General features: G+C 40.8%; 1 protein-coding gene across 1 annotated transcript; it reads right to left on the bottom strand.

Annotated features, from left to right (window-relative positions):
* Positions 1-51001: 51001 nt before the first annotated feature.
* Positions 51002-110920, bottom strand: LOC126278842 (odorant receptor Or2-like). The gene is made up of 6 exons (XM_049979118.1): positions 110585-110920; positions 94784-95232; positions 76317-76416; positions 70161-70265; positions 64144-64305; positions 51002-51144 (listed from the first exon to the last, which is right to left on the bottom strand). The coding sequence occupies exons 1-6, from the start codon at positions 110918-110920 to the stop codon at positions 51082-51084; spliced, it is 1215 nt and encodes a 404-aa protein (XP_049835075.1). The 3' UTR covers positions 51002-51081.
* Positions 110921-144179: the final 33259 nt, after the last annotated feature.

The raw sequence follows: 144179 nt of genomic DNA, 5'->3' as shown, positions 1-144179 counted from the left end.
GCCATTCGTTAAATAATTTGCTTGATACATGCTGTCGGATGTTAACCGGACTTTAATTTTATTTCATCTTCGACATAGACTCAATGACTCACAGTATTTTAAAAAACATTGTATCACAGGGAATGAAATTTATATCATTCTGCATGATCATCTATTCAATTCAGTTTATATTCAGTCATGTGAGTAGGGCGGTTAATAATTCGTAAGATGCCACACTATACTGGCCCTACAATAGCTAGTGTACTTTTCCACTTAATATAGATTCAAAGACTTTACGTTACTATTGTTTTGGGTGTGGCAATTAGATCCACTGAAAACCTTTATATGACACGCCGAAACACTATAGGCCCACTACGTTTAGGAGGCAGTGTAAGATTGGACACAGTCTGGCGCTCTCTAGAAGCTAGCTTTTCCTGTGATAAGGAATATTTCGAAACTAGAATCTCCAAACTACACTAAATGTTTGCGTTAATCAGAGCCACTAGTAATCTACTCTTTAGGTCACTGAAGGTACTTTCCTGTACATACATCTTTTAGGAGAGCTTCGTCAACAGGAGCTCTTACTTGGAGATTTTGTTTACATAGTGACAAAGTTTTCTTTGACGTAATCATCATATTAGCTGCATATGCTGTAGACCCTTGCTTTCCTATCCACAAGCTATGACTTGAATTCTGACTGTGCTTCTTCCAAACTATTGAGACAAGTCAGACAGATCTACACTGAAGGGCAAAAGAAACTGGTACAGGCATGCTATCCAAATACGGACATACAAGGTGTCCAGAAAACGACTCCCTGATTTCAAAATTAAATATCTCGAAAAGAAAGATCGATAGAGGAATGCAGTAAACGATATGTTTATTGTGAAAGCTGTAAGATGTTTATACAGCAGTTTGAAATAATAGTTACAAAAGCTGCTAACAGATGGCGCTGTAATCGCCATACGTCATGCCCAGTATAAATAGTGATCCGAAGCCCAATGCGATCAGTTCCACTATTGAAACGTGAAAGGAGGTTAGTGTACCGAAGGAAGAGATTAAAAACATGTACTTCATTGAGAGTACCACAGGTTAGAGGAGAGTACATTGGTATTGCTAGAGGTAATGGAGAATATTGATTGTTTGCAGATGTCGCGCTACAACTTGTTAGGAGGGGTCAGCGCTGTCAGGGCACGGAGCAGCATCAGCGAGCCACTCTTTCATAACTGCTGGCAATATGTCCAGCAGTCCTGAGCTACTACTATCAAAAACTTTCACATGGTATTAGACGACTGTCCGCTATTCGCGTAATGATAACAATTTAGAAAACCGAATTAATGATTTCATCGTGATTACGTTGGCGATCTTAAATGGGAGATAGTGAAGCAATTTTTGCTTAAAATCGAAATATGTGATTTTGATTGACTAATATAAAGCCTCCACAACATCCAAATCGTGCAGCCGTGTGACAAGTTACAGAGCTCTTGTTAATATTGTGGAAGGAACTCAGAAAACTAACGCATGAGGGTTTCGTAACAGCATGGTGAAAGAAGTAAATTCTCCCAACATATCCGGAATGCCTTTGACATATTTATTAATTAAATTAAACTGTTTCAAAATCACACTGTTTCAAAATCAAACAAAGCGTTAAGGAATATTACAAAGCCACCAGCGATCCGCATACAGTGTAACTGTGTGAGCTACCACGGAGGAGTGGCCTCACCGGTTCATAAACGCCCTAATTTCGGTTGTCAATAAATCTGACACAGTCTCCATACTTGGTGATCTGTAATTACTGACGTGTATCCTGAGGTTTACACACAATGCACTGACTTCATTTTCTCGGCAGACCTCTGCATTTAGAACGTCTTCTGATCTACCAAATATGGTCTGAACAATGGTCTCTGGAACCAAGGTTCGTATGTCCGATAATTCAGTCATGAGGTGATCCATAAATTATTATTGCTTTATAATACCGATTTTTTCGCTGGATTAGTAACAGGCCATGTTTAGTTCATCTACTGCAAAGCTGCATTTATAAAACGTTTTGTCTTCTACTACAAGTATCTATGTAATTAATTGGATATCTGCCGTTAGTACCATCAACTGCCTTCGAAATCTTATGCACATGCGCCTTCCGACAATTCCTGTATTCTGTATCTCGGCCTTTACGATGCATCTTTTGCCAACATTGCTTGAGACGAATCAGCTAGGAAATTATGTTTCACATTCATATGACGCAAGCACACGTTAATAGATACCGTGATGGGCCAAACCATCATGAGCGACTGCGTAACACTGGTCCAGATGTGTCTCACTGGGTTCTCATCAGGCGACTTTAGTGCAGAAGATGTAAACGTGAGCTCTTCACCGTGCTCGTAAAACCACTGAATAACGATTCTGATCTTGTGACGTCGACAGTTCTCCTACTGGAAGGTGTCGTTACTCTCAGGCAAGACATCAAGCATAAACCGACGCAGATGATCTCCAACAATGCTCATGCAAGCCGTAGCTTTTATAGTGCCTTCTGGAGCTACCATGAATCCCATAGGAGCCCAGCGGAATGTCCACCTTACAATAATATTGCCGCCACCAGGCTGAGTCCGTTGCGTGGTGTCTGGTTCGACGTGCCCTCTGCCTGCATGATGGCATATCCGAACATGACCTTGACTCGCTGTAGCAAGATACACGATTATACCACGGAGCGACACGTTTCAGTTGATCCGTGAACCAATATCGATAATTACGTAGCTGCTGCGACCGATATGTACTATGACATTGAGCCAACATGGGAACGTGAAGAGTTCAGCTATTGTGGTGTGCTCTAAAACACTTGCACTGACACCAGCATTGTACACTGTCGTGAAAATGCCACAGGTCACCGCCTATCGTCATTTGCAGAGCAGGCAAGCCTCCGACCTCCACATTCTGTGATGACGAACATCCAGTACCTAACCACCTCTGTTTTGTTCCACCGTCCTTCACTTTCTCCAGAGGCTCACGACAGTAGCACTCAACAGACGACCTGTTTCACCGTTTCTGAGATGCTTGTTTCTAGATGGCGGGCTATGATTGTCAAAGTTACTTGTACCAGTGGATTTACCAACAGCCGTCACCCCCGTTAGAAGAGTTGTTGGCGCGGTGGCATGCCACGCCAAGGGGCCAGGGTTCGATTCCCGGCTGGGGCAGGAGGTTTTCTCCGCTGAGGGACTGGGTATTGTGTTGTCCTCATCAACATTTCTTTCCCATCTCCGGCGCGCAAGTCGCCCAATGTGGCGTCAAATGCAATAAGTACAAGCCCTCGGCTTCCGAACTTTCCGAATGGTGGCCCAAAATGCCGTACGCTCATTTTTTTCCCCAACCACAGGAAAAATACACATATCGGAGCACAAAAGCGTCATATTTGCTCTCGTTTTAAGAGACACTTACTGAAAACCGGGGTTACAGCTGTCTCATTTTACCTTCCTCAGCATCTTTAGAAACGTTCTAAAATGTTTGCCATGCGAGCTTAATAGCTCTCTGTTTAACGTGCAACTCACTTCTTACCCCAAGGAAGCACCAGTAACTGTGACTCGCTCACACCCACTAGTTCGTCCGTGTAGGTCTCTCACACGCATCCATTTCCACTTATCCATTTCTACTCTCTCATTCATCCCAACTCATTATCATTATCTCTTTGTGTCTAATATTCACTGCGTCCTGTCTTATCCTTCTGAACTGCTAATGATGATGATGCCACGTGGCTACGGCCTCCCGTCGGGTAGACCGTTCGCCTGGTGCAAGTCGTTCGAGTTGACGCCACTTCGGCGACTTGCGTGTCGATGGGTATGAAATGATGATGATAAGGACATCACAACATACTGTCCCTTCTCACTGCCTCTCTTACTCTATCTTACTGCTACTATTTCGTTCATTCATTCCCGCTGCTCCTGTCTTTTCCCACTGTTACTATCCCTTTCTTTCTCGTTGTCACTGTAACAGACCCTACCTCTCATAATACTGCCTCTCACCCACGTCCACTCTCTCCATCTGTTTATTCCTATCCCACTGGCTTTGTGCCCTTCACTCTTTTCTTAGCATTGCTCTGTCGCTGTCAACTACGTTCAACTGCCACTGTATCCGTCTGTTTCTCACACACTGCCACCGCCTCCTTCGCTCTTTCTATACCGCAACCACGGTCTTCCTTCCAATGATTATTACATTTCCGTCTCTTACCCACTACTGCTCACTACTTCTCTCTCAGTCTAAAAATGTGCGTGTATATTCGCATTCTAAATTCTTGCGAAGCATTTTAAAGTTACAGAGTAACTTCTTTTCAGTGCCGACAGCTGTGACCGAGCGGTTCTTGGCGCTTTCGTCCGGATCCGCGCTGCTGCTTAGTTGCAGGTTCGAATCCTGCCTCGGGAATGGATGTGTGTGATGTCCTTAGATTAGTTAGGTTTAAATGGTACTAAGTCTAGGGGACTGTGACCTCAGATGTTAAGTCAGATAGAGCCATTTGAAACTTTTCAGTCAGGTCTTTTAAAACAGGAGTGTTTTGGCCTTTATTATGCGCGGACAGGAGATTTTTTCCGCTAAATCCCTTGTTTACCCTGCATTCACATGAAAAGAAACTTATAGGTCAGTAAAATTTTAATACTATACTTGTATGGAATTAAAGTAACGCGAAACTGCCTCAGATCGGTTTTTACTTGGGCAAAAATCTTGCATATTCTTCAAAAATATACTTGATGTTCCCAGACCTCATCTGACGATAACAGAGACACCTCTCTGTGGTATGTCACGGTATAGGCTACGTCTTCGCGTCACATCGGATATTCTGTGCTTATTTTACGCGAACAAATAGGATAACTGTGAACACATATTCAAGGCTCTTAGATCGCTAACTAAGGAACATATTACCAAAATTTCAGCCAAGAGCTGTGCATAGCAATATTGGAATCCACTGCTCTCTTTTGGTAAACAAAAATATATCTTTCACGTTTTCTCAGGTACCACCCATGAACTAAACGGTGCCTCTATAAGCCCCTTAAGGTGCACCATAGCCCACATGTAACACAAAAAGTCCCTAACGATTTGCTTGTTTTGCCTAAGATGCAACAAGTGTGTGATAATGAAACTTTGTCCATGTACTGTTGGTTTGTTGCAGTAAGATGATTCTTCTGTTGGGTCCATGCCCAAGGGCTATCCTAAACTCTTGCGCTGCCTTTCTGTAACCAATGGAACACGCGGTATTAGCTCAGGAAGAATCCCATTTTTATGAGCGACTTTTCGGAACACGTTATATAGTGATTACTGTCCATTGTGTACTGATTTGCGGAACGTATCGTCGTTCGAGTGATAGACCAACCACCCCTGCTCAGTTTACGTACCTTTGTTAGCTCGTCACGTGCTCTCAACGCCGTCAGTCATCATTCGCTCTCGCTTTGGGAAGTGATGAGTGGTATATGTAACGTTTTGCAATTTTAGATTTGAACTGAAAAGTGCATGCTTTGAAAAATAGGTCATGGATGTACCGTTCTGCTATTCGTAAACTGATTCCTTTCATCGTGAAAAATATAACATTTGTCCTTTTGATTCTAATAAAGGAAGGGGAAAGTTCCTTTGTTAATGGAGGAGTAGGTGTCGAACAAGAATAGCCTGTTGTAGAAATGGAAGTAATAACTGTCATCTGCAGAGGGTAAAGAAACGTGTGTTAGCGACGGACGCTGGTTGGCGGTTACAGAGTGAGAACGTGGCGCTCTCGGCGCACGACGCCGTGACGTCACTGCTGGAGTACCCCGCGTCCATCAAGCGCTCTCTGCTGCTGCTGATGCACAGGGCTCAGCGGCCGCTGTGCATCACTGCTGCCGGCTTCTTCCCTCTCTCCAGGGAGTCCTTCGTGTCGATAAGGAATTTACTGACTGAAATGTTTCGCAACAAAAGTCGCTACACATTGCAGGCTTTCAGTGCCTTAGTCCCATCATCAGGGGGTATCTGAAATCTAAAGTAAAATAATAGTTGTAACCTACCCATCAAAACAATTAGAAAATTTTAAGACTTAACATTTAGAATCTAACGAATCCAGATGATATGATTACAAACATAGCCTTCCTAGCAGTAGTAAGACATCATGCCAATGCCAAACAACTAGCAGTGAAACATATACCACAGATGGGCCGTCGTAACAGCACCTCAAATTGATTCTATAAAGAACCCCAACTTTCAAGCAAAGCCGAGGAAAATGCCTCTTGAGCCAAAATTGTCCCTGGGAACGCATTCAGTTTACAAGCATAAAGCCACACGCTAGATCAAACTTAAACTAAATAACGACCATACGCTACAAAAAGCAAATCAGTTATAAACCTGATATGGTGAACCACGAGGAAACGGTGGTAACATTCAAAACCATCACTTAGCGAACACTGACACAGCGCGCCGGCGTGACACTTCTGGCTACGGCAAGAGGGCTGAGAAATAACTCTGCGGGCTCTTTTAAGGAGCAGCTTACAACTATCGCTTTATTTTAGATGTCGGATACATCTGATGATGGGGCTAAGAAGCCGAAACCGTGGTTGCGTACAGCGACTTGTGTAAGACCTCGGTCACTGAAAGCACAGTGGCTGATTTATCTACCATTAGACTGTTAGTGATACGTTCGCTCGGCCATTTTCTCTCCTACAACGTGAATGCTCTTTGTTAAGAGCACACAGAACACGCAGTCAGCACCGTTACACTTAAGATAAATACACCAATAGTTACGGTTGCAATCTGGTTATTCGACCAAGTACAAATACACTACTGGCCATTAAAATAGCTACACCACGAAGATGACGTCCTACAGACGCCGAATTTAACCGACAGGAAGAAGATACTGTGATATGCAAATGATTAGCTTTTCAGAGCATTCACACAAGGCTTGCGCCGGTGGCGACACCTAGTACGTGCTGACATGTGGAAAGTTTCCAACAGATTTCTCATACACAAACAGCAGTTGACCGGCGTTGCCTAATGAAACGTTGTTTTGATGTTTCGTGTAAGGAGGAGAAACGTGTACCGTCACTTTTCCGACTTTGATAAAGGTCGGATTGTAGGCTTTTGCGATTGCGGTTTATCTTATCGCGACATTGCTGCTCGCGTTGGTCGAGATCCAATGACTGTTACCGGAATATGGAATCGGTGGGTTCAGGACGGTAATACGAAACGCCGCGCTGGATCCCAACGGCTTCGTATCACTAGCAGTCGAGATGACAGGCATCTTATCAGCATTGCTGTAACGGGTCGTGCAGTCACGTCTCGATCCCTGAGTCAACACATGGCGACATTTGCAAGACAACAATCATCTGCATTAACAGTTCGACGACGTTCCCAGCAGCATGGACTATCAGCTCGGAGACCATGGCTGCGGTTACCCTTGACGCTGCATCACAGACAGCAGCGCCTGCGATGGTGTACTCAACGACGAACCTGGGTGCACGAATGGCAAAACGTCATTTTGTCGGATGAATCCAGGTTCTGTGTACAGCATCATGATGGTCGCATCCGTGTTTGGCGACATCGCGGTGGACGCACATTGGAAGCATGTATTTGTCATCGCTATATTGGCGTATCACCCGGCGTGACGGTATGGGGCGGCGCTGGTTACACGTCTCGGTCACCTCTTGTTCGCATTGACGGCACTTTGAACAGTGGACGTTACATTTCAGATGTGTTACGACCCGTGGTTCTACCCCCCATTGGATCCCAGCGAAACCCTACATTTCAGCAGGATAATGCACGACCGCATGTTGCAGGTCCTGTACGGGCCTTTCTGGATACAGAAAATGTTCGACTGCTGCCCTGGGCAGCACATTCTCCAGATTTCACACCAATTGAAAACGTCTGGTCAATGGTGGCCGAGCAACTGGCTCGTCACAATACGCCAGTCACTACTCCTGCTGAACTGTGGTATCGTGTTGAAGATGCATGGACAGCTGTACCTGTACACGCCATCCAAGCTCTGTTTGAGTCAATGCCCAGGGGTATCAAGGCCGTTATTACGGCCTTAGGTGGTTGTTCTGAGTACTGATTTCTCAGGATCTCTGCACCCAAATTGCGTGAAAATATAATCCAATGCCAGTTCTAGTATAATATATCTGTCCAATGAATACTCGTCTATCATCTGCATTTCTTCTTGGTGTAGCAATTTTAATGGCCATGAGTGTATATTAGGACTTCCCTTGTTTCCAACCACATGTTTGTGAGCACAGTGTCGCTATAACGTGTAGTTCTTTCGGTCTTTCCGTCTCATTGACGGACGAAGCGAGAGAACACTTCCATTTGTGCGAGCTGCTACTAGTGAAATTAAACCATTCCATTCCTCGCCCACCCTTCCCCCCACCCCCACACACACATATCTGAAAGCGGCCCGGTGCAGGCTGAAGAATGTTTGCTGAGTACAACCTGACATCAATGTCTTATTATCTTTGTATTTTTCATTGAGATATTAGGTGCCGTCTACAATTGCCTCACAATTTGTTTTAAAAATTTCTGCTACTCGCTTAAAGGATTTTCTACCTCTGTGCACGCGGATTGTGATCTGTTAGTGCACGTTAAAGATCTCAGCTACGTACTGTCAATTTCCGTCATAGCCACCATCTTACGCTATTCAGTTTTGCCAACGATAAACAAGAATCCGCGTGACTCAACTGAAAATATCTGAGAGAGATGAGGCTAGTCCCTGCACACAGTTGCTTTGCTGTAGTCCTCGGGCCATCACGGACGAGTTGGTAGAGATGTTGCTCAATACGACGGATGCAGGTGGGCAGGGTTGATCAGGGCGTGGCTTGCCTTGCACATCACTTCCACCACTATTGAAACGCAGTAGGTTATCCACCTATTCACATTACTCACCTCTACCGTACCGTCTCTCTACGCCTTCAGCATGTGTACCAGGTGGCGCAATTTTTTCAGCAATGAGGAATTCACTGATTCACCTCTTTTAGCTTACAATGTATACTTCATGAGATATAATATGGTGTTGTATGTGCATAGATGTATGTAATCTTTAAAAGACACAGACACATCGATCATGGAATAAAATTAATGAAACCAAAATTGCAGCCTGAAGATACTTTATTATTATTATTATTATTATTATTATTATTATTATTACTCCAGCCTGAAGATACTTTATTATTATTATTATTATTATTATTATTATTACTTAGCTGATGGCAAACTGTAAAATGATTAGCATGTAGTTGCAAAGGGTTTTGAATGATATATATAAACTTTGTAATTGTAGTTGTAATAACACCTTGACCACAAAAAAGAATTGTTAAGTATTTGATTATAGAACAAACAACGAACTAAAGCTATCTGCAATTTTTGTGATACTGTTATAGAGTTCATTTATGGGAAAAATCACAATTAAATCAAATGTAAGAAATATACGACTGCTTGTATAAAACAAACGTTAATAACTGTATATTTCTTTTGCAGTTCTTAAATGCATCTTATTCGTTCTTCGCAATTCTTCGAAACTTTAAGGAGGACTAGAAATTCAGCACTTTTCTCTTCTCCAGTCCCTCTGATTCCATGCCGTCATGAAACATATGTAATGCATTACACCGTTCGCTAGAGAACAAGTTCCATGATTTACAGAATTTTATACTTTGCAAGACATATTTATCCAGAGTACTTATGTATTCCAGGATGTTCCATCTTTTGGATTTGCAGCTCTTGTATTTTTTCAGCGTTTTCAGTTAAAAGTATTGGATGTAGGTTCTGCCTTTTATGGTAAATACGGTTTTTTCTTGTTGACCTGCCATATTTCGGCACCTATGTGCCATCGTCAGTGAGTTTTGTTTAGTGAACGTCTATAAAAGGTGAACATATTTCAAGGGTGTAATTGATCTAACAAAATGACGCAAAAAGACAGTTTTGGGTCGTTTCTGTTCTTACCTTAATTTTGCATTATATGATTTTACAAGACCTTTTGCATAGTGTCCTGCAATGATAGCTTATGTGGTTCTAAATATGAATTTTATCAGTGAGTTAGCACATGCCTTCATTTTTAAATAATGTTTTAAAAATCAAGGGATTAGTTAACTCGCTGATAAAATTCACATTTATGTTTGATTTGGAGATAACAAGTTACAAGTGCAGGACACCATCCAAAATGTCATGCAAAACCATATAACGTAAGATTAAGGTAAGAACAGAAACTACAAAAACATCTTTAGGTCTCATTTTGTCAGATCAGTTTTAACCTAAAAGATCTTCAGATTTTACAGATCCATTGATGAAGGTAAAGGGGTGTCGAAAAATGTCTGGGCAATAAGAAAAAACTGCGTTTTGCATTAAAGGTGGGGCCAATACCCCATAACATTTCAGGACTAGTATAGTATAACTTGCGGAAACTGCCAGAATACAAAGTAATGTGTTGCAGAACTATTTTGCAGAAACAGATTGCAGACGAAACTGTTTAAACATCGAACTTTAAAGATATTCTGCAAACATAAAAATGAGGCATAAATGTTTCTCAGAGTCACAATTCTTTCATCGGACTATATCATGTGTATAATATTGACCAATGTATTTTAATAAATAACTCATTAATCAAGAACATAAAATCAATAGCAAGTTGTTGTAATTGTTCTAAATGTGCAGTGGACTCTGTGATAAAATATTTTTTACAATAAAAATGGCAATGCCAAGAACAAATGCACGTATTACAACTCCTGGCACGCTGTTATATTAACAAAAGCCATGAAAGTTTCCGACCATGATCCAGCAAAAAAGTACAGTTAATAATACACAGTGTTATAAAAATTTTGAAAGAACTTTTAAGTTGTTAAATAAAATCAGGTTCACAAGTGAACGTGTAATATATCAATTCACTGTCAATTTACTAAGTTCATCTTGCTGCAGGGATATGAATGTATACTTACTCTGTGATTTGACAAAGTGTTTAACAAATAAAATTTCTCTGGTACAGCATATCTAATACCTGATTTTGTCTTATCCTCTGTATCATTCCACAGATGTTGATTAATTGTGTGAATCTGTCAAGTTACTGCCTAAATCGAACAGATTGTCGATAACGTCATTAATGAACTGTAGTCAGAGAGTCACAGAACTGTGCAATAACGGCATGTCTGATTTGCGTTATAGAATGTGTATATGTATTAATATTTGCGCTTCTCTACAGAAATATGAACAATCATAACTATCATCACTCTATCCTTTACACCTGTATGTTAATACATATGAGAAACACTCACGTAATCAACGTTTCATTTCTGGATTAACTTGAAATGTATGACAACTCTACATCGGTCCAAATGAATAACAGGATCTTCCATCTTCAGGACATCAGAAAATAAGTTTGAATACTCAGGTAGCATATCTATAAATTATCCGTGACAAGAGTAGAAAAAAAGAGTTTTTGAGAAAAGTATTTTGCATTGCATGTAACTCATGATGTTTGGTTATATGCAGAGAGAACAACGTTACGAGAGATCTTAATTTTCAGGAGATAACACTTAATATGGTTGTGCGCTATATAGGAAGTTATTAGCTGTTCTGGTCATTCTGTTTACTATACATACCACGCAGAGATATATACAGTAACAGTAACTGCTCAGTGGAGAGTTTCACGAGCTAAACATCTGTCGGGAATTAATTACTAACGACACCTTCTTGCAGGAATACTGCGCGTCGACTGTAATTTTAACATCTTTTATTCAAAGTGCAATGTACGTGAATGTACGAATCACCTAAGTTCACCACTGGCCGATTGAATTGAGATGAAAGTACAATCAAATACATACCGGTCTTGGGTTATAAAGGAAAACGCAACGGTGCAGAGCGGTTCTGTTTTCTAAACCAACAGAACTGTCCTTGTCATCATGCTGGATGAATTCAAAAATAATTAGTAATTAAGCCCCAGTGGTTTCTGCCTCAAACCATTACTTTATTATTATTGTTTGTAGTGCCAGTGCCATTCGCGTGAAATCACCGTTGCTACTGCAAGACACAGACTCCAAGTGGTACTATGAAGTACTTCTACGAATGTAGTCCAATGGACCAGTCGCTTTCAACATTCAAAGCAACAGCCAGAGTGAAGTGTTTACTACTAGACTGTAGGAGACTTGTGTCTGAAAATGTTTGTTACATAATTTATTTTGCATGGGGGCTTAATTAAATACAATGCAAATAATTTTAATTTTTAGTCACTGTTTGTCCGGTTACGCAGTCTCGTAACCGGTTGGCCCTGAATAATATTAGTACGCAATCTAACTGCACAGAATAACAACAACGAAATGAAAAGAAATTTCCGTTAACACAATTAATTAATTAAGTCCCCAGCAACTATAAAAGCTACGAACAGGAAAGCATAAGTATAACTGTTCTGTGTGTGGATGTGTGATTCAACGTACACATCTGGCACGGTTCTACCTCAGTAAGACAAGAAATAATAAACACGATTTACTCTGAAGTAATTAAAAAAACCTATAAATATTATAACTGCATATAGAAGTCAGAATTACTGTCTAACACAAGAACACGAGCCAGATGCTTTGTTGACTGAACCTGTGACCAAGAGGCATAAGACATTTGAAATAAGAAATTTTCTTTACCTTCATACATATTGACGAAAAATACACTTTGATCATTACAACATCCTCAATCGAATAACATATGGTGTCTTGCCCAACATAACAACTAGTACTCTAGCGACGTCTCAACAAGCACAGATCACGCCTACCTCAGAACTACTACTGCCCTCAGCAACTTCTCAGCTGCAACTGCCAGTGGAGGCGGCTGAATAATACTCTTTGGCTCAATCTCTGGCGCTGTGACTCAGTGTAGCCACTCCTCCACGGGCTAGAATTTGATGGTATTTTTGCCAGCATTGGTGGTGAAAATACCACCAAATTCGCCAAAAAAAATAGACAAAAATAAAAGATAATATTAAATAAGTAAATACTACATAACTAAATAAATTTTGGCTTTGCACTGAACCCTTCAATAACCTAATATATAAAATACAGTAAGGAATACAAATGCTTGCATGCCTATGATTTTACATAATAGTTTACACAAGTATCATGTGGTTAAACAATTCAATCAATAGTGTCAGCAATGACGAATAGTTTCAGGTAAGAGTCTCATAACATTTCATATACAGTAAACACACAAAAAATATGTTTATATAAATATTCACATAAAATCCTTTCAATAGTTCAATAAACAAGTAACACTCCTCAGAGTAGTTGACAGTTCCAACAGTATCATCCAGCAATGGTCAACAGGTACAAATAGCAGCCTCATAACATTTCATCAGCAGTATTTAAACAGCTCCAACAGTGGCACCCAGAAATGGCGACCAGGCGCAGACAACATCAAGTGACATTATCTCAGTAGAAGCAGTTCCATCAGTGGCACCCAGCAATATTGAACAGGTGCAGACACCAACAAGTGACATCATCAGTAGAAGCAGTTCAATCAGTGGCACTCAGTAATGTTGAACAGGTGCAGACAGCAACAAGTGACATCATTTCAGTAGAAGCAGTCCATCAGTGGCACCCAGCAATGGCGAGCAGGTACCGACACTAACAAATGACATTGTTTGAGTAGAAGCAGTTCCATCAGTGGCGACCAGCAATGTTGAGCAGGTGCAGACAGCAACAAGTGACATATTTTCATTAGAAGCAGTTCCATAAGTGGCACCCAGCAATATTGAACAGGTGCAGACAACAAAAAGTGACACTATTTCAGTAGAAGCAGTCCATCAGTGGAGCCCAGTAATGTTGAACAGGTGCAGACACCAACAGGTGGCATCATTCAGGTAGAATCAGTCCAGCAGTGGCACCCAGCAAAGGTGAGCAGGCACCGAAACCAACAAATGACATCGTTTGAGTAGAAGCAGTTCCATCAGTGGGACCCAGCAATGTTGAACAGGTGCAGACACCAACAAGTGAAATCATTTCAGTAGAAGCAGTCCATCAGTGGCACCCAGTAATGTTGAGCAGATGCAGACACCAACAAGTGACTTCATTTCAGTAGAAGCAATTCCATCAGTGGCACCCAGCAATGTTGAACAGGTGCAGACAGCAACAAGTGGCATTTCAGTAGAAAAAGTTTCAACAATGGCACCCAGTAATGTTGAACTAGTCCAGGTAACAGTCCATAATATTCACTATCATTAATCAGACAGTTCATCAGACTTCATTAGCAGAAATTAAACATTTCCAAGTGGCACCCACCAATGTTAATACGTGTAAGCACGAACAACAGTTTGAATGCACACACAATTGCTTTTACAAAATCATTATCAATGCTCTTACACTAAACATGCAAATTATAATAAACACACAAATGGTATCAGATAATTGTCATATTAACTATTAAAAATACACAAGAATCAGTAAACCTATAATTTTTATGGGTGTCAGTGCAGGCCACAACAAACACGTAAAATAATATTTAGGAGATATGTCAGTACCAATTACTTGGGATTAGGAAACGAAAACACACAAAACTCTCACTCATATCTCATCCACATATTAGGTACTACTGTGTAATTGAATAGTGTTAACTGTGTAAATGCAGTTCTGTGAAAATTTTATGCTCAATATGTGTATCAAGTAGTAGTGGTACAGTGTATAACAGTCAGTAACCGTTATTCAACGTCATATTCATCATGTCAAGACCAATGTTTGCCAAGCCAACTTTTTCTGAACAACTGTCAGTGTGCCATGATATGCAAATACTTCCTTTCTCCAAAAAAAAGTATATACTGCTTATTGATTTAACAAAGTGTGTGTGTGTAGACAATCTTCTAGTGTTCTAGTCTGCCATCTTCACCCTCCTTGTTCCATATAAACTAACAAAAAGAATATGCGCCTCACGAACTTTATCTCTTATCCACCAAAACTCCAATAACCATCAGCATCACATAATCTTAATACCTCAATAACACCTCTTACGTCGATACATATAAACCTTATTATCAATATCATTTATCTTACCTCTTGTCCACCAAAACTCCAATAATCATCAACTTCACACAATCTCAATACCTCAATAATACCTCTTCAATACGTCTACACATATAAACCTTATCACCAATATCATTTCACTTCCCTAACAGCTCTTTCCTCTGGTCAGTCTCCTCGAACAAGTACAGATAAAATCATAGTGCAAACTTCAGTTCTTCTTCCCATACAATCCGAAGACACAATGTCCACACAAAACCTCTGTGTAATCCATCTGACCTAAATCTTCAACTCATTATAAATTATAAAATACATTTTGGTTACCTTGTCCATCATTAAATAAAAGAAATGCATACATGACCTCTAACAGCCTTAAGTTTGAATAACTCTCAGTAAGTAAGTACGAGTACGGAGTGCGAATGAATCGAAATATTCACAGTGTGTACATCACTTCAAGAATCATGGCAAAACAGAAGCAAACATGTGGAGTATTTCTTGTGTCAAGTGTCACTTGCTATTTCAATTGCTCACGAAGAATGCAGTGTACTAACTGCCAATGGTCTAAACCTAGTGTTGGTATGTCATGTCGTTAGCTTCCTTCCTATTAGCATAAATTTATACAGCTTCCATAAAACCTCCAGCTCATGCGACTTCAATGAAGTTTCTTGTACCAATGTCGTTCGTAGAATTATAGCAGTTCATTTTCTTTCTTAAAATATAAAGCCCTCAGCGTAAGCAAAACATGCAATCGTGAGTAAATATACTAGTAGAGAACAGAATGTCAACAAGTGGATGTAGTACAATCCCTACAACGAGGCTCTGACAAGCAAACAATCTATAATTAATACCATAGTGTGACCTAAACTCCATGTTCGTACACAGTACATCAGCATTTCTCTATACCAAATTAAAGAATAGTTATGACAACAAAACAGAAATGTGTAAATATGCAATCCATACGCAAAGCAGCAAATATATATCTTACATAATAAACAGGTCATTTGCATAATATCAGCATAAGCAAATAAATGTTAATATGTAATCTTAATAAGTAAACATGTAGGCGCCAGCAGATAAATCACAAAGTATAACTTACATACATAACCATATCAGCACAATTAATCAGGTGACCGTTATAATTTACATAAATAAGCACAGCAGGCACATAATAAAAAAATATGACAACAGTGAAAAAGCAGAGCAGCCAAGCGATGCATAATATACATAAGTAACAACCCTGTTCATTAATCAATCATTGTCAGAATCAGTTAACACAGAGTATAAATCACATAATCGCGAGCAGCAAATTACCTCTAAAGTACGTACCTAAGTGGAAATATGTTACCTGAAAAATAAACTCAATTAATAGTTACCTTTTTAATTTATTACTTTCTTCTTCGAAATGACATTCTTCCTGAAATTTTCTCGATCGCAAGTCCTCTTAACGTCGGACACACACAAAATTTACCTGAAGTTCTTAAATATTTTATACAACCGTATCCTGAAAAATACTGAACGTTAATAACATAATTCATCAAGTCACTATAGCTTTATACTGAATTTATTAGGAGAAATTAGACTGTGTATTTGTTTACGGCTGCCAGTGCATTCACTCTGAGCGCTCTATCAGCTGTAGGTACGCGTGACGTAGGAAGTAATTGCTTGCGGTGAACGACTGCCTTGTGCGGCGCGCAGACTTGACTGTTGCTTTGAATATGTGCCGCCGCCAGAACACGGCGCGGTATCCTTGTATTCTCTGGGTGTTCACGTATAAGTGTTAGTTTCTCAAAAGTATGTCATTCCACAAAAATTTTAACGTTCGATATATGATGTATTCCCTTAGAGCGCCGTGATTTAAGAGTTTCTACTTCGACAGTGTTATCATGAATAATTTTGCGAACCCTATATGGACCGTTATAAAGCAGAAAAAATTGGCGACACAAGCGTTTTCCTTTGTGAGACAAACGATGAGACTTAATTAACACCTTTTCACCAACTGACAAGGTTTTTAAACGACTATGACGTTTAGCTGATTTCTCTCTTCTAGCAGCCGCAGATGCAATATTTTGTAGAGTCTGGTTGACAACTTCAGAATGCCGCAGTTTCCGTAAAGGCGGAAAAGGAACGAGTTCAGAAATGCGATTTGTCGGTGCTTTATTTTTTAATATCAATATAGGCGGTATAGAAGTTGAATCATTAGGGAGTTGATTCAGAACGTTTTGAAAAATATGAAGATACTGATCCCCCGTTCTGTCATTCTGATGACAATAAAGTCGACACAATTTATTGATTTCCTTCATCCATCTCTCTGAAGCGTTAGATTGAGGGTGAAAAAGTGAAATGAAAATTGCTTTAATCTTACGATGCCGTAGGGTACGAAGCCAGATTTTAGAGCGAAACTGTGATCCATTATCTGACATAACCTTATCAATATGACCCACTTCTTTGAGAAAATGTTTGATGAAAGCATTAGGTACTGAACGAGCTTTTGCTTTGCGTAAAGGTGTAAAACACACATATTTTGATGTCAATTCCACTGCTACGCAAAACCATTAGTAGAACGAACCACTGGACCGAACAAAACGACTGCAGCCATGTCCTTTAATTTCGTTGGAATGATAGGAAACAACGGTGCTCTGTGAGAAATACTTGGCGGCTTAGCCTTTTGACATAATTTGCATTTGGCAAGAACAGATCGAATACGTTTTTCCATATTACTGAAGTAGCAATTTTCTCGTAATTTATGAAAGCATTTTCTGGGACCAAAGTGTGCATAACTGAAATGTGTATACCAAATCAATTTATTAACCCACTCATCAGGAATGCAAACTAACCAAACAGAGTTGTCGACTGATGTTCGTTTAAAAAGAATATCATTGCGAACTAAATAATACTGTCTAATCGCTACACTTTCCTTTCTCCTCTTCTTCTCCTTAATGTCCTTCCAGATTGGATCCTTATTGTGCTCCTTAGCGATGTCCTGGAGCGAAGACGAAATAAAATTTTCAAATGCAACACCTTGAATATATATCAAACAATAATTGTTTTCTTTGCAGTCCTCCTCAGCACTTTGTTTCAAACCCATAGGTGCACGTGATAAAGCATCAGCAATAATATTTGAAGAAGCCTGTATGCAAACAATACTAAAATCAAATTCCTGTAGATACAGCGACCATCGTGACAATCTTCCATGTGTTAACTTCTCAGCTGCAACTGCCAGTGGAGGCGGCTGAATAATACTCTTTGGCGCAATCTCTGGCGCTGTGACTCAGTGCAGCCACCTATCAATTTGTCTTGAGGCTTTTACATATTGATCTTACTGAGTACATTATCGACACTGTAACTAAGTTTGTCTAAAGTTATTGTAACGTAAATTTGAGTTTGTAGTACAGCTTCTACGAGTAGTTCCGACAGGAAAGCACTGGGTCTGCATACACTTCTATAAATACTTTTGTAAATGGATGTTAGTTAAATACGTTATAGATCCGTTTTAGCTTGTTGTTTATGGTTGTAATTTGTTTTAGACATTATGTGTTCATAAAAATTTCGAGACGTCAACCACTGTTTAAACGTCCTTTACAAGAAGAAGTTCCGAGTGATTTGTATTCAAACACACGTAATGCAAAAAGCGATCCTGAGGATGCTTCTGTGAATGTTCTCCATCATTAGGGTGCACCAGGAACTTCAACTCCTTCTCCAGGCCCTGAACCATTTATTGTCGATGACGACAGGGAAGACAAGCATGCCGTGATAAGCTTACATATAGAATAGTTTACATCATACAAATTAGCAGCTATGCATGTCTCCTCTCAAGAGGTCTGACAAAATGGTGATATAAACTACAAATCTGCCATGAAAGTGTTTCTGTGCTCGTTTCCACAGGAAATAGTGCGAGGTTGATCACTGTATGTCTCAGTTGTTCAAAAAAACAAATCTGCCATGAAAGTGTTTCTGTGCTCGTTTCCACAGGAAATAGTGCGAGGTTGATCACTGTATGTCTCAGTTGTTCAAAAATGAAACCGTTTGCATAAATCAATCGATTGTTTGCAATTTGACAATTCCGTTTTGTATTTGTTGTTTACGATGACAATATAGGCGAATTTTTTGAAAAATTTTAAAATTATATTTTTTACGAATTGTTGACACTCGGAGGGTTAACAAAGAACTGATCAAATTATGAGAGAATTGATAAATAAATGGGATTTAAATTTCAGATAGGCAGACGTGGTTATAATGTGAACATAAAGGTGTATTATAAAATGTAATTATAATTGGGACATTTTTAAATTATTTTGGATTATTTTGTGTTATTCCCATAGAAACAATGAATAAGTAAAATTAGTTGATTGTTTCACCTATGATATCAGAAGTGGTCATGTAGAATACTTTTATTGTTTAGATTATAGGACTCACAACAGCTGCTTCTTTTAAGGAAGCTCGTAGAATAGTACAATTAATAACTGATACGGCCATTATCCGCACTCACTGATGCGTTCTCACCTTATCAGTAGTAAACTGATTCTTGTTCAGTAGAACTGCGTTTGCCAGTCTCCGAACTATCATTTGAAAAACGTCACATGATTTCGATGCAACGTAGCTGCAATGTAGAAACTAGAAAGAAATAGTGATGAGATAATATACGTGAAATATAGCTCTCATTGACTGAGTCACTCTCTGAGGTGTGGGGTGGGGTTGATCAGTTATTCTGTTATTCTGTGCAACGGATTAATCAGAGATGTACCCTTTACCATGTAGCTCCTGCAAGATGCAATTTCCACCCCCACACTTCTACAGAAGTCAGACAGACGCTCCTAATGTTCTAAAGAGAAATGCCTGAAAACTTTCAGCAGTAAATATCATCTGGAGTCGTCTGCTGTAAGGAAATGACACAAAAATTCACAAAATTTCTTACGTAACTAGCGGGATACTTCGGTACTGGAGTAGTGCTAGTTAGTGTAGGAAAAACATGAAACTAACGAAAGTTATTATTTATTTTGCAAAAATTCTGAGAAATCACAATGGCACTTTTAGTTATGAATTGAACAAGTTATATCCTGGTTCTTTTCGGAATGTGAAGTTACCTCTCAAGAATAGGATTCGCTAATGAAATTTCTATACAAAGTGTAAGGTGGTTGCTGACTTTGCAAAATGGCTGAGAGGTGCGCCTAATCAACTTGAATAATTATCTTTTAGAATGTTGCTAGGTACAGTAGAGGCTGTCGCGTGTGAAATGCAGTGAAGTGTACTGTTGCGGAGTAAACATGGGGCTCGCAATAGCTGTAGCACACAATACTGTAAGCTGCGATGACTGCTGTCTGCGCCACTCGCTGCTGACAAATAAGATAACTCTCGTTCTATCTGGATTGACCGCCAATAAAACTCTCCCTATGCCTTGATGAAGTCAGGGATTCCTATTCGCCCCTAGTCTAACTATTGCCGTTGTACACCAGTCAAATAACTAGTCCCCCGTGATGCCACTCAAAATTCGCTCGCAGGCGTTTAACTATAACTCTGTCCATTCACACCGCACAATAAGTGTGTCGGCCAACACAGTGAACAACGCTTAATCCTAAGGATTCAATATAGAGAAGCACTTCGATTGGCTCTCGACAGAGGTGCTCTCCCAGTGAAGTACTCAGGAGAGACTTGTTCCTCGCTACAAGAGCGACAACGGAACGGCGCCTCCCCATCCCAGACGTGAAGGGTATATCTTTTGGTCTCTTCCATTATTCCTTCAGCTCAGGGCGTCAGAAATACTGTCTACCAATCAGCATTGCTCTTCTAAAACTAGTGAATGACGTTTCGTTTAAGGCGACCAATCCAGAAACCTGTAGCATTGGCATTTGGCGTTTGCTGTCTCCCTGTGAAAATCTCTAAAACTGTGTGCCATGTGTAAAGAATGGGTAGGCTGGCCGCTCCCACACAACTTAGCGGAATTTGCTTTTAAGCCGAACACGGCTCATTCCCCCTTTTCACTCGGGCCCTTGCTGTCCGCTACACGGGCGGTCACCGGCGACATAGGCTGGTTCGTCCTCTGAAGGGACTGGCGTCCCGTTGTGCAGTTTCTTTCCCGAACTAAAAGCTTCTGTGACCGTCGTGTCTGGAATGTATGTGTGTACGCCAGCCTCGACTATTTCTACCACGATGTGCTTACTTGTTAATTGCATATCATTTACATGAATTCATAGAAAATTGACTTTATCTTATCGAGTTTGTGTTCGAATGAAGCGTCTTGATGTGCAGAATATGATTGTTAGGGCGGAATATGTAAGAAACGAAGGTCAGGAGACCACGATGTCTTACATACCTCTCTCCTCCTGACGAAATTTTTGTCTGGGGTTTGTCAATGCTGAGGAAAACATTGACAAAGTCAGGCAAAAATTGTTCTTTTAGATTTTCCAATAAACTTTTCTCAGGCATTCTTAACAATTTTTTCTAATGATTTCTTTATAGCTATTGCTTCTATTTGTTTAAATTTTACAGTTTATGTTTTGTTGTTATGCAAATATAGGCTTTACAAAGGTTGTTATTCTTTGTCGTTGGCAGTTCGTGTCTCTGTTTTTCTTTTTCTTTTCCAAAAATTTGTTTTTTAATATTAATTTTTCTCAACTTGTAAGTGTACAATGTATCATGTTTTAGTGTGGTTATATCTTTTTTTTAGTTAAGCTTCTGTAAATGTTCGCAAAAGCTCTGTTGTGTTACTTTGTTTTATTTATTTAGGCATTATCTTTATGTGTCATTGTTTCTTTTTCTTTTGTAAGAATGAAGAAGCGTTTCCTCTTAATTCTTTCCTCGGTATTGATATTATTATCCCAAAAAGGTGTTTTTGAATGTTACTTAAAGAAGAAAAATCCTGCACAAATCCTTTTCTAATTTTACATACAAAAGAAATTAATAGACTTTCCATGAGTTTGTGAGATTATATAACTGTAGTAACTAAGTTACTTTACAAAAGGTTTCAGGTATCTGTAAATTGTGGGTTTTACATACGTAATAAAAATAATTACTTTTACAAGAAAGGAAAAAGATACTTTTACAAATATATAATTTTCTTAACTCTGCATTTGTGTATCATGATTTTTTCTTTTTTTTTCTTTTGCTGCGTCATATTTGTGCTTGATGATCCCCACTGAAATGCTGGAAGGTGTCGACTCATTTGTATGGGTGTCACAAATCATGAGAGAAGCACTCTAGCATGTGATGCCGGGTCTTACTTCTTGACATTGTCATCATGGAGTTGTACTTTTAACTGATGATGATGACTGTGGTTTACTGCATAAACAGTGATTTCTTGGTACTCCTTTACTGTCACACCTGGGACGGTGTGGCAGTTCGATGATTGTAGTTGATTGCCGACGATCGTTACCCAATATTGTGCTGTGACGTCTTGGTGCTTCAACCTGGTTCGGTATGGGAATTTGATGATGTGGTAGGGAGAATACTGCTCATTTTTCTAAATCTATTTCTAGATAATGTTGATTAGTACTACTTAATATTCCGTTTGCCATTCGCTTGTATTTGTTTGACGATTCAAGGTTTATTTTTGGAGAGGTGGTTGCAGTAGTTGCTATGCCTCAAAGTTCATGGAAAGACGTTTGTAGCAATTTGCTTCGTAGGATAGGAAAGAAAGGTATCCTGCTGTCTTCTGCCCTTCTTTATCTTGCATCTTCTGTTCTTCTCTTCTTTCTTGCATTGTTCTGTTCTTCTTGGACGAGGACAATGTGAATTTTAGTGTAGGAGTGGTATAGGATTTGTAGGATCTGACTGCCTTTCCAACTGTCACTTGACGAGTTTGTAGATCTTAGTAATTTTTTTGTACCTTCATTGTCGTCTCGTAATATTGTGATTCTTTCCCCACTCTTCTGTTGTGTAGCAGTGTCGTGACGTATGAAATGTCCATGCTGCAAATTGTCCTCCTGACGTCTAACCTGGTTGCAACCTGCATTTCCAGTGTGGCGTTGGTCTTCATATTGTTGTTGCCCTAAGAGCTTTCTCAACATGTCTGTACTCTCTCCGTCGCTGGTGTTAAGGGAGTTGGAGATTGGTGTTGGTGGCGATGTCCCTCTGATGCATAGAAATATTTACAATTTTTGTTTTACATATATTTGTTATTTACAAAAAAAACTCTGATTTTATATAGTTCAAAAATTTTCTGATAGTGGTAAAAATTATTAGATAGATGTATTTCTTTATTCTAATTATGTCCTACCACTTCTTCATTCTTTTAATTGATGTATACCATTTATTGTTTGTGTTCATGTTGTAGTGTACTTGTTACTACAAGAGATTGTTAGTCTGTATTGTGTGTCTTTTCTTTTAATTAATGTTTTATTTTGTAGATCTATTAATTTAACTTTTATTTAGTGGTTAGTATAAGATAGGGTGAACGTTAGTTTGCCTAACCTCTTCCGCATTTTTCAATTCAAACTTTACGTTTTGCAGTGTTCGGCGGCCTAACTTCTACATCTGGTTTCTTTTTGCTGTGTTGTTCTTGTCTTTGTGGACCATAATTTTCTGGCTAATTATTCTCGCTCTGGTCTCGCCAGTTGCTGTTTCTAACATCGGGACCTCTTTCAAAGTACCCTTGACCATTGGCGTTTTGATTCCTAAATTCATATCCGCCACTGTATGAGCGTCCATTACCGTTCCTATTTCGGCACCAATTATTCTGGTTATCGTTTCTATGCCGATTGTCTCCATTGTGGCACTGCTCTTGTCTGTTAAATTGCCTGAAATTATTAGTGTTAAGATTACGATTATTATTATTATTGGAATATTCGTTTCTAATCTTCTCCTTTTGCTGTTCCCTTTCCTTTCTTTTTCCTTTCACCTCGTCTTCTTTAAACATAAATTCAAGTTCCCTTAAACCGTCTTTGAATTCTTTGGTATTTTCGTTTTTTCCTACTGTTGCCTGTTGATACTTTACCGGTAATTTCATTCTACACAGACGTATCAGCTCTCCGTTACTGTATGGTTTGTCTAGGCATTGATTCATTTTGTCCGTTGTATCAAAGAATTTTTCTCTCCTGAGTTTTCATATGGTGTCATCTGAAGTAACCCGTACTTAATTTTGTTTTGCGCCTCCTTGGACCAATATCTTTCTCGGAATGCTGTTCTGAACTCTAGGTAAGACGTACAGGCAGCTGCGATCTTTTGCATTACCTCTGCTACTGTCCCTGACATATGTGCACAAATGAAATGAAGTTTGTGAGCTACGCTCCAGCGGTTTGGTAAGCCTACTTGAAACTGGTCGATGAATGTGCGTGCATGCAAGCTACCGCCTTCTTCCTTGCAATCTTAAAATTTTCTAACTGTAAGTAAGTGGTCTGTATCATATCTACTCATAAATCCGGTTTGTGGCTGATTCATGGACTCAAATAATCTGACATTGCTTGTGTCGTTGTGTTTATTCTCTGGTAATCTACTGCCTGTCTGCCTATTCCTGAATCATATCCGATTCATATCGTATCATTGGTGACCAAAAGTCTTGTTGGTGTGTTACTACTCTTGTCGTTCGTGGTATACTACCTACCTGTGCTGCTATTATGTTGTGTCATTGGATTTACTGGTTCAATTGCCTGTCTTTCGATTGGTATCGGCTGAATGTATGTGTTCCGTTTTTCTGGGTACTGTGCCTGGTCCTGTGGCATATAATTTATTACTTTAATCGGGGTTTTCTGTTTCGATTTCTGCGAGAGTGTCACGTCTAGCCTTGGTTCTACTTGAACTTTCTTAGACGGCGCATGTTCGTGTACTGAATTAATGTTTGACGCGTCACTTGTTTCGCTACAGGTGTAACCGGTCTCGATCTTTTCTTCGATAGTTTGAATCAACTCTGATCGAAGCTTTTGAAACTGATTTTAGTTTTTAAGTTCTATTTTATTGATCCGCTGATCATACTTTTTCAGCGTAACCTTTGCGACCTTGCTCTGAATTGCTTGTTCTTCCGAAATTTGTGTTGCTGTTCTAGTGGCCTTTTTCGTAAAACGTTCCACCTTTTTGTCAACGTTTACGATGTCCAATTGGACCTTGTCCACGTCAGTGCGTAATTGCTGCTGACCTTGTGTTAGTACCTGAATTCTGCCACTAGATTCTTTCGTGTCTTTGTTTATCTGAGTGATCTAACTCTCAATTCTGGCGATCTTTCCTTCCATCTGAATTTTGACCTGTTGAATCTGTGTCTTTATTTCTTGTTTCAAGTTCTGATTAACCTGTTGGATCTGTGTCTTATTAGCCTGATTATCCTGTTTCAGTTCCTGATTCTGTTTCGTCATACTAGCATTCACTTTTTGTAACATCTCCATGATCGCGTCCTGTCCTGTAACACTACCTTCTGCTGAACTATGTATTTTCAGTCTATTGTTTTCCACTCGGCCAGTTACGTTGTTTACTGGGCTGTGCTGTGGCGTTTCTAAGTTTGATAACTGCAATAACCCGTGCTGTCTGTGTTGAGGACTAGTTGCGTTTGTCATTGAACTATTACGTGGCGCATACAACTCCGCATTCTGCCCTCTCTGTTGTGTAAGTCTTGTGTTTGCAGGTACAGTTGCGTCTGTTGCGGAACCTTTTCGTGGCGCTCGTAACTCCGCAAAATTCTGTGTCTGCTGTTGGGGCATATTTAGGATATGTACGTATTCTAAATGTACCCCCTCTTCCTCGCTGTCTACTTCTCTTTGAACGTTAGCTAACTGCCGGTTGATTGACTGTATTGACGCGTATTCTGTCCCTGAATATGCGCCAAACAAACGCATTTCCTGTGCTCGTTTCGCTTCTAATCTTTGCCATTTCCTACGTGCGCTGTCTATTTCTGGCTCAGAATGTGCCCTATCTGGAATTTCATATTCTGGAAATTTGATGTTCTTATCCCTTCGATTCCCATCTGTCTGATCTGTCTCAATTTCATCCCAGTCTAAATGAGGCTGCTGATTCTGCAGCTCCCCGACTGTCCTATTCTCTGGTTCACCGTCTGTCCTGTTCTCAGGTTCACCTTCTGCCTTATTCTCAATAAGCTCGTTTACTTGCTGTCTATCTGGTTGATTCGCCCCATCTTGTCTACTTGCTGTCTCTCACGTAACCTTTTGGCTTGTGCTCTCGTTAACATGGGAATTCTTAACAACACACCATAACTACAAAACTGTACGACCAGTTACCAGTTGGTTGAACCACCACCAACAACAACGTCGTGACTTCTCGGCTAATGTTCTGTCTGCTCTGCTACAGTCTCCAATCTGTACCTGTGCGCTTGCAAACGGAGAAAAATGTTATTTCTTAATTCTAATTTATGTGATGCTGCGTCACACTGCGTCTATGTGTCACTCTGCGTCTGTGCCTATCACCTGAAAATTCTGTGCCCTATCAGCTACACAAAAATAGTAAAAAAATGCAAAATTTTCCAACACAATAACACACGACCTTTTCCCTACATTTCTGATTTCTTCACTACCTGTATCTATTCTGATCCCAATCTTTGCAAATAGCTATTTAATACACGAAAGAAAGTTCTACAAAGTGCTACTGCTGCGAGCTGCCGTACCTAACTATCCTGACAGTTTCTTATCCTGGTAGCTTACCTATTTTACCTATCCTGGCAGGATCGCCATTTTTTGAGGTGTGGGGTGGGGTTGATCTGTTATTCTGTGCAACGGATTAATCTGAGATGTACCCTTTACCCTGTGGCTCCTGCAAGATGCAATTTCCACCCCCACACTACTACAGAAGTCAGACAGACGCCCCTAACGTTCTAAAGAGAACACGGGCGGTCACCGGCTGACGTAGGTTGGGTCGTCCTCTGAAGGGTCCGGCGTCCCATTGTGAAGTTTCTGTCCTGAACTAAAAGCTTCTGTGACCATCGTGTCTGGAATGCATGTGTGTACGCCACCCTCACGTATTTCAACCATGGTGCGCTTACTTGTTAATTGCATATTGTTTACATGAATTCATACAACACTAGCTTTATCTTACCGAGTTTGGGTCGAATGAAGCGTCTTGATGTGCGGAATGTGATTGTGAGGGCGGAATATGTAAGCAATGAAGGTCAGGAGACCACGACGTCTTACAACTTAATACAGTCTGATATCAAGATCAAGAAGAACACACACATTTCATATTTATATCAACGTGAAGCTTATCAATCATGTGGAAAACAACAATGTGTCAGACTGTTTATAGAATGTGAAATACTCAGATACAACGGTCTCCAACATGTAATGAAAAGAGAACGTGTAGAACAGTAGAACCATAACAAGTTATTTACATGACAGAGGGGTGCATGTAGACCCAACAGCGCCATCTTTTGTGTAACCGGATAACTCAGTGTTACGCAACGCTGTCGGTGTGTAGTCGCCATATGAAGTAGAAACACGTATCCAAGAGCCACCTCGCCTCGCCAACATCCCAGGGAGGAATATCGGAAGATCAGTGCCTTAAAATGGGGCCGCTCGTACAGAGCACACTGCTTCAACCGTGACACGTATGAGGAACCAGTGGAGATACGAGGGCCGTACTTAGTGCTCACGTGATGACTGGGTGTTGTGTGATGTCCTTCGGTTAGTTAGGCTTAAGTAGATCTAAGTCCTAGCGGATTGATGACCATACATGTTAAGTCCCATAGTGCTCAGAGCCAGCCTTAGTGCAGACGGGATACTAAATGTAACAATGTGACCACAGTGTGAGATGGCGACCATATAGTCCACTGGACCATGACAAAGAGAACACGTTCGTCCGTAGTATTGGCATGAAGTTAATGCACTGCAGCAGGTGTGGATCTGTCTGCGTCGACGTTCTACATCATCTGCTGGGGGCTGGTCTGGTTGCAACCATGCCATTGTGTTGGCTTCCATCAGCCAGAACTCACCAATGTCGCAGACTGGAATGGACTCACGATCGCCGACACTGGCGGGTTGTGTGGCAAAGGTAGTTTTCAGATGAGTGTCGCTTCAAGTTGTTCTACAGTAACAGCTGCATACTCATTCGTCGCTGCTGTGATGAATGCAGTCGGGCAGACTGTATTGCTGAGCGACATAGAGGACAAAGATAACTGTGATGGTTTGGGGTGCCATTTTCTGTAACACATGAGCACGCCTCAAATATCTTGAGAGCAATGTGAACAGCTGCCACTACATAATGGAGGTTTTACAGCCCGAGGCACTGCCACTAAAGCTGGCCATTCCACATGCCACATTTCTTCAGTATAACGCTCGGCCACATGTGACGATGAATTGGCAAGTCTTCTAGGGAAACGACAGGTACCACTGATTTCCGGCCTGCATGTACAACTGACATCTCACCCCTCAAACATGTCTGGGATATGATCAATCCACAGCTCATTCGTTCAGGTCCTCCTGCATTCACAGCGAATGTACTTTGGACACAGCTGTAAACCACGTGGCAGAGCATTCCCCAGCAACATACTCAGGTGCTCGTTGATTCGATGTCACGACATTTAGTGGCTCTGATTGGTGCACATGTTGGCGCTACACCACGCTGAATTTCCACAGTGACAGTGAGTGCAGGTTTTTAATGCTAATCATTTGTACAGCATAATTTCCGTAATCGGTAGAATAAATTTCATTCTGATCACATCTCGCAGCCTTGGTATTTCAGTTTTTCCAAAAAATATTCTATTTTGAAAATTTTGTGCTTTAGCTGTGTTTCCCCTAACATGTGTTAATACACAGGAGAAATGTCATGTTATCACTATGAATACGAAACTTAACCATAATTTCCGGTTAACATGTAGTTTAGAAATTAGAAGCGTTGTTTCTTAGAAAGGTGAAGTGAGCCCGATAGTTTCTGCAAAGAAAAGAATTAAGGAAAGAATGACACAATTTCTTGTAAAGTTCTTAGGTGTGTGAGGAGGAAGTCCTTAAACATAGTTCCATAGTTCAAGTTAATATGTATAATTTTTTACTAAATAGACACATAATGTCTACAAACCCGCCAGGGTAGCTGAGAGCGCTAATGCGCTGTTCCTGGACTCGGGTAGGCGCGCCAGCCCCGGTTCGAGTCCGCCTGGCAGATTAACGATGAGGACCGGTATGCCGGCCAGCCTGGATGTGGTTTTTAGGCGGTTTTCCACATCCCGCTAGGTTAATACCGGGCTGGTCCCCAAGTTCCACCTCAGTTACACGTCTGACAGACATTTGAAAACGTTCGCACTATTTCATGACTTACAGTAGACGCAGATGGCTGGGGTACACTACTTTCTTCCTGGGGGCTTCGGTGTGGTAGCAGAAAGGGTATCCGGCCACCCTCTGCCATTAACACTGCCAAATCCGTACTAAGAAAGCTGACCCCACGTTGGTGCGGTACAAAGGCCCCGAGAAAGAAAGAAATAACACATAATGTCTACAGAGACGGGATGAATGTGCATATCGGCATATCATGGGCTCAGGATGCTATCTATGAGACAAATCGACATATTTGCTTTTATCGTAGAAGTACTAAAAGTGGAAATTGTGAGGTGTCGGGTGCTTAAGTGATAAAATTATGTGGTTGTTCTATGTAATCAATTTTATCAGGACTCCGCACCAGTGTATAATGGCTTACAGGTATGCTTTCAATACTATTTCATCTAACATAAAGGCTAATAAGCATAGTGGACTGCACTGTACTAATCAAAAGAATTACACAATGTCATGGAGAGGATATGAATTCATGGAATGATATTCTGGTAACAGTAACAGCCGGGATGAACTAGAATACAAAAGAAACAAAAGACAAACTTGCATTGCGTTACATAATATTTTATTAGTTGAGGGTAAAGGTGGTTTCTTAAGTAGCAGTAGGGAGAAAATTAATCAGGCATTGCTGGTATTCTTTAAATGTCTGCATATAATTAAGTTTAGGTAATATAGTTAATAATGAAAATGAAATCATTTCAGACCTAATACCAGACAATAGTGCAGAAAGTCATTGTACGTATGAAGGAAGGAAAGGCGTCTGGAAATGATGGTACTTCAATGGAAAAAGGTAACGCAGAAGGGAAAGCAATAGAAAAGGTGCTGGAGATATTGTTTATAGAATGTCAGTGTAAGAAGAACTCAAAAATAGGTAAAATGTGGAAATTAAAAGTCACAAGGAAGGAGACATAAAAATTATACAGAGGGCCAAGTGAAGACACTTCTTCGTGAAGTCGGAGTAGTAAATCGGGACCTGTGAAGCATCAACGACGCCCGGAAAAATATTATTACAATTCAGTCTTTTATTCACAGTGGTAAGAAGTAGTCGTTCTTCCATAACAGCCTCGGCGGTTCATTTCAGCAGTGTGCTGCATTTCACATGACGTTCGTCAGGTCAGGTCGGCGGCTGCATGCCCAGGAGAAGACGTCAGCGACTATGTCAACCGCGGCGGACTTCCGCCGAGCACGGGCGCACGGGCGGAATGGCTTTCTCACGCTGCGAATTCTACGATGGCCCTTGATGACTCATCTGCAATGTACCTGGTGTTGTAGTAGTGTGATTGGTTGACCTCCTTCCTACCTCTGGTGGGTGTCAGCACCCAAAGGCGCCTGAGAGTTGAACAAGAATGTGAACCCAAAGAGGCCCTATTTCTGGCTTCCGCGTCGTAACCAGTACTGGCAGTGCTCTGCTATGTGGTGTCGTTGGAAGGCAGTCAGTTACTCCACCAGTAGACGGTAGGCAGCGAGCAGTACGGAATTCATCAGGTTTGAGTACATCTAGTCCACACATTGTGCTGGAGCATCTAGGACATAGATTCACTGAAATTTCGTAATCATGGAATCTAGTGCTATTACTGTGAATTACATCGATCACAATGATCAATTCACGACAAGAATTGGAGAGCTGGAGTATTTAAAGGGAGCTAGCATGAGGCAATGAAGCGAGGCTCGGTTCTTAATGACAGCTTATGTCCTCCTTATTCTGTTATATTCATTCAAAAGGCTTTAACTACTCTTACATTTCCTCGCTATGTGCTCTTGGGAAAATGCTGAAGCTCCTCGCAACAGATATTTCGAGCAAATGAATATGCTTGTTTTGCTTCCTCTGGTTTTCTGTCACACTCTCCTTTCTGCCGAATGCGTATCCTAACTCGGCAGAGGGTGTCGTAATGAGTCGTCGACCTGAGCCACGTACGACATACTGACTCGCTTCCTGCTTCCACTTCTGTCGTAACTTAGGTTTCCTGTGGCAATCTGAACGAATTTTAACATAATTTTCTCATTTAGACCACTTTACTCTTCTGTGCTATAGCAATTATAAGCATAACAGCCGCCTATCCCTAAGATAAATGATACTTTCCCAAAGTGTTACCAATGTTGTTTGGAAGTGGTAATTGCTCTACGGACCATTTGTAAACGTCATCAAGGTTCTATTATGGACTAATGGGTGCGAATTAACCATTTTGTCCATTTTCTGCAACTCACAGATTTTGAGATCAGTAACAGTAGATGCAATAAGCCATTGACACATCAGTTCAAGATACGTTTAATATAAAATGATGAACATTTCCGTACAAGAAACTTGATTCATTAGATCCGGGGACAAGTTTCCATTGATCCATGACTCATTATCTCTGGTCCTCATCAACTATAAACATAACTAAATGTCTTTCAGTCAACGTGGAGCACTTACACTCTTGTAAAAGCTTATTATCCTCTCTGGTAATGCTGAGGGAAGAAATGTTACTACGTTTTCAGGAAAATCACTTGAGAGACCAAAATAATTTTCATGCATCGAACAAGACAGTATCTTATCATGCGGCGTTATTGGCGCTGGGTAGTATATCTACAGCGTCTTGCGACGCAACAAGCTTTTTTTCTGAACGGAAATTGACCAGGTCAATCCACTGTGAGGAGAGAAACACCCCCAGCAGCATAGTTAGTAAAGAGCCGCGTCATTACATTTCATCTTACATATGTGTCTTTACAAAAAATATTTTTACAAGTGCCTCATCATTGTCATCTATCTGTCTGCCCCTCTGTGTGTTCTCTCTATCCACGTCTTCCGCGTCATTCAGTTTCATCTCTTGAGGAAACACAATATTTGCACATTTGCATAATCACTATAGTATATTTCAGAGGGAATTGTTCCCTGACCTCTGTCCTTCGTTTTGAAAATCGACGAACATTATGAAGCTACGTTATGTAGATACATGTCATTGCAGGGACTTTTTTAACTTATTCGTCTTGAGCAGCAGATAAACAGTTATTATAACAATGAAATGTTGAACTTAAAGGGCTCATGTTGCAGGTTGAAGTGTTTTGCGGATAAAATTGTAGCTATATTATTGTACGTGATTTAGTCACAGAAAGTGTCAGATGTACGCATACCTTCTCCTGTCCTAAAATTGACAGTCCCGGATTTGGCAGCAATTATTTCACTTGTAGTGTTTCAAAGTATGTGAACACAACTGAAGTTGATTTAGAAGCTCCGTCTGTTTCTCCCGTTCGCATTGTATAAGGCACTCAGTCCATACATAATGTTACCGTGAATAATTACAGTACTCAGAGTAAACGTAAAGATAGAAAGTTTTTGTCACATTTTACACAAAGTGTACATTACAGTAAAGTGAGGAAGTCATGTCCACAATGTTTTTCTAGTCACGATAAGAACGCATGTCATCATGTGCTTTCTCATGTGATAAACAAGTACATACAAGGAATTTATGTTTACAATACCACCAGGTAAGACACCAGTCTAAAGTAACACTGCAGAGTACCTATCAGCACGTTAAGGTTGTCGTGGCTGAGGCAGTACACGGACACAAATGAACTCTGGCTTCTAAAGTTTGCAGAAACCTTCTGCGGCAGTCCAAAGACAGAACAACTTTTTTGTCCAATTAAGAGTAGCTCACAAAGCAGTCAAATTTCAATTAAATACATGTGTGTCTGTTTCCCTAATCAATAAAGACACTTATGATACTATCTGTAGCCCATGCCTATAAAAACCTATTTCTCTGTTGTCTGCTTATAAGCACAAAAATACTAGTACCAGGCGTGTGAAACTTGCCAGAAACTTAACGTAATGTTACGAAGGTTGTTCCATTCCATGAGCTATGTTCTCGAACAGTGTGAACTTTTTGGGTTTAGACTTGTATGATACATCCTGTACATACAAGGCAATGTGTTACAAATCAGTGTCAGCACCCCATTCTAAGGTTTCTCTGTTGTCTGGTAAGTACTGTGAACTTCCGAACAGAAGAAGAGCTAGAGATCTTGAGGCCCACATTGCTGTTAAAGGAAATGTGCAACCATAACTTTATCTTGCTAGACTTATCACCCCTCCCTCCCTCAGCTATACGTGAGCAGGATATGAACAAATATGAAGACAGTGTGGTGATACAACCCATTTCTGCAAACCAATGGACGTCCCATCTCGTAATCCTTAAAAAGCTATCATGAGGTTTACGTCTGTGTGCTGATTTGAAATGCACGATATACTCACACACTATTCCTCTCCCACAACTGGAAGAACTAACAGACAGGATTGGACAGGCCAGATTCTTCTCAAAGGCGTTTTTATGTGAGGCATATTAACAGATACCTCTGATCGAAGAGTCCAAGCAATATTTTGTGTTCAATATTCACATGGCACTGCTACAGTTTAAAAGTGCTTCAGCTCCTGCTATTTTAAAACATTTACTGCAATAATTAACAGCTAATGTCCCTTCATTTACAAACTATTTGGATGATATAATTATCAGGAGTGGTAATTCTGCTGAACATTTGACATGTTTAGAATTGTTATTCCAAATTATCACCAAGGATTCTTTAAAGTGCGACACGAAAAAGTGCTACTTTTTCCTCGCACAGCTTGAATATTTAGGACATGTCCTAAATGCACATATATTCATCTTGCTCATTCACACTTTTCTTGTATGAAATATTTACCGGCGCTCTGTTAACGTGCTTCAGGGCACAATGATGAAATTAACCTATTACATAAAGTCTATTACTAACGGTGTGCAAATCACTGGCCCATTGAATGAGCTGTTCCGAAACGTTGTTCTCTTTGTGTGCTCCCAAAAAAGTCAGGACGCATTTCAGCAGTTGAAAGATGATTTGTTAAGGACTGGTTGTCTAATCCGTTATGATCCAGCAAAGACGTGTTAGCTGTGGAAGCATCTAATTAAGTTCATAGCAACGAAGTGACATCGTTCATCGTCTTTTGCATCTTGCCATACTTTTATTTATTTATTGATTTATATAGCGTAGCACTCTGACTGACAGGTAATTCTTCAGATATTCTTTAGCCCCTCAATGGGTTTTATGGTTGGGTGTGCATGTCATATTTTAATAATCTCTTTTGGCTTCCAACCTTTTTGTCATTGTGTTATATATTATCATTAATATGTAGGTTGCTTTTTGACCAGCTGCCAGTATTTTGCTTGCACCCTGCCCTTTTATTACTTTCCATGGTTTGTCTTTCCTGGAGATGACTACATTGCCACAGCATCCATGATTCTATCTGAACATGGTTCCTACGTGCTCCTTCTTGTCTCATCTGTCATATTTGTAAACTGTTTCTACGATTTGAAAAATATTGGTTCACATCACGACTTGCTTAAATTATTCAGTCTCTCTTGTTCTTTCGTTCGTAAACTCATATTTTGTTGAGGATCTGTTCCCATTGTGTTAATACATCAATTTTTATCACAAATATTTTATTCTGCGCTACTGCACCACAAATTTGTGGTGCTCGAAGGGAGAACTAACAGGAAGTTCCGAAGCAACGTGGATGAGATGATAGGAAGTTTACTACGCACTGGAGGTGTGACAATTTGACAACGGGGAAGGAATTACAAAGAATCATCTAGCTTCTTGAAAAACGAAGCAGAAGGGTTATGGAACATATGAGCACTGTGAAGGACTGCCAGGGAGTTGTGTAGCGCCTTGAAAGACGTCTCTCAATGTACACTACTGGCCATTAAAATTGCTACACCACGAAGATGTCGTGCTAGAGACACGTTTTTTAACCGACAGGAGGAAGATGCTGTGATATGCAAATGATTATCTTTCCAGAGCATTCACACAAGGTTGGCGCCGGTGGCGACACCTAGGAAAGTTTCCAACCGATTTCTCATACACAAACAGCAGTTGACCGCCGTTCCTGGTGAAACGTTGTTGTGATGCCTCGTGTAAGGAGAAGAAATGCGTACAATCACGTTTCCGGCTTTGATAAAGGTCGGATTGTAGCCTATCGTGATTGCGGTTTATTGTATCGCGACATTGCTTCTCGCGTTGGTCGAGATCCAAAGGCTGTTAGCAGAATATCGAATCGGTGGTTTCAGGAGGGTAATACGGAACGCCGTGCTGGATCCCAATGGCCTCGTATCAGTAGCAGTCGAGATGACAGGCATCTTATCCGCTTGGCTGTAACGGATCATGCAGCCACGTCACGATACCTGAATCAACAGATGTAGACGTTTGCAAGACAACAACCATCTGCACGAACAGTTCGACGACGTTTGCAGCAGCATGGACTATCAGCTCGGACACCATGGCTGCGATTACCCTTGACGGTGCATCACAGACAGGAGCGCCTGCGATGGTGTACCCAACGACGAACGTGGGTGCAGGAATGGCAAAACGTCATTTTTTCGGATGTTTACAACATCATGATGGTCGCATCCGTGTTTGGCGACTTCGCGGTGAACGCACATTGCGAGCGTGTATTCGTCATCGCCATACTGGCGTCTCACCGGACGTGTTGGTATGGGGTGCCATTGTTACACGTCTCGGTAACCTCTTGTTCGCATTGACGGCACTTTGAATAGTGGACGTTACATTTCAGATGTGTTACGACCCGTGGCTCTACCCTTCATTAGATTCCTGCGAAACTCTACATTTCAGCAGGATAATGCACGACCATATGTTGCACGTCCTGAACGGTCATTTATGGATACAGAAAATGTTCGACTGGTACCGTGGCCAGCACATTCTCCTGATCTCTCACCAATTGAAAATGTCTTGCCAATGATGGTCGAGCAACTGGCTCGTCACAATACGCCAGTCACTACTCTTGATGAAATGTGGTATCGTGTTGAAGCTGGATGGGCAGTTGTACCTGTATACGCCATCCAAGCTCTGTTTGACTCAATGCCCATGCGAATCATGGCCGTTATTACGGCCAGAGGTGGTTGTTCTGGGTACTGATTTCTCATTATCTATGCACGCAAATTGGTGAAAATGTAATCACATGTTACTTCTAGTATAATATATTTGTCCAATGAACACCCGTTTATCAGCTACATTTTATCATCTATATTTCTTCTTGGTGTAGCAATTTTAATGGCCAGTAGTGTACAATGTGCGCAGGAGAACGAAAATATTTGTATGAATCAGAACCGCTATGTACTTTCGAAGCATCAAAGGCACTGGTATAGGCATTCGTATTCAAAAACAAGGATATGTATACTAGCAGAATACGGCACTGCGGTCGAAAACGATTATGTAAGACAATACGTGTCTGGCGCAGTTATTAGATCGGTTGCTGTTGATACAATGGCAGGTTATCAAGATTTAAGGCGGTCTGAAGATGGTATTACAGTCGGCGCACGAGCGATGAGACACGGCATCTCCGAGGGAGCGATGAAGTGAAGATTTTCTCATACGACCTTATCACGAGTGAACTGTGAATATCAGGAATCCGGTAGAACAGCAAATCTCCGACATCGCTTGTGGCCAGAAAAAGACGGTGCAAGAACGGGATCAACGAGGACTAAGAGAATCGTTCAGCGTGACAGGTTATGCTACACTTCCGTAAATTACTGCAGATTTGAATGATGGGCCATCAACAAATGTCACCATGCGAACAACTTAACGAAACATCATAGATATCAGCTTTCGGATCCGAGAGCCTACTCGTGTACCGTTGACGACTGCACGACACGAAGCTTTACGCCTCGCCTGGGCCCGTCAACAGCGACATTGGACAGTTGATGGGTAGGACAAGTCTCGTTTCAAATCGTATCGAGTGGATGGAAATGTACGGGTATGCAGACAAACTCATCAATCCGTGGACCCTGCATGTCAGGAGGGAACCGTTCAAGCAGGTGGAGGCTCTGTAAGGAGGTGTGGGGCATGTGTACGTGGAGTGATACGGGACTCCTGATACGTTTAGATGCGATGTAACTGGTGACGCGCACGTAAGCATCTTGTCTCATCAGCTGCATCCATTCGTGTCCATTGTGCATTCCGACGGACTTGGCGAATTCCAGCAGGACACTGTGGCACCCCACACGTCCGGAATTGCTATAGAGTGGCTCCAGGACCAATCTTCTGAGTTTAAACACTTCCACTGGCCACCAGACTCCACACACATGTTCGTTATTGAGTATATCGGGAATGCCAACCGCTTGTACTGTTACCGATTTATTACAGCCCAGCAGGGTTCGTGTTGTCAATTCCCTCCAGCACTACTTCAGACATTAGTCGAATCGATGTCAGGTCGTGTTGTGGCACTTCTCCGTTCTTGCGGGGGCGCTACACGGTATTAGGCAGGTATACCAGTTTCTTTAGCTCTCCAGTGTAGGTAGGCTTTTATCCATACATACACTCCTGGAAATGGAAAAAAGAACACATTGACACCGGTGTGTCAGACCCACCATACTTGCTCCGGACACTGCGAGAGGGCAGTGCAAGCAATGATCACACGCACGGCACAGCGGACGCACCAGGAACCGCGGTGTTGGCCGTCGAATGGCGCTAGCTGCGCAGCATTTGTGCACCGCCGCCGTCAGTGTCAGCCAGTTTGCCGTTGCATACGGAGCTCCATCGCAGTCTTTAACACTGGTAGCATGCCGCGACAGCGTGGACGTGAACCGTATGTGCAGTTGACGGACTTTGAGTGAGGGCGTATAGTGGGCATGCGGGAGGCCGGGTGGACGTACCGCCGAATTGCTCAACACGTGGAGCGTGAGGTCTCCACAATACATCGATGTTGTCGCCAGTGGTCGGCGGAAGGTGGACGTGCCCGTCGACCTGGGACCGGACCGTAGCGACGCACGGATGCACGCCAAGACCGTAGGATCCTACGCAGTGTCGAAGGGGACCGCACCGCCACTTCCCAGCAAATTAGGGACACTGTTGCTCCTGGGGTATCGGCATGGACCATTCGCAACCGTCTCCATGAAGCTGGGCTACGGTCCCGCACATCGTTAGGCCGTCTTCCGCTCACGCCCCAACATCGTGCAGCCCGCCTCCAGTGGTGTCGCGACAGGCGTGAATGGAGGGACGAATGGAGACGTGTCGTCTTCAGCGATGAGAGTCGCTTCTGCCTTGGTGCCAATGATGGTCGTATGCGTGTTTGGCGCCGTGCAGGTGACCGCCATAATCAGGACGGCATACGACCGAGGCACACAGGGCCAACACCCGGCATCATGGTGTGGGGAGCGATCTCCTACACTGGCCGTACACCTCTGGTGATCGTCGAGGGGACACTGAATAGTGCACGGTACATCCAAACCGTCATCGAACCCATCGTTCTACCATTCCTAGACCGGCAAGGGAACTTGTTGTTCCAACAGGACAATGCACGTCCGCATGTATCCCGTGCCACCCAACGTGCTCTAGAAGGTGTAAGTCAACTACCCTGGCCAGCAAGATCTCCGGATCTGTCCCCCATTGAGCATGTTTGGGACTGGTTGAAACGTCGTCTCACGCGGTCTGCACGTCCAGCACGAACGCTGGTCCAACTGAGGCGCCAGGTGGAAATGGCATGGCAAGCCGTTCCACAGGACTACATCCAGCATCTCTACGATCGTCTCCATGGGAGAATAGCAGCCTGCATTGCTGCGAAAGGTGGATATACACTGTACTAGTGCCGACATTTTGCATGCTCTGTTGCCTGTGTCTATGTGCCTGTGGTTCTGTCAGTGTGATCATGTGATGTATCTGACCCCAGGAATGTGTCAATAAAGTTTCCCCTTCCTGGGACAATGAATTCACGGTGTTCTTATTTCAATTTCCAGGAGTGTATGTTAGGATAGTGTGATCTAAATCTTATACACTTTAGAATGTGAGTGAGCTCGAAAAAAGCTCGTTGGCGAATGTCACCCTGAATCGTGGAGCCCACAAAGTGCTGTTCCAACCTTGTGATGAAGACTGGCCATCACTTCTTCTCCAGGTTGTATTCGTGAAATGACCGTGGTGGCGTGATCCTCGCTTGGGGTACAGCAGCGTTAGAGAAGACAACTTTTTCAGAAGAATGTCCTGTTTTTACTGAAATTGCTGTGTGAAATATAGTAGCTCCGTTGCTGTATTGTCACAGGGTAGCGTGTTGTACTTAAGATCACTTTCCAAGCTTTCGCCTCTAGCCAGCCTGGTAATAGAAATTTAACATGGTTTCTTATTCTACTTTAAATGATGCCACTAACTTTTATTCTATAGATTTTTTTCTATACTATAAAAATTTTATGGTTTTTCTGAATTTGTAAAGTGTTTCAAGGTATCTAGGACAAAATATCCTAGTGCTGCTATCGAGAACATCTTCATAATTCTATATTTAACAAGCTATTGTTGCATTACTACTCTGATACGTACCAATAATCTGTAAACAAATACAATTGAAGTAGAAGTTTTATCTAAAACATATTTCATATGAAACATGGTTTGAAATGGCAGCTGTTAAAATTAACACTAATTTCCATTTTCAAGATAATCAAAACAATAAAGAAATTCAGTTCATCTGCAAATATCACATGATTTATTATAGAAGGTCTCCTACCGTTGTAAGATTTCTATTTGATAAGAGATTGCCGTTTTGCTTGTAATATTTGCTACGGAAATATAGCTTTCCTGAGTACATATGTAGAGGAGAGTCTTTGGATTCCAACGTTGTCGAGTAAATGGCACATGCTGGCGAGCACTCCTTTGTCGAACGTCTTGGGCCGACCTGGTACGGTGGTTTCATTTCGGAACGCGGGTGCTGCAGTGTTGGAGGTAAGACCTGATTATTGATTGATACGTGTTATCATTGAAGGAAACGGAACGTGGCGTACATCGAGCATTTTAAGTTTTAACTGTTTCAGAACCGTAAGCTTCGTTTCGGTAGTTAGAACTTTGCTGGTTTAAGCAGAATATGCATGAACTCAGAAAAGAATCACATCACCATCTCCCCGTTTACTATTTGGGTTCTGGATATACGAGGAAGGTGTTAATTTCACGTCATTTTTCTTGTACCTTCAAAATTACTACTGTTATTAATACCAATTAGAAGCAACGTATACATATTTATATTCTATGATTCCAGTAATTAATTAACAAATCAATCACAACAGAGCTTAAGTTACTGGTTACTGAGCCTTAACGCCCCTTTTGCCTAAAAAAATGTTGTTGAAGAACGTTCTGCAGACACATATTGCAGCTTGCATGATCCGATTACTAACATTTGATTTACTGGATTTTACATATTATTCGATTTACTGCACTTACTCGCACTGCACTTAGCGACACTTATTTATGTGATATCAAAAGCAGTGTCATTTCTTCCAGCTCATCTTGTTGCATATGACTGTATCAGCATTGCATAGTAGAGCTATGTTTCCTTTGAACCATAGGAAATCCATTTGATTATTCACGCCAGTTTCAGACATTGTTCAGTGTGTGATGTTTAAAGCTTTCCCGGCGTACTTATTGTTCCATAAAAACACGGGGTAACTGTCGGATATCAGTAACGTCCTGCCACGATATTTCGGCTCTGAGTCTTGTGACCATCTTCAGGTGAGTGCCACTGTAGTAGTACTGGCGAGTGCGCGCTGGCTCCGCTATTTAAAGCCTTCTGAGGTGACATTGCGCATGCGCTGCTCAGCGTGCGCGCTCATAACGGCTCCGTGCGCTGCGCCTCGTTCCCTCCACTGTGAAAGCCTGGCGTATCGGTGGCAGGTCGATTTCCATCTTTATGCAGATAACTACGTCGACTAGGAAGTTTCTCTGTAACAGGATTGCGAGCAGATTTCAGCTGGTAACCGCTATCTCGATTGATGAGAGTCTCGTTGTCAGACAATCTTACTTCCACATACTCATTGATAATCGAGCTCCAAAAGTTTGATGTATGGGCCAAAATTTTTGTGTCGTTGTAATTGATGGAATGGTCTGTGGAAATACAATGTTCGGCGATTGCGGACTTGGTGGGTTGGAGAAGGCGAGTATGCCGTTGGTGTTCCACAATGCGTTGCTGCACAGTTCGTGTCGTTTGCCCTATATATGATTTTCCGCATTCACACGAAATTTTGTAAACACCTGGTTTATGCAGGCCCAGGTCGTCTTTAACGGATCCCACCAGTGATGAAATTTTGTAAGGAGGACGAAAGATGACTCTCACTTGATACATTCTCAATATTCTGCCTATCTGTGAAGAAATATTCTCAATAAATGGTAGATAAACAGTCGACCTGGAGGCCTCTTCCTCTTCGTTTGTAGGTCTTCATCACTCTGTTCACTTGCCTAGGTGAAAAGCCATTCTTCAAAAACACTTTTTGCAGGTGTTCCACTTCCACTTGAAGACTGTCGGCATGAGAGATAGTATGGCCACGGTGGACCAAGGTTTTGAGAACGCCCATTGTTTGTGCTCGATGGTGGCAACTAGTAGATTGTAGATACAGGTCTGTATGAGTGGGATTTCTGTACACCGAGTGACCAAGTGTGCCATCACTCTTCCGTCACACCAAGACGTCTAAAAGTGGCAGACAACCATGTTTCTCTATCTCCATGGTAGACTTTATGTTTTCGTGTATGGAGTTCATGTGACGTAAAAATTCTTGGAGACGGTCCAGACCATGAGGCCACACTACAAAAGTGTAGTCAACGTACCACCAAAATACTGTCGGTTTAAAAGTGGCAGAGTCGAGTGCTCTCTCCTCAAAATCCTCCATAAAAAGATTGGCCACCAGCGGAGACAAAGGACTCCCCATGGCGACAACATCAGATTGTTCCTAACATTCGTTATTAAATATAAAATATGTAGAGGAGAGAGTGTGCTCAAACAACGCTGTAATGTCTGCACCAAACATATTGCCAATGAGATGTAGTGAGTCCACCAGAGGCACCTTTGTGAACAGTGAAACCGTAACTGCGCCGAAATATCGTGGCAGAACATTACTGATATCCGGCAGTTCTCTCGTGTTATTGTGGAACATTGTTCAGTGTGTTTATTCAGAAGTGAGGGTTTATTCGTTTTGCACAGATTCAGCTTAAGCCCATCTACTCTATAGGTTTAGTTTTCAAGTTTATTAATTATTATTGTTGTTAGGTCAAATGTTCTAATGCATTCAGAGAAATGTGTTAAAAGTATTATGTTGTTCTATACTCATAGCAGTCGATAAATATACTTCGTACTCAGTGATCTGTTCAGTCATGATGCAATAATCTTCGTCAGCTACTTATGTAAATATTGGTTTGGTTGAGATACATACCGAAGTTATACAATTAAAAGACTGTATAACTGTTTTTAGTTAGGAGCATGGTCGTAACTGTACCACTAAGTGGACTCCGCCTGTGAGTTTTATGTTTTACGTCTAACTTCCATACCTGACATGCTGCCCATGGGAAAATAGTCATTAAGTGCTTGCTTTTTCCACAAATACTTAGAAGTTCTAGCCAACTGGAAACATACGACTAATAATAGTTGTAATTATTAGTCTGCAAATGATGTAAATACTGCCGTTGTTGCGCAGACCTCCCTCAGTCACCAATAGAAATATCTGTACCTATACCCGAGAGAAAAAAAAAAAAAATGTGTGAAATGGCTCTGAGCACTATGGGACTTAACTTCTGAGGTCATGTCCCCTACAATTTACAGCCACTTAAACCTAACCAACCTAAGGACATCACACACACCCATGACCGAGGCAGGATGCGGTCGCGCGGTTCCAGACTGTAGTGCCTAGAACCGCTCGGCCACTCCGGCCGGCTATACCCGTTACGCCCTGTATAGGCAGTGTGGCGTTGCGTTCTGCGTCCAAACGTTGGCAGTGACACATGTGACAGCGCTAACAATCCGCAGCCGGCTCTTAAACGTAGACACAACCTCAACAGCACTTGCGAGTGGTGCCACCATCGAGCCAGCTAAAGAAGAAGCCACACCGATGCAACCAGTCAAATCGTGAGGTCCACTTGGAGCCTTCGCAGCGGTGTTAGTTAGCTTCACTGTTATTGTGATCGTTTACGACGAACGTGCCTGTCTAACGGACTAGTGCGGAATAACATTTGGACTTGCAGAAGAAAGTTAAGTAAACGACGTTACTCATATACTGCGGGTCTTCTAATTATTTTGCTCTCTGCCTCAGTACCCACCTATTCCTCGGACTCTCCCCCTTGTAACGGGACAGACGCCTCTAGAATTACATTTTCTCAACAGTAGTTGTCGATACCAGTATATTTCGAATTTTGGACAGGTCAATATTATCCCAGCTGTCTTTCTGGAAACTTTTATATAATTTTGCAGTGTCTAATTTGCGTTTGCTTTCTGACACTGATTGGCAGTTACGTTAAGATTTCTGGCCAGTAAGGAAATATTCCAGTCGTTAGTTTTTCCAACAAGAACTGCAGAAATAACATCGATTGTTTCAGATAATACTTCTAGTAAGTTAATAAAGAAGACTCAGAAGATTTTAGAAAATAAAAGGTGAAAAAGAAAATTTTGGAAGGAAGTGGGCGCGAGCCTGATGTCTTTCGCTTCACTCCTCATAATGTTATCAACTTGTCTACGAATTTAACTTCGCAGTCCGGCTTCCGTATATGGTACACACTGTATAAAGACTGTGTCTACAAATGTCATTATTTGATATTTAACTAGAAAAAATGCAAGAAAGTGATTTATCAACATGCCATAGTATTGAAACAGAGTACTTTCATAGCGCACAAGTAATAAGAGTAGAAACATCCAATACAGCAAGTATTAATCTTCCGATATGTAGTTCTTCTGCAAACGGGATGTGTTCTGAGGAAACAGTAGAAAGCAAGGAGGAATATAGAGATCAGCATGTGGATGGTTGGACGAAATAGTAGATTCTCTCTTCAAAATATAGTGTAAAGTAAAATAGAAGTTCATTCTGTGGACGAAGGGAAGTCAAGAAATAGGAAGGAAGTAAAGAACTAGGTAAGAAGGAGATAGTCATTTCTCATTTGTTCCGTCGAGGACAGTGAACATTTACAGTGGTTGATGAGATATTTTGGAGGAAAATTAGAAACATATATGAATTGTGAAAGATACCACAAACTGACATTAAAATCGATATATGAGGGAAATAAGTATAAAAAGGTCGTTAGGAGGTAAGAGTGAAGAGAGAGAATTGAATTACTAAGCTAAGCGAGAAACATGTTATTTCGTGGGAAGAGGTAGACAGAGGGACGTAAGTTTAACCCAGAGAAGATTTCAATAAGAAAGAGTGTGATGGGAAAAGAAAGGAATATAAAAGTTTACTGTGTAGGAAAAAGAGAAAGGGATAAGTACAACTAAGAAAAATAAGCTCTAGAAGAATGCAGTAGAACAATAGAGAAAGTTCTTGAAAAAAGAGAAAGATATATTGCATTTTGGAGCTAATGTAGGAAGAAGAAATTGCAGAGAAAACGACGCTGGAGTCAGAGTCAAGGTGCGAAGTTTCCATGATAATATGCTGTACCTGTAGTTAGAAAACAAGGGGGAAGCCACATACTAACACACTAACCTCCATCGCCATAAATTTCACTCTTACTATACATCGTGACGATGATGAGGAAACGATGATCTTCATACTAACAAAATGTTACGTAGAATGGAAATAAGAGATGTAAGCTAATAAAAAAGGTAATAAGAAAAAATTGTGTAGTTTAAATAAACGCACTTGTAAAGTTTATTCAGAATTTAATGTTTGTAAAGCTTGTAACGTATTTTAAGGGAATAAGGATTATGGTAAGTTAGGTAATAATATCGTGTAAATTATAAAATTTGCGAGGATATAAGAAAAGTAAGATAGACAGAAGCTGGACAATAAAGGATGATACATAACGTCGTCAATCATGATGCAGCTTTATTGTGACCAGATCGACAGCAGAACTGAGGAGAGCGGTTAAGAGTGAGAGGAAGGGACACTGGGTGTGAGTGCCTGGTACGTGAGCCTACGAGATGACGAAAGAAGAGGCCTTGGTGAAAGCAACAGTCCAAGAGGATAACACCTCTGTGGAAAAGTTTGGAGTTCTACAAGGCATCCTGGATACGATCAACATGTACCATAACGCGAGCACTATTCACGTGAAAACCACATGCAATCCTTATAACAACGGTCTTTCGAAAGTGTTAGGTACTTAGCACTTCTATCGCGAACTGTTAAGAGCAGCATAAGGAGAGATGATGGATGCACACGGAACCGGAATGGAGGCGGGCATTTTACATCAAGGACGAGCGGGTGTTCAAATTCACTGGAAAGAGAAGAGGAGCATTTTTGTAACCCGAGGTTCAGAATAGCTGAATCTGTTATCATACTATACGGAATTCAGCAATTGCGAAACATTCCCTGAACACTCATGGGAGCAAGCAAGAAAATGATGGAAGGCTGTCATATCTGTCTTCATGAACAACCGGATAGAAGAAAGGAGACACAACCATTTGAAAGATGACTCCCTAAGAACGGATTAAACAATAACGGGGTTCAAAAATGGTTCAAATGGCTCTGAGCACTGAGGTCATGGGTCCTCTAGAACTTTAGAACTACTTAAACCTAACTAACCTAAGGACATCACACACATCCATGCCCGAGGCAGGATTCGAATCTGCGACCGTAGCGGCCGCGCGGTTCCAGACTGAAACGCCTAGAAACGCTCGGCCACACCAGCCGGCTAAAAATCGTGTTTGTTAACCAGGTTCAACCGGTTTTCAATCCCAATTGCCGGTCCAGACAAGAACGAATACACGAGTGAGAAGACAGCAAGATTTAACAAGAACAGAAGATGCATTTGGGAGATAAAAGAGCCTGGACAAGTAGAGATCATAAACCTTTTCAAATCCTTTCCGATACAAGACCATTACTTCATTTACCTACCAACACAGAATCCAATTTTAAAATTCCATTCTACTGTCGCTATGACTGGAGGTTCATTTATCAGGGGTGAATCTTTCAATTGTGGTTCCTTGAAAAGTTGCGCTGGCATATCAGAGTCGCAGTCAGTGAGGTAATTAGAATTTAGCGTCCTCTTCTACGACTTATGTTACAAGAAAGATTAAGGAAAGGCAAACCTACGTTTCTAGGATTTGTAGACTTAGAGAAAGCTTTTGACAATGTTGAGTCGAATACTATTTTTAAAGTTCTAAAGGTGGCAGGGGTAAAATACAGGGAGCGAAGGGCTATTTACAATTTGTACAGAAACCAGATAGCTGTTATAAGAGTCGAGGTACATGAAAGGGAAGCAGTGGTTGGGAAGGGAGTGAGACAGGGTTGTAGCCTCTCCCCGATGTTATTCAATCTGTATATTGAGCAAGCAGTGAACGAAATAAAATAAAAATTTGGAGTAGGTATTAAAATCCATGGAGAAGAAATAAAAACTTTGAGGCTCTCCGATGACATTGTAATTCTGTCAGAGATAGCAAAGGACTTAGAAGAGCAGTTGAACGGAATGGATAGTCTCTTGAAAGGAGGATATAAGATGAACATCAACAAAACCAAAACAAGGACAATGGAATGTAGTCGAATTAAGTCGGGTGATGCTGAGAGAATTAGATTAGGAAATGAACAGTTAAAGTAGTAAAGAAGTTTTGCTATTTGGGGAGCAAAATAACTGATGATGGTCGATGTAGAGAGGATATAAAATGTAGACTGGCAATGGCAAGGAAAACGTTTCTGAAGAAGAGAAATTTGTTAACATCGAGTATAGATTTATGTGTTAGGAAGTCGTTTCTGAAAGTGTTTGTATGGAGTGTAGACACGTATGGAAGTGAAACATGGACGATAACCAGTGTGGACAAGAAGAGAATAGTAGCTTTTGAAATGTGGTGCTACAGATGAATGCTGAAGATTAGATGGGTAGATCACATAACTAATGAGGAAGTATTGAATAGGATTGGGGAGAAGAGAAGTTTATGGCACAACTTGACAAGAAGAAGGGGCCGGTTGGTAGGACATGTTCTGAGGCATCAAGGGATCCCAAATTTATCATTGGAGGGCAAAGTGGAGAGTAAAACTCGTAGAGGGAGACCAAGAAATGAATACACTAAGCAGATTCAGAAGGATGTAGGTTGCAGTAGGTACTGGGAGATGAAAAAGCTTGCACAGGATAGAGTAGCATGGAGAGCTGCATCAAACCAGTCTCAGGACTGAAGACCACAACAACAAATTGTGGCTTGTATGCTTGGTGCCACACATCGAAGAACAACAAGCGATGAAAGAGCGACCTTGACCACGGCGTGCTAGCAGGAGCTTAAAATACGCCGCGTCCAGGATAGCAGTAAACGAAATGCCTGGCGGCGTGTGCCGTAGACGAAAGTGCTCTCGATACAGCATTTAGCGTAGTATTCGTTAGGTGGAACACAGGCTCTTTAACACATCCATAAATGAAATTTACGAAATCGTAAAACTAAGGGTTTTCTACTATCCAATGTACATCCTAAAAGTACATTGTGTTTTGGAATGCGTAAGCGATTGTAAGTACACCTCGTAACCATATGATTAAAGCACCTAATTTTTTCAACACACGTGTGTACAAATCAATAATATATTCATTAGCTATCATGTCAATGGAAACAATGGAAACAGGAAACTTCTCAAAATACCTTTTCTCTTGATACAACACAGTTAACAGCGATGTTCTGTGTATTGGTTTGAAAAGGTGGCATCACATGTAATTTGGAGAGGTTCTTAATAATACTGTTTTTAAATAATTTAAGGTTGTACATACTAATATCACATGTACCTAAGTCGGACAGTTTTATGGAATTAGCGTAAACCTTCTCTATATGCATACGACGTAGTAATAGATTAAAAGGTTTCACACAAAAAATATAAAACAAATGGAGCTGAACGAGGAAATAACAAATTATTTTGGTCAACAAGGGCATAATTTCTATTAGTTTTGGTTATTATCCCAGTGAGGCCGCTTACGATGTGTCTTTAAAACAAATTTGACATTTGTTTACAAATGCCTCATTTTTACACTTTGTCTTCGAACATATTACAACACACATTTATAAAATACGTGTTTGATCATCGTGATATTATTTTCATCTTACGTCCTGTGAAACGATCCACACTTACATGGCCAACTTCTAGCTGTTGTTTTCTTGGTGTTTATTTTTGTTTCTTATAAGTTTAGAGTTCTGTGCTACCAGACGTCCTCGAGTTTATTCCGAACGGAAGTTCACCTAGGTTTTTAAATGAGCTACTTCCATTGGCTTTTATCTTTGACATTTTACAATAGAATCCAATCTCATTTGCAAGTGAACCCACATTTCTGGATGATCCTGAACACTTACTGTGTTAATGTAGGTACCGTATCACATTCACCTACAATAATGGATGTACAATGAATTCGGAGCAGCATTGTTGAGAATTTTTCTTTCTGAAACTATCTGACATTGAAACAGGTACTTTAATGGCGTAGAAGTAGTTAAAACGGTGTTACTGCGAGAAAATGATGTATATGTGTTTGTTTTCCATTTGTAATATCAATTAAGCGTTATCTATCTGTCGTGAAGTTGTCATTGAAATAAATTGTTTAAGACAACTTGTTTGCTATATAGTTTAAATGAACTTAAGAAGTGCTATGCGCGGAATAATAAACGCACACTCATTACGTAATGTCTGCTGTGAGTAAGCTCAGAATTTCACAAGGAAGATATATTAGCGCTTAAGTATATAATATTCGATATATCTCCAAGTAATCTAAGTTCTCGAAACAAATAATAGAAAAATAGGACATGCAAGTCATGTCAGACAGTGCTAAACGAGTTATGTGTAGCAAGACCTCTTCGTTCGGCTTAATGGCAAACTCGCACAACCAGATCGATTTCTCATTGTCCTCTCGATGATTTCCACAGCACCAGATATCGATTAATGGAAATGAACCCTTCTTGTCCACAAGACGCTGTTAAAAACGTTTTATTTTAGATTAATTGCTAAATATACACGTTAAATGTATATAACCAGAAATATATGAAACAGAAAAGGCAACGGGAGACTATTGATACCTTCAGGAAACATAGAAAGCTACATACACTTCACATACCACCTTATTCACCATTCAAACAGTCTGCTGTACATATAGTTCAATACAAAACGTCACAGAGAAGCTTCTCGAGCTCAATGCGCTATGGACGTGTCCCAGAAATCTCCCTCCACGGAACTTTCAATGCATATTGAAAAAGCGCTGTAACTGTTATAAACCCTTTATTTAAGACATGATAGCATTCTCAGGCAAAATTTCCATTTTAATGGTCAAGCCGCCCTTATAATCCGACACCAATGATTTCTTTAAAATTGTATCATTCCCATTATCTCTGAATCTTTTCTCCGTAAATACGTCCAAATCAGCAATCTACTACTGTTTGTTGAACAATCTGTAGCTTACGGGGTACCTTCGTCGTCTCAAAATAACTGTAGACGCATGCAGGATGACTTGGATAAAATTTCCATTTGGTGTAATGACTGACAGTGTGCTGTATATGTAGAAAAATTTAAAGTAACGAAGACGTGCAGGAAAAACAGTCCTGTAATATTCGATCACTGTATTAGTAGTGGGTTGCTTGAAACCAACATAACGATTAAGTACTTAGGTGTAATTTTGCAAAGCGACATTGCATTGAACGAGTACTTCAGTCGGAGAATTGTAGCTGCTTCATGACGGAGGTAGAAATTCGGTATCATGCTGGTAGATTTATTGCCAGTAGGCCGGATCAGATGGCGTGTATTGCGGATGTATAAGCTGATCTCAAATGACTATCCCCAGAGCGTAGCATACGTTCTTTACGCGAAACATTATTGAGAAATTTTAGAGAAATAACGGTTACGGCATACTACAGAACGATCGTACTGACATTAACATACATCATGCGCAACGACGATAAATGCAAGATCTGATAAATGTAGTCCATTTAAAAGCGAAAAAAGAAAGAGAATACCTGACAGTGGTTCGGGGTACCATCTAGCATGCACTACATTTTGGTTTGCGGAGTATGTATATAAATGTAGGTGTAGATGTAGAAACTGCAGGTGACACGAAAACACTGTCATTGGTCATTGATCAACACGGCGTATGTATTTTGAAAATGTTTTGTCCTGTACTACACATATACGGTGAGCGTTCCGATGGCGTTGGCATCAGATACATGTCAGAGCAGTGTGACGGTTTGCTAGAGTACTGGTTGCAATCTCTGTCATGCTGTAGACAATGGTTTGAACAGTATAACTGTAGATGTAGATGTTAGCTCGACAGCTAGGTAATGAGAGCAGTTTACACTGCAACTACTATGTCACAGAGAGTTTAGTGCGCTTTACTTCATAAAATTCTCGAAGCAACAACTGACAACTTGCTGACGGGCGGTGTTAGAGAATGTCAAACGTAGCCAACTAGACTCTCATTCCATTGCACGTCGTATAGAGGCACTGAACCACGCAGTGCACTGTATTCTTATAGTTAGGGCTCACGTAAATTTCTACAATTTTAACTGTTTGTTTATTGCCGTGTACCTATTCACTGGTATGACATTCATTCGTGTGTCATGTTCCGTCCACAGACTAGCAATTTTTTCATACGTTGGTGGACAATAATTTGATTCGTTTACAAAAATCGCCATCAAGGACGGGTGTTGTGTGTTTTAAGTCATATAAACATTGCAGATCGCTACTAGTTGTTTATGTTGGTAATAATATTACATGGGATATATCAGAAATCAGGATCCAAAATCTACGTTATTTGTTGAAACAATGAATTTAGTAACAAAAAAACTAAGTAATAAAGGCTATGTTCCGATTAAAGGATGTTACATGAACTGTGTGGACATTTTTATGGCTGTATTTGCTTAGACTGCCTTTCATTTTTGGGTACATTGTTCTGAGGTCTGTTTAATGAAGTTTCCTTTTAGCACTATACTAATTTATGGTAATACATTACGTAAGTGGTGAGTTCAGGAAGATAAAACTTTCTCACTTATTCCTAATGTCAGTTTCCTCTTTAACAGAATAAAGCGTGAGAATTGCGTTACAAACAGAAAAGCGCTACTCCTCTTCATCCTTGAAATTTCGTAGAATTGCGAAGAATGAGTAAGACACGTTGACGACCTGTAAAAGAAAAAAATCTTGAATAGTAGTTATGTCGTGAGAAATACTATGCAGGACAAGTCTACAGTAGAATACCTGAAATAACCTCTCGTAACACTTTACCAAATCTTAAGGCATTACGAAAATTCTAATCTAAAGTTCCGTTTCCAAATTGTTGCTGATATTAACGTTTCAACAAACATAATAGATCTTTGAAATATGTTACTAAATTTATTGCATTTTTAGGCCTTGGGGTCACGAACTAAATTGTTCAAGAAATTTCTGAAAATCAGAATTGTAAGTTGCTCAAGAATGAAATTATAGGAATCTAAGGCAGAATGACTGCAGAAAGAATGAGAAGACACAATCGGTGTATGCAAAAGTAAAAAAACTTTCTGTCATATTTAAAACTAGGGTGCCAACCTTAAGAGTGCAGTGGGAATTCCACTGTTACGCACAGTGGAGAGAGGGAGAGAGAGAGAGAGAGACAGAGAGAGAGAGAGAGAGAGAGAGAGCGCGAACAGGAAGAACAAGGACACTAAGGTCTTTATGAGGGACGTACTTGTCTCAAGACGTCAATGAGGAAGAAATGGGAGTCGATAAGGAACACATATGGGATCTGCTATTAGAGTCAGCAGGTAGCGGAGCTTAAGAGTCAAGTACTAGTAGCTTTATTCATCGATAGATCTCTTTTTAGAATGATGTAGGACGTCTCAAAGTATTTACAAGTTAAGACCAATTTAGAATATGCTAATTCATATACACATGCATTTACAAACTTCTAGTTAGAGATAATCATTAGATTTTTTCCTGGTATACAGTAATTTTTTTACTAATAACATATGAAATAATGTAATGCCACACTGTTCACTCATGTCTCACTATCAGTCAGTGCACACACTATACACACATCGTTTCATAACACTTCACTCACTACACACACACACACACACACACACACACACACACACACACACACATAAACACACACACTAGCGATATCTAGTCCACTTTCTGAACCACAACTTCCCATTTGCTATCCTGAATAACTGAGTCAGCATCACTCTATAATGAGTGAGATGTTGAGCTCAGAAAGCGGTGTTTCTATTGTGCAATTGGGGGTACGTTTTTCTAGAAAAGAAAAAAAGAAGGAAAAAAACATAATATGAAGGTGTTATGTGGAATGCTGAATGTTTTATAATCATTATTATTATTTATTTGTTAACGTTTCTATACCAAATCCCTACTGTGTTTTATATAAATAATCTTTGAATATGTAAAATGTATTACATGACAGGTACTTCTTAGCTACCCTTTTAAAAAGTGTATTTTTGAAATTTGTTTTACAGTTTTTGGTAATTATTGTACAGCTTTATTCCTTGGTAGAAAAAGCTGTTTGGAGTTTTTGTTTGATTTTTCTTGGCAAATGTAAGTTCAGTTTAGCTCTTGCTCCATGGCCATGGACAGAACTGTTTGTGCATTAATTACCAATGTTATTTTTGTACAACTGAGTGGTAAATGTATTCACACAGAGCACTTAAAATCCCCAGTGTTTTGAACAGATCTTTAAATGAGCTCAGCTACCATTTTTGGTTATGATATTTATGGCTCTTTTCTGGAGCTTGACAATTGTGTTCATATTTTGTTCATTTGCTCTCCAAAATAGAGTACCATAGCTAAAAACTGAGTACACATATGAATAGTATGTAACTAAGAGACTGTGTGTTAAACACTGATAATAGAACTCTAAGGGCATAACACTCTGTTCGTATGTACCTTTGTGTGTTCACACCACTTCAACTAAGAATCAATATTCATTCCTAGAAATTTGGAATTAGTTACACAGTCTATAGAGGCGCCATCTACATTTCATTTAACATTTTCATTTTCGTTCCTCAATCTGAAATTCATGACATTAGTTTTCATTATATTCAGTGTTATTTTGTTACTTATTAACCAGTCATTTCTTTCTCTGCAAGGAATTCTCTTGTTTTTCCTGTCATCAGCAAAGATAATTTTTCCACCATGAGTAACATTACTCGGAAAGTCGTTGATGTATGTCAGGAATAGTATTGGTCCTAATATGCTACCTTGTAGAACCCCTATATTAATGTATTTTGGTTCTGATAAGTATTTTACTAAGTGTTCACATCTATTTGAAATATGTGTCATCTCTACTCATTGTACTCTAGCTCCTAGGTATGATCGAAATCAGTCATTAGCTATTCCCCTTATTCTTAATGCTTCTAATTTATTTAATAGAATCTTGTGGTCAACTGTATCAAAGGCCTTATAAAGATCCAAAAATATTACCTGTGACACATTCATCTTTGTCAATAGCATCAAGTACAACTTTTGTGAATTCTACTTCAGATGACTACTTATTTTGGCCACTTTGGAAACCAAACTGTGATTTGCTTAAAAGATTGTATTTATTGAGGTAATTCATTCAAATGGCTCTGAGCACTATGGGACTTAACATCTGAGGTCATCAGTCCGCTAGAACTTGGAAATACTTAAACCTAACTAACCTATGAACATGACACACATCCATGCCCAAGGCAGGATTCCTACCTGCCACCATAGCTGTCGTGTGGCGCTGGACTGAAGTGTGCAGAACTGCTTGGCCACTCCAGCCAGCTGATTCATTTATTATATTTGTTAAGGGCCTGACACAATCTCTATGCATTGTTTCAGTACACACATTGGTACTTCATCTAAGCCTACTGACTTTCTATTTTTTATTTTTGAACAGTTGTATTAACTTCATTCTCTGTGGTTGAAACTAACATCATTGTATTTAGTGCAACATTATTTACAGGCGATATATTTGTTTTGGGGAATTTTTGCTGTAATTTCTCTGCAATACTTGATACTTGAAAAATGCTGATTTATGTAATTTGCTAAGTATTGCCGATCATTTATTACCTTATCCCCCTCCCTTAGCAGTATGCTATTCTTTATTTCCTTGCCTCTCTCTGTTTTCTTTTTTGTAACTTTCAGACGACTTTGCTTTTATTCTCTGCATTATATATTACTTTGTCATTAAATGACTTTTTTGTGGCAATCAGGACCTTCCTATTGATCTTTTTGTACCTTTGATAGAAAGTTTAGAATTCTCGATCATGGCGACTCTTTTTTATGGGACTGACGTATTTAAGTGTTTAGGAGGACTACTTAATACCTGCTGCTATCCATCTGTTTTTGTGAGGTGTTGATACATACATGCATACTTCTGGAAATGCCTTTCCAAAGTTAAATTTAAATAATGTGGAGAATTTAAAGATTCTCATATTAACATTGGTCTCCTTATACACTTCATCGGAGCTTTGTTTTGCTAGTTCCTTTGAAAAACCTTTTATTTTGATTTCTGATAGATGTCATTGATATGCTTGAAGGTTAGGGAATGATTCAATGCCTGATTTTACTGTTGTTATTTGATAGAGATGGTCTGATAGTCCGAGATCTTTTACAGCTACATCACATTTTTCCCTGTTCATATTTGTGGCTGCATGGTCAATTACTGATGCAGTCATTGTAGTAACCTTTGTTTCACTATTGGCCATGAGGGACATTTCAAATTTAGAAGGATCTTTGTGAAGGTGCTGCCGGATTCATTTGTGATATTAGTGTTGATATTAATGTCCCCACACAGAATTGTGCTGACCTTTGTATTTGAGACTTTCTCTAGAAACTCTGTTAATATATTGAAAAGAGTGTCCACACTACCACTGGGAGATATATATACACATTAAATGATTAATTTCTTGGTGATAACAAGCCCTGTTAATTCAATAGCTGATATTTCAAAGTTTTTGTCTTCACGTGCTGTACTGAGGTCATGGCTTGATTTGAACTGTGTTCCTTTTCTGATTTAAATATGATCCTCCACCCATTGGAGCAGTTCTGCACTAAGAGTTTGCCGTTTCATATGATGATAACATTTCATGTTTGATTTCTGTCTCTCTTCACCAATGCTGAGTACCACAGGCTACTGTGCAGTTCAAAAACTGGAGTTCTACTTTTGATAGTTGTATTTTATTTTTTAGTGATTGCATGTTTTTGTGGAGGAATGTTAAGTCTGTAAAATTGATTGTTTTTCTTTGCGACATTTGGAGTGTAAAAACCTGTATTGTGAATTATTGTTTCAGTATTTTTTAAAGTGCTGGAGATATTCTCTAGGCAGGGGGATTGTTGTCAGGAGTTTATCCAAAAATGACTTACTTTACCTACTCATGACCAAAGGTATTAGACCATGTGTGACCCAAGATCCATCCCCTATAGTTTCATGAATCAGCTGTACCAATCTTCCCTCCCTAGTCCTGTTTAGGAGCACGTTATGCCTAGTGAAACCCCATCTGTTGATAGTCCCTACGGGCACTAGAGAGACAGGTGCGAAGTTGGCTACCATCAGAGCCAACCCTAACTCCACATTGATTTGCCTCACATCTCCAGCAATGTGTGGCTGATCATCCTGCCAGAACAGCTCAGCAAAGTGCACGTTGAAGCCATGAGTCAGGGAAGCTATCTTGTCCATGTTATGTGCCCCATCCCTTTCCAAACTATAACATCCCACCCGTCAATTATCTGGTTTTGGCGTATGTTCACCCCAGCTAATTGACTAACAGATCAACAGAGAGTTCAAAACTGCAACGATATCGGATAACGCAAAGAAAGTAACAATGCCCTGTGACTCCTGATTGAACTCCAATGGCAGTGTTGAATTAATAGATTCAGAATTGATCCCTTTTAATTAAAACATTGATGTTATATTCAGCTATTGAACACCAGATTCAAATGTTAAACATAAAATTAATTAAGAAAGTGACTTGGGATTTCAACTACTTGATTGAAAACAGATGAAATCGAGTAGCAAAATTTTATTTTAACTCGCGACCTTTAATCATCACATTACATGACTCTGCTAACAGGCAGTTGGAATAAATTGCGTTTACATGGAGTGAAACGAGATAAATCAAAATTAATTCTAATCGCCTGACCCAGACGTAAGGCGAAATTTGAGAAGAGTTCTACAATACACGGCCTATGAAATCCTCATGCAAACTTTGCCAGCGTGAGCCAACAAATTAATCAGTGGCCTAACGCAAGCCGGAGGAGACGGAATATCAACGAATTCAGCATGGCGTCGTTGTGCGGACGTCGGCCGGCCTCGTGGTGCTGCGAGGCTACACTCGTCTATTCACTCCTAGCTATCTTGCTCAATACATAGCTGAGTGAAAGCTTGTTGTTGTTGTGGTCTTCAGTCCTGAGACTGGTTTCAAGCAGCTCTCCATGCTATTCTATCCTGTGCAGGCCCGTTCATCTCCCAGGACCTACTGCAGCCTACATCCTTCTGAATCTGCTTAGTGCATTCATCTCTTGGTCTCCCTCTACGATTTTTACCATCCACGCTGTCCTCCAATACCAAACTGGTGATCCCTTGATGGCTCAGGACATGTCCTACCAACCGATCCCTTCTTCTAGTCAAGTCGTGGCACAAACTTCTCTTCTCCACAATCCTATTCAATACCTCCTCGTTAGTAATGTGACCTACCCATCTAAAATTCACCATTCTTCTGTAGCACCAGTTTTCGAAAGTTTCTATTCTCTGAATGTACAAACTATTTATTGTCCATGTTTCACTTTCATACATGGTGACACTCCATACAAATACTTTCAGAAACGACTTCCTGACACTTAAATCTATAATCGATATTAGCAAATTTCTCTTCTTCAGAAATGCTTTCCTTGCCATTGCCAGTCTACATTTTATATCCTCTCTACATCGACCATCATCAGTTATTTTGCTCCCCAAATAGCAAAACTCCTTTACTAGTTTAAAATGTCTCATTTCCTAATCTGATTCCCTCAGCATCACCCAACTTAATTCGACTTCATTCCATTATCCTCATTTTGCTTTAGATAACATTCATGTTATATCCTCCTTTCAAGACACTATCCATTCTGTTCAAATGCTCTTCTAAGTCCTTTGGTGTCTCTGACAGAAGTACTATGTCATCGGCGAACCTTGAAGTTTTATTTCTTCTCCATGGATTTTAATACCTACTCCGAATTTTTCTTTTGTTTCCTTTACTGCTTGCTCAATATAAAGATTGAATAACATCACGGAGAGGCTGCAACCCTCACTTACTCCCTTCCCAACCACTGCTTCCCTTTCATATCTCTCACCTCTTATAACTGCCATCTGGTTGTACAAATAGTAAATAGCCTTTCGCTCTCTATATTTTACCCGTGCCACCTTCAGAATTTTAAAGAGGGTATTCCAGTCAACATTGTCAAAAGCTTTCTCTAAGTCTACAAATGCTAGTAACATAGTTTTGCCTTTCCTTAATCTAGCTTCTAAGATAAGCCGTAGTGTCAGCATTGCCTCATGTGTTCCTATATTTCTACAGAATCCAAAGTGATCTTCCCCGATGTAGGCATCTACCAGTTTTTCCATTCGTCTGTAAAGAATTCGCGTTATTATTTTGCATCCGTGACTTATTAAACTGAGTTTCGGTAATTTTCACATCAAGGTTAGCATCTGCATAAAACACCAATTTTTCCGAAATTCTGACTCCCAGGAGAGTACTTCAGATTCCTTAGTCTTGCATTCCCATTGGAGGCTGGCGTATTTCATTCTGTCGCTCTTCAACTGATATACTTCAGATTCTACGGACAGTGAATTTAGCGTTAAGTTGCTATAGTGACGAACACGCATATTTCGGGCTCTGTTGACCGTTCCACCGTAACTTTGTGCAGCTTTCTCGCATGTTTCACTGAAAACGAGACGACGGACATTTATCAACAGGTGTACAAGTTCTCTGTCTGCTTCTCGGAACACCAGCATGGGGATAACAATCGCCTCACTGTCACTCATCTTAAGGCAGCTGGAGGCCACGCCCCATTACTTCTTTCTCAGAGTTTGAGCCGCGCTAAGCTGCCTATTTTCGCTTCAGCACTCCCCAGCTGCGTGCTGCCACCCGGCTTCGGTCAGCTCTGAATACTTTCCTGGGATAAACTAGCCTCCAGTAGATCAAAGCGTTTCACAAAGTTTTCATGTCATGTGAATTGCTTTAAAACCATCACCCAACATTAATTATTCCAATACATCCATACTATACCCTCTACAAGAGGCATTGAGCCTTGTCAGTCACTTCTGTTGCGCCCTACTGTTTGCTCAATCTGAGTTCGGTGATCTTTAGGACTTCATGTAAGGGGCATAGTTCTAGCCATCTTACACAACTGTTTCCCGCCCCACCCACTATCACTAAATGGTCCTATTTTGTAAAGTCCTTACATAAAGACCATACGTCTTCTATCACATGACTTAGCCTCACATTTTGTTTGAAGATACTGGTAGTATGGTATGTTGTCCCTAAACTTTCCTGTAACTGAGGGCCTACACTTCGCCCATGGCTACTACCTAGCAGTAGCACTTTCTTCTTTCTAGCACTTTGTACACTTCTAGGCTTTTTGCACTCAGTTGAAGTGTACTGCACATTTACTGTTCCTCGTTCTACCTGAGGCTCTGCCCCATCTAACTCTGGCAGAGGTAGATACCTGTTTTTGCTGTTAATGATAAAACTGTCAGATCGCGTTCTCTTTCTTCCTATCCTCCTACCACCCTCCTCCCCTATCTCCCTTGGGCCTTATCAGCTCTTTCCTTGTTTCCTCTGGCCGGCCGTTGTGGTCGAGCGGTTCTAAGCGCTTCAGTCCGGAACCTCAGGGCTGCCACGGTCGAAGGTTTCGAACCCTGCCTCAGGCATGGTTGTGTGTGCTGTCCTTAGGTTACTTAGGTTTAAGTAGTTCAAAGTCTAGGGGACTGATGACCTCAGATGTTAAGTCCCATAGTGCTTAGCCATTTGATTTGAACCTTGCTTCCTACAACTGCGCCTGAAGGGCACAGATTTTCCTTTCCTGTTCCTCAATCAAAATGTTCCTACTGCATACTCTGCAGTCCCAGGAGAGAGCCTCTTCTGTTCTCCCAAGATTCTCCCCCCTGCACCCCCCCCCCCTCCAGTGAAAATATTTCCTACAAGATTGGTAGCAAATCCCTCTTCTCACTACCCTGTAACAGCTCCCACCCGCATTTCTCAGTCCTGGCCAGTTTTGAAAGAATAATTAAGAATGTTTTAAATTTGTCAAGGACGAGAGATAGGCTGTATGTAAACAACAAACGACATGAAGGTCTTATGTACTGTTGTTGTTTGTGTATTGATTTAGAGATATGATACAACGACAGAAGAATGAATTAGTAATTACTTTGATTTTAGAGAATTTAAGTATCAAGCGTGTTTGGTCAGGTTTTTAAACATTTATAACTTGTAAAATTTAAGCCTTGATCGCGTGTATCTAACTAGTAAGCAATACGAAATGTATTAGTTAAATATGATTTAGAAACGTTTAATGACACTTTCATTGCGACAATAGACACTGATGAAACTAGTAGCTGTCTTTTTTAACGAATGTTGCACTATCAAGAAAACTTGTATAGAATTTTCTGTTTTATGTCACGCAGAATTTTGGGTTATGTCGCGATTATTGGGACTTCTGATAACACGAAGAATTTTTCAAGAACAAGCTCTGCCTTGCGACAAGAACGGACACTTCAGCAAGTATACGAAAACCAAGAAAATTTATATTTGGTACTATTTCCTCTTAAATAAGTCCTTTTAGCGGACGAAGAAAATACCTGTGATCATACTAGGCGGCCATCTTGAACTGCAGAACGCATAGATAACATACCTTTTGAACTTCTGAAACCATTTGGGGAAGAAGCAAATCGAGTGAGTCTTGAAGTTGATGTGTAGAGCCTATGAGACATAGCATCATACTTTCGTACTCTCGAAAAAACATCAGCCTCACTATCCCGAGGGCAATAAGGGCATTTTGGGGCAAGAACTATCACACAATCAGTTTAACAGCTCATGCACCCAAGCTGGTGACATGAAGTGTGTTGTTGTTGGCAGAAGAGCCAACACCGTGTTACTAGTGGAGGCCGAAATACACGCGTTTTAGCTCACGCATGCTGGCGTGAGGAGGGAAGGACTATACTGACGTGTGGTCTGGAACATGACAAGGAATTAGAATTCAGAAAGCGGACGTAATTAGTTTGATACTTAACTTTAATCCATTAATGATGAACGTCGCTTTTGACGGTACATGAGTCACAATATTATCTGTTCAGAAGACATAGTAACTGAATATGGCGCCTTGCTAGGTCGTAGAAAATGATGTAGCTGGAGGCTATGCTAAACTGTCGTCTCTGCAAATGAGAGCGTTTGTAGTCAGTGATCCATCGCTAGCAAAGTCGGCTGTACAACAGGGGCGAGTGCTGCGAAGAGTCTCTAGACTAGACCTGCCGTGTGGCGGGAGCTCGGTCTGCAATCACTGGTAGTGGTGACACGCGGGTCCGACGTATACTAACGGACCGAGGCCGATTTAAAGGCTACCACCTAGCAAGTGTGGTTTCTGGCGGTGACACCACAAAGAGTATACACAAAAAAAGGAAAAGGAAAAGTTTGTACCTTTCATATGACTGTCAGATTAGGTAGCAGAAAGCTAAGAGCTTTAGTGAGGCAGTTCCGATGCTGTGATTAATAATGGATGTATTCGACAGTGTAAAAAAAAATGCAAGATGTTCGAAATTGAAGAAAAGTAGATGGAAAGACGGATTACAACCATTTTTACAAGAATAATGGGCGAACAGAAAGAAGACCAAGAACGATGTGCTCCGATTGAAAAACGTGTAAGACATGGATGGGGTCTATCGCCCCTAGCGTTAAATCTATGCATTGAAGAAACAGTGACAGAAAGAAAGCGGCTCGGTGTGGCCGACCGGTTCAAGGCGCTTCAGCCTGGAACCACGTGACCGCTACGGTCGCAGGTTCGAATCCTGCCTCGGGCATGGATGTGTATGATGTCCTTAGGTAAGTTAGGTTTAAGTAGATCTAAGTTCTAGGAGACTGATGACCTCAGATGTTAAGTCCCGTAGCGGTCAGATCCATTTGAACCATTTGAACAGAAAGAAAAGTTCAAGCGTGGGATTAAAACTCAGAGTGAAAAGATATGAGAGATGAGATCCACTTTTGATATACACTCATGGAAATTGAAATAAGAACACCGTGAATTCATTGTCCCAGGAAGGGGAAACTTTATTGACACATTCCTGGGGTCAGATACATCACATGATCACACTGACAGAACCACAGGCACACAGACACAGGCAACAGAGCATGCACAATGTCGGCACTAGTACAGTGTATATCCACCTTTCGCAGCAATGCAGGCTGCTATTCTCCCATGGAGACGATCGTAGAGATGCTGGATGTAGTCCTGTGGAACGGCTTGCCATGCCATTTCCACCCGGCGCCTCAGTTGGACCAGCGTTCGTGCTGGACGTGCAGACCGCGTGAGACGACGCTTCATCCAGTCCCAAACATGCTCAATTGGGGGACAGATCCGGAGATCTTGCTAGCCAGGGTAGTTGACTTACACCTTCTAGAGCACGTTGGGTGGCACGGGATACATGCGGACGTGCATTGTCCTGTTGGAACCGCAAGTTCCCTTGCCGGTCTAGGAATGGTAGAACGATGGGTTCGATGACGGTTTGGATGTACCGTGCACTATTCAGTGTCCCCTCGACGATCACCAGAGGTGTACGGCCAGTGTAGGAGATCGCTCCCCACAAAATGATGCCGGGTGTTGGCCCTGTGTGCCTCGGTTGTATGCAGTCCTGATTGTGGCGCTCACCTGCAACAGTGTCCCTAATTTGCTGGGAAGTGGCGGTGCGGTCCCCTACGGCACTACGTAGGATCCTACGGTCTTGGCGTGCATCCGTGCGTCGCTGCGGTCCGGTCCCAGGTCGACGGGCACGTGCACATTCCGCCGACCACTGGCGACAACATCGATGTACTGTGGAGACCTCACGCCCCACGTGTTGAGCAATTCGGCGGTACGTCCACCCGGTCTCCCGCATGCCCACTATACGCCCTCGCTCAAAGTCCGTCAACTGCACATACGGTTCACGTCCACGCTGTCGCGGCATGCTACCAGCGTTAAAGACTGCGATGGACCTCCGTATGCCACGGCAAACTGGCTGACACTGACGGCGGCGGTGCACAAATGCTGCGCAGCTAGCGCCATTCGACGGCCAACACCGCGGTTCCTGGTGTGTCCGCTGTGCCGTGCGTGTGATCATTGCTTGTACAGCCCACTCGCAGTGTCCGGAGCAAGTATGGTGGGTCTGGTTCAAATGGCTCTGAGCACTATGGGACTCAACTGCTGTGGTTATCAGTCCCCTAGAACTTAGAACTACTTAAACCTAACTAACCTAAGGACATCACACACATCCATGCCCGAGGCAGGATTTGAACCTGCGACCGTAGCAGTCTCACGGTTCCGGACTGCGCGCCTAGAACCGCGAGACCACCGCGGCCGGCATGGTGGGTCTGACACACCGGTGTCAATGTGTTCTTTTTTCCATTTCCAGGAGTGTAGCTATCCTCAGTGAATGTGTAGAAGAGTTACATGACGTGTTGAAAGGAGTTACTAGTCTAATGAGTACAGAGTATGCATAAGAGTGTAAAAAAAAAAAGACAGCCGAGAGAAAGAAAAAGTAGCAGTAATTAGATTAGCGATAAATATAATAGAAAAATGGGTGCCACGAATTATATAAAGCTAAGGAATTCCGATACTTTGCAAGGACTGACGAAGCAAGGAGAACATAAGAAGCAAATTAGCACATGCAAAGAGGGAACTCGTGGGGAAGAGGAGTCTGTGAGTACCAAACAGCGGCCATATTCTGAGGAAAAAAATTTCTGAAAACTTTTGTTTGGAGGAGAGAATTTTATGGTAGTGGGTCATGGGGTGTCGGGAAATCAGAAAAGAGAAGGATCGAAGTGTTTGAGATGTGGTGCTGCGGAAGAATGATGAAGGGATGAGATAAGGAATGGCCAAGTTGTTAGCAGAATCGATGAAGGAGACTACATCAGAAAACTAGAAGGAATAAGATAATAAGACATGTGTTAAGACACCAGGAAATTATTGTCATGGTACTAGACAAAGGTGTAGAGGATGAAGGCTATAGAGAAAGCAGAGACTGTACTAAATTCAACAGATGATTGCAGACGTCGTAGGCAACAGCTACTCTGAGATGAAGTTGCCAGAACAGAGAAATTCGTAGCGTGCTGAATCAAACCAGTCATCATTGAGACTCCCCCACAAGAGAAGGTTATTTGTAAACTTGAAACATCTAAAAACGGGAGTTTAAGATTACAGATGTGAGTGACCTGGGTGCCTCAGCGAAATGCACTGTAGAATGTGTTTTAGTTTATTCAACTGCTTAGTACTGCAGAGGTTATGCTCATATTTGTCCTTTTATGTTGGGCATTTAGTGGCGTTATAAAGCCCTCAAAGTGATCTGCTTCTGAAAATTTAACAGCTATATTTTAAGAACTTAACATTTTAGGATTTTGGTAAGACATATACTTAACAGATTGTCGTACTAAAGTCTGTTTCCAGTATTCATATAAGTTTTTTTTTATTCGTCATGATATGAGTACCACAAACTTGAGCAGCGTTTCGGAATACGCAGTGCGAGGGTTTCGTGCATGGATTTTTCGAAAAAGTGCAATAAGCGAATTTCATGTACCACAGAGGGACACGAACCTTCGCCTACTGTTGCAACCTGCACGCTCATCTACTGGTGCTGTTTGCGGCATGGATAGGTAGGAAAACCTTCAAGGTTCGGTTTACGAAGGCTATTATTATTTACTGCAGCTGTATTATATTTTTGTAACAGTGGTTTAAATTACCTTCTGGACAACACTTTCAGCCAAAACGTCGTGCTGTAACCTGTTTGGTGATGACAGAAAAGCTACAGTTTTGCGTGAGTACATTACCATCAGAACTTATACATAACATGTACAGTAGGCTATGTACAGAAGTAATACCTATGTACTGCCTACAGAGCGTTGATTACCAGAGGGTTGAGAAACACATGACAGCCTTCCTTACCGAGACAAATGACTCCCTGGAGAGGGGAAAGAACCCGCCGGCAGTGATGCGTAGCGGTCGCTGCGCGCGGTGCATCAGCAGCAGCAGTGACCTTTTGATGGACAGCGGGCACTCCTGCAGGGACGTCACAGCGTCATACGCTGCCAGGGCCACGTTTTCGCTCTGTAACAGTCCACCATCTTCAGCACGCATGTTGCCGCGACTTGTTACGATAGTGTCGTTCATAATAGACTAAACATTAAAATGCCATGTATCTTGTGAATTAAAGTGAACAAATTGTACTAAATTAGGATAAAAGCTTTGTATGTACGTATGTATGTATGTTACGTCAGGTCTTGTCATAGGTTAAGCCTCTGCCACTTTTATCTGTCCATATCCAGTCTTTTCATTTCTGAATATTTGCCTCCTTTGATATTTTCCAGCATTTTAGATCTTTTTCTTCTCCTTTTTCCCTCCACCATTCCTTCTATTCCTTCTTTCAATAAACAGTCGCTCTTCAAACAATGTCGAATTCAGTTCCGTTTTCTCTTTCTGATGACTTTCAGTATGTTTCTTTCTTCTCCAACTCTTCTGAATACTTCTTCATTCCTTACTCGGTCTTCCCATTTCACTTTTTTCCATTCCTCTCCATATCCACATCTCTAGTGCCTCCAATATTCCTTCATCTTTCTTCGTCAACGTCCAGGTCTGCACACCATACAGTGCAACGCTCCAGATGTAACATTTGGCAGGTCTTTTCCTCAGATCTTTGTTTAGTGGTCCACAAACTAATTTCTGTTTCCTCTTGAATCCTTCCTTTGGCATTACAATTCTTTTCCTAATTTCTGTTTAGCAATACATATAATCCATTAATACACTTCCCAAGTAATGGATGTTATTTACTTGCTCTGTTTCCCCTCCCCGTATAGCTTTAGAAGCTATTAAATCCTTTGTTCAATAGTGTAAGTATTGTGCTGGAAGTATGGCATTTTAGGTATCTTGCTGTTGTGTCCTTTCGGCCAGAAGACTTGTTTAATCCAGCTCTTCGTGCTATTCTAACCATTTTCATCTCCGAATAACTACTGTAATCTACATCCATTTGAACCTGGTTACGGCATTCATTTCTTGGTCTCCTTTAACAATTTTTGTCTCCCACATTTCTCTTCAGTACTAAATTCCTTTATGTCTTACGATGTGTCATATCAGCTGATCTCTACGTTTAGTTAAGCTTTGCCACGAATTTATTTTTTCCCTAATTCTGCTCAGCACCTCCTAATTACTTCTATCCATCTAATCTTCAGTATAACTCTGCAGTACCACATTTACTCATTAGTCCATGATTATTACTCACAGCAGTGCAACTCGTGATATAAAATGGGACATGCAGGTGGATTACCCATCTAATCTTCAGCATAACTATGCAGTACCACATTTACTCATTAGTCCATGATTATTACTCACAGCAGTGCAGCTCGTGATATAAAATGGGACATGCAAGTGGATTACAAAGGACGGACTGCAGGGTACAGTTATGTATATCTTATGAGGTCCTGAGATGTATTCAGTTAAATGTGAAGCAAGAGATGTAAGCAGTTTAGTTTTGAAATGCCACAGGTACTTCTGTGTGAAACATTTGCTCTCGAGCAGAACATAAAATAATATTAAACCTCTAGAGCTCAGTGTCGCAATCGCTCAGGAAAACGACTCAATTAGGGAGTTAAATGAGAGAGGGTTGAAAAAATTCGCATCATTGATGTATGTAATCATAACATTTTGAGATGAGAACCCTTTTACAAAAAAGGGAATCAACTTTTCATTTAACTAAGAGTTAGTTCTTGAATGACACCAAGAAATTAGAATCATGTGTTGGTTCTATGTAAGTGAAGCTTGTAGTGAAAGCGAGAGTTACACAACAAAATTGTATTTAGATAAAGCTGTAGTGATACATTGTAGTGTGAGAAAAACAGCGAAGTTCACAAATAGAACTCCAGAAGGGAAACATTTTTATGTAGTACTGAAGTAAATATAGGTGGGATAAGTATCAATCAACACAGCTAAGAGTTCTTCGAAAATTAGTAAGGAAAATGAATGTCCTGACAAGTGCTAGTTTTATCTCTGTGGATCACCTATTTTATTCCATAAGCATCTTTTTTGTAATTTATGTGACCTTCAAGAAACGTATTGTGTATACCGTCTCATATCTATAGTAGGAAATCAAAAATTACAAATGAACTGTGTAACTGTGAACAGTTGGTGCAAAACAATGTCTATATCATCAGATTGTTTTTCGTAATTATATATCTAAGTGAATAAGACTAACAGAGGCCCAACAGTCACTATCATTCTGACAAAAGAGTGTGACTTTTATTTATTTGCCAATTTATTGCTTATTTAGCCTGAATGGGTTGGGACCTTAAGGCCCTCTCTTACATCTGACCAGGAAAAATATATTCAGAAAAATATTAGAAAACAATGTCAATAATAATACTTGGCATTCTTAATGAAAGTAATAACTGGCAATATTAATAATAATAGAACAACTAATAATAATGAATGAAGGCATGGACTTCTTCATAAGAAATTAATTAGAAAGCTACTGTAAGTATAATTTTGCAAGTCACTATGATCTTGCCTCATCACTCTCTGAGTACTATTGAATAACCAGTGGAATAATGCTCCTATTGGAACACAAAACGGGGAATATACTTCCGTTTAAAGGAATCTGATTGAAAACTGTGGTATATGCTGCTTATTCTACCTTCCTCAGCAACTTCAAAAATTCTACTAAACATTGTGGCCTGTGGACATATTACCGTTCTTTTTAACTCGCAACTCACCTCTCATTAAAAAAACCTACCCTAACTGATGAAGGCGTCAAGAAACGTCTCGAGGTTGTTCAGGATCGGCATCTTTGAAGTACATAGAAAAGTAACAGCCATCTGGTGTACATAGCCGTCTTCGAATCCGCGGCTCGGTTTTGATACACAAAAACCAGGTTTTTTGAGGTGCTTCTCCATTATGGATCAAGATGTTTGAAAACGGGAAGATGAAACTTCTAGATTTAAAGCTAGAGAAAGAATTTGAATAATTTTCTGGTATTAGTTATTTAGATATCTGCCGCTGACGGAGAAAAAATGATGATAAACCTGTTTTCGAGTTTTCTCAGGAACCGCCCTTGAACTAAATTGTGCCTCTATGAGCCCCTTAAGGGCACTGTACAACACATCTAAGAAACAACCTATTTACTCCATTTGCCTGAGCTGGAGGATGTGTGTAATATTCAGAACTTGACCCTGTCCGTAGGAAAGTTACAGTAAGATAGACCCTCTGCTACATACACAAATGGTGCCTAGCACAAGGACTATCCATATCACTTTAACCGAAAAATACCGTTTTCTGAGTGACATGTTTGGAACACACTGGTAGCACATGTGTAGCGATACAACTCATGAAAATGATATTCTCTTCAGTCCCTCTACGCTAAGGACACCAATGAGTGCCCTTCTTCGTGCATCGAATTTTTCTGCACCTTTCCTATATTCCAGAAACAGCGCTTGGTTGTAAGATATATATATATATATATATATATATATATATATATATATATACTTCTTTTTTCATCTGTTGTAGCAACAAAATAGTTTTTATATGTTGTTGTTGTTGTCGTGGTCTAAAGTCCTGAGACTGGTTTGATGCAGCTCTCCATGCTACTCTACCCTGTGCAAGCTTCTGAATTTGCTCGGTGTATTCATCTCTTGGTCTCTCTCTCTACGATTTTTACCCTCCACGCTGCCCTCCAATACTAAATAGGTGATCCCTTGATGCCTCAGAACATGTCCTACCAACCGATACCTTCTTCTAGTCAAGTTGTGCCACAATCTTCTCTTCTCCACAATCCTATTCAATACTTCCTCATTAGTTATGTGATCTACCCATCTAATCTTCAGCATTCTTCTGTAGCACCGCGTTGCGAAAGCTTCTATTCTCCTCTTGTCCAAACTGTTTATCGTCCATGTTTCACTTCCATTCATGGCTAAACTCCATACAAATACTTTCAGTAAAGACTTCCTGACACTTAAATCTATACTCGATCTTAACAAACTTCTTCAGGAACGCTTTCCTTGCCATTGCAAGTCTACATTTTATATCCTATCTACTTCGAGCATCATCACTTATTTTGCTCCCCAAATAGCAAAACTCCTTTACTACTTTAAGTGTCTCATTTCCTTATCTAATTCTCTCAGCATCACCCGACTTAATTCGACTACATTCCATTATCCTTGTTTTGCTTTTGTTCATGTTCATCTTATATCCTCCTTTCAAGACACTGTCCATTTCATTCAACTGCTCTTCCAAGTCCCTTGCTGTCTCTGACAGAATGACAATGTCATCGGTGAACCTCTAAGATCTTATTTCTTCTCCATGGATTTTAATACCTACTCCGAATTTTTCTTTTGTTTCCTTTACTGCTTGCTCAATATACAGATTGAATAACATCGGGGTGAGGCTACATCCTTGTCTTACTCCCTTCCCAACCACTGCTTACCTTTCATGTCCCTCGACTCTTATAACTGCCATCTGGCTTCTGTACAAATTGTAGATAGCCTTTCGCTCCCTGTATTTTACCCCTGCCACCTTTAGAATTTGAAAAAGAGTATTCCAGTCACCATTGTCAAAAGCTTTCTCTAAGTCTACAAATGCTAGAAACGTAGGTTTGCCTATTAATCTTTCTTCTAAGATAAGTAGTAAGGTCAGTATTGCCTCACGTATTCCAGTATTTCTACGGAATCCAAAGTGATCTTCCCCGATGTAGGCATCTACTAGTTTTTCCATTTGTCTGTAAAGAATTCGTGTTAGTATTTTGCAGCTATGGCCTAATAAACTGATTGTTCGGTAATTTTCACATAAGTCAACACCTGCTTTCTTTGGGATTGGAATTATTATATTCTTCTTGAAGTCTGAGGGTATTTCGCCTGCCTCATACATCTTGCTCACCAGATGGTAGAGTTTTGTCAGGACTGGCTATCCCAAGGCTGTTAGTTGTTCCAATGGAATGATGTCTACTTCAGGGGGCCTTGTTTCGTCTCAGGTCTTTCAATGCTCTGTCAAACTCTTCACGCAGTATCGTATCCCCCATTTCATCTTAATCTACATCCTCTTCCATTTCCATAATATTGTCCTCAAGTACATCGCCCTTGTATAGACCCTCTATATACTCCTTCCACCATTCTGCTTTCCCTTCTTTGCTTAGAACTGGGTTTCCATCTGAGCTCTTGATGTTCATACAAGTGGTTCTCTTATCTCCAAAGGTCTCTTTAATTTTCCTGTAGGCAGTATCTGTCTTACCCCTAGTGAGATAAGCCACTACATCCTTACATTTGTCCTCTAGCCATCCCTGCTTAGCCATTTTGCACTTCCTGTCGATCTCATTTTTGAGACATTTGTGTTCCTTATTGCCTGCTTCATTTATTGCATTTTTATATTTTATCCTTTGATCAATTAAATTCAACATTTCTTCTGTTACCCAAGGATTTCTACTAGCCCTCATCTTTTTACCTACTTGATCCTCTGCTGCCTTCACTACTTCATCCCTCAAAGTTACCCATTCTTGTTCTACCGTATTTATTTCCGCCATTCCTAACAATTGTTCCCTTAAGCTCTCCCGGAAACTCTGTACAAACTCTGTCTCTTTCAGTTTATCTAGGTCCCATCTCCTTAAATTCCCGCATTTTTGCAGTTTCTTCAGTTTTAATCTACAGGTCATAACCAATATATGAAATTATATAAGATTTCCTTTCTCGAATAGGGCGAAATTTTTGTGGTTTAGTGTTATAAACAAAGTACTTAAGGTGAAATCTATATTTTAAAAAAATCAAATGCATTCAGATACTAGATGTGAAACATTCTCGTTAAAACTAGAAGGTGTGCATTTTCATGCATTGCAGTACATATCTGTCACTACACAATGAATAAGATGACTTGGTAGTGAAGCTACGACCTGCTACTGTACCTCGCATGTTCTCCAATGAAACACTCACTTCTGTAATGAGGTCATCTCCAAAATAGCAGTAAACAAACAGCTCCGCAAGCATTGCAAACAAGTAGCAGCCAAACTTCCCGGTCTGTTGCAGTCCGTTTGCACTCTGTAAAACAGCTAGTATTAAACATAAAAAGTCTAATTACCACATAGACCACCAATTACATATTATCAATGTTCTAGAAGTTGCTTTATCCCTTAGAGCCGAATTAGCAGTGTACAGGATCGATACATAAGAATGAAACCGCGCCAGCCAGGGTGGCCAAGCGGTTCTAGGCGCTACAGTCTGGTCGCGGGTTCGAATCCTGCCTCAGACACCGGTGAGTGTGATGTCCTTAGATTAGTTAGGTTTAAGTAGTTGTAAGGTCTAGGGAACTGATGACCTCAGAAGTTAAGTCCCATAGTGCTCACAGCCATTTTGAATGAAATCGCTAATTTGAAAACATCAAATTATATCTTTAAATGCATTACTATTCATGTCATTGTTTCATCTGATCTTTTATTGTATCTACCATCTCGAAATTCCGTCTACGAATCATTTCAAACTGAACACAGAATCTGACGCACTGGGGCAGAAAATCATACAGCTAAAGCGAAATTCGAGAACTCGGGTTTCGCAGCGCGGCTGCTCACATGCCAGCGGTAAAAAAAAAAAAAAAAAGTCTGTCGCAAAAATTTCGTCCAGCGAGGGCATCCGGCAGAAAATGGACGTTAAAGAGTGGCAATCTGGCAACACTCTAACCACATGTATGATACCTATATATGACAGCACCACTTCGTTATGCTTCACGGTTGGTGCAGTGGCTTCAGTTTTGGGTTAGCATGCAAGAGGTCGTGGGTTCGATCCTTGGTTGGGGGGCATTCATTTTGTTTGATAATGTCATTCTGACATTTCATACTATAATATATGTCGTTTCTTAGGTTACATGTATTCTAAATTTACTCTGAACGTAACAAGTGTGTGGTTAGACAAATAAGAAATAGACAGTTGAAGAAAATGGTCTGTCATAGGACAGAATAACTACAAAAACAATATCAATTTCGAGGTGCTAAAGATGCGTCTGTTCCATGTAATGCTCATTACCCCTCTGACAGATATTCTTCTGCACGATTCATACCAACATCGCTAATTGTGAGATGTTCTGTTTCAGTGTTACACTGTGTCCCTAACGATAATAGACGTGATGTTTCCGCAGTCGCGTCGATAGAATAATAATAATAATAATAATCCATTAAAAAACCTACTGAACAGCATGCTGTTACCAGACTCAGTGTTGAAAGGCATGGGGCCATGGTGATAATACATACAAATACACTCCTGGAAATGGAAAAAAGAACACATTGACACCGGTGTGTCAGACCCACCATACTTGCTCCGGACACTGCGAGAGGGCTGTACAAGCAATGATCACACGCACAGCACAGCGGACACACCAGGAACCGCGGTGTTGGCCGTCGAATGGCGCTAGCTGCGCAGCATTTGTGCACCGCCGCCGTCAGTGTCAGCCAGTTTGCCGTGGCATACGGACCTCCATCGCAGTCCTTAGCACTGGTAGCATGCCGCGACAGCGTGGACGTGAACCGTATGTGCAGTTGAGCGAGGGCGTATAGTGGGCATGCGGGAGGCCGGGTGGACGTACCGCCGAATTGCTCAACACGTGGGGCGTGAGGTCTCCATAGTACATCGATGTTGTCGCCAGTGGTCGGCGGAATATGCACGCGCCCGTCGACCTTGGACCGGACCGCAGCGACGCACGGATGCGCGCCAAGACCGTAGGATCCTACGCAGTGCCGTAGGGGACCGCACCGCCACTTCCCAGCAAATTAGGGACACTGTTGCTCCTGGGGTATCGGCGAGGACCATTCGCAACCGTCTCCATGAAGCTGGGCTACGGTCCCGCACACCGTTAGGTCGTCTTCCTCTCACGCCCCAACATCGTGCAGCCCGCCTCCAGTGGTGTCGCGACAGGCGTGAATGGAGGGACGAATGGAGACGTGTCGTCTTCAGCGATGAGAGTCGCTTCTGCCTTGGTGCCAATGATGGTCGTATGCGTGTTTGGCGCCGTGCAGGTGAGCGCCACAATCAGGACTGCATACGACCGAGGCACACAGAGCCAACACCCGGCATCATGGTGTGGGGAGCGATCTCCTACACTGGCCGTACACCTCTGGTGATCGTCGAGGGGACACTGAATAGTGCACGGTACATCCAAACCGTCATCGAACCCATCGTTCTACCATTCCTAGACCGGCAAGGGAACTTGTTGTTCCAACAGGACAATGCACGTCCGCATGTATCCCGTGCCACCCAACGTGCTCTAGAAGGTGTAAGTCAACTACCCTGGCCAGCAAGATCTCCGGATCTGTCCCCCATTGAGCATGTTTGGGACTGGTTGAAGCGTCGTCTCACGCGGTCTGCACGTCCAGCACGAACACTGGTCCAACTAAGGCGCCAGGTGGAAATGGCATAGCAAGCCGTTCCACAGGACTACATCCAGCATCTCTACGATCGTCTCCATAGGAGAATAGCAGCCTGCATTGCTGCGAAAGGTGGATATACACTGTACTAGTTCCGACATTGTGCATGCTCTGTTGCCTGTGACTATGTGCCTGTGGTTCTGTCAGTGTGATCATGTGATGTATCTGACCCCAGGAATGTGTCAATAAAGTTTCCCCTTCCTGGGACAATGAATTCACGGTGTTCTTATTTCAATTTCCAGGAGTGTAGTAACCAAGTTTGGACATTATTTGCAACGCACATTGGTAGTCCTATTGGTGATTAAGGCCCTAACGAAATGTGTGGAACTGAAGGAGGCGAGAATAATAGTTGCTACTAATCTCTGGGACCGTTGGAGGAGAGTACAAAGAAACCACGTTTCGCATCTAGTGGATGAAGTAATTGTGAAATTCGATGACATGTAAAGGGCTTCTGTCAAAGCTCACCAACCTTCCATTTCCACGATTGTACTATGTAAGTGCAAGTGTTTTCTAGAGGAGCCTCTGCAATCGCTGTTGACGATTACGATACCAGGCGCCATACCACCTGCACTACATTTACCAAATAAAAAACAGGCCTCACCCCAGGATCGAACCTACGAACTGCTGCATACTAACTCAAAAAGCAATCCATTGCACCAAACTTTTTTTTTCTGTTCGTTATGATTCACTGTATTTCGTCGTAGCGGACGTCACATGACATCCGTTGAACTTCGTTGTTGATCTTTTCACAGAGTTTTTTTTATTACAGAGGCCAACTAGTTCCCGCAACCGAACATACTGTGCTACCGTATCGGTAACTGAACATGACAAGGACTGTCTGCTGACAGAGGTAGTTACCATACATGTGGTTACAGTGTTACCAGATTGCCCCTCTTTGAGATCCATTTTCTGCCGGATGTACTCGCCAGACGAAATTTTGTGAGAGACATTTTTCTGTCATTGGCATGTTAGGGGTTGCGCTGCGAAGCCCGAGTGAGTGGATTTCGCTTCATCCTGTATAGTTACAGTTGTAATAATAACAATGATAATAATAATAATAATAATAATAATAATAATAATAATACAATATAATATAACGGGGATTATGAAAGTGGAGGAAGAATATGTTACACGATGGATGGAAGAAAAGTAGTGGTATGGATATACGAGTACAAGAAGAATACACGAAACAAGAACACTGAAACTGTTACTAGGCTGAGCGTGGAAAGTGGAGGGAATAAAAAGAAGAGAATGACCGATGATTACCTGGTTTCAAATTTTGTAAGTGAGAAGATGTGGTGCAGATGAACTACCTGGAGGAACAACTTGAAGAGGCAATTTTTGGTATTTGTGTAACATTCGTTGTAATGACTTCCGAAGGTGTCACTGTGTTGGAGACACTGGGGTTTCAACTGTGAACCATTTACTTCAACAAATATAAATTCAAGCTGACATTAAGGGTCAAAATAGTATTGCTGAAATTAAAATTCGAACCAAATACATGGTCTAGAAAAAGAGAAGGAAAGAAAGGTAAAATTCAACAATGGTTAACAATTAGGACTGCAGATACAAAAAGTCAAGAATTGAATGGATGATTTAGCTAAAGGAGAGACATGGGTGGATAATCTTTGACAGTGAGTCACGACTATTTATTCTTTTTTTTTATAATTAACTAACAGAAGTGAGGTATATCGAGAGGGAAGAAAGTAATAACCAGAAAGAACTTGGTCTTCTTTCGAGCGCAGACTTATTAAGGAGCATAAATAATTTGCTTGGAATTTGAAAGTTCCTGTCAGATTAAAACCGTATGCCGGACGAGGACGCGGACTCGAGACCTTTGCCTTTCGCAGAGAAGTGCTCCACCATCTGAACCATCCACGCGCGACTCACGACTCTTTCTCAGAGCTTTACTTCCGCCACTACCTCGTCTCCTACCTTCCGAACTTAACAAAAACTCTCCTGCCAACCTTACAAGACAAGCACTTCTAGAAGACAGGGTCCTGAGTCGTGGTAGTGTAGCGCAGTAGCAAAGCAATTGCCCGCGAAAGGCAAAGGTCCCGAGGTCGAGGCTGCGTCTGGAACACAGTTTTAACATGCCAGGAAGTTTCATATCAGCGCACACTCCGCTGCAGAGTGAAGTTTTCATTTTGGAAACATCCCCCAGCCCGTGGCTAAGCCACGTTCCGCAATATCCTTTCTTCCAGAAACGCTAGTCATGCAACGTTCGCAGGAGAGTTTCTGTGAGGTTTTGAAGGTAGGACACGAATTACTGGAGAATGTACAGCTGTGAGGACGGGTCGTGAGTCGTGCGTGGGTAGCTCAGATGGTAGAGCACTTGCCCGCGAAAGGCAAGAATTCCGAATTAGAGTTTCGGTCTGGCACAGTGTTTTAATGTGCCTGGAAGTTTCATATCGGGGCACACTCCTCTGCAGAGTGAAAATTTCGTTCTAGAATTTGTTTGAGTTAAATTATCTGAGAATTTATCCACCTTGGGCCGTTTCTTTACGTTACTAAATAACGTAAATGAAGGGTTGACTTAATATGTGGTCTACTACTGCGTACATGAGATTGGAAACGATTCGTGTTACTCATGCTTTGTTCAAATCGGTAAAATGGATGCCATGTAAATTCTTACTTTTCGGTGATTTATCGCCAACTAGATTCATCTACAATGATGAAACTTATGAGGAGACCTCTTTGTTTTGAAATGTTAATAAATGGATAGTGGAATAATAAAGTTGCTTTTCTTCTGTTCAAGGTGACCTGTGTAGTGGATGATAGAGAATTAAACCACAAAAGGAACTCAGAAAACGCTCAGTATGCTAATAGATTTTCAGATTTCTGAAATACTTCACACCACAATTCGATCTTAGTAGTAAGGTATTTTATTTACTAAGAATAAATAATCAGTGGGTCCTGATAAGATGCATGCCACGTTTTTTGTAGAATGCAAGCTAAATGCAAAAGATCGAAACAAATGTTCAATCGTTTTTATAAGAATTCAAAATATTTAATGTTCTAATTTGTTACTGATGAGTCGATCGCGCTTCTGTGAGCCACAAACGAAACAGACAAAGAATTTGATGGGACCTTGTGCAGTTACCCAAGAAAGACGAAGTCAGTAAGATTATGACGCTCTTTCCTGAAAGTAAAAATATTCTGTGGACTGTTTTTCTTGCAAAGCTCTTCTAGGCCAACTGGATGCAAAAACGAGTGAAAGGAGGAAATATCATGAAACATAAATTTTTATCCCACGCCCTTTCACGGCGGGAAATATGAAGGATTGGAAGCACAAACTGATATAACACCATTTTACAAGATATAGCGCCACCTGTTACCCATCTATTACCTTGCCTAAAGTAATTTGTCTCTCGAAATTGTGTCTAGGTTTTTGTTTAACGGTTACCAACGTGTGTAGTATAGAGCTCTAACATATTTATTCTTATCGCTAAATTTCACTACATTTCAGAATTTATTCACACTCTAGCAGACCAACATGCTCACTTTAATTACTAAATTTGTAAATCATTTAAGATAAATATGCAGATGACCTACGGAATATCCAATTAGAAAAGTAACTAGTCTAGAAAGTAGAATAAAAAATCAGCAGTTCATGGATAACAATACAGGAGAGAGTAGCACGTGTAAGTTAGTACAGTTGTACTATAATTTCACTCACCGTGGCAATTTGAAACATCTGGAAGCAAATGGCCGCACCGATAGCTAGACTCTGTGCCAGCAGCATCGCACCTAGGCTCCTCTCCAACAAGTCAGCGTTCCTGTTAAAACACACATCAGTGGAGACATTGTCAAAAGTCAATCAAGGAGTATAATAGAATTCCACAGTACTTAACAACATCCGCTCGAGGAAAATCTAATTTCCATTTGTCTTTCACATATTTCATTTACACGATCCGTTTTAAAAATTTGTAACACCAAGGAAGGTGCTGAGAGGTGAAACGTATTTCACACCACAGGTTAGCTTCACTGAGAAACACAAATGATGTATGACTTTAAGATGGCAGCGCTGGGTGAGGTTCCCAGTTCTGTAATCAGAGTTTCGACTCGTAAATGTTTTGACGTCGAATATGAAAGGTTCCTACCGTGTTATTGATTGGGGAGAGGGGGTGGGGGGGTCTCAGCGCATGTAGAGCTTGTTTGCAGATCCTCTAAACAACAGTGGTTGCAGCACGACATCGCCGTTTAAGTTATTACTCGACGAAGTGAATCGTGGATCCCAATGCAGTGTGAAGTCTCTTGGTCACGGTTCTACATACAGCCATGTCGAAGTGGAAAGCAGGGCGATTTGTAGTTTCTCAGACTCAGCATGGAAATTGTCACAGAAAATGCGTTTAAATGGCAGTTGCGATAGCTTCCTGTTGATGTCATAATATGGCTCATTAGGATCACTAAGGGATGACTGTGATAGGGGAAATATGACGAAATGTTCAATGAAATTGTTAGTACTGGGTTAGTCCGTGATGTTCAAATTATGGAAGGACAACGAATAGAGAGGAAATCAAGTACCTATCTCACAGATAAAAAAAATTGAAAACAAATATCTCACTGACGATATGGGTAAATGTATTATTACGAGTTGGTACACGGGACCTGTTCTGGCGCAAAGTAGGTCACTGATGAAGTCATCGATGAGTCATCGGAATTTCCCCATTCCCTGCATGACAAAGGCCAATTCTCCTATTTATAAAATGTCGGGATATTCAAAATGTGGCGCAAAGTTAGAATTTTTTTAGTTGTAGCACTTTTCAACTACTTATTTATTTCATAATTTTATTCGATGATTTAAATGGTTTGACAGAGACTTTCGTTGAAATTTTGATTTAAAGGCAATGGTGCACAACAGTACTTGAGGCTTCAGTGAACCATGTCTAAAGTTTAGGAAACGTATTATCCCATCAGAATTGTATTTGACTTCACCAGGGACAGAATTTTGTGACACAAACATGATGATGCTTGGCCAGTTCATTTTACTTGATAATATCTTATACCCTATCTCTATAGACGACGGTCGAAGTCTCAAGTTAATGTTTAGGGCAGGGATGCAACAACAACATCCAATTTTCGGAAAAGGACGTTACTCATCCCTTGTGGCCACACAACAATCACCTCATAAGTGGTTGTCGTTTTCCTGAAGAAGAGAGAATTATCCAGTAAATTGTAATTTTGTGTGACGTGCGCGAATACTACTGAGTTGTGTATAAGTAAGTTTTTGCGTCCTGTTGACGAGTTATGGTGTCTTAACGTACCTTGAAACAGCTTCATTGCTTCCTACTGGCTGAGCAAAACACGAGCGTATAAGGTAGCGCCGATTTCCTGGACTGTGACTGGTTAAAACGCTCCAGGCAGAAGCTCTGTTGTTAGTGTGCGGAGTAGGGTGTTGTTCACAGCCGTGCGTGGTCGCAAAGTTGGTGGTCTGGGCTGAAATCCGTTCACTGCTCGGGTTATGTGTTAAGAACACCCTTTGTTGAGAAAGTGATTCATAACAATAAAGAAGAGTCGGGTGCCGTCTATAACGGACCGCGGTCGTGAGTGTTCAGTCACCGTATAATACTGTGAAAATGAATTAATCTTCCTGCTTATTTATGTTAAGATTTGTGTTTTCGATATTCTGTTATAAGCTGGGTTAGATATCATTGTGATTCACGAACGTCCAGTACTAATAATCATAACTGATATTTTTTGCAATACTTCGTGTGTAACGTTAAGCGTGATGTGTCAAGAAGTACTGAACTGAACAGAAAGGCATCCATAAAAAGAAAATTTATGTCTCCATCTCCAAATGGTAGTTACGTAGATTCCTTCGGTCATCAGTTGCAGCACCACTTTATGCAGGTAGCAAAGAGCAAACCAAATTTCCGGCAGCGAGAGTGACTTCCTTAGAAGACGCGAGTTTAGTACTGTAGAAAACTTTGAGATGTATCTCCAGCTACAGCCCTCACGTTTACAATTAGGCTGTTACAACCAGTTACCGGGGTATGGCTTTTACGTAGACTGAATTTAGTACATGGCATCCGATGCATGGGTGTTTTTACGTGATAGTAATGGCGAAGGAGATTGTAGAAAAAGTGAACAGTGAACTTGCAGAAACAGTGCCTTTATTGCAGAACAGTGACAGTGACGGAGAGGTACTCTCCTCAGAACGTCATTGCGAGATATTGTAGATCACCCGATATCAAACGACAAAAAAGAACACTTTTTTAAGGAAAGTAATCTAACGAGAGAAAAGAGTTCCGCTGTTTGTGTAATCGGTAGATTATTATTCATTTTCTACAGTGTTATTTACAGTTTTAATTGTATCTGTAAAGTAGACATGGAGGTGATGTTCAGTTTGTATTTCAAAAGTTTGTTATTATAAACTGAAATTCGGTTTACAAATGTCTTAGAGAAGAAATCAGATACTTGTTTCATTTCTTTACGTGTTTTTTTACTAAAATAATTCTAGCATGTCTGGGGTATTACGCACGTGACCATCACCTGCTGCAGCAGGAGATGTAGCTGTGCTGTTTCAGTCTGGAAGTATGTTTGCAATACCGAAAATACAGATAAAATACCTTCTGCACCACCCAAAAATTTTTGACGCGTAATACCCGTAGGTGAATTGCGCTGTACTTCTGATTCTGAATATGTAAGCTTTATTGCAGACTAGTTAATGTGTAATGGATGTCACAGTGTACTTATTTTTGAATGTATATAACTGATTGTAATTATAACGTAAGTTTTGTAGATTGCTGGGTAACAGCCGAGGGAGCCTTATTTTAATATATCGATAGCAACGACGAATTGGCAGTAGCTGTGCCGTTGTTTATCTGTTTTGTACGGAGAGTCTCTTTTGCGCTGCGAGCAGAGAGGAAGCAGAGCAGCTTCAGTCATGAAAGAATGCGGAAGTGTATGCCGGGCGCTCCCGTAGACGCTGTGTGCAGCTATGATCGCGCCAGTGTGGGCGCACCTATTTCGTTAACCCGCGAGTATTGAGAGCACGGAAGGAGTGAACGGCGCGAAGAAGCTGCAGTTCTGACGCCTGTCCTGTAATTATCGGTGGCTGCGGAGACGGCTTGGGGTTCTCACGAAGCAGCAGCTAAGCGTTGTCGTCGGCTACGTTCTTCGTCGTCCGCAGAGCTACAACGTCATACGACTGTTAACTAACAGACATTACCCAGTGCCATTTATTTCATCAAGTTTAATATTCTCGAATAATAGCCTGCAACAGTTAAAACTTATAGGGTACCTGTGTTGTCATTGTCAGACAGTATTACAAAGCAGGTCTTTTTCCTTTCTATGCATTCACCGAGTGTCGTAAAAATATGAAAATTGATGAACAATTTGCTGCCAGTTTGGTTTCTTTGCTAATGACTAGTTTCAATCTAAATTTTGTGGCATCAGTAACTGTTCATTTTTGTACTGCACAACAGAGGCTTAACTAATTTGCAGGTTTGAGTATTTACTTCATTCATGTAAAGTAATGTAAAAGTTCACTGGCAAAACTTATAACTAAAGATACAGCACAAATTAAGATTGCACAATTTATTTTTTTCTGTATTTAGCTTAGCGAGAGACTTCTGGTGGCTCGATGCGTACCTTATTGTTATGTTAAAAGGAAACACGTCTTTCATTTCCTTGAAGTAAATTCAGTTCACTCTTTGAATAATCAAAAGTAAAGTCCTTGCCTTTTTCCAAATTTTTCATTACCTTATGCTGATGTCACTGGTCCTCATTTTTTACAAAACTCAGTTTCAGTTACAGTCAGTCTTTATTTAACCAGAACCTTTTTTTAACTTTAAAATCAATATTTAGTATTTCAGAACAAGTAACAGCAAACTCAGTGCTTTCTGACTTATTTGTTTTCTCGCGAGTTGTTGTGTTGTGGAAAAACGTAATTACTTTCTGTTGCCACGCCAGTGATTGTCTGCTTAATGTTTTTGCCATTGCCTTACTTACGCTTCTGGAGATTCGTTGCCCTGGTGGGCTGGCGAGTATTTAATTACCCCTTTTTTACTAATTAGTATTCATTGTATAATGAGTATCTTTTCGTGTTAAAATATTACGTGATGCCCTTCCTCCGCCCCCCCCCCCCCCCCCCCACTGTGTTGCTCATGAGCGATTATACAATATTCCATCCATTTCAAGATAATCATCAATATTCAGACTAGGTTTCGAATAAATTCTTCCTTCAGAAAGGTCTGTTGCACACTTTAGACCTACTAACCGAAATTACTTTCCTACGGTAACGATAAACTCACTGTAAAATGTCTTTAGGGAAGCGCGATCACGGTCATTTATATCGCAATCCATTAGTCCTATTCGGAAGGGGGAGAGTACAGGTTTTGAAGACAACTTTTCTACCGCACATATTAAAGTAGCTTTTCTGTGTTCTAACGTTCTTGTGATTGCAGTGGAGCATCAGGAACAGGCAGCGAAGGAATTAAGCATAGCTAATTTCCACTATCATCAGCCGGCCAGAAACCAGAAGGAGCATTATCATAAGTAGTTTGGAAGTGACTCCATCGTGAAGAAGCTTATTCTTCGAACTGTGCCTCATTGATGACGCTCATAAATCCAAGACTTTTTTTCCGGTTCATGCTTTGAGTAGTGAGGAATGAAGTGTCCGAATATTGTTAAGGCTTTCGTCGCCACTTGTTGACAAACTGCTTATTGGGTTCTGTCTCGGGTTCTTCGGTCTGGGTTCGTCTGATGATTTTCTTGACGTTTCGCCAGCAAGTGTGGCTGTCATTGTCATAGCTTAAGCCTCCATTTTTTATGGTGAACTAGAGGTGAGCTCACGGTCGCAGTCTATATGTATCTGGCGCGCCAAAGTCCGAGGGCTTCTCTGTCATTTCCGGTGCGGTTGGTTCTCTCCTTCCTACCTGCGACGGTCTTTCGCTGCAGCACGGGAGCCAGGATTAGTTTATCTTAAATATTACCTCTTGTTGAAGCTATTACCTTGTTGTTGTATTTCTATAGCTACTCTGAACAAGCGGATACGATAGCGCTTCTCTTCGGCCAGAACTTGACTCTGTGGTCGATCACACACACCGTGTGTTCTGCCAAGGCCGATTTTTCCACCTGATCCAAACTGCTACGTCGCTTACGTTCTTTGATCCTGCTGTTGACTAATCGTCCGGTCATTCCAACATCAACTTTTCCGCATATGCATATGCATGGTATGTGGTATATTCCCGACATTTCTACTTTGCCCATCTAAGACACTTCTTGATCTTCTTTGTCGGTTTATAAAATGTCTTTACTCCTTGTTTGCACAATATACGACCGATTGTGTCCATCACTCTGGGGATGTATGGCAGAAAGGCCGTACCCGACATTTCTTTTTCTGATTTGTCACTTTACCGGGTGTTTGACTCTGTTACACTTCTAACATAACTTGCGAAGTACGCATTGCTCCTCAGAACACTTTCCTGATGTTGCATTTTGCGTCTGAAGGGCTGTGGTTCATATATTCGTCTTCCTCGAGTTATGAACGTATTATTCATGTTTCTTTTCTGTTTCGGGAGGTGGTTTGATAGTTTGTGCACGTATCGGTCCGTGCGTGTCCGTCATGGTGAAAAACTTGAACAGCCTCCATGTCGACATAAAATTCGCCAGGGAATTAGAAAAGGAGGAAAAACAACTACTGCTAGATGTGCCGGTCACAAGAGATGGTGAAAACTTGGGACAGAGCGTCCATCAAAAACCGACAAACTCGGACCGATACCTGCGCAAACTATCAAACCACCACCTGCGAGTAGGAAGAATATGTGTGCTGCAGCCTCTCAGTCGCGAAATGTAACACCTGGAAAGTGTTCTGAGGAGCAACGGGTACTCCACAAGCTATAATAGAAGTGTAGAAGAGTCAAACACTCGGCGAAGTGACAAATCAGAAAAAGAAATGTTGGGTACAGCCTTTCTGCTATACGTTCCTAGAGTGACGGACATAATCAGACTATATCGCGCAAACTCGGCGTATAGACAATTTTCTAACCGATAAAGAAGATCAAGGAGTAACGTAGATCGGTAAAGGAGATAAGGGACCCACTTCCAATGTTGCGAATATAACGCATGCTATGCATATGCGGAAAAGTTTATATCGGGGTGAGAGGACGATCAATGAACACCAGGATCAAAGAACATAAGCGACATTGCAGATTGGGGCATTTGGAGAAATCAGACGTGGCAGAGCATGTAATAAAATTCACAGACACGGAAGTTCTGGTTGTAAAGAAGCACTATCACACCCGCTTGTTTAGAGAAGCTGAAGAAATACACAAACACGGAAACAGCTTCAACAAGAAAGAGGAGAGGCTTAAGGTAAACGAATCGTGGCTTCCCTTGCTGCAACGAACGACCGTCGCATGTAGCAAGAGGAGAACCGCACCGGAAAGAACCGCGGAGAAGCCCTCGGGCGTTGCCGCGCCAGGTACATATAGTCTGCGGCCGCGACCTCGGCTCCAGTTCACCACCAGCAATGAAGGGTAAAGCTTTGACAATGCAAGCCACTCGTGCTGGAGAAACGTCTGTACAATCATCACACTAACGTCAGCCGAAGAACCCGAGACCAAAGGCAATAGGCAGTTTGTCGAATTGTCCCAAGTTGCTCATCTCATCTGAATCTCGCCGATAAAAGATTCGGTGTCGAAACTATCCACAGCGCCTAAGTGAGCGAAGAAAACTAGTTACGGCTGAGGGGCGGGTAGAGCGTGGCAGCTCTGCTGACCCCTGATGCGGTAGCGGCCGTAAGCCGTAGTGTGCTCCGCTGGCAGCTTCGCCAGGGCGGCGGGAGGCTCCATTGCGCCCCATTCCTTTGGCTGCTGTCTCTGCAAGTAGGCCTGTCGTGACATCCCAGGGCGGTAGGGCCTCAGGTTAAACTCTTTGCGCGGACAGCCTCGGAAGTTCCATCGGGACCGACCGATCGCCGTGTCGTCCTCTGCTGGTAGACGTCACAGGGTTCGAATATGAAGGGGCATGTGCTCAGCACACCGTTCTAACGGTAGTTGTCAGTTTTCATGACCGAAGCCTCAACTTTTCAGTCAATTAGCTTTCAAGGGCCGAGTGCATCTCAGCTGCCAACAGCGCTTGGGAGACGCAGGCGGTGATCGATTCAATTATTTTCCAAGCCCGACAGCGCGTAACTTCAGTGATCTGATGGGAAACGGTGTTACCGCGGTACTAAAGCCGTGGAGATCCGTTGGTTAGGAAAGAGTAAATAGATTTTCTTAGTTATAAGTATCTGTAACATTAGAACCATGAGTGATAATGATAAAATTTATGATATTAAGGAATGGGTAGCACATTACTCTCCTGTTGGCAGTGATGACTATGATGAAACACTGTCAGAATAATATGACGAATTGTCGGAAATACATGCCGAAAGTTCATCAATTAAAGACAGTTCAGATACCACAGAAGATCTGCTGTGGTTAATCCAGATGAGTATGTTTCAGAAGTGAGTTTACAGATTGGAAATCACCGCACTAAATCGACACAGACTGTACCTATTCAGAGTGAAGGCGAATTGTCTATGTGGTGAAGAGGTTTCTCTTGGAATTATGGACAGTCACGAGAAGAGTCAAGGAGAAATTATAAACTTGTTTAAAGAAAATAAAACTTCCGTTGAAGAAAATTTTGAAGAAACGGACAAGAATTGATAGAATAAAAGACGAGATCCGCCTAGAAACCTTAATCACACCTCAGGAATATGGAGAGAAAGATCAATTAATAACTCATGCTTTATAGGGAGAAGTACCTGCAAATAAATATTTGTTTGAAGTCTCAAAGAACTTGTTTAGAATCTAATGTTGTGTAATTAATTAATAATCAAAACGAAAATATTGGGAGTTGTTAAATCGCCCATTACAGCGGGATATGAAAATAGAAAAGGTTTGTATGGATTAGGATAGGAGGGTAGAAGTAGTCAGAAATAGACGTGACATGAATACAGGTGAACACTGTTCAAAAGTGAAAGATATTTACGAAGTAATCAAACACATAGTCTAGGTTGACTTGGCGTCATTGGCTTAGTATGCTTCTCCGGTGGAGTCCGAAATAAAAAAAAGGCTTGAAGCAGGAAAAACAGAAGGCGAACAATTAAAGATGTGTACTACCTGATGAGCAATATTTTTGTGAGTATAAGTTTCATACTTTCTCTACCACTCGTAGCATATAGCTGGTTGTGTTCAAACAAAAGTTTGGGAGACCGTTCACGGAGCAGTGGGATGATGAGAAGAATTATGTTTGTGCTACCTTGGATAATGTGAACAGGATCACACTACAACGCGAAATACTCTTGAAGTTTCATCTATTTCACATAAAAATGTGGACGATGAATTAAAATCTGAGACGAGTGATTTCTTGGCAGATTCCGCAGAACTTGATCTATTTGTTGCGAAAGGTTGGATATATGATTCAATGATTTAGTTAATATTAATACATTACAAAACAGTGATTAAGAATTGAAAGCAGTTATTAAGTTTAAAGTCAAGAAAGAACTAACAAAGAGAACAAGGTAACTAAAAGTGATGATGGTGATGACATAAAGCCCTTAGACTGGAGTATGGAATCCTTTTAGGAAGTTATTTGTAAGTCAGGTTGCAATTAAGTAACGAGTAAAGTGATGTCAGTGAAGGGAAAGCGGAACAGGAAATAGTGTTGCTGGAAAAATATGATGAGTAAAATGTATGGTTTGGTTGTGGTCTTCACTCCAAACGCTATTTAGATGCAGCTCTCCATCTCACTCTATCCTGTACAACCCTCCATCTCCAAATAACTACTGGAACCTGCATCCTTTGCATCTGCTTACTGTATTCGTCTCTTGGTTTCCCTCTATGATTCCCCCCCCCCCTTCCACACACACACACACACACACACACACACACACACACACACGCAGTGCCATTCAATACTAAATTAGTGAGCTCTTGATGTCTCAGAATGTGTCTTACCAACCAATTCCCTCTTATAGTAAACTTGTGCCACAGATTTCTTGTCTCCTTTATTCTTTTCACAACCTCCTCATTATTACGTGATGTACCTATGTAATCTTCACTACTATTCTCTAGCACCACAATTCGAAAGCTTCAATTCTCTTCTTGTCTAAACCGTTTACTGTCAACGTTTCACTTACATTCAGAGCTATAGTCAAAACAAATACCTTCACAAAAGTCTTTCTGTCCCTGAATTCTACTTTCCAACTTAAGAAATTTCTCTTGTTCATATCGCTTTTCTTGCCATTTCCCATTCACATTTTATATCCTCTCTGCTTAGGCCATCGTTATTTAATTTCACGCCCAAATAAAACAAAAACCGTCAACTACATTACGGTTCTCGTTTTCTAATCTATTTCCCTCAGCATAACATGATTTTATTCGATAACATTCCATTATCAGTGTTTTGCTTTTATTGACGCTGTTAATTTGGTTCAACTGTTCTTCCAAGTCCTTTGCTTTCTCTGAGAGAGTTACAATATCATCAGATAACCTCAAAGCATTTATTTTTTCCCACTGAACTTTAATTCATACTCCAAATCTTTCTTTGGTTTGCTTTCTGATTGTTCACTGTACAGATTGAGTAACATCGAGCATTGGCTACAACCGTGTCTCATTCCCTTCTCAGCCACTGCATACCTTTCATGCCCCTCAACTGCCATCTGTTTCTGTACAAGTTGTAAATAACATTTCGTTCCTCGTATTTTACACCTGATACATCCAGAATTTCAAAGTGAGCATTCCAGTCAATATTGTCGAAAAGTTTAAGTCTACAAATGTTGTAAACGTAGATTTGCATTTACTTAACATATCTTCTAAGTGAAATCAGTGCTATCTCGTGTGTTCCTACACTCCTCAAAAATCGAAACAGATCTTCCTCGAGGTCGGCATCTACCTGTTTTTCCATTCTGTTGTAAAGAATTCTCGTTATTATTTTGCAACCATGACTTATTAAACTGATAGTTTTGTAATTTTCAATCCTGTCAGTAACTGCTTTCTTTGAAATTGGAATTATTATATTCTTCTTGACGTCTGATGGAATTTTGCCTGTCACATACATCTCGCACACCAGAAGGAGTAATAGTGGCTACCTCTCCAAGTTTTGAGGGAATGTCATCTCCTCCCGGGGTCTTGTTTCAACATAGGGTTTTCAGCACTCTGTCAAGTTCTTCTCGCAGTATCACATCTCTCATCTCACATTCATCAATGTCCTCTTCCAATGATTTTTTTTTTTTGTCATCAGTCTACTGACTGGTTTGATGCGGCCCGCCACGAATTCCTTTCCTGTGCCAACCTCTTCATCTCAGAGTAGCACTTGCAACCTACGTCCTCAATTATTTGCTTGACGTATTCCAATCTCTGTCTTCCTCTACAGTTTTTGCCCTCTACAGCTCCCTCTAGTACCATGGAAGTCATTCCCTCATGTCTTAGCAGATGTACTATCATCCTGTCCCTTCTCCTCATCATTGTTTTCCACATATTCCTGTCCTCTCCGATTCTGCGTAGAACCTCCTCATTCCTTACCTTATCAGTCCACCTAATTTTCAACATTCGTGTATAGCACCACATCTCAAATGCTTCGATTCTCTTATGTTCTGGTTTTCCCACAGTCCATGTTTCACTACCATACAATGCTGTACTCCAGACGTACATCCTCAGAAATTTCTTCCTCAAATTAAGGCCGGTGTTTGATATCAGTAGACTTCCCTTGGCCAGAAATGCCTTTTTGCCATAGCGAGTCTGCTTTTGATGTCTTCATTTCCCATATGTAAACCTTCCAAGTTGTGTATTTTGCATGGAACAGGGGACCTAGAAACGATGGAGAGGCCTCGTCCCGCCGCATCCCTCAGTCGTTGACAACCCCACATCAGGCCACAGCAGTCCACCCGCCCCACCGCCGCCTCACGAAGAGCCGAGGGTTATTGTGCGGTTCGGCCCCAAGTGGACCGCCCACTCCCCCCATCCTCCGCCGCCCCATCACTCGGGAACGTTTTATACTAGACGAGTGTAACCCCAAATGATTGGGTGGTAGAGTAATTATGATGAACGCATACGTGCAGACTGCTTGCGCAGCAATCGCCGACATAGTGTAACTGAGGCGGAAAAAGGGGAACCAGCCCGCATACGCCGAGGCAGATGGAAAATCGCCTTAGAAACCATCCACAGGCTGGCCAGTACACCGGACGTCGACCCTAATCCGCCTGGCGGATTCGTGCTGGGGACCGGCACGCCTTCCCGCTCGGGAAGCAGCGTGTTAGACCGCCTGGCTAGCTGGGCAGGCAAACCTTCTATTTACTCCTTCCACATTTCAGCTTCCTCTTCTTTGCTTGGAATTGGTTTTCCATCTAAGCTCTCCATATTCATAGAGGTGCTTCTCTTTTCTCCAAAGGACTCTTCAGTTTTCCTGTAGGTATACCTACCTTTCCCCTACTGAGATATGCTTCTAAGTCCTTGCATTTGTGCTCTAGCCGTTGTTGCTAAGCCATTTTGTACTTCCTGGCAATCTCATTTTTTAAACGTCTGTATTCCAATTCGCCTGCTTCATTTGCTGCATATTTAAATCTTCTCCTTTCATTAATTAAATTCAATATCTCTTTTGTTATGCAAGGATTTTTACTAGGACTTCTCTCTTTATCTATTTGGTTCTATTTCGTTTCTTAAAGCTACCCATTCTTCTTAAACTGTATTCTTTTGTCCTGCTCCAGTCAACCGTTGCCTAATGCTCCCCTAAGACTCACAACAACCTGTGATTCTTTCGACCAGGACCTGTTTGCAGTTTCATCGGTTTTAATCTAAAGTCCATAACCAATGAATTGTGTCTGAATCCACATCTACCCCTGGAAATGACTGATTCCGAAATCTCTGTTTTATCATTAAATAATCAATCAGAAACCTTTTGGTGTCTCCAGGTCTATTCCACGAAAAATGTTCTTTCATCATTATCAAAACAAGTATTAGTTGTGGTTAAATTATGATCTATGTAAAATTCTACCAGGCGGATTCTTTTTTCATTCCTTTCCCTCCACTATTTTTCCTCCTCTTTCTTTTCCTACTACCGAATACAATTCTCCTATCACAATTAAATGTTTGCTTCCAGCAACCGTTTCAATAATTTATTTTATCTCATCACATAGTTCTTCAATCTCTTTGTCATCTGTGGAGCTAGTTGACATATAAACTTGTACAATGTGGTAAGTTTGGGTTTTGTATCTATTTACGATAATGCACTAGCCATACCGTTCACGGTAGCTTACCCACATATTGTTTTCTTAATTCATTATTAAACGCATTTCAGCATTACCCCTATTTGACTTTGTATTTATAGCCCTGTATTCACCTGCCACCGAACTTCACTAATTCCTACTCTGTCTAACTTAAACCTGTTTCCTTTTCTGAATTTTCTAACGTACCCGCACGATTAAGCGATTTAACATTGAACACATCGTTCTGTGGAATGTCAGTTACGTTTCTACTTATGACAACATTCTGAGTAGCCTCCGCCCGGAGTTCCGAATGGAGGACTATTTTACCTCCGGAGTATTTTATCCAAGAGGACGCTATCCTTACACTACCATACAGTACAGCTACATGCCCCCGGAAAAAAATTACAGCTGTTGTGTCCCCTTGCTTTCAGCCGTTCAGTGTCAGCACATTAAGACCTTTTTGGTTCATGTTACAAGGTCAGATCAGGAAATCATCCACACTCATGCCCCTGTAACTACTTAAGAGGCTGCTGCAACTCTTCAGCAACCATCTCAACGGATACCCCTCCACTGTGTTTACACCTAAGGTACGGCTATCTGTATGGCTGAGACATGTAAGCCACCCCATCAACAACAAAGTCAATGATTTATGGACAGGAGTGAGGGAGGGGGAAGGGGGGGAGGTGGGACACCTCTCGAAAGATATCCTTCCAAAAGTCGCAAAAAAGAGGCTTGCCAGATTTCAACGGAAAGAGAACCAGTTGAAATTACAAATTTGTGTTATTAAAGTTAATTCTAATAGGAAACCTGCTGGGGCTGACAGCCAGGTTGTTAAAGGGTGTCATGGATATTGGAGATGATGCAAAAGAACACTGAATAATGTTGGCAATCGGCTCCCATGTAATAAGGAAGTTACTGAGTATGCGTAGTAACTCCACCATAATTTATGTAATGAAGTAATGAGCAACACGTAAGTTGGCAAGTTCTGAGATAGAACTGTACTAATGGACTTTTTGTATGTTAACACATAGATAAACACAAGAATGTTTAATGAGGAGAGTAACGTCTTATCGCTAGTTAACGCGATCATATTCCGTATAATCGTTTTAAAAATAAAGGTACATACCTGGCAGAAACTGTAAATATGCAGAGTGGATCCGAACCGCTGTTTTGGCCTTAAAATTGCAGGTTCCAGAGGATCAATTTTCGATAACATATCGGAATGGATGAGGCCCGAGGATCGATCTCGAAACACATTTGCTAGTAAATCCGCCACCTTTGATCAAATAAGTGTTTTGGTTTCCAGCATTGAGAGACTTAGTTACGCTGATAATCAGCGGGTTAAATCATCTTTTGGTTGTTTAGGCGCTAGTGGCTGCTAAATGCAACCCAAATTCGACAGTGTTCCGCGGCAACGATCTAAGGTCTGTTTTCGTTGGCGATAGGTGGGATATTTTGTTCGTGACTGTCCGGTTCAGCAAAAAGGGAGATAGACAGTACTTGGGTCCTAAAGGTAGTAAGGGAGAGTTCCGCCCGGTAGATGACTGCAGTTTGGTGAACGAAAAGGTTATCTTGGAGTCTGTGCCTTTATCTGAAATTCATCACTGTTCCACATGGTCCTCTGGAGCAAAGTGTTTCACCGTCTTGGAATTGAAACAAGCCGATTACAAAATTCCGCTGTCAGAGGATTCCAAGCACATTATCGCGTTCTTCAGTGTTCGGAATATCTTCGAATTTAACGGAATTGTGTTCAGCCTGTCGACAGGAGCGGCTGTTTTCCTAGGTTACTGGATCGGGTGCTCGGCGACTTCAAATTTAAGTGTTTATATAACGATCTGGGCGAAGTTGTTATCTATAGCCCCATCATTGAGGAACACTCTACGGCATTTGGATGCTGTGTTAGAGAGGTTTAGAAATGCAGGATTGACGGTGATATCTTCTAAGGTCACCTTGGCGCGTCGGCAGATTTCCTTTATAGGCCATTTACTCTCTGCAGAAGGGATTAGCATAGATCAGGAGCGTAAGAAGGATCCCCGAAAATTTTTCACTTCTGTAAAATGAAAAGGGGGTTGCAAGATTCACTGAGAAGCCCAACTATTTCCGGAAATATATGCCTAAAATTGGCCGCCCCTGTTAATAAATTACGCGGGGAAGGGCTTAATCTACGTTGGGATCAAACTCACCAGGCACCCTTCGAAGCCATTAAGAAGGCTGTTAGTTCAAATGGTTCAAATGGCTCTGAGCACTATGCGACTTAACTTCTGAGGTAATCAGTCGCCTAGAACTTAGAACTAATTGAACCTAACTAACCTAAGGACATCATACACATCCATGCCCGAGGCAGGATTCGAACCTGCGACGGGAGCGGTCGTTCGGAAGGCTGTTAGTAACCATAATGTTCTGGCTACAGAAAACTTTCACCTCTAGTTGTGGGGTAGCGGCAGTCATCCTACAAGAGCAGTAAGGGTAACGTAGACTGGAGGCCTATGCGTCTAGAACGTTGTGCCTATCAGAGCTTAAGTATTCTGCCTACGGATGGGAGCTGCTGGCGGTGCTTTTGGCTTTAAAAAGTTTAGGTTTTACATTCAACACCTCGAATTCTTGCTTGAAACTGATAATCAAGCCAACAGTTATGGGTTGTCCGAATTTCGGCGTCCAATTCAAGGCACCGACAATCAAATGACCCACGCGTTGAGCCAGAGGTTTGAGGTTTAGGGTTCAGCAGTCTGAAAAATATTCCGTCTAGTGTAGACGGAATAGTACCCGAACTCCCAGCACTTCTCGGTGACCTCAGGCAAAGACAGGACATTGATCTCAGGATTAAGGCTATTTAGGATCAGCTGTTGAAAGGGGAACAGGTGGCTGGCTATCTCATTCACGACGACCTGGTTTGTTGTTGTGGAGTGGCGTCAGGTGGTTTCGGGATCTGCCCAGTCAGCTCGATGAGGCTGTGTTCCGGTATTTCCATCATAAGGTGGTTGGAGGGCATCTAGATGTCCTTAAAACTACAGCTAATATTAGGCACAGTGTGTTTTGAGCTTTTGTAAACAATGATGTTCGGTGGATCGTAAGTGAGTGTCTACAAAAGAGGAAAACCTACTTCTAGCCCTAGTAAGGGTCTTCTTCAATCCACGGATAAGTGGTTCACGATTATATTTGTCCTTTGCCACGCAATCAAGATAGTAGTCGGTACGTGCTCGTAATAACGGACGTCGTCTCACGCTTATAGCCTCTATAACTAGTCGAGCCCTCTCAGGGATAATTTCCATCCATGGCCCGTCGAGGTGTTTGGTAAGAGATAATGACCTGGCTTTTAAATCTAAGGGAATTAGGAGAGTTTTTTTATTTTGAGCAGGCTATGTGCCACTTCACAACTATCCCCTATCGTCTTCAACCATCTTTTCCGGGACGTGTTAACTGCAGTTTGAAATGGGCTCTAATTGCCTTTCTTAGTAATTTGCAGAGTAAATCGTACCGCTCCGTGAGATGGCTTAATTTTGCTTTTAATACGACCCAACAATAATCATTGAGGGTTGAGCCTGATTCACTGCTCCCTGGCCGGCTTTTGGTCAATTAACGGTTAGTCCTCCGAGCGTACTGATGCTATAGAACTGCAGGAGAATTGGAGGAAGGCGCGCCGAAGTATGTAGTGGGCCCTCAAAGGTTAGTCGATCGTAGGGGCGTAGAGAATTTAAAGTTCATTTTAAAACCTGACATTTCGTCTCGATCTGCAAAGTACATTTCATGGAGGATCGTAGCTTTGCTGAATCAGTAGCGAGCCAGGGTGTGAATCGGACATCAACGAAGCTACGATCCTCCTTCAAAATGTCCTCCGCAGCAGGGGACGGAACGTCGCATTTTAAAGTGAAATCCGTTCGACAACGGGATAATAATTCTGAATATTTTATTAATTCAGGTTTTTGTCCGCAACCCTAACGTTAACCATAAAGGGGAGGAAGGGCTATTATGGTAAGACAGAACCCCAGTTTTTGGGTCTCTTGAGATCGCCCGGATACCGAGGCCGGTCAGCTTGCTTGGACAATGTTGCATCGGGTAAGCTGCCCAGGGTTCACGTCTCCCAGATTAAGGAGACTAGTCTGATCCGTTCCTGAACACCTCAAGAAGGGGGGGGGGGGGGGGAGAGGACGTTCTGTGCATTTGTCAGGGCAGGTTGAGCCGTATTCCCGGGTTGTTTGTTCTTTGCTTTTTATGGTTCTGAGATGTTCATGGGCTGGTGGAGACGCTCGCCTCCCGGCGGCAGCTCTCAGACGGTGGCCGTGAGACGACGCTATAGGCGGTACAGCGGACGGAGCGATCGATGCAGCGTAGTTGGAAATGGCAACATCGTTTTCAAAACGAGAGGGCCACAGGTGTTGGCGTCTACTGTAAGGGGATCATCGCCCGCACTGGCCGTTTTTCCACTAGTTAATTTCCGTTATTCGGTGGAGTAGCTGTAGCGTTGTGATCCAGGACACGAATTTTGATCCTAATTACCTACTTGATTTATGGCTTAGTTGTTTGCTTACGTGTACTCCTGGACGAATAGCCCTTTATATTATTGGTGGACTACCCGGTGTTCCATTGTGAATACTTCCCGACAACTTCACGGTAATGGCTGTGTATCATTAACTCCTACAGTGGAGTGTATAAGTCGCTGCCTCCTCGTAGTTGATCTTACTCGGGGGCTGTTAATTTTTGCATCCGTTAGCCACATCTTGAGTATTTCTGGGTTTCGGTAACATCTCTGTGGTGTTTTGGTTCGATTCAGCATCTGCCCGTCGCCTTTGAGCCTTTGGTAGCCTGGGCGGTTCCATATTGACTGCGGTTTTACAGAGTCGCTGTGCTGTTTTTCTCCTGTGTGTTTTACCTGTAACTAATTTTCAACCAGTGATGTGGAACCAGTGATGTAGAACACGACGTCGGTCTGACCGGGAGGAAAGGTGCCCGCACCTGCGACAGCCGAGGGACCGCGGTTCGGCTGACGTCTCACCGAATCAAGAGTTGCGTAGTCAAAGGCTTGGTTTTTGTACCCTGGATGGGGCTCTCAGGTGTTTCTTTCCCTGCTTTTCTCAAATCATTAATATTTCAACAGCTTTCCTGTTTAACTGAAAGAAGTTGTAAGATTTTACTATGGTGGCAAGTGGAAATGAGCATACGGTATTTTCGGCCGGGAGGCCCCCTCCGGTGATGTTCGGCCGCCAAGTGCAAGTCTTATTTCAGTCGACACCACAATGAGCATCTTGCGTATCGGTGATGAGGAGGACAACACAGCACCCAGTTCCCGGCCAGGAATCGAACCCGAGCCCGCTTACGTGGGAGGCGAGCACGTTACCACTCACCTAAGCAGTACGGTGGCAAACGTCCATAATTGAAGCTTGCCTTGAATGTGTATGTGGCCACGACCTAAAATGGCTGTTTTCTCTTAAATGCTTGGAACCCCTTTTGTTTATTGAAAAGTTGATGCTTTTAAACTTCAGAAAGGCGTAAATCTGATGATTAACATTTCTCTTAAGAATTCAGTAACAGTGAGCAATGCTCAATACCTTCAGTCAGGTTGTGGGTTGAGTTACTTGCTTTTATTTGAATTATATTTCTTAAAACGCTAAGAAATTTTTAATTTTTTTGTTTTGTTTTTTAGTGTGTTCCTAAGGGGTGAAAGATTTTTTCTGTAAACTTTGCCTAGCCTCTGCACGTTCCCTCGGTATTCATCATGCTGAACAATATTTTTTTCACGATTGAACTATTTTAGTGTAATGAATGCATGTCGTACAGCGAATCCATGGAGAAATGTGAAAGCGGTAATGGAAACTGAAACACAGCTTCAGCTGCAACCTCAGCTGGTACGTAAATGCCTGATACAGCTGTCCACATCACATGCAACCACAAAAGTTCACAAACTTTTTAAGCAAGCATGAAATAGTAATAACTTGAATATTTGCTAATTTTCTTACTTGATAATTGCTTGATGGTGACGGACACACTTGTCCAGTCGATAATGAAGATCAGGAGAGACAGAAGTTTCTGAAGAGTTCACAGCTTTCGCGGACATCTCTTTCGCGAGGCTGACGATTTTCTTGTTGAGCAGTATGAGCTGTACACGTAGCTGCGAGATGAGGCTGACGTTCAAGGAGTCGAGCACCATGGTCATCACCACGACGTGAAGACACGTTATCGTGCAGAACAGCCACGTGGCGGCAAAACTTAATGGCTGCGTCACATCGTAGGGCAGAACCATTATGAAGGGCAGGCCCTCAGCGCTCGCAGGGGATACCAGGTAACAGGCGCAGGCGCCAATGCCAAACCAGATGTAGGTCAGCGTGAAGCGCCGTACCAGGCGGCACTGTGATCGTAGCACAGGAATATCGTCCCACGTCATGAACTCAGAGAAGTCGTGACCCACCTGCAGGCAGAAAAAATGTCTTGCTGAGTATGGTATAAAGCACATTATCACAACCGATACTACACAGGGTGATTCTGTGACTATGTCAAAAATTTACAGCTATGGTGAAGAAGGAAAAATGTCTCAGTTTCAGGCAAGGGTCCCTAGTACGGAAATGACCGAGTGGAAAGGTATGAGCGAAAGAAAATCTACGCAAGTTCCACCTTAGCGTAAGGCACAGCTCAAGCTAAGGGCTCCGAGTTCCTAATCCTGATCTTGGCCTACAGAATTCCCTCTGAATACTGCCCTATACACTAAGATAATCTCCCCTGTTGATGGACTATTAACAGTTCATGTACCTTCTTGTCAGAGTGACCGAAAATCCTAAGTCTAAGGTACAATAATAATGAATTACACTTACCTGCACAAGCTTCACAAGTTTATACGTTTAGACATCAGTTGTTTAAAACATCCCCCAGCGTCATTGTGGACAGGGCATCTTCGCACCAAGTTCTGTCGTACCCCATCTAATATTCACAGCGAAGTTATTAATGTATCGCAGGTAGCGATAATTATTGCGTGGAGATCGTCTTCAGTCTTGGCAAGGGTCTCTTGCGTAACACTTATCACATGACCCCACAAGGACATCAAGCAGGTCAGGTCACGTGAACGTGCTGGCCACAAAACAGGACCTCCTTTGCATATTCACCTTTGAGGGAATGTGTGGTCCATGTCTTCACGAACCATCAGTGCAAAGTTGGGTGGGGATCCATCAATTTAGAACCAGACCTACACCTCAGCGCGCATCGGGTTTGTCTCTCGGACAATCTTAGCAACAGTAGCACCGTTACATGTATTCCACTGACAGAGGTATCGGAACGATTTTCACTTGTCTCGATCATTAAAAAACCAGGGTCCGTTACCCCAAAATGATATATTTGCCTTTCTCTATCGTCACAAAACGTTGTAACATTATCACGGCATTACCTAGGAATAAAATTCTGAGACGTCTTAGGAGCGAATACCGATACTTATTAATACCAGAAACAAATTCCCTAAATTAGGCTGTGATCATCCAGATTTTTGCAAATAAAGCCGTCTAGATAGTGTAATGCATTTCTTTATTTATAAAGACCTTTCGGGTACTGTCTGCACCAGACAAAGTCTTAGAAATTGCAAAACAAATGTGCATAGTTTTTACCGAAACTGACACTTAATTTCGTTTCACGAATTTTGAACTTTTAATCCCACAACGATATCGCCAAAAGCCATTACCAGTAAATAAGTATATGGCTTTAGTCGTAAATATTGATACAGAATCGTGAGAGGTGAACTACTAGGTGTGTTTTGGAGAAGAATCGGATGGTTCACCAAAATTTTTACCCTCCCCTTTCTATGTTTTGTATTTGTGTGAAGGTACCATAATTATTTGTGTAATATTTATATTGTGTAATATTTTTCTTGTTTTTCTAATTATTTGTGTAACATGTATACTGTATAATATTGACTATTGTAATGCCTTAGATGAACTCTGAGGTCTCTACAACAATAAAAATCAATCAATCAATCAATAAATATTGAAGTTCTTTGTTTTAAGAACTGCATTACCTCGCTTGGTTAGAAACATAAACTAATAATAAGTGAAAGATACTGATAGCGTGTGATTCATCCCTCATCTCTTTAGAACATTGGTAGAGATAACGTTTGAAGGAGATTTCACGAAGCTCACGCTTTTATACGTTCCAGTCACAGAACTACACACGAAGCGTTGTCTGTGAAGATGTGAGCCACCTTTTTATTGTATTTCATCTGTCCACATCGTTTCTAACCTACGACGAATAATTTTGTAGCAGTTCTGGAAAAAATCAGAGACCGAAAATCAGACTATTGGAAAAATGTAATTCTTAGATGTCAATACCTACATTATATGTCTTTATTAACAATCAGGTAGCTCAGTTGTAGTTTTACGCACAACAAAGTGACCTCAGTCACCCGTCTGGTGGCTGCCGGTCATGTGACTAGAATTATAGGTCATTGAATTGGAACACAGAATAGAAAATTCTATAATGAGTTCATATTCCACTGCAGGGAAACTAAGCCTACAAAACTGTAGTCCCGTATTTCATGACCGAATTTAACCGAAAGTATTACAACGTTGTGTAAATTGATATTTCTTCAGACGTTTCCATTATTTTGAGAAGAATATGTAATTCTGTCTCATGTGACACACAATAACGTTTTTACGTCCATAACTCTTATATTTATATCCGTTTGTTTGTGAGAGGAGCGGTATCCTCTATCAATCTATTTATGTAATGGCTTTGAAGTGTGTTAGCACACTGATTTAAAATTGTTTCACAGCAGTATATTGTAATACTAACATATTAGAGATAACCATGTATAATTACAAATTATACATGAGAGTTTAGTAATGCTGTGATTTTAATATCACTGTTAAGCTGACGTATGGTTAAATCAGAATGATGAGAGAAGGAAAACAGAGTATTTTACTAGAAATTACAACAACACAAACGCACTGCAGTGACAAATCACATGAAAAAATTACGCATATTATGTTCCCTCAGTTTCTTCCTCAGTAAAGTTATTAAATACAATTATTAAAATAGCAATGAAGTATTTTATACGTAAATGCTCGGTGACTGGGTCATTCGTGTTAGACTACATTCTCTATTCTGTCTGCTGTGCTTAGGAAACAAGAAAAGAGGTAGCTATTCTGACAAAAGAAATTCTGATGGAGTTCCACCCGTATGACAGCAAGTAATTCTGACTAGAAATTCCTATGTTTCAAATAACATATTAGATTATGGCATTTACTGCAATCAAATGTATTTAGTTATTAAATCAACGTCATACATATAAGTTCTTAAGAAGTATTAGTAACATACTTTTTATTAAGAAGGGAAACCACGTTAGGAGGCTGTTTGACAATGATATTTTTGGGTATTTTTTTGGGTGAGCAGAATGAATTAGAATTTAATGAAAGTTTGATATCGTTTTATTCACATTTAGAACAGTTTCTGTGATCTTTCTTGAATAATTTCACCCAAAAATAACAAAGTTACTCTGTGATGTCCGCTGAAAGTTGTGAGAATAGTTCTCCAGTTGCGTGCCGTGTAGCCAGTTCGATTTTCATCTGAAATCAAATAGGTTTTGATTTTACAGTAACAACTCATTTTCTAACAATAACCACCTCACTGCAGGTGAAAATAATGAAAATTAAAACTTTTGCAGGTGTTGGCACAGTTTACTTCGATTTTCACGATTTTTTCTCTAATTATGCAAAGAAAAATACCCTTTAAATCGTATCATCTCACAAGTTGATTCATATAATTCGTAATTTTATAAAGAATCATACTATCAATTTTCATAATGATTGTTTCTATACTTCTACAGTTAGAATGCATTCAAATGTGAAAAAAGTCATTTCGAGATTAACGCATGTGTAAAATAAATTCTCGGAAACTAGAAATTCAAGCTGGTTAACGAAGCTGTAAAATGCCTACCGATTAATCTGCGATTAAAGCACCATATAATATTCCTTCTTCTTTCTTACAGGCATCGTTTTGCGCTTGCTGCAGTGCTTTCCAAGCTTTCCGACCTTCCATCGATTCCAATGAACTCCGTCGATTTTGTCGGCTCACGCGCTGATTATTTATTTGCTCGGCATAATTGAAGCTTTGCGTGCCTACTACATTTCCTGCCTCGTTCATGACCATCAGAAGGGATGAATTTCCTTCTTTGAATAACCCCTCTGCTAAATACGTTGCCAATTCAACGACTTTTAGTCCGGAGTGCAAGTGTTTAGGAGCCAATCGCCAAATAGTGGAATTAAAACTTTTATTCGCATTTTATGCGTCGCCAGCATACCGGTGGACGTGCTCCGCCCTATCTGCGTTCGAGCGTGTACCGGATGTGCACTCGGTTCTATGGTCATAAAATCTAAACGAATCCGAATTTCAATTTGACATTTTGACAGCGTATTCTTTGAGTGTTAAGCCAACGACTTAAGCAATAAAAAAAGAATCGGATTTTTTGAACCTCCTAATGTGGTTTGCCCCTCTTAAACTGAAAGAAGTGATTCGATTTATTTCATTTTTCATGAAGTTGCTACATATAGAATTAGCATTTCTAGAAACGTAAGAAGACATATTTTAATATCTCGCTGTGAGCAAACAGTATGGCAACAATGCGTTATAAGCCGTATGAGGCAGAGTACTTCGGTTTCCACTATCACATCCAGTGTGTGTGGGAAGAACAGTTGTCAGTAAAACTCTGTGTGACCAGTAATTGTTCTGAGTATTCCTTCTTGCTCATTTCGTGACAAGTACGCCGGAGAAGGCAGCACGGTGCCGGACTGTTCTCGGAACGTACTTGAATGATTTTTGGAAAGTAAAGGCATTGGCCAAATCATGAAAGAACGAAAACACAACACCTACCGTGCCTTATACAGTGTAGGAAAGTCGTTGGCATTCAAAACAGAGCCAGTCGTATCGGAAAGGGTAATTAGGGGCCTTGTACGGTTTTCAAGGCAATCTTATACCATAATTCCTGCAAAATAGCGACGGTTTCGGGTAGCGACGACGGAAGTGGTTGGGGATTATACACCATTATTTCCTAGGTAGACACAAAGCCTCAGTATGATTGAGACCTGGTAACTTTTGTGGTCAGGGGAGATGCGACAGTTCATCCTCGTCCCCATGAAACCAATCCTGGAGCTGCTTGATCAGGTGTCCTGCCTTCCTAGAACACAGCATACCCATTGAGCAACAACGTTGTATCATTATATGGTCCAAATTAGCCAAAGTAGTCAGAGTCCTTGGCAGTAGGTCATTGAAAACCACGACACGGCTCCCCAAGTCATCACCAAATCCCCGCCATGTTCCATTCTTCGCACGTAAAGTCGGCCAGATGTTGGAGACTGTGTGGAACGACGCTTTTTGGAGTCTATAAGGTTTCACCGTTCAAATCCGGGAACTAGTTGTCACTTATCACTGACTGACTTCCACTACCGTGAAACCCTTTTGAAAAGAAAGGCTCCAAGGAAAAGAGCAAATTTGTAACATATCTTTACATGCAAAGTGTTTCTCTGTGTTCACCACACTTTTCTTTATTCATCAATCTCCTGACTGGACTGATGCGGCCTGCCACTAATTCCTTTCATGTGCCAACCTTTCCATTTCCGAGTTGCACTTGCAACCTAACTCCTTGATTACTTTCTGGTTATATCCTCTACAGCCCACTCTAGTACCATGGAAATCATTAACAGATCTCCTACCATCCTGCCCCTTCTCCTTTTCAGTGCTTTCCACATAGTCCCTTCCTTTCCGATCCCGCGTAGAATCTCCTTTTTCCTTACCTCATCAGTCCATTAATTTTCGACATTCGTCTGTAACACCACATCTCAAACGCTTCGATTATCTTCTGTTCCGGTTTTCCCACAGTCCATGTTGCACAACCATACAATGCTGTGCTCCAAAGGTACATTCCCAGAAATTTCTTCCTCAAATTAAGGTCTATGTTTCATAGTAGTATATTTCTCTTGGCCAGGAATGCCCCTATTGCCAGCGGTAGTCTGCTGATGATATCCGCCTTGTTCCGTCCGTCACTGGTTATTTCGCAGCCTAAGTCGTAGCATTCCTTAACTTTATCACTTTACTTTAAAGCAAATACATATTGTCAAAAACAAATTTCAAGAGACATCAGATGCTACGTTTTAAATACGAAATGCATTTCAGTATTTAATCTATTTGCGATGTCAGGTCTCAAAATTTAAACAACCTTTCGCTTCTTGTATAAGTATACCAGTGTGCAGTAGGCAAGGACAATATGAAAGAAATCCAAAATATCAGATCTTCAGCTTCAACGGCCATCCTCAATTTGAATAAACCTATTTTGAGGGTTTGCGTGCATGATCATCAAACAATTATAAAACCGACTTTTCAACTGCCTTTACCTCGGTCCTCATCGGAGCGACTACAGCAGAAATCAGTTTAGCAGCCGTGAAAGAGCACCGCTGCAAAAGCAATCCAAATGTCGGTTGCTCAGTGGTCTTAGTGTTTAATAGTGATTCAGTGTAACGCTTACGACTATCTTATTTCTGTACATTGCCATTTCTCTCTGTGCAGAAAGTTTAACGCGCTACAAAGTTCCATTCCTTTATTTTTGTCAGAATATATTGTAAAGCCTTTCATCCTTTTACTAGTGTGGAAATGTGAACTATAGATTAAAATATTTTGTCATGTCATGTTGTCGTTCAACTCTGATTACTTTTTGATGTCCCTCTTTAGTGAAATGTAATGTTTCTTACATATGATATAGTCCAGATTTCCCAAATACCTTCTGTGTTGATACCCCCATTTTAAACATTATCTCTGTTCTTCTCTTTACTGTTACAAAAGGGTGGTCTATTAAAAAACTAACCAAAACGAACAATATTTAGTAGGATTCCGTATGATATCAATCGCATGCGCTCTAAATTGTGCTAACTCATGGTTAAAGTTATACTGTTCGAAGTAGGTGGTGTCTCTATCATGGTTAAAGTGTCTTGCGACCTCCAGCCCCTCATTTTATGCAAGAAGACGTCGCACTCGGTTCTCTGTCACAAGTCGCGCACCTTGTGGTGAAAGATGAATTGCTTCCCCAACCCCTCTCCCTAGAATATTAGTGCCCAAATCGGAGCAGATATTTTCTCGGTGCCACTGTTCTTTAGACAACTCCACATAGAACCTACGGCCAATAGGTAGCCGTTTGGAGGCCAGTGCCCACGAAAACCCAAGTGAGGTGACTCCTTACTTTATAGCATACTTTCACATAAGACAGCAACACACAGCGAGATAGCAAGAGGCCGTGAGCCGAACTTGTCGAGACGTACCCAGTATCGATCTCAGGCCTCCCACCACCACGCCAGGAACGAAACCAGGGCTCTCACCTCCAGACCCAGAAACACGACAGTTTCTTCGCAGCCTATTATGTGCCTGAACATCAGGGCTCTGCCCTTATAATCTCCTATGGTCCAGAGTGGTACTGATGTTCCCGCTTTCTCTCTCTGTTTGTCCTTTGGACGACCATAGTCTATATCTGATATTATACTTTATAAACATGTATGCTAATTGATCACCTATTTCTGCTTAGCCTAAATATGTAGCCCTTTCTTCTGTGCCTACCACCAAAAAAGCTGGCAACATGTCTCCTCCATTTTCTCCGTGCTCTATCTCCACATCCATGCCCAAATACCAAACAGATAGCATGCTGCATTTACTTGTGTCGTGCCACTACTACAACAGATCACTTTGCGGTAGCTAATGCTACGTAAAAAGGCCGATTAAAATTTTCTGCCTCGTTACTATCTTACTTAATCGACTGAAACACCTCTCAAATAGCAACTTAACTTCACTTAAGGTGTGACTCATATGCCTAAGACTGACAGATCTATCCGGATATCGTACGTCACCTTTATGAGCACAGTCATCGTCTCAAATGTTTCGACTGTTAAGAAATATGTGTGTAACATTGAATATGAGATATTTACATACATGTCCATAGGGAGAGAAAAGTTAATCATAAAGGTAAATAAACATGATTTTAAGGGACTGGAAAAAATTGACATGAAATTTTGATGCTTAGTGAGTTGAGTCGGAAAGCCTTTTAGGTCAATCAATTGGCACAATAAGTGTGTGGGGACGTAGACGACGAAGTGATGTGGCGACAATTAGTCGGAACACGCACAAGCGGTCTACTAGAGGTGTGTGGGTCATGAGTGTCCTAGTTATTTATCTGAACTGTATGAGTAAGACAGTGCACTGCATGAGAAAGTGCTCAAACAACCATGTCCATCCGCGGCTGAGACAAGGAAGCTAGGTGCGTCAACGGAAACTCCACCCTTCTCTGGCCTCGAAAGATCCAAGCACGCGCATTCCGTGGGAATAAGCGTCGAATGCTGCCAAAGTTTGAAATACCCCACAGAATTAGGCTGGACCTAGGTCAGAACAACTTTAAATGGTTCAAATGGTTCTAAGCACTATGGAACTTAACATCTGAGGTCATCAGTCGCCTAGACATAGAAGTACTTAAACCTAAATAACCTAAGGACATCACACACATCCATGCTCGACGCAGGATTCGAACAGTTGAAGTGTGGTAGATGATGGACGTATTCAGTTGTGCTGTGTTGACTTGTGATTGTATCTGTTACATGAAAAAAGATTAAAGGACAAGTAGGACTAATAGGAGTTGCATATTAGAAGGCGAAGACAGCGTAAATTTTTAATATTATTATGATTTTTGAAAACAAGAAGCCTGAGGTAAGACTGCAGCATTGCGCAGCTAGGAATGTTCTCGTCAACTAGTTGCTCGCACATAGCTGAGAGAAAGACAATCGCGTTTCCCTGAGTCAAGCATTAAGATATAAATTGATTAAGGTGTTTCGTTTTTATAGAAATTCTCTATTAAGATTTTACCGTTTTCAAATCATTAACAAAAGTATTGTTCAGACTGATGTTATGTGTGAAAATCAGGTGAAATTTTACTGTCTTTCGAATACACACTTCATTATAAAATCGTTATCGAGGAATATCATTTCACTGGAATTGTTACTGTTACCATCCCCTGTTAGGTTTGTCATTACGCAGTATTGCATTGCACCATTGCGGTATGAAACAATATAAATATTTATTTGGAAATAGAAATCTAGCTTAGCAGCTGCCTGCTTGCTGAGTGCTGTTATGCTTTCGAGAAACCTACAACAATGTTGTCAAGACGCGAGATCAGTGGAAGTTTTGATCAGGGTCAGTTAATTATTTTACGTAAGTTGCACGTTTAATATAGAGACAAGTTGTATTCAGATCAGTTACAGTTCAATTCAGATCACGTTCTGTTGAGTCAAATATTAGGATACGAGTTGAATAACAATTTGTGGAGAAATAGTTTTGGTAATGCGTAGACCTTTTAAGGAATGGGAGGTAAATTTGGGCTAAATTCCATACAGAAACACATAGTAGACAGGTTACATATGTCGAGCTTTACTGTCTGATATTTCGTTGGTTCTTTTCGTAATATGTAGTCAGTGTTGGATTTCTTGGAAGCAAAAAATACCACTGCACTCATTTAACAAACGCTGTAGTTCATTTTTAGGCAATTCGTTTAAAATTTTGTGTTCAATTTTCGAAATTTTGTGATGATTATCGGTTACTGTATTACGTAAATTGTTGGTATAAATGTCCAGGTTCAGTGTGGGTTTCATTCATTGTTGAGTATTTGCATGCACAATGGCAGTTTTTTTTTGTTTGGTCATTCTAACAGTTTTGTTTTGTCCAAGAAATAGTGTCTTATAACGCTTGGTACGATAGACTTTGACCAGTCTGACTTCTCGGGCCCAGCAAAATACTTTGAAGACATGGTACGCAAAAATCAGCAGTTATCAGACCCACACAGTATGTCGGGGCTAATTCTACACATCTGAGATACGTAATTTTAGCCGGCAGATGTACAGATGATTTAGAAGCATTTTAAACATTACTTCAGAAATTGAAATTCGACAGTGACAGCAGTTTAAAGAAGAAACATAACAAAAATCACAACTGAAACTTTGTCACTCGAGAAGCTTTTGCAAAGCGTGAAAACAAAATTATGGGAACTCTCATATTAAACACAACCACAGAATCAATTACCGACATTGTCCGTACGACTCACAATTCTCGTTGGTGATTAATGATTATTGTGATACAAGTAATTTCCGGACATGTGACTATGAACATAAAAAGTGACTGGTCTGCTGAAAATAGGTGTAGTCACAGTTACGATAACAACCAAATTAATCATAGCAAAAATATAACTCAGATTGTAATCATGCCAGTTCTCATGGTCACAATTCAGCTACATCAAATCAGTAAACAAATAGCACGACAACAATTATGCTAGTAGCAACCAACACAGTCAAAACCAACTTAGTCACAGTGATCAACACCGTAGTTCACAGTGACAAAAGTCTTGAACGGCAAGCCCAGCACGACAGATGGAAATGCTTGAAGTCATTTCACCAAATCCAAGAAATATTCAACGACAAGGAAGCAGCACAAGACAATGACTAGCGACTCCGGTAGCGAACAATACGGTGGATCACACAATCCCTCCGCTACCGAAACTTTGAACTTTGTGCGTTTTTAAGACATAGAGACATTTTACTGGAAGAGACTGATGACAAACAAAATTCTATAGTACAACCAATAGTAAACATTTCAGTAGAGCACACTACTCTTTCCGCTCTCCCTGATTCTGGTAGCCCTATTTCTAAGGTCACTAATGTATGACAACAACAGATTTTTCGACTACACATAAGATTAAAATACAACTAACGATTTCTGGAAAAATGTTACCTTGAAGCATCAAATCTTTTTCGACCTTTTGTGTCAAGGCTATAGGTTGTTCCTCTCTTGTCCATTGAAATAATATTAGGAGCAAATATAAAGCCCTTTTGAATATCAATGGCACCTAAGTAGGAATGGAGGTCGATGGTAAGTCACTTTCATTAACATTTCAAGACTGGATCTCGAAACAGGAAAAAGAAGCTGTCTTTTTGACAGTTAATCTACCCGAAATACCATCACAATACTTTGGTAATGACACAATTTGTGCATATACTCTTTACGATGCAATGTATCAGGAAATCGATGTATAGAGTCTCATTCAGGAACATGTGGACAGAGTGGAGCAATGTATAGAAACTAAAAGTTGCGATCTTCTTTACTTTTGCATCACATTCCATTGTTTTTACACATTGTGCAGGAAATATTAATGGTTTTCAATACAAATTCCAGGTCAAGGAGCACAATAAGTTTTGTGATAAACCATACATCATCCTAGCTTGTTGCAGAGAAAAATGGAAGGCAGAAATTCAGTCCATGCAGGACAGCGAATCGTAAAACCTACAGTCAGTTTACGTAACAGCTCATTACACACTGTTAAAAAGAAATATGGGTCGAGTAGATCTGTACTGGGTTCTAGACAGATTAACACTATTATCACATCAGAAACTAATAGACTACAAACATTTGAAGAACTCTTGAAAAATTTTTATGGCGTGCAAATTTCGTCTTCTGTGGACTTACGCGTAAGTTTTCGAGATTCAGAGTTACACCCAGAATGTAGAAAGTATATTAATTTCTTAGGTTTTGGTTCGTGCTACCACATTTGTAAATTACATTTGGCTCCAATATCTCAACTGCCTTCATTCGTGGATTGAACACTATTTTACCTGAGTACTTGAAAAGATACAAAACATTCTATGTTGACGAGATACTTATAGCGGAGGACTCCTGGTCACAGAATAATCCTATTTTGAGAACCTTACTGCGCAGTTTTGAGGATTACAAAACAAGTATCAATCAGTTTAGAAAAATAACTTTTTGGTCATATAATTTCATCTGGGGGTACTGAACCATACAAAAAAAAAAAAAAAAAAAAAAAAAAAAAGAAACAGTTCCCCTCTTTCCACAAAACATCAAATTCGAAGATTCCAAGATTTAGCAATTTTTCATCGCCGCTATCTAAATGTGCCGCTAGTAAATTATGTTCAATTACTGGAGAACACACCACTTGCCACTGGAATGAACAAGCACAGTTAGAGTTTCAAAGTTAGAAAGATGGAATTCTTAATGCTCTAGTACTTGCTCATTATAAATTATCAAGAGACTTTTGCTTATCAACGGACTCATCAAAAATAGGGCTTGGCGCTCATCTAGTCCAAGAAATTCTTTCTTGTGTATGAGGGACACTATAGGATTCGTAGAACTGTACACGACAACAAGAGCAAGGTATGTTTCGTAATCATGTTTCCAAGAATCGGAAGAGAATGGTATATCTGTCCAGAGAAGTATACGCTTTGCCAGTCGTGTCGTGAATAAATCTTAAAGAAATTATTCTGTAGCCATACATAGATTAATTCTATTTTCTAAAATTGTACCCAAATTATACAGCTAAATGTCAACTATTTCGAAAATATTTCTTACAATACAGTGCACAGCAACAGTTAGCGATGAACAATGCTATTTCATCGTACGCCAGGCAACCTTTGACAAGTATCGGGCGACTTTCGCGAGCAACAATCTTCATTTATAACGCAACAAATGGGGCGATTTTCAACCATGACCTGTACACTGAACAAACTGCCACGAACTTCGAAAATTCACCTAGAACCCGAGTAAGAGCAAATAATTTCTAATAAAATGAATATTGTCAGTATTAAAAACAAGTTCTGAGAGGATGCACAGATTATCAGCAAGGTGTTGTTCACTTGAGAGACATTTTTTGTCTATACACAGTGATGATAACACACACACACACACACACACACACACACACACACACACACATATATATATATATATATATATATATATATATATATATATATATATATATATGACATATTCTGCTACTTCTGATGAGCTACATAGCGTGCTTGTGTTTTCTGGAAAGAAGAGTAATAGGTATTTTAGTACCGAGTTTTTCTGTATATATTGTGAGGTAGTGAAGTACTGTTTACTGTACTGTAATATTTATAATCGTAGCTGTGAGGTGTTGTTTGTGTGGAAATAAGTGGACGAAAACAGAGATGGAAATTTTTGTTTGAAGTATATATTGAGATGATAACAGCAAATATGATTAATGCTGTAATAGGATAATGAGATTTATGTTAGTTGGGTACACGAGATGATAATTTTGAGATTTATGGTGCATTCTAGAATAAACCGAGGAAATGATTAATGTAGAGAAACAGTGAGTGAGTAATGTTTAGGACTTAGGGACCCTGTTTCTTGTTATAGTCCATTTTTAGGCCATGTGGTTCAATTCTGTGTTAACAAGCGTTAAAGGTAACTTTTTGAAACGATATGGTTAGATAATAAGAGTGAATGAAGTTAATGTGATTTGAGACAACCCAGTTATGACTTTGATGTGGAGTTTATGATTATCTGATGCAAATTATACAACCTTTTTGTGACACACTCTTTTAGCATATGGTACCTTACTGAAGTTTTTGTGAGTTGTCTTTGTCTATATTCTTGTTTATAGTGATGAATGACTTCTACTGAATTCTGTTGAACTAATCAGCCTTTTCTGCTTTTAACAGATAAACTTTACATGTGTATACAAAACTATGTTATAATAGTATTTGCTAGTATTTGCTATGACCTTAGGCACTTGGAAAATTTGAAAATCAAGATGACATGGATAGCTCATCAACTGCAATAAGAGAAAGGACATTTAGGAACTATGTGGGATACTAACGATGATTTTTTACTTTTCTGCTTTTATTCTTTTTTCCACTTCATAGGATAAGATCTTTCTATATACGTTTTTCTACTAACATGTGTGGCACTGTGAACTGTCTTATTGTATTTACATATAATGTAATATAATAACATGCATTGCTTTAGCTTAAGGAATTTTCAGGTTCTGTTTGCCTCTTACACTTACTTTATTTATTGAGTTTCTTTACAATGCTCATTCGCTGTATAAATTGTTACTACAAGATGCCTTTAGTATAATAATTTTGGTAAGTATGGTACTGTAGTGAGCTCTCATAATTCATGAAACATGTGTAATAGGTCATGAGTGATGAGTAATGAGGAAGCAAGGAGAAAAATGTAAGAAAGGAGATTGTAAAAAATATATGTGAGCAAAGAAATGGTCAAAAAGATGAATTTTTGATGAAATGATTAGGTAGGGTAAATATCAGATGAAACATGATTAGGTAGGGCAAATGTGAAAGATCGTTAGGTAGGGTAAATATGACAAATGTTTATGTAGAGCAATTGAACTAAATAATGTTCACTTATAAGAATGTATAAAACTTATGACAAAAAGAAGGAAAGAAATAAAGTAAACAGTGGAATTTATTGGAAGTCTGATGACAAGTGTGGGTAAAATGATTAAGACTTGCACAAACCGAAGGATGAAATATAACTAGATTGTATGCTAATTATTGAGCATTTTAGGTTTGACTGTCTGCATAAAGTACTCTTTGATGAACATCTTTGTTACTCCCTAATCCATGTTTTTCCTAATTATATATTTGTGATATATGTGTTCTCCTTATCTTTGTGTGCGACCACTATCCTCATGTGCTTATGTCTTGTGTGTGACCACTATTCTTATGTATCTCTTTCTACCTTACTCTCTGTACTTTTGCATATTTCACTGATGTCCACACAAACATATTTATTTGAAGAGATTTAGAATTTTCTGTAGGTCATTCGGTACATGAGTAAGAAATGTTCCTTATCATGTGTATTACTGTACACAGTTTCACATGATTTACTTGCCTGATGTTTTTGTAATTCATTATAGTAAGACCACGATGACATTTTTTATTACTTTTTTTATAGACTTGGAAACCAGTTGTTACCATTACACTGCATGTGAAGACCATATGTAGAACTGTATAGCATCTGACTACTCCTGCCTTAATATAGGTAACTGTATATTGTAAATGTAACAAACTGTAACTCATCGACCATTCATCACAAATTATTGAGTCTTGTCAGGACAGAAGAAATATGTCTACTGATTTTATACTGAAATATACTGACAAATCTTGGCATACTTCACCGATACAAGATGCAACAAACTTTGATAAGGAACTCATCGATACTACAACATAGTTTTGGAGTCATCAATGGATCTGATCTGCTTCAAGTAGATACTACAATGTATTTTACTGTTTGTGCATGTGTGGGGTTGCCAGCTGAGACTCGTGCTTAGTATCAATGAGTCTGCTTCCACATGGTTTCCCACAACAGTGACATAATTACAAAGAGGTAAATAAAGATTCACAAGCTGCAACATCATCTCGAAAAAACACAGTGACCCGTATATGTAATAATTTTCTTCAATTTGCGTCTATGATAACAATCTTTTTTGTTTAACAGATTACCGGTTTCGGTCTTTAATGACCCTCATCAGATCTGTTTCTAAAAACAACGACCTAATGTACTGCAGCCATAGTGGCATCGTCAACATTTAACGATTCCACTATGGCTGCAGTACATTAAGACTCTGTTTTTGTGAAACAGATCTGATGATGGTCATTAAAGACCGAAACAGGTAATCTGTTAAACAAAAGGGATTGTTTTATAGACGCAAATTAAAGAAAATTATAGCTAAATAAAGTTTGGTCGTTTGTGACAAGGACACTCCTCTGCTTACTTTCGTCGTGTAAATTACTATTAACGTGTGTGATTGTGCTTCAGAAATGTAGGTATTGTGTGATGTAGACACAATCTTGTATATGTGAAATAATGCTTCAGGAGTTGTAGTGACGTGTGCAGTGTAATGCTCGTATAGTTCCGACACTGACCTGACCGGTGAGTCTGTGGTAGGCACGCTCGCACATAACAATGTGTGCCATGCGGAACAGCCAGATAGTGTTTGTGTCCGCAACACTGAGGGTAAGCGTGAAGACGTCCAGGTCGGCCGTGCCGTCGCGGAACAGCACGGTGACCTCGGAGCAGGTGGACGAGAAGGCGAAGGATGCCATGGCGATGCTGCAGAGTCTGAAGCAGAGAGGCGAGCCGGCGGCGCGGCGTGGGTGGCGCAGGACGGCCGCCCAGTGCAGGGGGCGCAGCAGGTGGTCCAGGTCGCCGGCCGCCACTGCTGCCGTCGCCGCCGACTGAGACGGTGCCGCGCTGTCCATACTCCAGTACTCCCTGCACATCGAAAAAGGCCTGTAGGCGTACAGTTTCGCGGTTGTGCGATTAATACCGTCAAAGGGTCTTGAGTCCTGAGACTGGTTTGATTCAGCTCTCCATGCTACTCTATTCTGTGCAAGCTTCTTCATCTCCTAGTACCTACTGCAGCCTACATCCTTCTGAATCTGCTTAGTGTATTCATCTCTTAGTCTCCCTCTACGATTTTTGCCTTCCACGCTGCCCTCCAGTACCAAATTGGTGATCCCTTGATGCCTCAGAACATGTCCTACCAACCGATCCCTTCTTCTAGTCAAGTTGTGCCACAAACTCCTCTTCTCCCCAATTCTATTCAATACATCCTCATTATTTATTTGATCTACCCATCTAATCTTCAGCATTCTTCTGTAGCACCGCCTTTCGGAAGCTTCTATTCTCTTCTTGTGTAAACTATTTATCGTCCATGTTTCACTTCCATACATGGCTACACTCCATACAAATACTTTCAGGAACGACTTCCTGACACTTAAATCTATCCTCGATGTTAACAAATTTCTCTTCTTCAGAAACGCTTTCCTTGCCATTGCCAGTCTACATTTTATATCCTCTCTATTTCGGCCATCAGCAGTTATTTTGCTCCCCAAATAGCAAAACTCCTTTTTTACTTTAAGTGTCTCATTTCTTAATCTAATTCCCTGAGCATCACCCGACTAAATACGACTACATTCCGAATTTTTTTTTCTTTCCTTTAGTGCTGGCTCATTATACAGATTGAATAGCATCGGGGAGAGGCTACAGCCCTGTCTCACTCCCTTCTCTACCACTTCTTCACTTTCATGTCCCTCGACTCTTATAACTGCCATCTGGTTTCTGTACAAATTGTAAATAGCCTTTCGCTCCCTGTGTTTTACCCCTGACACCTTCAGACCTTCAGAATTTGAAAGAGACTATTTCAGTCAAGATTGTCAAAAGCTTTCTCTAAGTCTACAAATGATAGAAACGTAGGTTTGCCTTTACTTAATCTTTCTTCTAAGATAATTCGTAGGGTCAGTATTGCCTTATGTGTCCCAACATTTCTACGGAATCGAAACTGATCTTTCCCGAGGTCGGCTTCTACAAGATTTTCCATTCGTCTGTAAAGGATTCGCGTTAGTATTTTGCAGCTGTGACTTATTAAACTGATAGTTCGGTGATTTTCACATCTGTCAACTCCTGCTCAGTAAGTACAGCAAATAAAATCAGCGCGTGCAGGAAGCGAGTAGAGCTCTCGCAGAATGACGTGATCCTTGTGTGGTAAGAGTTTCTCGTCCTGAGAGCTGGGCTGTTCCATGCCGTTGCGCCGAAGTTGCAGGCACCTAAATTCACGGTCGCCTGCCGGTCTGCGCATCAACACTATGTGATCAAAAGTATTCGGACACAACAAAAACATACGTTTTTCATATTAGGTGGATTGTGCTGCCACCTACTTCCAAGTACTCCATATAGTGTTTTTCATGGATGCTGCTTCCACCCCTGGTTGTTTTGAGTCGCACTATCACAGCTATGGCCTACATTGATGTTTAAAGCACCTTCTTGCTTCCCACTGTTGAAGAGCAATTCTGGGATGGTGACTGCATCTTTCAACACCACCGAGCACATGTTCATAGTGCACGGCCTGTGGCAGAGTGGTTACATGACAATAACATCCCTGCAGTGGACTGTCCTGCATAGAATCCCAACGTGAATCCTATAGAACACCTTTGGGATGTTTTGGAACGCCGACTTCGTTCCAGGCCGCACCGACCGACATTGACACCTCTCCTCAACGCAGCACTCCGTGAAGAATGGGCTGCCATTTCCCAAGAAACCTTCCAGCACCGGATAGAACGTATGCCTGCGAGAGTGGAAGCTTTCATCAAGGCAAAGGGTGAGCAAACAACATACTGAATTCCAGCATTAGCGATGGGGGGCGCAACGAACGTGTAAGTCATTTTCGACCAGGTATCTGGATACTTTTGATCACATAGTGTATACAAAATGTCGTCCCAGTCTCGCGTACTATAGGTACCGGGGACGTTCTTTATAACCGGGCACGTGTGATTATATGCGTTGCCATTAAATTTTTGACTGAATACCCAAAAGAGGCGCAAAAAGCTTGAGAGCGAGCAGGAGCTGCTAGATATTCCAATAAAGAGAATAAAAGAGGAAAGGGGAACATAGCCAAAACTATGATACATAAGATCGTAGCATTTTCCCATATGTTTAATAAACACGATACACATAACAGACGCTTTAGTCATCAATAATATATTCTTCTTCACTGTTTATAATAATCTGCCAACGCAGTAGTAACTTCGAGATTCCGCGGCTGGAGAAATCAACCGGTTTTGAGGCGAATAATTCGTCGAGCCATATCTTGAGCGAATTTTCTTCCAGAAAGAAAGTTCATTGAAGAGTGTCCGACAATGTGCGGAAAAGGTGAAAATCTGCGTACACAAGATGAGAGGAATACGGTGGGGGTCTAATGACTTCCCAACTCCTGTGCACAATTTTTTACCAGTCAAGCATAATGCAGGCGGGCGTTATCTGGATTAGCATCACTTCATGCAGTCTGTCTGGTCGTTGTTCTTGCATTGCGCTTGCAAGACGATTCAGTTGTTGACATTAAAGTCGGCAGTGATGATTTTACGTCGAGGAGGCAAATCGTAGTACACCACACTACCGCTTTTCCACCTGTCGCATAAAATTATATTTTGTGAATGCATGCAGGTATTGTACAGCTGATTGCTGCTTTTGCTTAAGTTAGCAAAATAACACCATTTCTTTATACCAGCAAAAATACCGGATACTAATTGTCGGTGATGTTTACGAGCTGTTGAAAAGCAAGCAGAGAAGGCCAGCCGCTGATTTTGCGATTTTGGCTTAGAGCCTGCGGTACCCATATGCCGGACTTCTTAACCTTCCTTATTGTACGCAAATGTCACACGATGTTGGCATGATCACACTTCATCTCATTTCCAGAATGAGATTTTCACTCTGCAGCGGAGTGTGCGCTGATATGAAACTTTCTGGCAGATTAAAACTGTGTGCCCGACCGAGACTCGAACTCGGGACTTTTGCCTTTCGCGGGCAAGTGCTCTACCAACTGAGCTACCGAAGCACGACTCACGTCCGGTACTCACAGCTTTACTTCTGCCAGTATCCGTCTCCTACCTTCCAAACTTTACAGAAGCTCTTCTGCGAAACTTGCAGAACTAGCACTCCTGAAAGAAAGGATACTGCGGAGACATATCAGCGCACACTCCGCTGCAGAGTGAAAATCTCATTCTGGAAACATCCCCCAGGCTGTGGCTAAGCCATGTCTCCGCAGTATCCTTTCTTTCAGGAGTGCTAGTTCTGCAAGTTTCGCAGAAGAGCTTCTGTAAAGTTTGGAAGGTAGGAGACGGATACTGGCAGAAGTAAAGCTGTGAGTACCGGACGTGAGTCGTGCTTCGGTAGCTCAGTTGGTAGAGCACTTGCCCGCGAAAGGCAAAAGTCCCGAGTTCGAGTCTCGGTCGGGCACACAGTTTTAATCTGCCAGAAAGTTTCATCTCATTTGCCAGTTCTCAAGGACGCTGACATGACACATTGTGGATCGAAGGGTTTAAACGATATTCATCACAATGTGAATATCTTCCTGAACGTGGAGAGTCACTAACCTCCTCAAAACGAGAAAACCGTTTTCTTGCCGTACTCTTTCCTGTGTCATTATCCCCAAACAAGGGGCAAATGCTTCTGGCTGCCTCTGCTGCTGCCACCTCTCTAATGAACTTCAAAATGGTTCAGATGGCTGTAAGTACTATGGGAATTAACATCTGAGGTCATTAGTCCTCTCTAATGAACTCAAACAGAAGATTAAACCGGAAACGTTACGATTTTACCACTTGACACCCCATTTTGTAGCGACGACAGCTCCACGTCCCATCTCCATATACAGCTGCACTCCGTCTTCAGGCCATCCGACCACCGTGTCACCCTCATCTGAGGATGCGGATAGGAGGGGCGTCTGGTGAGCACACCGCTCTCCCGGTAGTTACGATGGTTTTCTGTGAACGGAACCTCTAGTATTCGGTCGAGTAGCTCCTCGATTGGCATCACGAGGCTGAGTGCACCCCGAAAAATGGTGACAGCGCATGGCGGCCAAATTGGTCACCCATCCAAGTGAGAACCACGCCAGACAGCGCTTAACTTCGGTGATCTGACGAGAACCGGCGTATCCACTGAGTCAAGCCCGTGGCCCCCTTCTCCATATGACAAGATGTAAACTCAAACAGCAACAGTCAACTAACTACAAATTGAAAATGATAAACGATATATAAACCCATAGCGAGCGGAATACCAACAGCCAGAATAATAATGCTATGAACTTATGCAGCAACCTAGTACTTTCGAAGGCTCCACTACTTCAGGAAAGGTGCTGAGAAAGAAGAAGAAAATTTTATATTTTGGTAATATTGACGCACGGGCTCTTAGGGCTCTGTCACTTCAATTCCACATGACACGTATTCTTTATGCTACACTTTCACCATCGTAGTAAGCGAGATAGTCTGCCATGGAACATTTGTACCCCTTTTCCGTTTAATGAAGTTTATTTCTGGCAGCACGTGGTACAACTTGTCTTGAATTGATTGATCCTTTATGTATGTGACTGTCTTTGATGCTCTAGCAAGAAATTGTTGCCTTTGAGCACCTATTGATGTCGAATACATGAAATAACAAGTCAAGAGTTCCAATATCCCCACCAAGTATAATATATAGTTCAGACGCTAGCTTGAAGGTTGAGCTTACCAAAGGCACTCTCGCAAACAACGGTGTACTGACATAACCCGTTAATAAGATAATATATACACTGTCCAGCTGTAGCTTAGAACTTATCCGGACGATCGGCACCTCCCCTCCCTCTGATACTATTGTCCCGACCACTCGCGCCGTCTGTGCAGCTATAGGCCAAGTTATTTTGGGCGTACTCTAACTCTCGATATGCCTGCTGCGGTGCTAGGTTACGGAAGCCAACCTCCGAGATCATGTAAAGGACTATCAAAAACTTTATGCTGTCGTCAGCAGATTCACACTAGGTCTTCTAGAACAGTGTTTACATCAGTGGTTTCCAACCTTTCTGAGACTACTGGCTCTTCGGATGATCATACAGGAACCAATGCCTCCCCTCCCTCCCTCCTCCAAAAAGAGCATCTAACTAAACTGTAGAGGGTAAAAGAAAACTTAATGAATAAAGTAGTGTAACACTCGCAGTTTTAAAACTTCAGGAAAATATATATTTCGTAACTTTAAACAAATTAAGCTCAGATGTTTTTGTAGGTGTTACATTGAACTAAGAAATAATGAAAATAAACGGGATAGTTGATGCTGCGTATTGCTAATACTTGTTTTCTATAGCTGGTTTAGTTTCGGCCGAATCACATTGTCAATTATGTTTGGAGTTCAGTCGTTTCCTTGATGTTGTTTCCATTGCCACCATAGTCACAAATCCACTTTTATATCTACATGTTATGGCAAATACAATCAATATTATTAAGGCTTTTTCTGATGGTACTGGTACCCGTCACGAGCCTATCTCCACAATGTTGCTACCTCCGTTATAAATAAATTCATTTTTACCTTGTCCAGGAAATTTTGCTTTCGCTTGAGTTTTGGTTTCTGAAAATATTCCCTCATTTAGGGCTAACAATCTTGAAACTCAGGCATTTACTTAACGATAATAGCTAACTTACTTCACGTCTGAGTGAGCGTTTCTCACTGTTGGTATCCAACATTAGTGTCAGTTCTAGAAACATACGAGTAGAAATGTCTTGAACGTTACCGCTGTGCCGACAATGCTTCTATCTCAGAAGAAAAGTACTAACTTTTTCTCTGCTCTCAAAATATACATCGTATTTCGTTACATGTTTAAGTGTGCTAATTTCTGCAAAGAAATCCGCGAGATATGTCACTTAGCCAATAAATGTATTATTTCTTATTGTGACATGTGATTATTTTTCCTTCACTGTTTCGCTCTACACAGAAAAAATTTCTCGAGCACTTTAAGCAAAGTCTGGCTGCGTGATAATCGTCGAATATCTACGTGGTAGAAGACAACTTCGAAATTGTCTACAACCTCTTTGCACAACTGTTTGAGATATCTTCTGCCTACGCACTGCTCTACCTTGCGTGTGGTTTACAATCTTCTCTAGCTAAATGAGTACCTCCTACAAATCAGTTGGATACGTTTACAGTGTCAGATCATCAAGATGTATAATACAGTGGCTGAACATTGCAACTTCTGTCACCAATGTGTGGAATCCAGAGCGAAAACCCTGCACGGAAGGTACTTCATCTGTTCATAGACACAGCAACTTCGATCAATGTATGTCATATTCCACAACCAAATACTTTACTGATCGGAAAACTTCTTCGCCTCATGTAACTGTGTACAAATATTCCGGGAACAATAATTCTTCATTCAGATCATCGGATTTTATGCATGAGGAAGCAGCTTGTAACAAGATACGACATCGTTTAAGTCATATAACTGCAGTCAGTGAAATGACTTCATCTTATTTTGTTGTGTAGCATGTCTAAAATATCGGAACTCATGCCCTCGATACTTCTAACAGTGTTGTTCATGAAGTTATCTTGAGACATCATACTTACATCTTCTACATTTTGTTCTTCTACAAGTATCTTCACAACGTCCAGTAAGTGAAGGCTGATGGGATCCTATCCTCTTGTATGGTTTCAGTGAATCTACACCTATGAACCAAAACAATATGACCGCTGATCGCCCATAGGTTGGACAACGCCTGGTGGAGCTGAGGGAACCTGACATGCTGAGGGTATTACAAAAGCGGATCAAACACGGATGGGATATCATTCTAGCAATGTCACAGGCCGCAGATAGAAAAATCCACTTACATAAGTGACTTTAACAATGTTCATATTATTATTAGCCAGAGTCTGTGAACGACTCTCTCGAAATCGGTGTAGCTGATCACTGTAGTGAGCGTCAATGGGAAGTGGTAGAGCGACAGTGAAACTACCACTGGACGATAAGTGGTTGGACGACCACGACTCTTCACAGAACGTGGGATTTTGAGGTTTGCCTACTTTACAAAGCAGGACACGTGCCGAACTGTGGCAACTCTGCAGAAAGAGCACAATACTGGTCCACGCCGAAGTGTTTCTGAGCACACCGTCCATTATTGTTGAACAAGAGGGTCCACAGCAGATACCCTACGTGTTCATATCTTGGACCAACACCATCGTCGATTACGATTACAGTGGCCACGGATTCGTCGAGAATGGACCGTGGATCAATGGAAGAGTGTCGCCTCGATGGGTGAGTCACGTTTGTCCTACACCAGGTCGATCGTCGTCCCCACAAAAGCCGTCATCTACGACGAAATGGAGTTATTTCATGGCAACGACGGGAGAGCTGCGACTGCTACAAGCCATAAAACAAAGTGGATGGGCTAAATTTACCGAGATAACAACACACCAAATTACAGAATGTTTTAAATGGTTAGGTCAGCAGCTGATGATCTTATGGTCAGCGGTGCTGACGTCCGATCACGAGGCCCCAGATTCAATTGCGTTGGGCGTGTCGGCGATTTTCACCCCTCGGGACTGTGTTTAAGTGTGTACTTGATCCTCTTCATCATTTCCTCACTAGTATCGCTCAAGTCGCTTAAGTCCCGTCAAATAAAAGGGCGTAACTCGTGAGACTGGGTCTCCTGGCCGAATGTGCCACACGGGCTTCTCATTTTATCTTTTGAATGGAAACGCAGAGGTACTCTCTGAGATATTGGGACCCATTCAGAATGTCATACACAAATTTCGCGTAAAGGAGCATTGTACATCATTCCTTCGACCGTTCCCTATCTTGCTGGCACTGAAGGAAAAGGCGGATAAGGAAATACGTGATCTTATCAGCAGGGAGTAGTCGAGGACTTGGCAAGGTGGCAGAACGGCCCGTTACATGCGTTTCGATAGCAAAATGGGTCGATTCGCTTATGCCCGACTTCATGCAAATAAATGCTGTTGTCATGACCGAGACAGATAGACGAACATGGTATGGAAGAGGTACACAAAACGTATCGCGGGGTCACAGCGCTGTCTTTGGTGTACTTGCAAGCTAGAAATTGGCAAATGGATGATGTTTCGTTTGTGGGGTGCTGAATTGCGCTGTTATCACCGCCGGTACGAATTCCCTACCTTTGCTCAGTCCTGTCTCGCCACTTTCATGAATGATGATGAAATGATAAGGACAACACAAACTCCCATTCATCTCGAGGTAGATGAAATAGCAAAGCACACGCATTCCTGTGCTTCCGGTTGATCTTACATTTTAAATTTTTATGACACCTTTTCTTGTTTTTTATATGTATTGCTGCGTGTAAACATTATCTCCCGTCTCTTGCTATTTTCAGTACGGCCTGAAGAAAGGAGTATAAGAGCACGAAACCGGTCGTGTTCTAAATAAAAGAACCTGACAGCTGTAGTGGTATTTTCAATGTCAGGCATCTGACAGTGAATATCTCTCCGTCTCAAGTACCGTATGCAGCTTCCATAGAGATATTACTCTCTCCAGTCGAGGTCGAAGCCAACGAGCCAACAAATCCCGGCTCCAAAATCCTAGCCTGTTTTCGACCATTCAGCAAACCTGAGAAGCTCACCTGAACGGCACCCTAACTTGAAACTGATATTTGCGAAGAATTAAGGTGTACGTCTTACCTTAGCAACCAGTAACTCCACCACTAGCGAACCATGAAGATGTTATAAAAAAAAAGAGACCTTCGCAACCACCTGCTGAGAGACAGGGCAACGTCTGAATTAGCAAGACAGTAGTATTATTGTGAGGAATGTATGGTGCCACTAGAAGCTTACATAGTCTGTTATAAAGACGAATTTACGAAGTTATAATGTACTGTCTCTGATTGCGCTTGCTGTGCCAATATTCAAAGTGATGTATGAAATATTGTCTTTCTATGTCTGTATTTCAACAAAACATTCTATGTCTTATGTTATAAATTTCGCTAATCTTAAATGATGAAATAGGTCGTCTAGAAAATGTGTTTTTAATTTCAATGTTTTAAAATGTAACTAAATTCAGAATAGGACGTATCTTCGTTCAACAACTAAAATTATTCGGAACGAAACTCATTTATTGCACGTAATGACAGCTGTTACGGAAAGTTAGCTATACCTATTATCAACACACAAGTACTTACCACTAAATTATCTACGTTAACGCATACATTAAGAAATACAGGAAACAACCAACATTTGTATAGCTTTATTAATACCAAGATGAGTTTCAAACATTCCTGCATCTAGAGATGGCGTAGCACATTTACTTCTTCGTCGTTAAAGCCATCGTAATGGCGACGATATAACTTTTTTACGCCAGTTCAACGTGGATGCAAGCGCAATACGTGTCTGGGCATAAATAAAGCTATACGAAAAATGGCTGGTAACTATATTTTTTCAAGTAAAGTAATTTTGAGAAATCACACGCCTAACTTCCAACGACTTAAGAATGCAGTAATTTTCGATTGAAGTATGGCACCAACAAGATACAAAGGGGAGCATTGCCAATGAGGCATTTTAAGCCCCGAACATCTTTATTTTCGAAATTCAGAAATCCCTCGTTCGAATACCAGACAAGAACCTATTACATACTCCTACGTACGTTATTACGACAACGGAGGAGTTAGAAGAACTGGAATTTATGCAAAGGGGAACCGAAAACTGTTCATTCCACGCACCATCTTCGAATGGAAAAGCGGTTAAATGTTGGTAAATGGCCACATACCTTCTACGTATTCTACACTTCTCATAGAAAGTAATACACTCACCTACAAAAGAATAGTTAGTGAGGGGTAGAAAGCTCTGTATTGTGATAACATGATACGCAAAAACTGCATTACGTAAAAAGTTCTCGATTACTATGGACTCCTAACTTGGTTTATGGTACTTCCATATAGCTAATATACAGAACGTCTAGCAAACCGGGGGTATTCGGTAAATCATTTTGTGTTAGAGATAACTGTGTTTAACGAGCTCGAAATGTTTGCACAAAGAACAAGAAACAAATTTTTCTTTATGTTTCCTCACTAAAAACGCTAACTCCAACAAGAAGAAGATGGAACGTTCTTACCTGGCCTTTTGTTCAGCTCAGAAAATATCGAGGGCCTCTTGGGCTCTGCAACTGGGACACACCGAGCTCCCACCTCGTTAACAGCTTTTTAAGAGCTCTGGTGCGTGAGAATGCTTGCTTCCTTTCCGTGATTTAATTACTCTTTAATCAAGTCAGCGAATAAGCACTGTTCACCCAACTATTGTTCCCATATTACTACTTGATGCATTTTCTGATGATCTCCGAAAAAAGCCACAGCTGCACCTCTGCTCCTCTGCATAAGTAAAGACTCCTCAGTGGGCTCTCTATCCCGTAATTAACAACCACATCAAACTTTCAAAATTGTCAATGTCCTCCTTTTGTCCGTTGGCCACTGGAGACCATCACAGTAAATTTTTTACTTCTTAGCCTCCAGTGACAGTGAGAAGTTTACTCCGGTATTTAATCCTGCCTGAAATCTGTTACTTAATCGAGCTTTGGAAACTCAGTAGGAGGAAATCCGTTTACGACGAGAATTAATGTCATGATTCTACTGTATCACAAACCTAAATCACTACCTTCAGTCTGAAGCACGAGAGGTCGAGCTAAGAGACGCGTATTTCCAGCTGGAGAAACCCATCTATACAAAGTGCCCCTTGCGTTCCAGTCTCGTGCAAGCCTTTCCGCGGGACGCCATTTCGGAAGTTAAATAAGAAATCCTCTGTTGAACTCGTACCTCTTTAAATTATTTTTGCAGTCTGGGACTTGACGTAAAGAATAAGACGTGAAGATCTGTGAATGTTGCACGCACTCTCCTGATCTAAAGACTGAAATGTTTGTAGTTTGTCGTTCTTGTCGTGTAAAAGATAAACTTCTGATTGTGAGGTGCAGAAATTTCCGCCAGAGTACGCGCTAATCTTGACAATATGGCTCTGTAGGGAAGACATGTCAAGGACCACGACGTTTTTCCATTTACATAAACACCAATATCGCACGACAACCAGAGGAAACAGATGATTTGTACACAACCACAACAAAAAGTGAGAAATTTTCACATATGCAGTAAAATCTTCTTCATACTTTTACAAAACTAGCTGCTAATAGTTTATTTATTTTTATTTTTACATAGGTACACTGAGGCGGTACTCCACATAACGTGACAAAAATGATATTGATTAACTTCGCAAGTAGACAAAAACTGACGTCGTAACGAAATAAATACTATCGCAGAAAAATAACGAAGACTGCAATCAATTAATATGATTTGCGAATGTAATTGAAATCTTTATTCTTTTGCAAAAGGATCGCTCTCTCTTCGCTTTTGTTTCTTCGTAATGTAAGAAGTCATTTTGTCGCGAGGCACGACAACGTGTAAGTATCACGTAATATTTAGCCTAAATATACTCAAATATTACTTACAAATATTGTAAAATTTTATATGTACCGAGTCCTATATTTATGAAGCAGCCAAATCAATGCTTTTATTCAAATTTGATGGGGAACGTTACTGCAGCGGTCAGCACTATTGTTCTAAATGATAACAACCTAGAGTCGTTATAAATATCTTAATATTCCCTAATTTTGACAAATAAACATAAATACAAATGCAGGAGAATTCTGATTAACGGTTCTTCCTTTGTAACAGGAAAAGTGAGTGATTTTTCTAACTTTCAATCACATTTGAGTAGAATAACTTAAAATCTCCACTGCACTGCATAGTAGATTAAAATTGCAATAGCCGCTGTAAATCTAGAAATTAGTATGTTCGTGGTGTCTTTTAAGATAAAAACACCTTGACGGGCAAACTAAATGTGAGGAGTACCACAACTGAGTCACTGACATAAATAATTTTCCTTTTGTGCAGCAGCCACAATAACACTAACTCCAACTTTTCATAACATATAAATACCAATACGTAAAAGAACCACCACAACACGATTAAGCTTATTTTGACATTTGTGCCGTATTCAAATACTATCTAAAAACGGGAAGAAATGAACTATTTACAGCAAATTTTGTGAAAGAACGAAGAGATGTTATATTATTATCTGCGGGCCCAGTAGAGAAAAAGTTATGAAATTCAGCAAGATGTTATTCCACCAATAGGTTTTTACTTATTTCTCTGTTTGCTTCGTTCAATCTTCCGAATCACTTGTTGAGAGCTATTCCATCATGTATTAATACATGTTCTTCTAGGCGTTCTTTTTTTTAAAGATTTTAACGTATTTCTTTTCTCATCGACTTTGCATAGAACCTTACTTCTTGTTTTATCAGTTCACTTACATTCAAAATTAATCTGTAAGGAGGTATCTAAAACTCGACCATTCTTTTTTTCAGGAATTGTATAGTCAGTTAATCACTGTCATACAGTTTCCTGATTCCCGCGTACATTCGCAGAGATTTACTTTTTAATTTACAGCTTGTGTTTGATACTAACGAACCTCATTCAGCACGAGTAGCACCCTCATTGCCTGTGTTATTTCGTATCTTATAGCCTCCCATGTTTCGCCCTTCATGCATTATATCCCTTTTAAGGAGGAAAAATTCACTTCATGTCATATGAAGTCGGCAATTTTGATATAAAATTTATCCCTTCTCATTCCTGACGTACGTAATTATTGTCGTATCAATCCAGATGCTGTGCTCACTAGAAAACCTATTCCAGTGAAGAGGTCCTGCAGTTCTTCCTCACGTTTGTTGACGATAGCACTGTCGACATCGTTATCCATTCAGTCTAAATTACAATATCAGCCCTAAAACTATCTTTTTCTCAACATTGTTCTTCAATGCACAGATTTATTATTAGGGAAGAAACTTTGCATTCATGCCTTACACACTTTTAACTCGAGCACTTCTTTGTCTTGTACTCTTATTGTTCCATTTGGGTTTTTGTGGCTCTTGTACATGTTTTAAATTCCTGTCATTTTCTACAGCTTATACAATTTTTTTCTGATAACTTCAAATACCTTGCAGCATCTTACGTAGTCGAATGATCTTTTAGAACTATTAATGTGGTGTCACCAGACACCACACTTGCTAGGTGGTAGCCTTTAAATCGGCCGTGGTCCGTTAGTATATGTCGGACCCGCGTGTCGCCACTATCAGTGGTTGCAGACCGAGCGCCGCGACACGGCGGGTCTAGAGAGACTCCCTAGCACTCGCCCCAGTTGTACAGCCGACTTTGCCAGAGATGGTTCACTGTCTACATACGCTCTCATTTGCTGAGACGACAGTTTACCAAAGCCTTCAGCTACGTCATTTGCTACGACCTAGCAAGACGCCATATTCGGTTACTATTGATATTGATATTGTGAATCATATACCATCAAAAGCGATGTTCATCATTAATGGATTAGTATGAAACTAATTCCGTCCGCTTTCTGAATTCTAATTCCTTGTCATGTTCCAGACCTCAAGTCAGTATAGTCTTTCCCTCCTCACGCCAGCCTGCGTGAGCTAAAACGCGTGCATTTCGGCCTCCTCTAGTAACACGCTGTTGGCTCTTCAGCCAACACAACACTTAAGATATGAGAGAGTGCGTTGTAATTTTTTACGTCTGGCTTTCATTATCAAGCACAGTGTCTTAACTATGTCTGTGATGTAAGTACCTCTCTTAATCACAAACAAACTGTCATATAGTCCAGCCACCTGGCCGAATAGTCAGCGCGTCTCAATGCCATGCAGTGTACCCGCTTTCGATTCCTGGCCATGACGGGGATTTTATCCACTCGGCGACCGTGTGGTGTGTGGTTCTCATAATGATTTCATTATTATCGATTCACATTGTGGCGTTATCTGAAAATACTTGCTACTGAGCAGCCGAACTTCTCCAGGTGGTGACTCCTGGTTATCGATGACATAAGATTATTTATTTTCATCGTCAGTTAACAATTTTTAAAATTATTTTTCATTTTTTGTAGACTGGCCATTTTGATGCATCAGAGATTGACCTGATTATGCTACAATTCTCACATTTATCTGCCCTTGCTATTTTCCTGGTGTTGCGTAATATTCTTGCAAAAATCATGATTTTGTGCCTTTGTTTCATAGCTTCTACACACTAACATGAGTAGTTGCTTGATTCTCGCCAGCTCCTCTGATTTTACAAAAGAGTAGTATCCGTCTTTTTGCCTTGGTTGATTGTCAGTCTTCCAGAGTTCTGTCAAATTCTGACTCAAACATGGATTTCCTATTTTTTTTCGAAATCTAGGTGTGTTTATTCTGGTATCATGTCAGCAGACAGGTTCTCCCTCTCATACAGGCCCCTACTCTACTCTTTGCACCTAACTGTTCTCTCTATGCGCTTAGCAGTGGAATTCCACATGCACTCGTAGTGTGCACCGAAAGATACTCCGGGTTTTCTGTGTGCCGAACCTGTTTGTACAACGAATACTTTCTTTTAAATGTAATCCTATTTTTCCTGTAACCATTTCGGGTTTAGTATTTCTGCACTCTCTACTGATTTTATTCTTAAGTCGCTCACTTTGCTGACAGCGTAGATATTACAAATGGAGCACTAGCTCAGATTATAAAAGCATGGTTAAGGAAATCACCGACGCTCTTACAAAGGAACCATCCTGGCATTTGCGTGAAGCGGTATGGAGAAAACCACCGTGAAACCCAAATCTGGGTGGACCGAAGTGTATCTCAACAGTCGTCTTTTCGAATGCGAGTCCAGTGTGCTAACCAGTATTCCACCTCCATCGGTCGATCTTTCGTAGTCTGATCGACAACAGAGAGAGTGGCTATATAGTCCTGTGAACATAGCCCATGGAAACACATTGAATATGTGGCAGATACTGTAACAGTGTTTCATTGTAATTTAAGGGATTCCTTTTCTGTCGATTCCTTGTCGTCAACTGAAGTACGATTTCAAAGTAGCTCATAGTGTATGAATCTGCTATTTATTTAATCTAATAACCGATTTGGAGTATACGGCAAATCTGCTATGGCTACGCTTCATTGTGTTTAATTTTGTTCCTCCACAATTTCCTTCGTCTTTGGAGAGTATCTTCTTTTCCTGACTCGGTGCACTTTCATTTGCTGACATTTTTATTTCCTGAAGTTCTGTATTTTGTATTGTTTGCGTAAAAAAAATTCTGATCTCTATTACATCCGTTCTAATTCGAGTGTTTTCACACAATTGTCGGTTTCAGTCGACCATGTGAGTTTGGGTTTCTACCTGTTAAGTACGTGTATATTCCTTAGTCTTTTACTATCCTTTCCATTTTCAAATAGATTACTTGTTCGATATCAAGTGATGTTGACCATTACTATTACTTTTAGGTCTCAATGTTTTCCCTAAATCTCTCAGCGCCAAGCCCGTAGGTTCTACGGGCTGCGCTGTTTTCCAAAAGCGGCAATGTTGGTTGGTTGGTGGATTTGGGGGAGGGGACCAAACAGCGACATCATAGTCCCGTGGAATTAAGGAAGGAAGTGGAAGGATAGCGGCTATGCCCTTTGAAAAGAACCACCACGGCATTTGTCTTAAGCGATTTATGGAAATCACGAAAAACCGAACTCAGGATGGCCGGACGCGTGTTTGAACCGGCGTCATCCTGAGAGCGAGTCCAATGTGCTAACCACAGGGCCACCTCGCCCGGTGAGCGCAAAGGCTGTAGGTTCTACGAGCCAGCGTATTTGATTAAAACGCGCAGCGCAGAGCGTTGTCTTCGTTATACGATGTTTGAAAAAAAAAATGGCATCCACCCATCCTTGAGGGATGATGGTGTAGCATGCTTTGTTTAGAGTCTGCAGCGTCTGCTGTGGCTGAAAAGTACCACTCGAGAGTGGCAGCTCCTACTGCAGTTTGAACATGTGAAATTTGAGAGACTTCGAACAGAAGCCGCTCTGTCTCTTCGCTTTGTCCTCTTCCTGATTTGTTCCTGTGTGCGTTCGTCCTCAAGGAGCTTGACGCCGTTGCGCACAGTTACTCGCCACTCGACACGGTCATCTGCAATGCTTTCCCAGCGACTTGGATTGATTCTGGTCTTGGTCAGGTCTCTCTTGCAGACATCCTTGAAACGAAGATGCGGTCGTCCCACTGACCTCACACCTTCCTGAAGTTCGCCGTACAGCAGCTGTTTCGGTATCCGTTCAGGATCCATGCGCCTGACATGTCCCAACCACCTTAGACGTCGATGACTCAGGAGTGCAAAGATGCTGGTTGTGCTTGCACGATGGAAGACTTCGGTGTTGGGTACTCTATCTCTCCAAGAGATCTGAAGGATCTTCCGGAGACAGCGGAGATGGAAGTTGTTGAGTCGAGATTCATGCCTAGAAAGAGTTGTCCATATCTCACAGCTATAGAGAAGGGTGCTTATAACACAAGCGTTGTAGACTTCTAATTTAATTTTTGTGGTAAAAGCGCCGCTTTACCTCCGAGGATGTCTCCCGCAGTCGGAGACGAAACGTCAGGAGAGAGTTTTATACTTCGACCACGGCCTATCAGCCCGGAAGTTTTAAGTGAAGAAATTACTGACTTGTTGAATTTTGGAGACACTGTCGATGCTCTAGACAGTGAAGACGATTTGGATGACACAATACAACTTTGAATAATATTTTCCAAATGCGGTGCCACAGTTATCATATATTTCTTTAAAGTTAGTACCGCCATTAGACTGTTGTTTATTTACAGAGTTACTGCTATCCTTACACAATCATGATTTTGGCTTCAGTGTGCTATTAGCAAGTGTTTTCTGAAAGCAGATTAGAAAATAACAGTGAAATACATAACAAATGATATAACCGTATAACAATCCCTGTTTGTAATACTCACTTGCAAGTGTTATAAATTGCCTGAGATGGCGTACTGTCGCATTAAAACACACTATTAGATACATTATCTGAGAGTCGATATTTCTGGCAGAGTCTACTGCTTTGTTTCATTACTGAGTACACCATCTTGACTGAATTGCAGTTGGCCAGGTGTTAAATTGTCTTGGTCAAAGAAATTCCTGGTTTCTAGTCTTTGTACTCAGTGTCCGGTAGGATAGGAAAGCTTAGGAGCAATTTATTTTCTTTGGTAGTTGTTATATCTTTGTAGTACCTGTTTATCTTAGTATACAATGAAGTTACCTACTCATAAACATAAACAGCAACAAACGTCTCAATAATATTCGCTGCATCCATAAATATAAAAGTCCAGCTAGTAATGGACGTTGTATAAAGTACATTTTAATAGGTAAATGTACAGCTTTGTACATGAAATTAAGACATGGCCAACTCCAAGCTGTGTCATTTTGCCTCAATTCAGAATTAATAGAATACAGTTTAATTACTTATTCTACTTACTCATTAATTAAACAGATAGGTTTGAAGCAATACTTATGATGTATGTATCATCAGGCATGTAAATCCTGTTACATGTGTTGGAACATTACTTAGGAATAAGTGCAAATAACACAGGTATGTGAAACATGTCATGTACATAAAAGCGTTTAAGCAAATAAAAAAATCAAAATATTTAATGTTAAACAGCTCATTTGAATTTAACATAACGTAAAGTGTGGGAATGTCCTAGTATTTGTTTTAAGGTTTATGAGATAGCCATTACAAAGGTGAGTGCACAGTGGTATTGATACATGTGGCTGTAATGTTTGTGCTATAAATCTTATTTACATGTTATAGTAGTGACATTTTATTTATATGACGTAAAGATGACATAGTAATGTTAACAACTTGGATCAGCTACCACATATGAAAGCCCGAGGTGGGTTAATTCCTATTTCTTGAATACAAAGATAAATGTAACATTACTGATCTTAGTTACTTCTTAGAGAGGTAACAAACAACTGAGAAAAAACATAATACCATAAAACATTCATTGAACTTTAGGCATGATGAATGTAAGGCGGGGGTGGGGGGGGGGGGGGGTGTAGAAGGATATGTACCGCAACTGTGAACTGTGGCAGGTTTATTAATAAATGCTTAATGAAATGTTAAAAAGGTTTGTGTCCCAGATCAACAAAATGTTCAAAGTGAAAAGAAATAATTGAATCGGTTGTTACGGAAAGGTCATAACTCCACAAGACTTCATTTTGAAATATTCGAAGAAAACTGTTTTATGCTTCAATGATAGAAGATATGAAGTACTTGGATTTTTATACTCTGATGTACCTGGAAACCATTAAATCAACATCTTCTTCAAATGAATTTTCTTATCTTGGACTCATGAACTATTCGAGGCACCTTGAATATTCGGGTGTGATCGGCCACAAGAATATTTTCAGTGCTACAATCCAATGCGTTACCTTTTACACAATTCGCTTCAACAGCTTAACGGCAAAGCCATCCAAAATCAGATGTCCTAACCTTGCTTACAGAGCCTGAAAAACGTTGCCATATTTGTGTGCAAGGTTGCTTACGGATCAATGATCGTTGACCAACCATGCGCAAACCAATCTTCGCAATATGCACTACTCGTCTGCTGAAAATCACAGCTAGCTAAGAGGAGTTGTTAAAAAACGTCTTGTTCCGACAAGGTGTCGTGATAACTATTCAAGAAACTCATCACTGGCTCCTGTTTTAATGATGTGGCGCTAAACAGCCAAAAGTAACTACAGTTCCCAACAGATACACTGCAGCAGAAAGACTCTCCACGATAGTGCTGTCTGTGTCAAACCAACATGTCGGTTACGATATTGCAGTGTCTGTGTTATTCCGAATTACGAGACAAAGTTCTTTCCGACATGCATTCTTGTCCGAAGGAACAGGCTCTGCGGTGACTTCAACCGTCATGAATTACATAAAATGTATTAGCAGTTGCGAATATGGACAACCGTTAGCTCTGCAGTGGAATAACGACAATGAAAAAAAATGCCGCTCGGGATTGGCCGAGCGGTCTTCGGAGCTGCAGTCATGGACTGTGCGGCTGGTTCCGGCGGAGGTTCGAGTCCTCCCTCAGGCATGGGTGTGTGTGTTTGTCCTTAGGATAATTTAGGTTAAGTATTGTGTAAGCTTAGGGACTGGTGACCTTAGCAGACTGGTGACCTTAGCAGTTAAGTCCCATAAGATTTCACATACATTTGAACATATTTTTGAACAACGAAAATGTGTGCAGGGTCGGGACTCGAACCCGGCTTCCCCGCTTATCACTTATTCCCTGTACGGTAACACACATTATGGGTGTATGAGTTTAGGCTGTAGACACGTAGTTAACGACCTACGGGAGTTTGTATCTAGCCAACGGTCACCCTCGGATAGCTAAATGGTAAGGCAACTGCCAGCGATAAGTTTAAATGTATTACTTCTGTGTTAGTAACTGTATTCGCTATGAATTTCGCGGTCAGTATACAAATGTGTCGATGAATGCTCCAACAAAAGAATTCCGTAGTACCACAAATAGTTCAGTGGACATGGCATCATAAAGCTGAAGTGAGTGAAAAACTACCGCGTTGTGCACGACGCTATAATTTATTCACCTCTTCTATTAACTCTGTTCTCAATACATCAGAAAAATTTCGACATCAGTTAAGCTAATCACTTCCTTCTACATCAAGCGAAAGTAAAGATAGTAAAAAGTGGACGGTATCATTTAGAATCTACTTAAAACACATGTTACTTCGTTATCACTATGTAAACAATTACATTATATATATGATTATTTTAATTTTTGTTGAACTGAATTGAGATGGATGGGAATATTTTAAAATCAGTGAATGTATTTAAACCATGATAAGGTGACATCGGACATATACTTTGAGAATTTCGACGCCGTAAGAAGGAGGTTAGTGGGCCACGTTATTTCTGACCTAAATTGAGATAAATACTGAAAATACAGTTTACATATAATGTTGAAATTTTAGGATCATGGATTAAACAAATAATGAAATCACAATAGCGTTGATCATAACTATAATTACTGAAGTGCACTATGCTACTTACATTGGGAATAGTGATATGTTGATTATCCGCACGTCGGCATCTCGTCCGCGCGCAGTGGAAATTTCCTTATACACTCCTGGAAATGGAAAAAAGAACACATTGACACCGGTGTGTCAGACCCACCGTACTTGCTCCGTACACTGCGAGAGGGCTGTACAAGCAATGATCACACGCACGGCACAGCGGACACACCAGGAACCGCGGTGTTGGTCGTCGAATGGCGCTAGCTGCGCAGCACTTGTGCACCGCCGCCGTCAGTGTCAGCCAGTTTGCCGTGGCATACGGAGCTCCATCGCAGTCTTTAACACTGGTAGCATGCCGCGACAGCGTGGACTTGAACCGTATGTGCAGTTGACGGACTTTGAGCGAGGTCGTATAGTGGGCATGCGGGAGGCCGGGTGGACGTATTGCCGAATTGCTCCCCACGTGGGCGTGAGGTCTCCACAGTACATCGATGTTGTCGACAGTGGACGGCGGAAGGTGCACGTGCCCGTCGACCTGGGATCGGACCGCAGCGACGCACGGATGCACGCCAAGACCATAGGATCCTACGCAGTGCCGTAGGGGACCGCACCGCCACTTCCCAGCAAATTAGGGATACTGTTGCTCCTGGGGTATCGGCGAGGACCATTCGCAACCGTCTCCATGAAGCTGGGCTACGGTCCCGCACACCGTTAGGCCGTCTTCCACTCACGCCCCAACATCGTGCTGCCCGCCTCCAGTGGTGTCGCGACAGGCGTGAATGGAGGGACGAATGGAGACGTGTGGTCTTCAGCGATGAGAGTCGCTTCTGCCTTGGTGCCAATGATGGTCGTATGCGTGTTTGGCGCCGTGCAGTTGAGCGCCACAATCAGGACTGCATACGACCGAGGCACACAGGGCCAACACCCGGCATCATGGTGTGGGGAGTGATCTCCTACACTGGCCGTACACCTCTGGTGATCGTCGAGGGGACACTGAATAGTGATAGTGCACGGTACATCCAAACCGTCATCGAACCCATCGTTCTACCATTCCTAGACCGGCAAGGGAACTTGCTGTTCCAACAGGACAATGCACGTCCGCATGTATCCCGTGCCACCCAACGTGCTCTAGAAGGTGTAAGGCAACTACCCTGGCCAGCAAGATCTCCGGATCTGTCCCCCATTGAGCATGTTTGGGACTGGATGAAGCGTCGTCTCACGCGGTCTGCACGTCCATCACGAACGCTGGTCCAACTGAGGCGCCAGGTGGAAATGGCATGCCAAGCCGTTCCACAGGACTACATCCAGCATCTCTACGATCGTCTCCATGGGAGAATAGCAGCCTGCATTGCTGCGAAAGGTGGATGTACACTGTACTAGTGCCGACATTGTGCATGCTCTGTTGCCTGTGTCTATGTGCCTGTGGTTCTGTCAGTGTGATCATGTGATGTATCTGACCCCAGGAATGTGTCAATAAAGTTTCCCCTTCCTGGGACAATGAATTCACGGTGTTCTTATTTCAATTTCCAGGAGTGTATAATTACTAGTATGCGCGAGTATTCGCCCTGCAGTACGCAGTGACTTTTCATAAAATTAAAGAGTTTAAATTACAACGACCAGTATGACGCGCGAGGCTCTCCCTTGACTCCATTCCAGAACAGATAACAGAAGGAGTCATTAACAAAAGACTAGACGTCCTTTCTGTGTCTCACCATCGATCAGATGCGACCGCCCACAAGAGAACTTGCATTGGCTTTCATGCTTTATTAAATAGCGTTCTCTGATTGAGAAAAAATAGATTTACATGCTATGACTAAAAATGTGCCTTTAAACCGCCCCTAAAGTTGCGAGGCAAAATATTACATCTTTAGAAAGCAACTTTCCCAAGTGGGATGGCAAAAATAAAAAATAAAAATAAATAAATAATAAATACTCATACAATTCCTTACACATAACAACATATACAGATACATTATGATTATATTCATTAACATTTTTACAAATCAAGTTCTTAGCCGTTGTTTAAGTTGCCGGATTATGTCCCTTTGTTGACCATAGTCTGTTATTGTAGTCCGCGAGGATTCGCTTCGCTGTAGGTTGCTGCCACGCCGCGATCGTTGCTAGATACTCCGTCTCGCGTAGTTGCCGGTTTCAGTATCTGGTGCCGCGCGTACATTCTCGGATGTATCTCGTCGTGATAACGTTCATATGACTGCACACCAAAGTTCCTTGCAGGTAAGTACTTCATCACTTTGAAAAGAAAATATTTTCCATTGGTTTTCAATGTTTATTCTACTGGTATAGTTTATAATTTATTCATTTCTTGCATCCGTTAGATTTTCGTGCCGTCAATTGACGTCAGCGGTCAAAGTCCATTTGTCGGTGTTATTGCAGATGTGATACAGGTTTGTATTGTCCATTAGCGTTCATTACAGTGCACCTTTCCCTCGCTTTCAACGAAGCAAGGGGTTCATTTTTGTCGTTTGATGGCTATTTTGTCGTTCCCAGATCCGGTCGTACGTAAGAATTGAAATACGTAACTTCAGGTGTGCCACAAGTGTTTAGTCATGGAGAAGGCATGGAAATCACTTCCGACGTCACGGTTTACTGATTTGGTTATCCAATGTTCTAAGTTTAGTGTTCGTCATACGTTGAATTGTTAGCATTCCATAAGTTGCTCCCCGGTCGCTTGCATTGCATTACATATTTAGTTTCTCATGTTGTTAGTGAGTGCAGGCGCACTCCAACGATAATTGTTACCAACAGCTTGCGCTCGTTGTCAAACATAATTGGCATAATGTATTTGTTCAGAGTCGTTTGGACTGAAAATTTCATCGTATCACGTCGTTGTCATTGTTCGAAATCACACACAAGACCTAACTACGCACTTGTTCATACACGAATAACTTGACACGTAAACACACTGATCACATTGTGTTTGACAAAAGTTTCAATTTGCGGACATTTATATATTCTGGTCCTTTTCTACACTCTTATCCTTATTTACAGGTATAGATCAATACATTGACATGGAAATAAAATTAAGAATACAATTACAACTATATTTCTCACTCATTCATGTGAGGGTTCCATGTTAGACATGTACAATAATATACACATTTCTCCTTCTGTTGTGGTCTAGGTTTCACAACTAAACAACATAATGAAATAAGTATCCTTTGTCAACAAGGTATGGAAAGAATTGTTTGCAAGTCAAAAATTCAGCAAATATATACAAGTTTAAATTCACCTGAAAATAGAAAATATAAGACAAAATACATCGTAACTAGAGCACTGGACCCTGAGGCGCTTATAAACACAAATGATACCGTGTAACGAAAAGGAAATTTATTCAGTAAATGATAACCTAATGTAACCATGCAATTAATTGGCCACTGTGTTCGCGTCATTCAGTGACGTGTGTTTTTGTCTCAAATCGCTGTGCTCAAGAATTTCTATTTGTTCCGCAGGCGTGCTTGTGAATCGGTGTCACAACCTACACATCGTACTGGAAACTTCTTTACTAGTTGTGCGTTGCACAATCATATATACTTAATAACAAATAATATCACATACCTTCTATCTTAATGACTATAATGTTCAGCATCAGCGTTCTACAATCATGTTTTCTTTCTTCAGTCATTTACATAAATATTACTTAATTAATATAAGCATCATCTGCCTGTCATTATTCAGTGCATTCTCTTAAAACTACTATTTACATGTAGTTATTCTGTGTTGTACTTTTTAATGTCTTTATGCGGATATAATCCTATAATCTTGTCATTTCTCCTGTTCTTCAGTAAATACGCTCCTGGATGTTGTATCCCGTGGATTATGTATGGACCGTCGTAGACAATTCTCCACTTAGCATTCCTATGCAACAGAGCTGAGGATTTGTGGTGAGTACGCAAAAGTACCAGTTTACCTTGCTTGTAGTTTAGTATTTTCTTAGTTTGTTAACTTTATTATCTTGCTTTCCCTTTCCAATGTAATGTAGACTCCTCTTAGCTTGTCATCTAGTGGGATTTCTTCGTGTTTCAACTTCGGTATTGGATTATTCCATTTATTTCTTTCTGCTATGTTAAACATGATTTCCATAGGTGTATAGGTAGAGAGATATATGTTAAGATTATTGTGCACCTCCTCAAATTAGTTCAATAGCCTTACCCATTTGGTTTGCTTATTTGGTATGCAAGTCCTGATAAACCGATTGAGTTCCCTAAATACTCTTTCTGCTGGGTTACCTTGTGGTGTCAATTTGCTAATGAATATGGGTTGTATGTAGTTGACGGATAAAAATTTCCTCGAATGAAATCCTGTATAGTATGCGGCATTCTCTGATAGGATTTTAACAGGTTTTCCTACATGTGGTATGTAATCGTTCTTAAATCTCCTGATAATGGCATTTGCTGTTGCAGATTTCAGTGCAAATAATTTTACATGTTTGCTAAAAGCATCACAAAATAAAAGTATATATTTTGCTCCTACAGAGCTTGTAGGATGAGGTCCAAATACGTCAGTACTAATTATTTCCAATGGTTTGGTAGGCAGTATTGAATGTAGTTCTGTTCTGTGTGACTGGTTACTTGCTTTTGTTTTCTGACATATTGTACAAGTTTTGAGTGTGTTATGTACTTTTCTCCTCATGTTCGTGAAGTAACAGTATGAGCTTAATTTAGAGAAACATTTCTTAGATCCATAATGACCAAAGAGATAATGTGTATGCCAAATAAAATATCCTTCATATTCCTGGGGAATACAAATGCCCGAGTTTTTACTCAAAATGTGTCTTCTGTAAAATAATACTCCTCTATCAGGTTTATATCTACTACACAGTGTGTGCTGTGGCCGATCTGTGATAACTTTCCTAATTTTTGACCAATGAGGGTCTGCCATCTGTAGTGTTTCCATGTTTGTAGACAAGCCTTTGTAATACTGAGTATAATTGCTATTCTGCATTAGCAAAATTACGTATTCGTGGAGGTTCAAAAAATGGTTCAAATGGCTCTGAGCACTATGGGACTCAACTTCTGAGGTCATTAGTCACCTAGAACTTAGAAATGGTTAACCCTAACTAACCTAAGGACATCACACACATCCGTGCCCGAGGCAGGATTCGAACCTGCGTCCTTAGCGGTCTCGCGGTTCCTGACTTCAGCGCCTAGAATCGCACGGCCACTTCGGCTGGCCATGGAGGTTCTCTGGTTCTGTTGTATCCTTACTTGATCCTTGTGGAATTCGTGATAGTGTGTCTGCTATGTCATTATCTGTACCTTTAATGTGAATTAATTCAAATGAGTATCCTTGAAGGTCAATCGCCCACCTGGCTAATCTGGGGTGTAATAATTTACGTGATAGGAGATACGTCAACGCATAATGATCTGTGTATACCCTTGTGTGCTTGCCAAAAATATAATAGGTTTATTTCTTGAAACCTCAGACTATGGCTAATGTTTCTAGTTCTGTAGTTGTGTAAGATCTTTCACATTCGGTCAAAATTCTGCAAGCAAATCCTATAATTCTAACCCCTTCCTTACGATCTTTATTTACAACTTGCAAAAGACATGCTCCTAAACCATAGTTGGAAGCATCACAAGCTAAACAGAATTTTGAGCTAAAATCTAGGTGGCATTATATGTCTGCATTCATTAGTGCACGTTTAAATTTCTCAAAGCCTTCCTGACACTCCTTACTACAATGCCAAGTCTGGTTTTCCTTAAGTAGATGTGGGTTGTTTAGAGATGCGTTAGGTTGAAATTTTCTAAAAAACAAAAATGAGAAAAACCCAATTAGTTGTTTCTTTGTTCTGGGTGCTGGGAGATTCTTCAGTGCATCCAGTTTCATGGGATCTGGTCTTATGCCTTGTGCATTTATTATATGTCCTGGAAATTTTATTTGTTCACAAGCAAACTTAGTCTTACATAGATTCACTATAACACCACATTCTGTAAATCTGTTTAATAGCTTGTTAAAAATGTGTGAATATTCTTCCCATGTGTGGGTGGCTATCAAAAGATCATCCACGTAGTGTGTGACAGAATATTTCAAGTCTTCTTTCAGTACCGTCTCTACGGCTGAGATGAAAACGCCAGAGCTGATATTCAAGCCAAAAGGCAGTACACAAAATTGATAACTCTTTCCATTAAACGAAAAAGCTGTGCATTTTCTACACTGAGGTTCCAGTCTTGTTTGCCAGAAGGAATTCACCAAATCTAAGGAACTAAAATATCTTGCATCTAGAAATTTCAGCAGTTGCTCTTCATGGTTCTCAGGCATAGTTCTAACAGGTAGTATAATCTGGTTTATTGTCCTAGCATCTAACGCAAGTCTACGCCTACCATTAGCTTTCCTTACAACTAATTGTGGGCTACAATATGTAGATGTGCTGGGCTCAATAATATTCCACTCCAGCATCTGTTTTAACACTTTCCAAACTGCTGCTCTCTGTGAGTGTGGTACACTATATGATTTGTGGTACAATACTGTATGAGGCTTCACTTCAATGTTATAAGAATATGTTTTAATTACTCCTGGTCTATTTGAGAAAACACCGGCATATCTATGCAGTAGTCCTGCTAGTTCACTTCGTTCATCCTCAGATAAGGCCGATGATTGCTTTACCTTACTCTGTGTAACTGTATCTGTCTCAAACATGTCTTGCTTAGGTGCTGGTGTGCTTGTCTCTGTATCATCATGTTCATGTATTATCTGTAACTTGTATCCTGGACAGTGTTTATCATGGGTTACTTCTCTAGTTTCTAAGTGCATAGTGTAGTGATTGCCAAAATCCTTAAAACTACATCTTTGTGCAGAAAAGTCAATTATAGCGTCCTTTTCACACAAGAAATCCAGTCCCTGTATAGCATCACATATTAAATTAGGTACAACTAAGAATGCCCAACTGATCGATCCATTCTCTGCTTGAACTGGTATATAAACTTGCTTCTTATACTACTAGGCTTGTTACCTACAGCAGTCAGTATGTTGCATCCTTGCACTGGAAACACATCCACTTGTCTATGTTCTTGCTTTAAATTGTAAAAAGTCTGAGATAATACTCTTACAGCTGCACCAGTATCTAATGTGAGACTTGTAGTTATACCTCCTACTTTTGTTTTAGTGGAAGCAAGTACTACTATTTTGTGTGATGAACGGCAAATATTGACATAATTTTCAGTGAGTTCACCTGATAAATTTTGACCATAATTATAACGTAAGAATAACACAGGTTTATGTTTGTAAATACTTCTCACTTTTTCTTGTTCAGTACTTAAATAATTCAGTCTTAAATAATTCTTGTAAATCAAAGTCGCCCCCATATTATTCCTCAGCCACAACTTGGGGTCTAGTAAGGTCTATCATTAGTTTAAATGTCTGTCTTGTGTTCCGTCAGTCTGTCTTTGTGTAGGTGGGCTATTGTCTACCTCTATTATGTTTACATTCGGGTACTGTCTATTCCAGTCACCAGCATTCCTTCCTTGTTGCTGTGTAAAAGTTGTGTTAGGTGTCTGTTGTGTTGTGTTCTGTACTGCATTGCTATAAGTCCTTTGCGGCTGTGATTGAGTTTCATGTTGCCATGCCCTGTTGTTTACATTCTGAGGCTAGGGATATGCTGGATATTGCATTCCGTAGTTTGGGTTATTACCGTACCAAACCTGCCCCTGTTGGGTTTGGTTACCGTTTTAGTTAAAATTTTGTGGGTTATTTTTCCAGTTTAGGCCATTAACATAATTGCGGTTTTGTTTATTGTTCCGCCTGTGCTTGTAGCCATTGTCGCTAGGTGAAAATGTGGGGTTAGTGTTCAAGATGGGTGGTTGCATCTTAGGTACACTGTTGCGAGCATAATTTGCATTAGCTGCAGGGCCAAATTGCGGTGCAACATATGCTACTGTAGGTGGTGTGTATTGATGAGGTTGGCTATACTGCTTGTTTTGGTTGGAATTACGACTGTCATATTGTTTGTTCTCATGTCGGCTGCTACACTGATCTTCAGATAACAGATCAACAGTATCTAGAGCTTGTAGAAAGTATTGTATGTCGTAATCCTGGATATTTAAAAATTTCCCTTTGATATAGAACTGTAAACGTGCTTTCAACGCACGGAGCTGATCTCTAGACACGACGGGTTCTGACAAGAAATGCGTCATATTTATACACCTTTCCGTACTTTTGATTAAATGGTCCGAGTTCTACGGTCTGGCTCCTTATTCTTTCCTGCACGGTATGTGACCAGAATTTTCAAAGGAAAGCATTTTCGAGATGCTCATTATAGGTCCAAATAGCTGCGTTTCCTTGTATATAAGATACTGAAAAATTAATTTTCCTCCGCTCACTCCACGTGCGAGGAAATGCGTCTTTGAAAGCTTTCACGATAATTACAGGGTGAATGGTTTTCTTGTCTGAAGTAAAAGGTTGAAAGGTTCGGTGTTTTATAAAACTTTCTTGCTGTCTGTCAGATTGATCTATGTTTCCTCTTCTCGTCCTTCGTCTCTGATACATTTCAGGAAAAGAAGACTGTGGGCCAGAACCATTTCCGAAATTTCGGTTTTGTTCTACTTTTCTGTATTTACATCTGTCTGAGTTGTCTGAATAAGTTTCTCTCTTATGTCTGTTACGTCTCGACAATTTATGTCGGTTGTGTGGTTGAATGTAACTATCAGTGTGATCTGAATTGTTGTACTGTGAACATCGTGTACACGTTTGTTTACACATATTCTTGTGTGTGCGGCATCAGCTTCTTTGCTCGCTGTCTTTAGAACATATTCATCTACAGTTTGTTTGACTACTGCCGGTAGTTTTGTCCTAACGCATTCGAGATGTTTGTCTTTTCTGTAAATCCACTCATGAAATTCTTCATTAATTTCAGGAAAACGTCTGTGTGTCTCTAACTTGATTGTTTGGTCAATTGACTTTGACATGTTTTTCTAAGTCTGTCTGTACTTGTGTGACACGCTTGGTGATGTCATCATGAGCAGTGACGCACTTTTCTACGGTGTCACACGTTCTACTTAACTGTTTGACAATGGTTTCAAGAACATTGATTTTGGTTTCATTATGTTTTGCTAAAACTGTTAGTTTTGAAAACTTCGTGTCCATTTCATCGATCCTTTCGTTTAAGTCAGTACGAATTTTGGTTAATTTAGCGTCATTACCGTCAAGTATTTTGTTTATTTCCAGAAACTTTTCTGTAAACTGTTTGTCATTGTTCTATAAACTTGTAATCATCTGCTGAAATTGTTGCATGACTGCACTGATAAATTGTGAGAAATTTACTGTTTGTATATTATCTGCCCCCGGTAAATCGTGAGAATTTACTGCTTGTGATTCAGTTTCCATATCTTGCGACTCTATGTTGCTGTCTGTTGCTACGGCTATATTGTTTAGGTTCTGTATTTCATTTAGTGTTTCGTTTGTTTTAGCATTAGTGTTTTGAGCAAGTGTAATTTGATTCTGTGCTTCTTCATTGGATACGGAACTTGCAGTAGGCGAAATGTTTATGTTATCCATTCTATTTGCCATACTACGAGTCATGACCATATCAATAGTAAAACTATAATACAATTTTTTGAAAATTCAGTAAAGTAGATGCGTGAAATATTTTTAAACTCGTCTCTACAGCAAATGAGTATCTACAATGTTTAGCTTGTATGTAACTGTTATTCAAACAATGAATAGAGTTGATTTATTATTGACGATGTATCTACACGCCATGTTGTCTCTACTAAGCTGTGTATAGGCCATATTCCAATAATTATTGTCGTAGTTTGAAATCTGAATAAAATTTTGAAAAAAAAATTCACACTCAGTAGTAAAAATCACTTCTTTTTTTTCCTTTGGCAAAACTTCACTATATATCGCGAGTTAATAAAAGATTGCGCCAGAGTCAAATGCGACAGATACCATAAGTGTGACCTACCTTCACTGTTGTGGTGATTGTTGTCATAGTCTGACCAGATGTTCCATTATGCTTTCTGGATTTAATATTCTTTCCATTTCTTCTTGGTGATTTCTCAGATTAATGTTTGCGATGAAACATGAAACAAAAAACAAAAAAAAATTATTAGCTCACAAATAACGTCCTGACCAACGAGTCGCCAATGAAAATGAATTGAGATGGATGGAAATATTTAAAAATCAGCGAATATATTTAAACGATGATAATGTGGCATCGGATATATACTTTGAGAATTTCGTCGCCGTAAGAAGGAGGTTCGTAGGCCACGTTATTTCTGAGCTAAAATGAGATAAATACTGAAAATACAGTTTACATATAATGTTGAAATTCTAGGATCATGGATTAAACAAATAATGAAATCACAATAGCGTTAATCATAGCTATAATTACTGAAGTTCGCTATATCACTTACATTGGGAATACAATATTAATCACTAGTGATATGTTGATTATCCGCCCGTCGGTATCTCGTCCGCTCGCAGTGGAAATTTCCTTATATAATTACTAGTATGCGCGAGTATTCGCCCTGCAGTACACAGTGACTTTTCATAAAATTAAAGAGTTTAAATTAGAGCGACCAGTATGACGCGCGAGGCTCTCCCTCGACTCCATTCCAGAACAGATAACAGAAGGAGTCATTAACAAAAGACTGGACATCCTTTCTGTGTCTCACCATCGATCACATGCGACCGCCCACAAGATAACTTGCATTGGCTTTCATGCTTTACTAAACAGGGTTCTCTAATTAAGAAAAAATAAATGTAATGCTATGGCTAAAAATTTGCCCTTAAAAATAAGAGAAGGAGGCGTAATCTGTAATCTGGATAACTGGATTACACACACTAAATGATGGTGTTTTACCACCGTCTTTTTCTACGCAATCTCCCTTCCGTTCTATGACGCTCCTGCACCGTGAAACAAGGGTGTGTATACCGTGTCAGTACCTGAATACCCACGAGTGCGGATAACTGCATCCACACTTCCTTTGCTGACTGACAGATGCAGCACCAACTGCTGAGTCGCAATGCGTCTGCCGTCGCGAATGACATCAGCTCGCTTCCACATGTCAGGTGTGACAGCCGTGGATGGCCTCGGAGGCAGCTGCAAACGGTGGAGCTCCGCCGAACCTCCTTCTGATGGCTTCACCCTCCGTGCCTTAGTCAACATCAGATCTTAGATAGACTTTGCACAAGAGTTTGTGAATATTCCTCACAGTTTCCTTGTGTGCAGTGAGAAATTCAATGACGCCACGTTGCTTGTAACGTACATTACCTACAGACACCATTTTGAAACTGTCCTGCAGCTACACTATCTGTCGGAAGTGACGGAAACTCTGCTCGCTCACTCAGGAGCCTTCAAATAATACATATATAACATTTCGCATTCGTAGGATTGTTTTCGGCTGAAAAAAAGCGGTACATTACTTTCTGGACAATCCCCGTATGTGTAATCTACAACGACAATGTGGTTCGAGTTCAATTCCCAGTTTTCTCACAATTGTATGGCTTTTTATTCCTATTTCCAACATAAGCCCTTCCACTGATGAAGTAACACAAAACATGCCATCCCCAAAAAGAAATCATTTTCTGAATGGTAATGTGTCGCCAGGCTGGTGTATTCGCTAATGGTGACTGAACTACGTAGCACATTGTAGAAAACGTATATTTTAGAACGGACTGTCATTACAAGCATCAAAGTAAATAGCTCCACTCTATTATTTATGGAAAATTGTCACCATTCCACTCATTTCCTTGCTTAGAAAACCCCATAATGACTGCATTTACAAAAGTATGGAAATGTCAAGTTAATTTCTTTAAAAAAAAATCATCGATTTACTAATGCAGTGTAGTTTCCATGCAACATATACCGTATCATTTGTAATCTAGAAACGTTATGATATTCTATAACAAAAACCTAAGGCACTTGTAACAAGATTGTGGTGCCAAGTCGTATGAGTGTTAGAGACTTGTTAGACAGGTGGTGGAAAGTGTCAGCAGATGTGCTGGCTATAGAATCATGTCACAGATCAGTGTTGTGGACTATAAACTATGTTTAAGACATTGTTACAAGAACTGATGTAAACCATTCCTATTTTATTATTTACGGAGCATTGCTAAATGTAAATGTCGTGTGACTAGGGTCTCCCGTCGGGTAGACCATTAGTCGGGTGCAACTTTTTCGACCTAATGCCACTTCGATGACTTGCGCGTCGATGGGGATGAGATGATGATTGTTGACCACCACCTACTTCGTTGGTTATGATACACATAATGACACCAATTCCATGGAAATAAGTTTATTCTTAGTTACAATTTTTTTAATTCTTGTTGTTAATTTCATATGTGGTTTTCACAGAAGATAAAGACAACTGTATTGTGCGGTAGATACAGTAATCTACTACATAAGTTTCAGGTGACCACTCCAACGTTTTACTGCCTGCAGAGAAGTTCGTTACAATATTTTTGTGGTATCACTGCGACTATTAAGTATGTCGTAACAATTCTGTTTGCTGATCTATAACCGAGAATACTATCGGAAATCGTGAAAGATTCTCTAATGTCACTCAATTCTGACACAAAATTTGTTGTTTTCCGTACACAGTCACTGCGTCCGAGTCTGATTCAATCACAAAGAGTTTTCTAATGTATAATTTTGACATCTTATACTTTGCTGCAATCAAGCTCTCTCCTATACTTTCAGAGAAAATGGAAGGACTTCATAAAGTCGTATATTTATCGCTTTCTTATGTCTACTGCTTGTTGCATATTCCGATTACTTTCTCTGTACACTTATTTCTCTAAATCTAACTATAAATTACCGTAATATTAGTGAAACAGGAATTGTAAAGCATTCTGGAACATGGGTATAGGCAGTGAATTGTAACTTACGTTACAGAAGCTTTGAGTGGTAATGGAATCGGATATTGTCCACGCTATAAATCCCGATGCAGCTGTGAGTTGGACTGCGTTAACAGTGTATGAGTTGCCTCTGACGTCCTATTCCCACATCCCAAAGCAGTTGTTAACTGTTGATGTAAAACTTTGGAGCACACGTATAACTGTCTTAGCAATGGTTCTATGCTGGGTATAAGATGGTTTTGGGTCTTTGTGGAAGACTGTGTATGTCAACAAAGGGTGGTATTTGCGCCCACAGCAAATAGTACTCTGACAAGGAAAACATTATGACCGCTTGCTTTATAGCTTGTTTGTCCGTCTTTGGAAAGAAATAGGTCATTCATTCTGCGCATCAGGGATCCGAGAACACATCAGACAGTTGGGAGGTTGTGGCATTAGATGTCTGCGTAATGTAATCCGTGCAAATAAGGGGACGCT

The sequence above is a fragment of the Schistocerca gregaria genome, chromosome 6, assembly GCF_023897955.1.
Source record: "Schistocerca gregaria isolate iqSchGreg1 chromosome 6, iqSchGreg1.2, whole genome shotgun sequence".
NCBI classification, from domain to species: Eukaryota; Metazoa; Arthropoda; class Insecta; order Orthoptera; family Acrididae; genus Schistocerca; species Schistocerca gregaria.
Note: the sequence above shows the minus strand (reverse complement) of the source record. Positions and strands in the feature narration are given on the sequence as shown.

What these genes read in the sequence shown, in the direction of transcription:
- LOC126278842 (XM_049979118.1), bottom strand. Translation starts at nt 110,920, where the DNA reads ATGGACAGCGCGGCACCGTCTCAGTCGGCGGCGACGGCAGCAGTGGCG. An exon ending in AGATGTTTCAAATTGCCACG is followed by an intron (nt 70,266 to 76,316) that starts GTGAGTGAAATT and finishes GCTGTTTTACAG; the next exon opens with AGTGCAAACGGACTGCAACA. An exon ending in CCAGGGAGTCATTTGTCTCG is followed by an intron (nt 51,145 to 64,143) that starts GTAAGGAAGGCT and finishes TTTCTTTTACAG; the next exon opens with GTCGTCAACGTGTCTTACTC.